Genomic DNA, 144,179 nt, shown 5'->3' with positions numbered 1-144,179 from the left:
TTCTGCCTCTGGAGCTTGCGTAGGTGGTGCCCTTCTGTCTGTGGGCGCAGAGAGCTAGAAGCTCCTATGGTGGGGCCGCCCCCCTCCTCGTGCACCTTGAGACAATGGTCTTTTGCCTCTCCAGCAGGCCCAGTTTTTTTCCTGGACTCCCTCCTGGCTAGCTGCGGTGCACTAGCTCCCTCAGGCTGTCTTCACGCAGCCAACCACAGTCCTCTCCCTGGCGCCTGACCTCCAAAGCCTGAACTTCAGCTCCCAGACCTGCCTGCCCCGGTGGGTGAGCAGAGAAGCATCTCAGGCTGGTGAGTGCTGTTTGGCACCAATCCTCTGTGTGGGAATCTCTCCGCTTTCCCTCCACACTCCTATTGCTGCCCTTTTCTCTGAGGCTCTGAAGCTCCCCACAGTCCCTGCCAGTGAGCCACTTCCTAGTGTGTGGAAACTTTTCCTCCTTCACAGCTCCCTCCTAGAGGGGCAGGTCCCGTCCCTATTCTTTTGTCTCTGTTTTTTCTTTTTTCTTTTCCCTTACCCAGGTACATGGGGAGTTTCTTGCCTTTTGAGAAGTCTGAGTTCTTCTGCCAGCGTTCAGTAGGTGTTCTGTAGGAGTTGTTCCACATGTAGATGTATTTTTGATGTATTTGTGGGGAGGAAGGTGATCTCCACATCTTACTCTTCCACCATCTTGAAGGTCCCCCCAGCATGAATATTCTTGAATATCAATGATAGGTGTGTCAGTATAGGATATACTGCCTAGTTAGGTAGCAATGTCACTACCATTGAAAGAGCCCAGGCAGAAGACAGACTTACTGCCAGGATAATTCCGAGGATATTCCCATCTTGAGTGAAGTTAGGTGATCATAAGAGTCACATGTATAACACTAAGAACCTAGGATGATTATGCTTTAATATATGCTTGAGAGTTATTAGCCAAGGGAACAAAAGAAAACTTTTTGTGCTATTGTGATAGCCATTAATTCTGTTTGCCTTATATGTTGAGTTTTTCTTCTAAGCGCGTGGTAGATTTGTGATTGTGTAGGCTGCATGACTAGTTCTGTCTGATGAGTGTGAAGAAAGGTGACTGTGTCAGTTCCTCAGTGGATCATTCAGTTAATAATGCAAGACCTTTACAGAGTCCTTTCTTCCCTCTGGCACAGTGACAAGCAATGTTACAAGACAATGGCTGTTCTTGACAACTTGGCAGAATGAGTAATTGCGATAACAGAGCCCCCTTGTGGAACAGTGATGGATGTGTTATCTGAGTAAGAAATAAACTTATTTTAAGTCACTGGAATTTGAGGGTTGTTTGTTAGTGCAGCATAACCTCGCCTATTTTGATGGATATGACCATATTGAATTCCAAATATCATTACTGACTTGCACAAGCTTGGGTCTAACATATAGGAGATGAGTTAGCAGACCCTAAGAAGAATTGAAATAATGAGCATTTTTTATACATCTGGTACAAATAACATTTTTCGCTCTCAGTTTTCCAACTCTGTAGTTCCCTACCTCACGACCCACAGCTCCAGCCCCAGATGAAAGATGGAAGTGCAGGAATTGGTGCAGCCACTATGGGAAACAGTGTGGAAGTTCCTCAAAAAATAGAACTACCATAGAATCCAGCAATCCCACTTCTGGGTATATATCCAAAGGAATTGAGATCAGGGTCTCCTAGAGATATCTGTACTCCCAAGAGATAAGATTACTTAGAATTTTTTGACTTGTTAAAGTCAAATCAAATTAGAGGGAAATTTACACTGATTCTACAAATGCTGTCATTGTCTGTGACTGCCAACTTTCTCCTTTAGTTCTTGCCTTGCCAGATAACACTACTTTTTGTGTCCCAAATTATATGTTTTTCTTGTCTACCTGAAAGTTCTTTGAGGGTAAACCCATTTACTATCAACTCTGCCATTAGATTGCTTTATTACTTTGAAAATCTCTCATATTTTTCATGCTTGGTCTGGATTTCCTGATTTGTAAAAAAACGGGGAGGGGGACTGGACTAGGTGATATTCTCAACCTCTTGTTAAAAATGATTCAGCTGTATTTTTCCCCAGTAGTTAGGAGAGTGCTGCTACTTTTGAGGAGCAAATTTTTAAAGGAAGCAGTGATTCTTTTATAAAATAAAGGTACTGAAAAGAAAACCAAAGGAAGTAGTTAAGAGCTAAATATCCTTGAGGATCTGTAGATGAGGCCTGATGATAGGCTCAGAAGAAAATTAAGTGCTGTAGGATTATATTTACTTCTCAGGAAACAGCAGGAATCATTTCGCATATACCAAATGCCAGCTAACAACTGTTATTAATGAGGCCTTAGCTGTTAAGTTTTCATATTTCTTTGTAAAGGAAAGGTTACGCTTAATAAGGTACCATGCCTATGGAATTACCTAACAGAAGATATCAGCTCTGCTATTATCAAAGTGTATAGAAATGCCTCACGGTATTATACCGGAAGAGCAAGAACCACCTCCAGAGATTTTAACTGCTTGGTGCCAGTACCTCTTGCTTCTTTTATTTTATCTCCATGGAGAAACCTTGCAGAGTGATATGTAGAATAAGCAAGTATCAGGTTGCCCAAAGAAGATCTTCTTCTAAACTCAAGTGGCTCAGGCATTTAAAAAAAAAAAAATTGGATGCAAATATTAGCTACCCCAATTACCAGCTGTATAAACTCGAACAAGAAAATTTAATTTCACTGAGCTTTAATATCCTTATTTGTAAAATGAAAATAACATTAACCTACCATACTCGTGAAATTTTTATATATATGTATACTGAAGGGGAGCAGAATTTGCCACTCCAAAATATGTCTTTTTGGCATAAGGATTATTTTAGGCTTATTATTTTTAAGAAACAGCAGACACAGGAAAAGCTCTAAAAACTGAGTAGAAGTTACCCTTTTGTAAGAGAGATGTACATTTATAAGGGAAATCTCCATTTGTAAGGGTGTGTCCCTCTCTGTACCAGGAAGAGAAGGGTGACTCTGAAATTCTAGAAACTCTTATCAATGGAGAAGGCAGTGACCTAAATCTGCATAACAACCTTACCCTTGTTCACTGTGTTTTGCCTGATAACCTCCCATAACTGGCTCCCCTACCCCCCAGCTTCTTCTTTTGTCTTTAACTGGAGGTAGTATTTAAGGTGGTGACTTGGGCCATTTCGGGGAGTTACTCAGTTTTCCTGTGTCTCTCCCATGTATACAGGAGGGATACATGTTATTAAGCTTCTGTTTGTTTTTCTCCTGTTAACCTATCTTTTATTACAGGGGGTGTCTCACCCAAGAACCTAGAAGGGTAGACGGAAAATCATTTTTCATGTATATCACCTAACATGATGGATATAGCAAATAACATGTCCTGATCCATATCTCCATTCACCTCATCCACGTGTGAATTTTTTTTGCAGCTGCTGGCTCTCTTTACTTTTCTACCACAATGATAGCTGAGGGTGAGGGGAATCTAGAATGAATAGCGGAGAAGAGGGGAGAAGATGAATACCGGTTGCAGCCCCAAAATCAACTACTCTGACAATGATTATGGTTTGTTCACTAAACTCTTCCTTCTCAGTTTCCCCTAAGGAAGAAAGAACCACAGAAACCACGGAGAATGCTCCCAAAACTTGCTTGGAGAAGTGCATCTGTTTGGTGCAAAGGGTGGACCGGTTGCGGGGTTGGTGTTATGAAAATGTGCCACTCAGATCTTATGCTTCAGGGAGAATGATAGATTGATGGCTTCAGCCATTGCCCTTCTGGATCTACCACTACACACCTGCCAAAGTCCTGCTGCCCATGGGCTTCACCCATGGCTGAGCATGGTGGAGGTACTAAGGCAGACCCATTGTGGCGGGACACACAAGTCGTACAGTGGGAGACCTTGGTTTGAGGTCCCTGCATGGAGCTGGCCAAATCACCCTTGTACTTGGTAGAAATCTAAGCCTCTTTCTACCCTCTTTCAAGCCTCCTTCGCTCTCTCCTTCCAGAGGTGTCAGATCAGAATCATAGTTTAAAGGCTCTCCTCACCTCCTCCTCCCTCACCAAATAATGCTTTTACATATCTAATTTTGTCTTAGGACTTGGTTCTCAGTGCACCAAACTAATGTGGCAGGGAAGACTGTAAATATAGGAACATGAACAACCTCAAGTGCAGCTTTTAAAAAAATGGGGTTGAAGTAAGAAGAACAAGACTCTTATCTTCCCATATTTTAGAGGGACAGTTTTGCAATATATACATCAGTGGTGCCCCAAGTGTGATCCATAGACACACAGGGTTCTCCAAGAAACTTTCAGAGGGTCTGTGAGGTAAAAAGCTACTTTTTGTACTGTGTTGACACTTGTACTAATGGTGTAAAGTCAATAGTGGGTAAACTGCTGGTGCCTTAGCACAGATCAGGGAAGTGGCGTCAGATTGTACAAGTGCTCATTGTATATTTCGCTGCTGTGCACTATCAGTTAAAAACAATCCAGTTTCACTTAGGAAAGTTCTTGATTAAACAGTAACGATATTAATTTAATTAATCCTCTACCTGTTCTTCTACCCTTTTAGGTTTGTCTGGCTGGTCTAAGAATTAAATTGACATGAGACAGATTAACAGGAGAAAATCAAACAAAATTTAATAACATGTAAACATGGGAGAGACCCAGGAGAACTGAGTAACTTGCCAAAATGGCCGAAACCTTCACCTTAAAAATCATCTTCACCTAAGGACAATAGAGGATGTTGAGGGTAGGTATTGGGACCTCAAAGGGGAAGAAGGCAATTGACAGGGAGATGGAAAAGCAAATGTTTGGTAAGCAAATGTTGGCTAGGCCAGGCAGAGACAGTGCCTGGTCTTTTAGCAAGACAGGGTGGACTCTGATCTCTAGGCCCTGTTCCCCCCACCACATGTAGCCCATATTCTTTGCAGATATCTCTGGAGATAGCTCTATTCTGGAAGAGACCCTTTATCTAAATTCTCTAGGCAGCTCAGGGGGCAGTAAAAAGAAAGACTTCCTGAGTCTTCTGTTTCATAAAAATAATCAGCCTAAATTAATCCTCATGCCTAAGAGACATATTTGGGGGGGGCAAATCTTGCTCCCCTACACACCCTTGAGCAAATGTGTTTTTAATATGCTGCGTGACAAAATGGGAAGTACACATAAAGCACTTCCGAAAGCACATACTGAAGTCAGATTGTTGTCTTCAACTAGCTGCTATATTTCATGGAACACTGTTTTTTACATGAAAGAACGACTGAGAGAAAAAAAATGTGATTATTCAGACTTCGTTATTTTGCAGACATTTCTTCAAAAATAAATGAAATGAGCCTATACTTCAAAGAAAACAGATGACAGTAGTTCTTCCAATGATAATATTTGACAATTCAGATGAAAATTAGACTTTTGGAAATTTTGTATCGACCACCATGAGTTTCATAGCTTCCCAATACTGAAAGACTTTTCTGATGAGATACGTGGTGATATTAAGAAATGTGAAGTAGTACTTTTCAAATGGCCATGTAGACGTTACAAAGTCATCCATGTGAAAGTTCATTCAGTATGCAAAGTGGTCCTTGATATGGTTTCAGATTTCGTATTGCAGTTATCTTTAAGAAATTCTTCCTTTTCCAACTAGCTATTTAAGTAAGGCTGAATATTCTTCATATGGTTCAACCAAAACAGCATATCATTACAGATTAAATGGAAACACAGATTTGACAATCCCGTTGTCCTCTATTACATTAGATATTAAAGAGGTTTGTAAAAATGTAAAACAATGATACTTTTTGTGCTATATTATATTTCATTTTGAAAAATATAGGGCTTTTTTGTGTAAAGTGAATTATATATGTTAACAGGTAACGGGTTATTATTGTTATATTTAAGTGAATTAATAGATAATTATTTTATAATTGTTTCAGTTTAATTTCTAATGTAGAGAATAGCAATTGAAAAAACTCTTAAACAAAAACTCTTTAGAGTCTTTAGGGCCTTTAATAATTATTAAAAATGCAAAGGGGTCCTAAGACCAAAACGTTTGAAAATTTCTGATCTAGAATATTGCTTTTAATCATTGCATATTATTACAAAACATGAGGGCACTGTTGTTGCTTAACCATTTTCTCATTTGTGCACATTTAGTGCGTCTCTCATCTTTTGCACAGTTGCAAACATGGTTTTTGTTCCTGTTGATGTCTCCTAAGTAGATCGTACTCTGACATGACTTTATACATTTTATGCCCCATCTAGGCATGTCTCTTTTAAGGATTCTTCATTTCAAGCCCTACTCACCCTACAAGACTCAATTCCAGTGCCACCTGGATAGATATAACCCACACAAACAAAACCTTTTGGGCTCTCAAAGTTTTAAATGTACAAGGGTCCCTGAGACCTACTATTTTGAGAACTGCTTTGCTACACAGTTCCTCCTAATGCACCCTTTATTCTCTTTTTGTTTTCCCTGTCTCATTGTCCCCACTCACTGCCGTACTTCTGCTTCCTGGAATAAGCTACCAAAGTCTCATCTCACGCCTACTTTAGTGGAAATCCAGATCAAGACTGTACCTGACCCATAGTAGGTACTCACTAAATGATAGTCTGTTATTAGCAGTGTTACTTCTTAGCTTTAAGGTCAAGGGCAAGCTATGTAGTTGTTTTTAACTAGTCTGTCACATACCACTAAATCACCTAAATTGTGAACAAGATTTGATTGCTAAAATGAGTCACTCTAAAGTACTTCTGGGTGTTGTATCTGTGTGATTGGTGTGTTGCGTTTTAGAAGGTCTCTGACCTCTGACCCCAGAAGAAGACTGGCTAGTACAACCACCAGAATATCACTGCTTCCGCCTCAGAGGTCTCCTGGGACTGCCTGAGGACAGAGGGTGAGATTCCCATGAGCTACAAAGATTCATTGTGTAACTGGTTTTGTATCTGTTTTTTTCATTAATATAGGTTTGACAAAAATTGATCTACCTTGTTTTATTTTAACACAGTAACGTCTTACTTTTAGCAAGATCATGGGGTAGAGGAAGCATAGCCCTTACCTCCCTCTTACTGTGGGAAGCTAAGATACTTACCTAAAGAACATAATAATTGTGGACCAGCCATATTGTCATAGGTCAATAGGTAGCACTGTATCTTCAAATCAAAATATTCAAGAGGTTAAATGTAAGAGTATATCCTCTTTTGATGGCATAAACACAAAACAGACTTTTTTTCTACAGAGGAAAACGTAGCAAATATAGCTAGTCGGTTGAAAACTATAGAATAACACCAGAATTTCTCATTTATTTTCAATAATAGCAGTAATACTAAGTCTGAAAAACTCTCTTTTTCCTTAAAAAAAACCAGCTTTATTGAGATATAATTCACATATCACACAATTCACCCATTTAAAGTGTACCATTCAGTGGGTTTGTTATATTACAACATTCGTTTTTCTTAAATTATGGTAAAAATATATAACATAAAATTTGACATTTTAACTATTTTAAAGTGTATAATTCAGTGGCATTATTCACATTCATGATGTTGTACAACCTGTAGCCCTTTATCCCCCTTTTTTTAAAGTTCATGCTTATTTATTTTAAAATTGCTTTTTTAATTAAAAAAGTAGTACAGATTCTTTTGTACTTCTGCATAAATGTTATCACGTTGTATATAATAAACTTTTTGATCCAAAACTAAATTGGCTTCTAAACAAAGCAAGGAATATTTTGAAAAAATACTTTCAACAGGGAATTCCCTGACGGTCCAGTGGTTAGGACTCCATGCTTTCACTGCCGAGGTTGTGGGTTCAGTCCCTGGTCAGGGAACTAAGATCCCGCAAGCTGTGTGGCCAAAAAAAAAAAAAAGACTTTCAACAAATATTCCAAAATCTATCTCATAAAATTTAAAATAGCATCAGAAGCAGCCCCAAATAGATAACACCTTACCCTGTCTGTGCTCCAATTTCCTTCTTCCTCTGTAAAATCAGGAGACAAGTTTAGATGAATCCTAAGATCCCTTTCAGCCCTTCCTTCTCTAAAACCAAGCCTCTGAACAAGCACCTGTTATCTAGGGGATAGTAGAAGATGCTGGGAATACAAAGAAACTTAAGATTCTTTCTGTTCCTGAGAAGCAACTTAGTTAGAAGTTTAGTACAAGTCAAATGTTAATACACAGAGCACAGAGTCCAAGGTGTAGTGAGGGATATCAACAGAGGATATTACAGAATTTCACATTGGGGGTGGTCTCAGGGTTCAGGATTTTAGGAGAAGTCTTACTGAGGGTTCATGGTACGCCTTGAATACATAAATGGCTTTAAATAGGAGGATGGAGGGACTTGGCAGCTTGCTGGAGCCAGTGATATTTGTAAGGGGACAGTTAGAGGCAGACTTGGAAGGAATCAGATCATGGGTGATTCAGAATATGAAGTTCAGGAATTTAGATTATATTCTTTTGGGCAAGGAGAAGTCAATACTAAGGACAATAAACAATAATACTGACAAATTGCTATTCAACAATGAATGCAGGAGGTGATATTTGAACTGGGATAAGAAGTAAAAATTTGAAAGGTGAAGCATGGCATTTCAACCAAAGGAAATGCTGTGTATAAAAGCACAAATGTTTAAAATGCACTACATATTTGGGAAATGGAGAGCAGTCCACTATGGCTGGAGAAAGGAGAGCATCACACGCTATAGTGACAGAAAAAATTGAAAAGATGGGGGCAGGGAGGTCAACTTAGGAGAACTCAGAACAGCATGTCAAAGGAAGCTTTAAAGATTCTTAAAGAACAGGGTCTCATGATCTGAACTGCTCTTTTGGAAACCACATACCCAAACAACTCTAGCTACAATTTAAAGGATGGTTTGGAAGGTAACAATAAGAATAGGGAGAATTCCATTGTGATTGCCCAGGTGAGAAATGATGAGGCACTGGCTAGAAGGAGTGGGGTAAGAAAGGAGTAGATACGAAAGAAGAAGCCAAGTTGAAAGCAGCAATATTTAACAATACAAGAGGAAAAGTTGATGCTGGAATAAAGCAACAATAGTAAAAATAGTGAAACAGTGTTGTCAAACACAAGTTTGTGTGCCCGACGCGCAATGAGGCCAAACAAACCTAAAAGTTGGAGTTTAGAGCAGATAAAGATTTATTGCAAAGACCAAGCAAAGAGAACAGGTGGCTCGTGCTCAGAAGACTCAAACTCCCCAACGGGTTTCAGAGAAGAAGTTTGTATAGACAAAATTTGGGAGGTGGGCTGCAGTGTGTGTAACCCTCCTCTGATTGGTTGGTGGTGAGGTAACAGGGTGATGTTCCAGGAATCTCAATCATCAGCCTTCTGGTTCCAACCAGTCTGGGGTCCATGTGCTTTTGCTCAGCCTGAAGTTACCATCCTCCACTGGGTGTGGGCCCTAGTTCCTGTAGAAGAACTCAGAGATCATAATCAGATTGTTACGTACGTCCCCCCCAGGAGGAGCCAGAACCCTGCCCCATCCCCACACTATTGTTTCTTTCTGCATTCCTTCACTCCTCTAATTACTGTCTGAATCTGTCCTTTGGAACTCAGAGAAGGTCTAGGAAGCTAAAACGTTTTTCCTACAAACGGGAAACGGGGACACAGAAAGGCCTTTGTACTTGGGAGGGCCCCACGGGGTCCTGCAGAGTTTCAACAACAGTACTAACAGTAATAGATACAACTTACTGTGTGATACTTGCTGTGTGCCAGAAACTGTGCTAGGAACTTTACATATATTATTTCATTTAATCCTTACAATTACACTCTGACATTGGCCATTCTTATGTTTACTGATGAGGAAATTGAGACTCAGAGAGGCTAAGAAGTTTACTTATGTTCACACAACAAGTATTGAAAAAATTCTCAAGTATGATGGTATTTCTTGGTTATTCTCCAGTCTTATTTATGCAGAAGCTCAGTAACTGGCCCATGTAGATTTAGGTGTTCCTTCCCCTGTGAACTTTCCACATGCATACACAAATATTAATGTTTCTTTCCCTGTCTACTCTCTAAACATCTTGAGGGAAGGAATCATTATCTTTGTATCTTAATATTCCCAACATCTAATGCGTTTTCACATTGGACACTCAACAATAATTTTCTAAATTTTTTATTGTGGTAAAATGCACATAACATAAAATTTGCTATCTTAACTATTTTTAAGTGTACAGTTCAGTAGTGCTAACTAATATATTCACATTATCCTGCAACAGATTTCCAGAACTCTTTTCATCTTGCAAAACTAAAACTCCTTATTCATTAAACAGCTCCCCATTTGCTCTTCGCTCAGCCCTTGACAGCCACCATTCTACTTTATGTCTCTATGGATTTGACCACTCTAGGTACCTTATATAAGTGGAATCATCCAGTGTTTCTTCTTATGACTGGCTTATTTCATATTGTCCTCAAGGTTCAAGAGAAAGGTTCATGACACATGCAGCATGTCAGAATTTCCTTCCTTTAAAAAAAAAATTAACATGAGATCTACCATCTTAATAAGTCTTTAAGTTTACAATACAGCATTGTTAACTTTAGGCATGACGTTGCACAGTACACGTCTAGAACTTATTCATCATGCATAACTGAAACTTAATAGCAACACCCCATTTCTCCCTCCACCACCACCAGCCCCCAGCCCCTGGAAAACACTCTTCTACTTTCTGCTTTCTTGACTATTTTAGATACCTTCCTTTTTAAAGCTGAGTAATAGTCCATTTTATGTATATACCACATTTTGTTTATACATTCATCCATGGATAGACACTTGGGTGGCTTCTACCTTTTAACTACTGTGAATAATAGCTGCTATGAACATGGGTGTACAAATAGATTTTTAAGACCCTCCTTTCAATTATTTTGGGTATATACCCAGAAGTAGATTGCTGGATTATTTGGTAATCATATTTTCCATTTTTTGAGGAACCACAATACTGTTTTCCACAGTGGGTACACACCATTTTACACCCCATCAGCAGTGTACAAGGGTTCTAATGTCTCCACATCCTCACCAACCACTTCTTCTTTTCTTTTCTTTTCTTTTTTTGAGAGTAGTCATCCTAATGGCCGTGAGGAAGTGAACACTAATTTTTGAACGAATTAATGAATGCTTGAAAAAAATTTTTTTAATATTTCTAGCCTAATTTATCCTATTTCCATTTCTTTAATCTAGTTCATTCTTTTGTGGAGCTATGGACTCTCTCTGATCACTCTGTCTTTTGAACTATGCTTTGCCTAGGCTGTATGAAAATACCACTGAAAGTTCCCACTTAAACATCATTTTAGCTTTCAGAACTATTCTTCTCTTCTCAGTAAGCATCCTGCAAAGATTACATAGGATTACCCAGCTGACCTTTCTCACAGCCAACTCATGGCATTTTGGGATAGTATAGAAACTTCAGTCTGGCTCTGGACCCAGTTTTTCATGTGTAGGTGCTTCTGCATCACTGGGTTGGCAAGAACATACTTGATAAAACCTATGGATAAGATTCATTTTATGGCTTTGTTAAACCAGTCAAATTTTGTTTGTCATGTACACATAAAATAAAAATGCAGAAAAACATTACCTATAGATGTTTTCTTTAGAAGGAAGGAAAATATTGCTTGAAATAAGCTGTATAGGATATAAAATTTGGAGACACTGATTTTACATTTCAAAGAGAAAATTATCTAAGGTGTTGTATAGTATTGTTTGTTTGCTTTCCTAAGGAGCAATATAAGTAACAATTTTAGTCTGAAGTGCATTCGCAAAAGCAAATTACAAAGCCTCCCATAAATATATGCTCATCTCGTATTCTTAATTTGAGGTTTCTACTGCCAAAAAAAGAGTGCTACAGCTATCTGTTATACCTGTATCTGTTTAGATCCACTGTTTAGAGGGACTGTTTTGACTTTGTAGTGGAAAACTTATCTTTTTGTTTTGATTTCTAGAAAATAAATATGTATCCAAATTAAAAATATATATTGGGTTGGCCAAAAAGTTCGTTCAGAGTTCATTTGGTTAGTGAATACATTGTTCAATAAAGTTTTTGGTGAAAATGAAAAGTGTATCTTTTAGTTTTACGTAAAATAGAACGAACTTTTTGGCCAACGCAATATATAGGATGGTGTGATAAAATATATGAGATACTGGGCAAGGTTCAACAGATGCCTTGTTCATGTTCTAAACATTCAGAAAGAAATAACATGGGATCCAGTGAAGCTAATAGAAAGTATAGGAGAAGATTAGTTTGAAAACCATTGAAAATTATGAATTATGTACCACTTTGGAATAAATTATCTCATAAGACTTTACAATACACATAATACCAATTGAATCTTAAGTTACTTTTTCCTTAGGGTTCTTCTTTAATTATTTAGATGCAAATTGGTACTATTTAAAAGTGAGTTTTTATTTTTCATTAATGTGACAGAGATGTTAAAAATGAAAAGGTAAGACATTTTAAAGAGAAAGGTGCTTATTTTTCTTGAACAGATTATACAGACAGCTTTAATCACAGTTATGAATTTACTTTTCTTAGATTCAAGGTGTAGGGTCAAATTCAGTTTAGCTTGGCTAGTAGTCTCACAAGTTCACTTTGCCCAATCAGGATTCACCGAGTGTTTATTAGCGAGGCAGGGGCTAAGGCTAGGGCAGCATAAAAATGAACAAATAAAACACTCTCCCTGCCCCTAAGGAGTTCACAGGCTGGTGCAGAGTAGACAATTAAATTTTTCAAACTTGTCACAGGAGATGAATAAGTGCCATGAGCAGTGCGGAAAACAGAGAGTTGCAAATAGACCTAAACCAAATTGGATTTTCACTACAAGTAGGTTCTTTTGCCAAGCAAGGGTCATAGGTCTCCTCCCCCACAACCTTACTACAGAGTAGTATGTTACAATGCAAGCAGAATTTCATCTGCATTTTACCATATACATTTTTAGGAGCCAGTTCCCCCAACAGTCATTCAACCTGTTCTGTAAGCTGGATGAAACCCCAGCTCTGTGTCCCTTTGGATACTCCACAAGCATCTTACATTAGAGGTTCATTCAAACCAGCTTCAGACCAGATGTGGCACAAAGTAGTATAGAATTCAACTATACTTCTAGTGGCATCAGGCAACAGAATCTCATGAAAATGGGATGGAGTCTTCGGCTGATGGAGCCACTGCAAAGAACATAAACTACTGGGCCTACTTTTTTATTTTACCCTATTTATGCAAAGGCAGTGAGGCCTATAAAATATTTCCAGGCATTTCATATATCTGGAATGTTATTCATTTCACTGAAGAAAACTCATGTCCAAAATTCATTATGCTGATTAGCACACCCTCTATTACAGATTTGATATGAAAAAGGTTGAAGGATTGTAGTGGAGCTTTTGATCTTAGTGTTTTCAATATGAGGGACCAGCCCTGGATTGGTTCAATAACTTCAATTGTTAACTAACTAATTTAACTAATTAGGTTAATACTAACCAATTAGCTAATACATGAAATAAATTAATTGATATACTAATTATGCATTCACAAGCATATATATATGCCAATCTATCTCTCTCTTTCTCTCTAATTATTTAAAATAATTATAAATAATATAATGAATAGTTTCTAAATGAGCAGAGTCTCATTCAAAAATATCTTACTAACAGTTGTATGTTTCAGGAGCCTTTTAAAACTGGTAACCTTTGATGCCTTATAACTATACTAAGGATGCTGTCCTTTTGATGATGCAGTCATAACCTCAACAGGAAAATTTGATAAATTCTAAAAAGAGAAAAATATTATAAACCAATCTGTCATACGAATATAGATTCAAAATCTCATGCAGCTCGATATCAAAAAACTAACAACCCAATCTAAAAATGAGCAGAAGACCTAAATAGACATTTCTCCAAAGAAGATATACAGATTGCCAACAAACACACGAAAGGATGCTCAACATCACTAATCATTAGAGAAATGCAAATCAAAACTACAATGAGGTATCACCTCACACCAGTCAGAATGGCCATCATCAAAAAATCTACAAACAAGAAATGCTGGAGAGGATGTGGAGAAAAGGGAACCCACTTGCCCTGTTGGTGGGAATGTATACTGATACAGCCACTATGGAGAACAGTATGGAGGTTCCTTAAAAAACTAAAACTAGAACTACCATATGACACAGCAATCCCACTACTGGGCATATACCCTGAGGAAGCCATAATTCAAAAGGACACATGTACTCCAGTGTTCATTGCAGCACTATTTACAATAGCCAGGGCATGGAAACAACCTAAATGTCCAATGACAGATGAATGGATAAAGAAGATGTGGTACTTATATACAATGGAATATTACTCAGCCATAAAAAGGAATGAAATTGGGTCATTTGTAGAGATGTGGATGGACCTAGTGTCTGTCATGCAGAGGGAAGTAAGCCAGAAAGAGAAAAACAAATATCATATATTAATGCATATACGTAGAATCTAGAAAAATGGTACAGATGAACCTATTTGCAGGGCAGGAATAGAGATGTAGACGTAGAGAACGGACATGTGAACACAGAGGGGGAAGGGGAGGGTGGGAAGAACTGGAAGATTAGGATTGACATATATACACTACCATGTGCAAAATAGATCGCTAGTGGGAACATGCACACAGGAAGTGCAGTCGGTGCTCTGTGACAACCTAGATGGGTGGGAGTGGGGATGTGGTGGGGGAGGTCCAAGAGGAAGGGGATATAGGTATACATATAGCTGATTCCCTTCGTTGTACAGCAGAAACTAACATAGCATTGTGGAGCAATTATGCTCCAATTTAAAAAAAAATGGATGAAGACAAGAATAAGAATAAATTTCTTATGCTGTTAGCTGCCACTGAATGCCGTTCCCAGGAGAATGCAAACACTCTGAAGAGACTGATTGGAATATGGACACAGCCTCTCAGTGCAGTCAGTACTCTTTATGGCAGTTACACTCTGGAGGTCTTTCTTTGTTCTTATGTATTATTGCTCGTTTTAATTAAATATAGCAATCCACGTTCACTGTCAAATATCTAAACAATAAAGAAGGCAATAGAGTAAAAATAAATAAATAAATAAACATATTCAGAGTGACATTTCTGGAGGTTTTTTACAGCCAAGTTTCAATGATAATAAAATTACCCAGTGGACTTTATAACCTCATAATAAATTGAACCTAAGACAATGTAATTACCCCTTTTCAACATACATGGCTGAAATATCTATTTTACTCCCTGGAAGCCAAATACACAATTGAAGATAGAGACTTGTCACTATGAACTTCTGATTCAGCCAATGGGTCATCCAATGGTTGACTGAACGTATGTTTCTTTCATCTATTTAGCCTTATAAAAAACTATGAAATACTATTTAATAAATATTTATAGTTATTATATGAGTCAGGGATTATTCTAGAAAGAGAACAAAACAGAATTGAACAAACAGGCAAAAGTACTTACCATCATGATGCTTTTGTTCTGGTGGAGTTTTTCGTTAGTTTGTTTTTTGTTTTTGTTTAGGTAAAAACCCAAGTAGTCCCTCTCTCCTGAACTCCTGACTCATGTTTAACTACCTGCTTGACATCTCCAATTGACTGCATTTAGGCAACTCTAAATTAACATCTCCAGAACAAGCTCTTGATCTTTCCCCTCCCCACCTACCCAGTCTGTTCCATTGGAAATCTCCCCCCATTTTAAATAAAAACAATTCCAACCATTCAGTTGCTCAGAACAAAATCATTGGGTCATCATTGTCATATCTTCTTCACAATTCTAGAATCCCACCGTACCTCACCCTCCAGTGCTACCATGTTGGTCCAAATCACTATCACATCACACCTGAAAATAGCCTCCTAACTGACCTAACTGCTTCTTCCCTGCCTCAACTATTTTCCACACAGAAGCCAGAGAGCTCCTGGTGCACCAACAGCAAGATGGCAGAATAGGAAGCCCGAGACTCTCTGTCCTCCCATGGAGACACCAATTTAACAACAATATATGGACCAATTCCCTTCGTGAGAAATCCAGAAACCATTTAAGAGGCCCTTGCACCCAAGGTAAGTGTAAAATCAGCCACATTAGAGCCAGCCGGAAAATTACTGGCACCCTCTCTTCATAGTCCCTCCCTCTGGACTTTGCCACACAATTGGGAGGGAACTCCCAGCTTCCAGATTCTCTCCGGGGAGGAAAAAAGATTAGGCCATAGTCCAATATTCTGACTTCTCAGGGGAGCTGCCTGATGGACTGGCTTCTGTGTCTCCTGTCTCAGCATGCTGATGGGGTATGGCATCCTCTAGATGCCTGGCGGCCACTGAGAACAAAAAAGAGCAAGGCAGTGTGCTGCCGCTCCAAAGGACCTGTGCTGCCACTGACAGAGGCTGATACAGCTTGGCAGCCTCTCCTTCAGGGGGGAAGGAGTGGAGCACGCATCCGACATTGCAGCTTTTCTGGGGGCCTTCCTGAGGGACTGGTTTCTGACGCACCTGTGTCACCTGTCTCAAGTACTGATGAGAACTGGCGTGCTCCCGATGCCCGGGGCCCTCTGAGAACAAAAAATCCTGTGTGGCTTGCTGCTCCATAGGACCCGTGTTACAGCAGAGGCCAAGAGATACTTTCAACCAAGTATCTTATATCGGGGAGAAAAGACCTTTCAAAAATGAGGGGGAGAAATAACATTTACAGACAAAAACTGAGGGAAGATTTTGCCAGCAGATCTAGCTTACAAAAAATATTAAAGGAATTTCTTCAAGGTTGAAAGCAGGTGACACCAGACAGAAATTTGAATCACACAGAATATCAGAGAGCACTGGTGAAGGTCATTGTATAATTGTAAAAGACATCATAAATGCATATTTCCTCTTCTTCTGTTAAGTGATGTTTTAATTGTATAAAATAATATGTATATAAGTGTATTATTGGTCCTATAACATATATAAGTGTAATATATTTGACAACAACAGCACAAAGGAGGCAGTAGGTGCAAAGTTGTATTGGAGTAAGGAATTGAGACCAGGTGAGACCTCAGATCCGTAGGAAAAAATGAGAAAACCAGAAATGGTAAATAAGGTTAATAATATGACCTATAAATGTAAGTATACTTTTTCTCTTTTCTTCTCTAAGCTTTTTTATATTACATAAAATTTTATAAAGTAATAATTAAAAGAATATATTCTTAGGTTTGTAACATGTATAGATCTATTAATAACTATCATAATAGCACAAAAAGTGGGGAATAGAATAGACCTTTATAATTCTATAGAGATTAGAGTTATACAGTTTTAACACTTTTCACTAGAATTAAGTTAGCATAAATTTGAAGTAGATTATAAGTTAAAATGAATGTAGTAAACCCAAGCAATCACTAGGAAAATAAACATGTGAAAAAGAATCATTTAAGGAATTAAAATGTTACACTAGAAAACGTTCACTTAATGCAAAAATACCCTTTATATATTCAGAGATAAGAAAAGATATACTGTCCATACCAACTAAAATAAAAGTTTTCTGTAAAAAGGGAATATTCAGAGAATAATAAATAAATATTAGAAATTAAATATATGAGAGCATAAAATTTTAAAAAATCAATACATAATGTGGGATATAAAATTGAGGAAATTTCCCAGAAATTAAAACAAAAAGAGAAGAAACATAAGATAGGAAAGGATTTTTTTAAGAAAAAAACCTAGAAGATCATTTTAGCACATCTAACATCTGAATAACGAGAGTTCCAAAGAGAAATAATAAAGAAAAGATAGAGGGAATTTTTGAAGTAAATAAATTCATAAAACTAAAGAGTATGATTTTCCAGATTGAAAGGGCCCAGCACAATGAGGAATGAAAAGAAGCTCATGATATCATGAAATTTTTAACACCAGGGATGAAGAGAAAAATGAAAAGCTTCCCGAGCTACTTCTGGCTATGATGGTAAAACGTCTGAGAGTAGCGCTCTCACCGTAACAGTCATAAAAGTGGACAAATTATATGAGGCTACTGCTTTCAGGCTTTTGACAACAGGCAACACAAACTGCAATCTCTGAGGGAGGCAAAATTCCTGAGGTGAGCCCATGATTACTATAGCTCTGTGCCTGTGGATACATTGCAGACCACAGTGCAGCATGCTGGAGGCCAAGACAGTCACCCTGAGCTGATGAGGCGAGATCCACCAGGCATAGCAGCTGAAGTGGTCAGAACCCAGGGGTAGTAGACAACAGAGAGGAGAAGCCTGAGCAGAGAAGTGGCTCTAGAAGTCTGTTAGGGGTCCCCTGTGAGTTAGTTGCTGAGGTTTGGGTTTAACATATGCAGAATGAGGCTATCCGTAATTTACCAAAGAGCAGCTTCAATGGGGTTAAAACCAGAACAGAGATACTAAAGGTTCAATAGTGCTAGGGGACATTAGAGCTCCAGTCCAGCCAGGCCAGAAAGACCACATCATCACTTCTATAACAGTCTAAATTGGCTAATATTAAAAAGAAGTCAATACCAAGTACCATTGAGGATATGGAATATCTAGATCTCTCATACATTGCAGGTAAGAATGTCAAATCACTCAACATCTTTGGTAAGCATTCTTATAGAATTAAATATACACTTACAAAATGACTTAGCCAGCCCACCTCTAGGTATTTACACAAGAAGAATAAAAACTCTTGTGTACATCAAGACTTGTACACAAATGTTTATAGCACACTTTTGTCATAATAACCAAAAACTGGAAATAACTTAAATTTCCATCAATAGGTGAATGGATAAATAAAATGTGGTATATCCATATAATAGAACCCTACTCAGTAACAAAACAAAACAAAACAAAACAAAAACAGAACTATGGATACACACAACGTGCGTGAATCACGAAAACATTACGTTGAATAAAACAAGCCAGACATAAAGAGAACATACTGTATAGCTTTATTTATGTAAAACTCTAGGAAAATGAAATCTACTCTGTAGAAACAGAATGTATTAATAGATTAGTAGTTGCCTGAGGACAGGGGAATGAATGAAGACTAACTGGGAAGAAGCATAAAGGTACATTTTATGGTGTGGGACATAAAAATGTCCTACATCTTGATTGTGATGGTGGTTGCATGGATGCATATATTTGTAAAAAGTAATCTAATTTTACACTTCAAAGTTCATTTAAAATAATACTAGATATGAAGAGAAATGGGAAAATGCAGTCCATGTTCATGAAAAAAAGCAATCAATAGAAACCAAACTCCAAATGACCCAGATGGTAGACTTAGCAAAGTCTTTAAAGTAGATATATTAAATATTTTCAAAGTTTCAGAGGAAAACTATGTCAGAATATTTGAAGGAAAATGCCTTAAATAGGGGATCTCTGAAGAAGAAAATGGAAATCTATGAAAAGGATCAAATGGATAAACTAAAACTGAATAGTACAATACTGTATTGTAAAATCCACTGGATGTGTTTGACAGCAGTTTGGAGATGGCAGAAGAAAGACTCATCAACTATACTCCAGTAAAAATTTTTTAAAAAAAGAAGAAGAAAGACTCAGTGAATTTAAATAAAGATCAGTAGTAACAATCTAACCTGAAGAACCGAGAAAGTATGAGATTGAAAGAAAATGAATAGAGCTTCAGTCTTGTGCCACGATAAGAAAATTCAATAAACATCTTTTTGGAGTTCCAGAAGGAGAAGAGTGAGAATGAACTGCACAACATTTGAAGAATTAATGCCTGAAAATTTCCCAAATTTGATCAAAGTAGCCAATTTAAAGATTATATATAAAAGCTCAGTGAATCCTGGACAGGATAAATTAACACACAGGTGCACACTTATGCATGCACTCCTGATTTTATCTAGCCAAACTACTAAATACCAAAGACAGAGAAATCTTTAGTCGGGGCGGGGGCGGGGGGAAGACGTTAAATACAGAGGAACAAAGATACAAATGAGCTGACTTCCCTTCAGCAACAATTGAGACCATAAGACAATTGAATGTCATCTTCAAAGAGCCAAAAGAAAAGTAGTCAACCCAGAATTCTATATTAGATGATGGTATCCTTCACAAAAGAGTGAAATAAAGTCATTTTTGCATAAGCAAAAGCTGAAAGACTCTGTTACCAGCAGACCTGCACTCAAAGAAATGCTAAATGATTTCTTCAGAGAATGGAAATGATGCCTGGTAGAAGCTCAGATCAACAGTAAGGAATGTAGAACATGAGAAATAGTTAACTAATGGATAAAGACGAAAATTCCTTGAAAGAGAAAAATATTGAGGAAAAAAACTAAATTGCATACAAAAAAAGAAAGAGGCATTAGAATTATGCTTTAAAAATTCTGAAGGGAGATAATTTCCTACATAATATTATATATTTAGCCAAACCAAGAATTGATTATTCTTGGTTTGAATAACCTCAGGTTCAAATATTTTAAATTCTTCTCCTGCATTCTTTCTCAGGAACCTGCTGACTGATGTATTCCATTAAAACAAGGGCGTAAAACAAGAAAATAGGAAATGCAATATCCAGAAAACAGGCTCCAACAGAGGAGAGAGGTAAAAGGAATACCAAGACCCATTCTCCAGAATTATGATCCAGTGGATTGGGAGTGAGGCCCACACCGTTTTATTTTTAATAAGCACTAGGTGATTCTGATGCAAAGCCTGACTTAGGAACCACTGATATATATTTTCTTGTTTGATTTTATAATAACCCTGTGGGGCTTCCCTGGTAGCGCAGTGGTTGAGAGTCCGCCTGCCGATGCAGGGGACACGGGTTCGTGCCCCGGTCTGGGAAGATCCCACATGCCGCGGAGCGGCTGGGCCCATGGGCCATGGCCACTGAGCCAGCGCGTCCGGAACCTGTGCTCCCCAACGGGAGGGGCCACAGCAGTGAGAGGCCCGCGTACCGCAAAATAAATAAATAAATAAATATAATAACCCTGTGAATTAGGCTAGTCGAATGTTATTATCCTCATTCTACAAATTGAATCAAGGTCATACAAGTAATAAATAGGAAAACTAGGATTAAAACTCATCTGCATTTTGAGATATTTGAAATATTTTTCTCACTCCTGAAAGACAGTGTTTCTTCAACTATTGTTCACAGACCACCAGCATCAGAATCTGCTAGGACACTTGTTTAAGTTGCAAATTCTGGGCCCCATCCAACTGAGATACCAGCTTAAGAGGTCTGTAAATGGGCCCAGGAATATGAACTAGAGCATCTGCCTCACTCACTCTTAAATCTTAGAAAAGGAATTTGGGGAAAACATTCTATTCTACAAATATCCTAATGTACCTTAAAGTTTCTAAGAGGAGTTATACCCCTAGCATTTTTGTTTCCCGCCTTAGTTCAAGTTTGTATTTTTATTGGCCAGATATTGAAATATGTGCCCTGGGACCATACAGGGTAACTGAAGGGAAAACAACTGAGAAGGGCTTAGAAAGTAAAGATTGCAAGAACATAACGCAAATGAGAAAACATGCGCAGCAATATTAATATGTGGGTGTTTTTTTCCTGCTAAAATCAGACGCAGTGCCAAAAAGTCATAGGTGTACGTGACAGGTGACAATGAGAGAATAACAAGAGAAGAGATTTACATCCAATACGCTTTCATTCAGTTGAGTGGCTGGGCACCATTTTAATATAGATTTGGAGATACTGGCATATTTAAGAAAGGGAATATCAGTAACTCCAAAATATAAACAGGGAAGTAGGGAAAGGATGGATTAACAGGGGTCACAAAATACCGGAAAGCTTCTGCTAACCAGGTTTTGTTCTTTGTTCCTTTATGAGGTTTGACCATATTCTAATATGACTGGGCTCAAATATATATTTAGGCATCTGGCAATGACATGTAAATAGAAATAGCCATTGACTCATCAATTTCATTGTTAACATAAATGCTGAATGTATGTATATATATATATATATTCAGGCATATCATGTAAAACACTAACACTACAAGCATCTCTCATGCTCAGGCTAAAGGAACTGCAAACTTTAGAATGCTGCACTCTCCTCTATGGCTCCGAAGCTTCCCCACCCCCGTCACCCCCCCCACACACCCCATCCCCCGTCTCTGCCAGCAAAGGGGCTTCCTAGTGTGTGGAAACTTTTCCTCCTTCACAGCTCCCTCCCCGAGGTGCAGGTCCCATCCCTATTCTTTTGTCTCTGTTTTTTCTTTTTTCTTTTGCCCTACCCAGGTACATGGGGAGTTTCTTGCCTTTTGGGAAGTCTGAGGTCTTCTGCCAGCATCCAGTAGGTGTTCTGTAGGAGTTGTTCCTCATGTAGATGTATTTCTGATGTATTTGTGTGGAGGAAGGTGATCTCCACGTCTTACTCCTCTGCCATCTTGAAGGTCCCTTCTAATTATATTCTTTTATGGAATGCACAGTATCCTTGGTATAGAGATGCCAGTTTTGTTTCTATCTGACCTCAAAAACTTTGTTCACTGTTGCTAAAATAAACTGAATCAAGAAGAGACAAATTGTTCAGTTCAGGAACTATGGAAATATGGAGGTAGAATACATACATATACCACTCTGCACTGATAAAACACATAGGAACAACAAACATTATAACTGAGGTATCATCTAGTGGAAGCTCCTCATTTGAAAGTTAGTTGAACTTGAGGCCCAGAGATAGGAAGTGTTTGACCCAAGTTGTTTCATATAGATTCTCTCATTTGATGATCACAGTAACCCTATTAGGTATGCCAAGCTGGTCTCTTTAGTCTTAATTTACAGACAAGGATTTTGAGGTTCAAAAATGAACATGACTTGTGGAAATGGCATTCGTCCTAAAGGAGTGAACTGTGCTATTTCTGACTCTGCCGTCTAGCCTTTCTGCATAACCGTGGCCAAATCCCTTCCCCATTATTGGTTTCAATTTCGTCATCTGTAAACTAGAGAAGTGAAAGTGAATGACTTTCTAATCCTCTCGTGTTATGATTCTACAGCTTTGTCACTGTAACGTAGTCAAGGCTTGACTCCAGTTCTGTTTGACCTCAAACCCAGTACAGTTCACTCTGCCCTCTGCGTCTTTGTGCCTAGAGCAGGACAATCCTTATTCTATTGGGGAAATAAGTCAAAATGAGGTTCTGCTGAGACTTGCACCTGAAGGCTGTTAAGTCAAGCTTGGCCCCATATGATTTCAGAATTGGGAACCAACAAACCCTTTTTTGTTTTTTTGTTGTTTTTTTTTTTACCCTTTTTTGTTTTCAGTGAAATCAATCATCTTCAGACATACTGCCCTTGACCCAGATGTGATGAGCAGATGGTACAGAACCCTCTTTGCAATGGATTACAGAAGACAACATTTCCCCTTTCAAAGGAGAGAGGCCATTATTTCAGCTCCTTTTCTGAAGAGAGAAATTTCACCCTTAGCATTTTGTTTGTAGAAAGTAAATCCTGTGGTCTGTTGCCCTGCTTGGTCTTATTGGGAAAAAAGCACTGAGACACAGATGGGACCATCAGTGAAGTATGATTTCCACATACGAAGACTTTGTAGACAGCATTAGTACTGAATCAGCACCACATGGTTGAGGAGAATTGTAGGATCATTGCTGAGCTGTGTGATGAGGACATAATGCCTTTGGAGGCAGGCAATGTGGATCCAAATTCTGGGTTGACCTTTTGTAATTTTTGCTTCCTAGCACAATTTTTTATTTTTTCCATTGGTTTTTATTTTTTGAGGGTGGAGAGGGGCGTGCCGCAGGGCTTGTGGGATCTCAGTTCCCCGACCAGGGATTGAACCCTGGTCCCAGCAGTGAGAGCACAGAGTCCTAACCATTGGACCACCAGGGAAGTCCCTCCTTGCACAATTCTTTACCTCTGTGCTTCCCAGTATATAAGCAGAGTCTAGCATAGAATAGGCACCGCATACGTGTCAGAGGAATGAAGTAAGTTAGCTTTTCTTTCTGATTCACAATCTTTATCTAAAAATACACGTATAATGATTTACATCTGACAGTGCTGTTGTGAAGATTAAATGAGAAAATCTATGTTAGATCCCTGTATTGGTTTCCCAGGGCTGCTGTAATAAATTATCACAAATGTGGTGGCTTAAAATAACAGAAATGTTTTCTCTCATAGTTCAGGAGGCCAAAAGCCTGAAATCAAGGTGTCAGCAGTGTTGGTTCTTTTCTGGAGACTCTGACAGAGAAACCATACAAACAGAAGTTTAATAATATGTATCCCTCCTGTACACATGGGAGAGACTTGGGAAAACTGAGTAACTCCCTGAAATGGCCCAAGTCACCACCTTAAAAACCATCTTGAGCTAAAGACAAATGAAGGGCTTCCCTAGTGGTGCAGTGGTTAAGAATCCACCTGCCAATGCAGGGGATACGGGTTCCAGCCCTGGTCCAGGAAGATCCCACATGCCACAGAGCAACTAAGCCCGTGCGCCACAACTACTGAGCCTGCGCTCTAGGGCCCATGTGCTGCAACTACTGAGCCCACGTGCCGCAACTACTGAAGCCCACACACCTAGAGCCCATGCTCCGCAATAAGAGAAGCCACCGCAATGAGAAGCCCACACACCACAACGAAGAGTAGCCCCTACTCGCTGCAACTAGAGAAAGCCCACGTGCAGCAACAAAGACCCAATGCAGCCAAAAATAAATAAATAAAATAAATTTTAAAAATAAATAAATAAATGAAGACAAATGAAGATGTTGGGGTGGGTGGAGCCAGGTTTTCAGACAAAGCACAGTAAACAAGTGTATTGTTGTTATGCAGATTTAAGTCCATGCCTTCTCCATGGATAAGAGTTCCAGATTTAGTAGTTCCTCCTCTTCCTGGTACAGAGAGGAAGACACTCCTACAAATGGAGATTTCCCTTATAAACATAAATTGCTCTTATAAAAAGGTAACTAACGTCTACTTGGCTTTCAGAGTTTCACTCATGTCTGTTTGTTGTTTGTTTTTTTATTTAAAGCAAACAGCCTAAAATAATCCTTATGCCAAAGAGACATATTTTGCAGTGACAAATGGTGCTCCACCTCATTTTTTTAAATACCCTTGCATCTGCTTTTCCCTAGCTCCTTCATTGTTTTAACTTCGGGCAATTCTTATTAGTGTTTTACATCAATTAGAATTTGATTCAATTGTCTAACACAAAAATTAAATTAGTACTGACAAGCAATAGAGAAGTTTATTTTCCTCTCATCTAAAGTAATTCTAGGACTGGACATCCAAGGCTGGTAGTGTGATTATAAAGTCACCAGGAATTGAAATTCCTTCTCTTTTTCTGTTCCACCCTCCTAATGTGGTCTACTATGGCTACTGAAGCTCTAGCCATTGCATCTGTGTTCTATGCATTCGTAAGAAGGAGGGAGGTTAGGCAATGGAGTCAGTTACCTTTAAGGAGCCTTCCTGAATGTCCCACATAACAGTTTCACTTATATTACATTGGCCAAAATTTAGTTCTCTCACTTGTTTTCTCTGCCAAGGAGATTCAGAAATGCAGTCATTTAGTCAAGCATATTGACACAAGAGACAAGTTTGGGGTTCTATCACTAAAGAAGGAAAAAACAAGCCTATTGGGTCAGTAACTAGTAGTCTTTACTACATTATTAATAAAGGAACTTGAAAAAGGTGAGAAGAGAAATCAAGGAAAAAATGTCCAAAGAACAGCTGGGAGTAAGGCGCTGGTCATGCGTTCCTCCGAAGTCCTTTTTCCACGTCAGGCTTATTTCAGACCAGTGGGTTTGTAAATAAATGACATTACATTTGGATGCAGATTTTTCTTTTTGAAATTGTCTTCCTCCTTACCTTGTTCTCTCTGTATTAGCAGCTGTGTTAAAATCATTGTTCTTTCCAAGAATGAGAATGATCTTTTTTTTTTTTAGTGTTACTCTTCCACTCTGGAATTACTGAACGCATCTTAAATTCCAAAGAGGTCTTGAATTCTTATACCCCTGTCATCTCTTATATTTTAAAACTAAATACAGCTTATTGTTTATATTCAGAAATAGTGTAAAGTTGTATGGAGATTCTAAGAATCCAAAGAACTTTCCTAAAATTCTTCTCCGTTAAGGAAAATAACTATTGTATAGATTCATTAAAAGTAAAGCCTGGTGGCGCAGTGGTTGAGAGTGCGCCTGCCGATGCAGGGGACACGGGTTCGTGCCCCGATCCGGGAAGATCCCACATGCCGCGGAGCGGCTGGGCCCGTGAGTCATGGCCGCTGAGCATGCGCGTCCGGAGCCTGTGCTCCGCGGCGGGAGAGGCCACAGCAGTGAGAGGCCCGTGTACCGCAAAAAAAAAAAAAAAAAAAAAAAAAAAAGTAAAGCCTAAAAGCAAAACTGAGCAAACTAGAGTAGTGTGCCCCTCAAATAGCATAATTTTCAAAGAACTCTGTTAAATCTTTTGCATCCTTTGAGCTCCTTAGCATGAGGGCCCATTCCAAAGGCTGTGCCAGCTCTTTTAGCAAGGAAGCAGAATTTTCACAGCTTGCTTTGTCCAGCTGTGAATTCCTCCTTCAAAATACCAATGTTTTTGATTCCATTTTTCCCTTATACAACCCATTCACTTTGCTTTTACCAAATTTGAGTTGGGTGGCATACCACAGCTTCTCAGATCTAGAGTATTCACTGTGCAGAGGCTGGACTGGGAATGGATTCTGAACAGCTAATATTTATTCATCCACTGAGCTAGTCATGCATATGGTACCACATTTACTATTCTCTGCTCATTGTCGCAGGTGATGGCTCCTGGGATCTAATTAGTGCAGTGATTTCTTCTGTAAGAGGTGTTAATCCCATGCATTGTATCTGGCATAGGTAGCACTTCACTGGGTTATCTAAATTCAAACGTTTCTATTTCCTATTTAGATACAGCTGGAGGTCAAGATTTAATTGTATGGAGGGCAGGTAAAAACATAACTCCTCATTACTTGCTTTGCGTCATGGTCTCTCTTTTACCCCAAAGCCACTAACGCTACTTCTAGCTCTCAGGCTGGCACGCGGTCTTTAGTGGCTCATGTCAAGATGGAAGAGATCAGAGTGATTTGCTCATCTGTGCAGAGATATCCTCAGAGCCTCTGTCGACACTGTCACTGACACCTCCAAAGCACAGAGGAGGGTGACTGACAGCATCCATGGTATTCCTGCGTAGGTAGCATAATTTGAGATTGAAATATTTAAAAGGGCTCATTACTTGGAGGACCAAATTGGAGAAACGTTTCCTGCAATTGCTTATTGCCCATTCATTCATTCATTTATTCATTCAACAAATATTTATTGAATGCCTATTATAAGCCAAGTGTTGTTCTAGGTGCTGGGGACACAGATGAGAGAAGCTAGTAAGACAGTAAGGTCCCAGCATTCCTAGAACTCATATTTCTGTGCAGGAGACACAATAAACTAGGCAAAAAGAATTTCAAATGGCTATAGATGCTATAAAGACAACAAAACAGATGAGAAATACACAAATGGAAAAAGTGTGACTTCTGACATTGTTTAAATTTACTCCACAGGGCCTTTTAGCACCTTGAAGAGGTGTTCTGGGGTAATTCACTTGGAAAATGAGAAAGCAGATATAAACACAATCAATCACATTCCCAGTCTAAGTGTATGTTCACAGTCCCTGTGGAAAACCAGCAGCCATCAGTTCAACAATGAGGTGGAAACCAGTCGTGTCAGGGTAGACACAGTCTGTTCACTTGCGCTTTGTTGCTGGACACAGAGTCACAGAAATGCTTTTGCCAAGCAAGCAGGTCTGATCCTACACCACTGACACAGATTGCTGCTGTCAGTGATCACCACATACAGGTTTCTAGGCCAGATTTACTGGGGATGAGTCTCCCTACAGGGAGGGGAAATAAGCCAGTTTAGGTGAGGAGAGCGATCTGAGGCGGTGACAGTGTGGGTAACTCTCTTGCTGCTGCGGTCATGCATATAATTTGCCCCCTGCCCTGATTTATTCTCTCAGTTTCTGGCAACGTCCCCTGTGATGACTCTTTTCTGTGTTTGCAAACGATTTATTGCACTTGATTTCTGTTTGCTTTCCTGACTTTCTACCCCGCCACTGTCCTGACTCGTATTCTATTTGAAGTCTGATTTCCGAGTTCCAGCTTTTCTCCTCGTCCCCTTGCGCTCTTGATACACACTGCACAGCCCATACACTGGCCCAATCACTATGACATATGTACACACCTATCTGCGAATGACCTTATGGGCTGTGATTAATTGTATTTTAAAGTCTTCACAGAAAAGTGATTTTTAAAAATCTGCTTAGTTCTGAAAAGATCCTATTTTTGTTTGCTTTTCTTAGATCAAATCAGGAAAAAAAAATCTACCATTTGAGTTACATTGATCATTCTTTCTCAGTTTCCACCTTAATTTTTGGTGGTCTGTATAAAATATGAAACTGTTAATTTTCCTTCTCCACTAGTTAGAGATGTAGAATAATACTCAGGTCTCAACTCAAGAATCAATACGGAGTTCTCAAGCCGGGGACAGTTTTGCCCCCTAGGGCATATTTGGCAATGTCCAGGGATATTTTTGGTTGTCACAACCTGGGGAAAGTTGCTACTGGCATCTAGTGGGTAAATGCTGGGTAGACACCACAGGTTCTGCTAAACATCCAACAGGGCAAGCCCCACAACAAGGAATTCTTGGGGAGAAAGAAATTTTCCTCTACCCTTCTAGGTTCTTCTGGCTGGTCTAGGAATGAAATTGACATGAGACAGATTAACAGGAGAAAATCAAAGTTTAATAACATGTGTACATGGGAGAGACCCAGGAGAACTGAGTAACTCTACAGAATGGCCAAAGCCCTCACCTTAAATACCATCTTCAGCTACAGACAAGAGAGGATGTTGGGGGTAGTGATTTCGGACTTCAAAGAGGAGGAAAGCAATTCACATGGAGATGGAAAAGCAAATGTTTGGTAAATAAACGTTTGCTGGGCCAGGCAGAGACAATGGGACGCAGAGAGGAATTTTAACAAGCAGACTTCGCTAGGCTCCTCCCCGTCTACACACCTAGTTTATACTATAGTTATCTATGGTGCTGGCTCCCTTCCAGGATCAGGGCCTTTATCTACATTCTTTAGGCAGTTAGGGGGAAGGTCGAAGGTTCTTCCTGAGTCTTTCAGGCCTTGATTGTTTTCAGCTCAAATAATCTACATGCCAAAGAGACATTCTGGGGTGGCAGATTTTGCTCCCCTAAGGAATCATCTGTCCTCACACCTTAATAATGCCAATGCTGAGAAGCCCTGATATAGACTACAACAGGTTGATATAGGACTTTATTCTTCTGCAGGTTCTACATAAAGCTTGCTCTCACCTTAGAAACATATACTTTATGGGTATCTTGAGTAATGCAACATGGAAAAGTGTGTTTTTAATGAAGGCTTATGCATGAGGAGAAAAATTTAAGAAAATTTGAAATATATGTAATATATTGATGGGAATTCTCTGGAGGTCCAGTGTTTAAGACTCCGTGCTTCCACTACAAGGGGCACGGGTTCAATCCCTGGTCGGGGAACTAAGATCCCACAAGCCATGTGGCGCAGCCAAAAAATAAATAAATAAATCCAATTACATCACAGCTGAAATATACATAATATATTGAAATGTATATAAAAGTCATCGTTGTGTCATTACTACATCAATAAATTTACAGTGTATATTTCACTTAAATTTTGTAAATTGTTACTTTTAACTGAGGCAGGAGATAGATGGGCCCCAGGCTGAACAGTTTCTCTCCTGTGGACAGAAACTCCATAATAGCAGAAACTCCATAAAAGCAGGATGATGGAGGAGGCTGGCCCTGCCCAGATAAGAGATGAGAGGCCACATATTCCCATTCCCGAAGTCAAGGAGACCTCCCCGACTACACATATGCAGAAAGGCTCCTTGGAGGTCAAAAAGGGAGGGGGCGCCACCCCATACTAGTCCATCTTGGCTAAGAGATGGGCACGCACACAGGGGAGGACCCTGAGTTATACCAAATACGGAGTCAGAACCAGGCAAAACAAGATGATTGGTCAAAGGGAACCCAGAACACATGCCCCATAAAAGTGATTCAAACTACCACAAGGGTGCGACTCTGAGCCCTCCTGTGTGTCTATCCACACATCCTGTACTCTTTTTCCTCCTAATGAACACTTTACTTGCTTCACTACTTTCCATCTCTATGTGGAAATTCATTTCTACACAGCTGACGGGCCAGGGCCTTGTGGTCTAGTGGCTAGAATTCAGCACTCTCATTGCTGCTGCCTGACCTCAGTCTCTGGCTGGGAACGGAAACCCTGCTTCAAGCTGCTGCAGGCCAAGGCCCCCTGAGATCATATTCACTTGAAATATGTAGTTTTACTCACATTGTTACTGAATCAGGTCCAACTGCTCGCTGCTCAAAAATCGATACGAAGCATTTCTTGGTAGAAAGGAAAGTTGCTTTTAATCAGAATGCCAGCAATCTGGGGAAATGGTAGACTCAGTGTCCCCCGAAAATCACGTCTGAAGATTCTGCACAGCCACCAAGGTTTTTAAATGGGAAAAGGGAAGTAATCTCAGTTAATCATTGAGATAGGGAGTCAGAGTCATCGCCACCCCCTACTGTGTGCAGGCTTGGGGACTCGTGATTTTTCTTTAGGTGCTATCTCGTTCACACAATTTGTTCGAGAGATTACTGAAGGGAAGCTAGGGAAGCGATCTAGTGATCTGTTAATTGCTTAATTCTTCATTTCTACTTCTTTGATCTATGGAAAGAACCAACAAGTTAGGCAAGGTATTGTGTGATCAAAACATTGGAAAGGTGTGCCTAGGGCTGGAGATGAGTAGAGCATGCTCTATGTAGAGTTTTAGCTGCTGCATCAAAGAAATTGAACTTTTTGAGCTGTGTTTATGCTGTTTAGCTTATCAGCTTGTAAGACAGTCAGTGTGCCTCAGTCATTTGGACAGCGTTTTCATTTGAGTTTTCACTAGTGAGAGAGAATTGAGGAATCATTTGTTGAAGGGCGCTTGACACAGTTGAAAAAATATTTTGAAAATAAAAGTTTTAAGTATTCTCAGAATTATGTATTATGTAAAGACAAAATAGTGGCCTTTACCTTTCTAATAACACCTTAAAATTTGTTAAATTCTATAAATAAAAATTACTGGGGACTTCCCTGGCTGTGCAGTGGTTAAGAATCCTCCTGCCAATGCAGGGGACATGGGCTCGGTCCCTGGTCCAGGAAGATCCCACATGCCGTGGAGCAACTAAGCCCATGTGCCACAACTACTGAGCCTGCGCTCTAGAGCCCACAAGCCACAACTACTGAGCCCGCGTGCCACAAGTAGTGAAGCCCACGCACCTAGAGCCCGTGCTCCGCAACAAGAGAAGCCACCGCAATGAGAAGCCCGCTTACCGCAAGGAAGAGTAGTCCCCGCTCGCCGCAACTAGAGAAAGCCCGAGCACAGCAATGAAGACCCAACGCAGTCAAAAATAAATAAATTTATAAAAACAAATAAAAAATTACTGTTGGGGAGCATATGGGTTTTAGTACTGATTCTTGCTTTCTGAATGAAAAACAATGAAATCAAATATTCTGAATGACCACTCCACTTTTATTTATTTCAAAACTCAGGTTAGTATTTGGTAAACCAAAGGCAAAGTGAATATTTCCAATAGCAAAATACTTACCTGAACAAGTTGGGCCTTAAGAAATGAGATAATTTAACAATTTATAGTCATGAACATACATGGAAAGTATATGGAGAGAAAAATAATTATATTCCAAGTCGTCGTTCCAATGATTTTTAAGACTCAAGACAATAAATCTCACCTCCAAATCTTTCATGAAACTATTTAGAACTTGCTTATATAAATTTCATTTTATGAGATTTCTTCTTCCCTGAAGTATTTTAGCTAGGTAGACAAGTAACAAAATCAATGAAACCCTTATCAATGAAGAAGGTGTGGACTTAACCCTGCGTCATAACCTTACCCTTGTTTATTGTGCTTTGCCTAAAAACTTGGCTCTCCCCCCTCCAACATCTTTTGTCTTTAGCTGGAAATGGTATTTAAGGTGGTGGCTTGGGCCATTTTGGGGAGTTACTCAGATTTCCTGGGTCTCTCCCATGTATACAGAGGTATACATGTTATTAGAATTCTGTTGTTTTCCTCCTGTTAATCTGTCTTTTATTACAGGACGTCTCGGCCAAAACCCCAGGAGGCTAGAAGGAGAATTATTTTTCACCTCCCACAGAGTAAAGGGTCAAACTACATAATAAATGTATAAGAACCAAATTTTTAAGAATCTAAACCTTCATACAAAATGAAAAGGGCATGGGAGGGAGAATTACTTTAACCATATAACCTTACTATGAATTAATTTATTTTTATCATGTGCATATATTACTTTTTAAAAAGATAGTGCCTTTTTCAAAAAGGATCTTAACCTTCAGTGTTTTCTCTCGAGGGAATCTCCATAAGGATATATTCTTTCTTTTCTTTGTTTTGATTTTCTCTGTGGTATTTCATCCAGGCTTTGAAATTAACCAGAGAATTTCCATTGTTGAGTGAGCAGCTGTCAGAGGAAGACAATTTGGTTCAGTGGTGATTGTTTATTCTTTCTGACCAGAAACTCTGTGTGCCATGTTTCTTCAGCATCCTATCAAGTTTTTCATTAACTCTGGCTGTGAATTTGACAACTTTCTGGGCTTCATTTTGTTGTCACTCAGAAAAACATATTTACTTAGTTGTGAGCCTGCCACTGGCTTTCACTTCCTAACTTCTTTCTTATAATGACTTGAAAGAACTTGCAACAGGACCTATACCTTCCATGCTTGCTGGACAGATACCCTGCCTACGTTTGAGTCCACCTGGCGCCTGTTATAAAGTTTTCCAAGTTTTGCAGATGGAAACTAGACTAAAGGGGACATACCTGATCTTAGCCAAAAGCTAGGGCACCATTGGAGACAAAGGAAGCAGAGACAATTTCCTCATACCTGAAATTTAGAATTCAAAGAAATTTAGAATTCATTCTCCTGTTTAAGATATTCTATACCATAATAAATTTTACCCATTAAAAAATATTCACCTTCTAATGTGTGCCAGGCACTATGTCTCAGACAGAGAGACTTAAGAGTGGAATTCCACTTACCCATAACATGAAGGAGCTCACAATTTAGCCTATACCAGAATCACCTGGGAAGCTTGTAAATTCTAAGTCTCCAAATGCAGTAGGTCTGAGTTGTGGATTCAGGGATCTGCATGATTTATAAGCATCTCAGATGATTCTGATATAGGTGACCTTTGGATGACACATTAAGGAACCCTGCCTAGTAGTAGACACAGCCAGATAAAGCAAGAAGAAAACCTTGTAGTTGGGAATGATTATAATATTAGTGAACAGTGAAGAGGTACCTTGACTGGAGAACTGGGTCACTGTCATGGAATAGTGGGATGAGAGTACACAGGCAAGGTCAGGCCAGAACCTAGAATACCAGCCTAAAAAGGCTGAATTAATTCTAGATATCACAGAGTTTGAGCTACATCCAAAAGGTCATTGAAGAACCACTGCATGTTTTGAGTAGAAAGACATTTTAGTGAGATTTATGTTTTAGGCAAGTTATTCTTTTTTTTAAATTTATTTATTTTTATGTATTATTTATTTTTGGCTGCATTGGGTCTTTGTTGCTGTGCACGGGCTTTCTCTAGTCGTGGCGAGCGGGGGCTACTCTTCGTTGCGGTGCGCGGGCTTCTCATCACGGTGGCTTCTCTTGTTGCCGAGCACGGGCACTAGGCACATGGGCTTCAGTAGTTGTGGCACACGGGATCAGTAGTTGTGGCTCACGGGCTCTAGAGCGCAGGCTCAGTAGTTGTGACGCACGGGCTTAGTTGCTAGGAGGCATGTGGGATCTTCCCGGACCAGGGCTCGAACCCGTGTCCCCTGCATTGGCAGGTGGATTCTTAACCACTGCGCCACCAGGGAAGCCCTAGGCAAGTTATTCTGACAGCAAAGTCTAAGATGAATTGGAGCAAAAGGAACTTGAGAGTTTCTAAAGCTAGGAAGCATCTGTTGTAATTGTCTACATGTGAGGTGACAAGGATTCAGGCCAGGTGGAGCTGTGAACAGATATAAAAGGCATGCATTGGAAGGATTATCAAGGGACCAAAGGGTTGCAGCGGTTAAGGGCAAAAAAAGATTCAGAAAGGGCTCTAAGGTTTGGTACTAGGACTTATGAGAGATTGAAGATGACAGTGATTGATATAGGAAGGTGCTGAAAGACAACAGATGTCCAGGGAAGATGAAGAATAGACATTTGGACAAACTTGATCTGAGTTGAGAGGAGGAAAATTCAAGTAGAAGTCTCCTGCTGGCAAATAGAGATACTGACTACAGACTAAGAAAAATGTAGACCTCCAGGTCCTAATAATGGTGACCTGAATGCAAACTGTATTTTCCCTGTTGGGTTTAGTAAGAACAAATTATTGTTAACACATCGTGAATGATCTTAATCTATATACTTATCTTTAAATTGTATTATTTATATTTATAGCAGAGCAGATACTGTGTAATTTTCTTAGTTTCCTCTAAAATTGTGTGTTAAAATGTCAGTGTTGGTGTTCGTTTAAGGACCAGGGTGATGCTTTTAGAGGAGGCATTTGGGCTGACATCGCGTGGATTTTATTTTGGTGCAGAAGGTAGTTCAGGTACTCTCCCAAATGGCTGACCGAATAAAAACCTCCGCCACATCAAGGACTTGCAAGTGTTCTGAATTTCCAAGGGCAGGAGTGGACTCTGAGGAAATAGCTAATAGTGAAAAATGAAGAGGTTGAAGTTGGTTGATTTATAAATAGCTAACATTGTTCACATTGCATTTTGGAACTTTATAGGAGGAAAAAACCAACTCTGGTTCATTGTAACAAAGGAATCAAGAAGTTGCAGCAGAGGAAACAAACATATACTGCTTTAAATAGCATACAGATATGTAAACCAAAGTGTTTTATCTATCTCTGCCATACTCATAAGATATATTAAATCAAAATTTTTGAATCTTTTAGGAGGTCTGTGAAACCTGTTTTCAGATGATCATTATATCTGAAAAGAAGCTATGTACTAATTGCTTTTAAGTCTCCAGGGACCAGTAAGCATGATATGGACCATATATCATTTAAAGATATCATAGGCAATATAGTAGCCATTATTTATTGACTAAAGAGATATAGAGAAATGTTTCCAGACCACATTGCATTGGATATTTAGGCCACGAATAACGGACATCGCTTCCTTTGCCAAACAGATATAATTTGGGATTTTCCTCTGTTTTTGAAAAACAAAAACAGACAAAAAAATAAATAACTTAAAAGTTTAAGGGCTAAAAATCAAAGCCTCATCTTATAAATTATGAGAATTTTGTCAATACCTAATGATTTTAATGATTATCTATGTAGGTTAGGAAAGGACAGTGTTGACAGGTGAATTTTCAACTTCGAATAGCAGAAGGTGAACGGAATTTGTCTTGGTTATTGGTAAGCTGTGATCGTTTTCTACCATACTGAGAAGGTGTCTAAGGTGATACTGGAAAATCCTCTAAAGGCTCTGCTGCTCCTGACTAGAGACTTTGTAATGTTTTCTGGATGATAGTTGGGTAAACTTTTAATAGTCTTGGTAGATTTCACTACAGTATTTGGAAAAATTATTTAGTTGTGTACTGGCAGAAATGAAATATTCAGATGTAATGAGCTTAATTATTACAAAGGGTTTCTTTAAAGATGATGCAGTTATGGCTAGTGTTGCGTTTCCTCTTTGACACGTGGATAGTGAGGACATTTCAACTATTTGGATTGTCTTGGGTATAAGAGAGTGTGTTTAAAATATACGGAAAGTGATTAGCTTCCTTTGTAGCCCATATGTAAAGTATTCATTGCTTTAAAAGCACCCAAAACGAGGCCTCCTGCCTCTGCCAAGGTGGATTTAGTCACTTCACGGAGCTCATTTGGTCTGACTACAGATTTTTGTCTGTGAAGGGAGTTTTCCCACTGGTATTGACTCCTCAGCTAGTTGGAGTTCCATTAAACATTTCTGTGATCCCAAGATTATCCAAATTTCTCTTTCTCAAAGGAAACCTGATACAAGATACAGTCAGTAGTGTAGCCCTCCATTCATTCTCCATTCTTCCTCCAAGCAACATAGCCACACGTAGCTTGGGGATCTAAGGGATATGGAAATAAAACAGATGTGAGTGAAACTACCTATTGGCTACTGCCTTTCTCTGTGTGACAACCAGTGCTATTGTTATGAGGGACCACAGATGGAAAAGGACCTGGGGGCAAAGGAAAGGCACAGTCTTTTTCTTCAGGTTGAGTCCACCCAAAACAGAAAGGTGAGGTGCATATCAAACCTCTCTCAGACATCTGAAAAACCAAACTTGGTGTAAATTCTAACACCTCTGTGAGCTTGCATTATCTCTTTCCTATCCAGTATTCACTGAAATATATTGCTGCATGTTATACTCTTTTCTAGAATGTCTCTGCAACTCCATTTGATAGTTATACTGCTATGTTGTTTTCCCCTCTTTTACCAATAATGATGGGTCCTTTTGATGTTTTGTAGTGGGGAAAAATATGTGGCATAAACAGATATCTATTAGAATGTAACCTCCATAGAGCATGGATTTAGTGTTTTTCCTGTTCACCTAGAGAGCCACGCTGTCTGGCACTTAATACTCTGAATGAAAGAATGAGAGAATTAATTAATTAAAAGGTATATGTTTAAAATATGAATAAAAGGACATCATATAGAAATAAAGTTACTTTACAAAATTAGTCTCTCAAGCTAATCATGCTACTTTGTATAAGTTCTCTATTGTTTACAAATTAGAGGTAGCTCCTCCTATCCTAAAGACTCTCCTTTCAGAAAATTGATCATTATTATCGTGTCAGTAGCACCTCGCAGAGATTCAGGTTTGCCAGTTTTATTCGCAGTACTATGTAATGGAATCTTCAGCCCATTTAAAATTTTGAGTGTATCAGTATTCTCTTATATTAAGCATCAGGAATTCTCTAGGGGGTCAACTCATTGTGGTCAGGGACAACTATTCCACTGAAAGATATTCTCCTCTGCAAAGATAGCCAACCAGCTTTCCCATTAGTGTGAATCCTGACTTCTCTCACATTATTGAACAGGCACTTACAACTTTTAATGCTTCAGTCTGGATTGGTCATATTTCCTACTTAAAAGTCAAATTACATATGATTGTGAGTTCTTTAGATAAACACTGTGCAGCTAGATAATGAAATTAAAGCTGGAGAAGGTCTCGATTTATTGCAGTGTTTCCCCCACCTCTTGGAACCTTTAACACATGGCTCGCTTCTTTTGTTAAGTATTTTACTGACAGTTTTAACAAAATGTCTTTCCTCCTTGTACATTTGAATTAAGAGTAAAGTGACAAGCAGCATGAAGAATGTAATAGAAATTGCTATCATTCCATCATTCCACCATCTGATGAAATCAAATCTACTTCTTGCCTTACACTCTATTACTGACATTAAAATATATGTACTTTGAAAGTTCTAACATGTCTCTATTACCTCTAAAATTTTGTAGCCTATGTAACATAAATAGAACTTCAAATCCCTATTCTTTAAGAATTTAATTCTCAGGAGAGGAGTAATGATTATTAAATATTTAGCATGGAATTGAATATAAACCATATACATGAGTTACGTACAGAATTTTGTAATTTGCTCCATTGGCATATAGCAATAGTCTTTTTAAATTCACTGTTCCTTTTTTTCCTCCACAATTTTTCTATATAACCTTTTCTACATAATCAACAATAATCTGTGTATAATTTAACCGTTGTACTCATTCGGCATATTCTTCGCTCTTATTTCTGTCCTCAGGAAAATGATTTCAGGCAATATATGAATGTTGGTATAAAGATATTATTGGCATCTTTTAAAAGTACTTTCCCTGTCGCTAGTGATAATTTTACTATGTATAAACATGGAGCAAAACCTGTCATTATTTGTTTTAAAATTCCATATGACTATTATGACACTTTTAAAAACCGTCCCGAGAAAATAATCTCTCCAATCTCCAAGAAAAACATACCCCAAAATGTTATGTGCAACAGTGTTTATCAGGGTCAAAAAATGGATTCAACATAAACATCTAATCATAGAATCAAGAAAATCGTGTTACATCCACACTGTGGAATACGCTGTAGCCATTAAAATAAAAATTATGACCATTACATAATTACCTGAAAAAAATAAACATATTAGGGTGTAAAAAGCCAAACATAAATTTGTATCTATATTATGCTTACAGGTATGTGAAAACAAGGTATGTGTGTATGTATAAATGTATGTATGTACCTACACGAGAACTGGAAAATAGCAAGGCCTAGTGAACACAGGTAAGCTGTTTGAGGTGTGGAATAGGAAATTTTTACCTTAAAAATGTTTTCACTGTTACTGTTATGAAAGTGTTTAATTTTTTAATGTATTTTGAAGTTTCAATATAACCACATTTCCCCTAACCAACAGCTGATGATAATAGACTGTAATTAATGCAGTATTTTATCCTATTTAGCCTCTGGTGTTGAACTCGGGCAGCATTCATGGGCTGTTAAGTTTCGTGACTCAGTAATGACAGAGCAGCTTCTTAAAGCCTTCGTGACCTCCAAATAGCTAAAAGATATGTTTAGATTCTCCGCTATTAAAGAATAAATAATCCAACCCATTCTTTCAGGAGGGGAATTTATTTAGGCAACTGAAACATGTAAAAGAGGATTATCTACATGTTATTCATTGTTCTATATCACATAGATGGAATGGGAGCTAAATACCTTACATGAGTTTGACAAAATATGTATGTGATTAATTAGAATACATATTGCTTCTGTCACAAAATCCTAACTGAATTCAACTTAATCTCGGGTGGCCTCGTCCAGCAGCGGCTTGAAGGAGGATCTCAGTTCCCCGAACAGAGACTGAAGCCAGACCGTGGCAGTGAGAGCACTGGAACCCTAACCACTAGAACACGAGGGCCAGTGACAAGTGGCTAGTGACAAGGCCCTGGCTTGTGTGCTTTGTAGAAATGAATTTCAGCAAAGAGATGGAAAGTAGTGAAACAAGTAAAGTGCTTACTAGGAGGGAAAAAAGAGTATGTGTGAATACACACATGGGTGGTCTCAGAGAGAGAGTCAGTCTTCATGGTAGTTTGAATGATTAAATGGGGCATTTCTTCCGGGTTTCCTTTGGCCAATCATCTTGCTATGCCTGGTTCTTTTTTTTTTTTTTTTAATGAATTTGTTTTATTTATTTATTTGGCCACACTGCATTGCATGCAGGATTTCAGTTCCCCAACCAGGGATCGAACCCATGCCCCCTGCAGTGGAAGTGTGGAATCTTAACCACTGGACGGCCAGGGAAGTCCCATTGCTTTGCCTGGTTCTGAGTCCGTATTTGGTTTATCTCAGTATCCTCCCATGTGTGTGCGTGCATCCCTTAGCCAAGATGGATTCCAGCGCAGAGGCCTATGGGTAAGTTGACATCACCTATTATGGGGTGGCGCCCCCTCCCTTTTGAACTCCGAGGAGCCTTTCTGTACGTGTGTAGTCAGGAAGGTCTCCTTGACCCCGAGAATGAGGAATATGTGGTCTCTTTATCTTTGAACTGGGCAGGGCTCTGCTCATCTCTGCTCCCGCTATTATCTTTGCCTTGGAGTATCTGTCCACAGGGGACAGACTCCAGCTGCTCAGCCTGGGCCCCATCTATCTCCTGCCTCAAGATCATTCAAGTTTAGTCCAATGGAACTTAATGTTTTCAACCTTCTATCTTCTTACATTGGCATTATTCTAAACCTAGTTCATATACAAATATTATCAATTGTTCCTACACTGCAACTCCATGCACAAGGACAGAGAACTTACGAATTAGTTTATTAGTTTATTTTTTTTCTAACTGCTGTAGGAGAGCAAAATATGCCACCCCAAAATGTGTCTCTTTGACATGAGGATTATTTTAAGCTGATTATTGTTAAGAAACAGAAAACTCAGGAATTTTTTTTCTTTATACCCTCTCCTTAACTGCCTAGAAGAATTTAGATAGGGAGCCTGTACCTGGAAGACAGCATCACCAAAGATAACTTTGTTTTACATAAGAAAGACTTCTCCCTTGGCATGGCAAGCATTTGTTTACCAAACATTACTTCTTCCCATCTTCTCCTTGCGAATTGTCTTCCTCCCCTTTGAAGTCTCAAACCCCTACCCCTCCTCCTTAGTGCAGGGTAGCATATAAACCTCAGTTGTCTGACTGCCTATGGGTCTCATATTCTTATGGGGTCCCATTAGAATTCAAAATTAAATTTGATTTTCTCCTACTAATCTTTCTCATGTCAACTTAATTATTAGACCAGCCAGAAGAACCTAGAAGGAAAGAAGAAAAATTTTCCTCCCCAAAACTACATAGAAAATAACATACCACTGTGTATGGTGGGCAGAATAATGACCTTAGAAAGATGTCCACATTCTAATCTAAGGAACCTGTACCTGTGGTACCTTACATGGCACAAGGGACTTTGCAGGTGTGACTAACTTAAGGATCCTGAGATGCGGAGACTATTCTGGTATTTTGCATATAGGCTGAATGTACACAAAAGTCCTTATAAAACGAAGGCAAGAAGGTCTTAGAAGGAGGTGCAAGGATACAAGCATAGTCAGAGGAGAGAGATTTGAAGCTGCTACATCGTTGGCTTTGAAGACGGAAGAAGGGGTTATGAGAAAAGGAAGGTAGGTGGCTTCGAGAAACTGAATAAGGCAAGGAAATGGATTTCTGCCTAGAGTCTGCAGAAGGAATGCAGCCTGGCTGACAAGCTGATTTTAGCCCAGTGAGACACATTTCAGACTTCTGACCTCGAGAACTGTAAGAGAATACATTTGTGTGTTTTAAGCCCCTCTGTTTGTGCTAATTTATTGCAGCAGCAATTGGAATCTAATACAATGTGTTTCATAATGTGTTCCTGAGAAGCTCATGGAAATTTAAGTTTTGAAGGTTAATTGATAGTTTTTAAGTGTGCTGGGGAAATTCACTATTTCAAGGAAGGTCAAGAATGGATCCAAGTTTTTAAAGCAGACTCCTTTCCCATTGTGAAAATCCATCTAATACGTTTTATATACTTACATTGTTCTTTGCCACATTTTTCTAATACAGAAAACATTAAAATACCCCAGATAAAGCAACAAACGTTGCCTAGACAGCATAGAAAACTGTGAGATTCTGGATTTTGAAGCCTAGAATGTGGGTTGACTGTTTCAGACCTTCAGGGGTCACTGGGGTATTGCTGGTGGTGGCTGTTGTGAATGTGTTTGTTTCTTGTGTTTCTCCTTCTGAGGAAATCTTAACCCCTGTGTACAGAAAGCCTTGCCTAGGTTTGCCTCTAGATTTGATGCTTGCCTCTGGCAGTGGAATTCCTAACAACTGAGCAAATGGGAATGAGGTGGGGATCTCATATGAATCAGTGCCATTTAGGAACTCACCCACTTACTGAACAAAAGGACCAGACCCCCCGGTGGGAACAGAAGTGCTGATTAGGAAGCATAGGTGGCTGTTTCTAGCAGTTAGAATCAAACTCCTTTTTTCAGTGTAGCCTGGGGACATTTTCAACTCTGACCTCCCTCATTACTCTGTAAGGAAACAAAAATGTTTCCATAGCTCTAGGCTTCTACCCCACACTGTAGCAAAGGTCAAAGTTTACTACCACTCTAGCTAATTTCATGAAAATAATTTTTGTTCATTGTGTAGGAAGCAGCCTCAACTTTGTGCCATTGCTGCACTATGAAAGAAAATGCCATGAGAAGACTCTTGGAACATTCAGCAAGTACTTTTTATAGATTCTATTCTACATAAAAAGTGCCAGCATGTAGAGTCAATTAGGAATTAGTACAAGTGGGCAACAAACAAACAAAGTTGAAAAACATTGAAATATATAACTATTTCAGTTCTGTTTTCTCCCACTGCAGTTTATTAATTGGGTTGTTAAACACATGTCTGCAACTTCTCCTGAGCTGGAATTGATCATTTACCTAACACTTTATTTTCTAGTATCTCAAAGGATACACGGCCTGTCTCATGATTCTTCAGAAATTCATTTCGAGTTAAGTGGCAAGTGAGGAATTCTGGACCCTTTGATGAATGTGTACTGTGTGCCAGGCCAGGGATCTGCAGTAGGGACCAGGATTGCTGGACACTGACCTCATGCTGATCAGAGTGTGTACCACTTGTTGAGGCAATTTGGGAGCGTGACTTAGAGGTACAGACTGAGGCAGCAGTATAAACAGACAGATTTGTCTGCTGCTCTGGCACATTCAGCCCCTATAATATATATAGTCCATTTCTGTCTACAAATGAAGATATGTTGACCCGTTGTTTGCTGCTGGTAGAATATACCTTGGACTAACTATTGTTATAATCTCACATTCTTTCTCATTTTTAAGTGAGCATTTTCTTATTGTAATTTTTAAAACAAGTTTATTGCATTATAATTTATATAATAAAATGTACCCATTTCAAGGGTGCAGTTTAATGAGTTTTGACAAACATATATAGTCATATAACCATCACCAGAGTCAAGATATAAAATATTTCTATGACCCAAAATGTTTTATCCTGCCCCTTTGAAATCAGTTTTTCTTCTCCCACAGTGTTCAAGACCTACCTGCTTTTTGTCACCATAGATTAGATTTAACTTTTCCAGAATGTCACATAAATGAAATCAGACAGTATGGGCTATTTGTGTGTGGTTTCTTTCTTTCAGCATAATGGCTGTGAGATTAATCTATGTTGTGTGTGAATTGAAAGTTCATTCCTTTTTATTGCTGAGTAGTATTCCACTGTATGGATGGACCACAATTTGTTTATTCATTCACCAGCTGAAGGACATTTGGGATGTTTCCAGATTTGGGCTATTGTGAATAATGCTGCTGTGAACATTCATATGCAGGTTTTTGTATAGATGTGTTTTTATTTCTCTTGGGTACATGCCTAGGAGTGGAATTTTGGATCATATGGTAAGTATATGTTTAACTTTGTGAGAAACTGTCAAATTGTTTTCCAAAGTGGATGTACCATTTTTCAGTTCCACCAGTAATTATGAGAATTCCAAGTTGTTCCATATTCTCATCAATACTTCCTGTCATCATTCTTGTTCACTTTAACCATTCTAGTGTGAATATAGTGGTGCCTTTTGTGGTTTTAATTGGCATTCCCTGTTGACTAATGACGTTGAGTATCATTTCATATTCTTACTGGCCATTGATATATATTTTTTGTTAACAGTGCACAGATTTTTGTGGTTTTTAATTGAATTGTTTACTTTTTTATATTCAGTTGGAGATGTAGTTTATATATTCTGGATAACTATCTTTATTAGATATATGTATTGTAAATATTTTTTCCCTGTCTGTAGCTTGTCTTTTCATTTTCTTAATGATGAAGAATGACTGATTTTTCTAGGTATTTGTCTGTTACAAACATGTCTAGGTGAAGTGATCAATGTTGCTTTTCAACCTGCCTATGTGATGAAAGACTCAAAAAGTCTAAGACTCTTAAATTTTAGAGTAATAAATTCTAATTGAGTGACATTTTCAGGAACTCATGAAAACAAACAGGAACACAAAGGTAATATTAATATTTTTGACTTGACATAATGAACAAAATCTTCCTTGTTAAAATTCTCCTTGCAAGAGTATGGAATCAGAGATTTATGCCTAGAGTACTATCCTAATGCAATTATTTATTATAGTGTTTGTTTAGATATTTCTTTTAAAATTGAAGAGGTACGTTGAGTTCATGTTTTAAGTGTAGAGTTCTCCTTTAACCCCCTTCATCCAGTACAATTCTGCTAGTATTGTGGAAAGACAAAAACAAAGTTTTAACATTAAAGTAACATTTTTGTCACTCAATGCATCATTTTATGATTTGTCCTTCACATATTTTTTTCTCTTTTCATAGAAATTAATAGCCATGTTATAGTTATTCTTTGAGGGATATGAAAATTAATATTGTAAAGGTTTAAGTTTGGGATAAATGTTTCAAGTAGGACATTGATCTTTTCATTTTTGATAAAGATGATCTATATTCTATTAAAATCCACATGCTCTGGATGGGCAGACATGTTTGCATTTTCTCCATTTTTACTGTACATTTCGTTTTCTGTCAAAAGGGAAAGAGAGGTGAAAAAGGAAGAATGATCAACAAGTATATTTCCCTTATAATTTATTTTCATGGCTGATGTTGAAGAAAAAGTTAAATAAAAATTAAGACTCTTCCTCCTCTAAAAAAATATTAATGAAGTAGTATTCCAATGTCATAAGATAAAAAAAGAAAAATTTAATATCAACTTGTTTTCTGCATATATTTGTGAGTAAAGATGAAATATTGCTTGGAGAGTTGAAATTCTCAACATTGCTGTATTCATAGTTCTGATCATTAATTTCTGAAGAAGAGCATGCATAATTTGTGATACATTTTGCCTAAAGAAGTTTCCCCAAAACTCCACAGGGAAAACCCAAAATAGAGCCAGATTCATCAAACAGGACTGCTATTTTCCATTCGTACCTTTCCATGTTTTATTTTTCAGTGATTGCTAAAGCAGTTTCTCAAACTCCAAAGCAGGCTTAAAATTCTTTGAACATTGGCACAAATTAATATTAATAGTAATGAGTTCATTTGTGTTTCAGTAGTGGATAACTTAATTTCAGTTATTAAAGTACAATCCTGAGGGTAGGAGAAAAGCATCAAGGGGTCACCAGGAAGCAGGACAAGGAAAGGGTATCCAACATTTAGGCTCACTTATCAAACTTTCTCTTAGGCCACCTTTCTTTCCAAGTGTCTCTGACTGTCTATGTTATGTTCACGCAACTTCCTCGGGAATCTTAGCACCGTGCAAGATCATTTAAGTAGGATGTAATGGAGAGGTCCCTGAACTCTGAGTCAAACCCATCAAAATCTGAATCTTGGCTCTGTGAATGCTACCTTGCTGAGCTTCAGTTTCCTGATCTGTAAGATGGAGATGGCAAAATGTGCTTCACATAATAGTGAGGACAAAATGAGATAATGTATGTGAGGGTATCCAGCCAATGGCAGGGGGTTATATTACATATAAATTGAACATAAATTTGAATTCAAACATAATGAACTTAATTGAAGTGACAGAATTTTTTTTTTTTTTTTTTGGCATTGCAGAGATTTGTTTGCTTCAAGTCAGAGTTGGAAGAGACCTCAGAAGTCACGTTGCTTAACCCTTAATTGAAATATGTGTTCTGGCAACGGCCTCCCAGACTGGTGGTAGACTATGATCTGCTAGGGCATCCCAGTTATGAGAAGCTACTGCCCTCTAAGGCATTCCACTCCATTGTTTAATAGCTCCTCTTAGAAGCAATTCCTACTTCATTCATCATTCAACAGATATTTATTAAGCATCTACTATATGCCAGGCATTATGGATAAAAAGGTAAGACTGACAACCTTTGCTCTTCTGGAGCTCACAGCTTTATGAGGATGACATATAAATGGATAGTTACACAAGTGTGATGAGTATTGTGATGGGCATGAGGGCTGTGCAAATGCAGATAAGGGCATAAGTGTGGCCTCCCATGGGGGTTGGATGATGAGAAAAGGCTCCCTAGAGCAGAGACTTGAAGGATGAGTAAGTTCTCCTTGCAAAGAACAGGGGAATGGGTGCTCTATCCCAGCAACTGACGCAACAGGAACAAAGGCAAGAGGTGAGAGAGAAGATGGCTTGTGTGGAAAACTGCAGGTATGACTAGAAACCGAATATGTGGGGCATTGTAAGGGCTAAGACTTACAGGTGCCTGGTCACGAAGAGGAAACTTTGGTGTACTAACAAGCTGAGGTTTTATCTTGAGGGCACTGGAGACTCATTAGAGTGTTTTGAGAAGAGGAGTAGAGTGGTCAGGTTTGTGAAGAAAGTATAAATGTGCTCCGCAACTCTTATTGCAAGAAATGGCACAAAATTCAGTTTCAAATAGAATTAAATTAAATCTGGCTTTGAGCACCCCCTCCCCCTTATCAGGATGGCAAATTCTAATATTGCTCATGTTTTAGGAATTCTCACTTTTTTCTAACTTGCATAGATTCTTCATCCGTTTTTTATTTAAGTTGTTCAGCTACTGTTTCAGGGTGAATTCAGGGTGATTTTTTTACCCTTGTTTTTTTTATTATGCTCATAATATCAAATTGTGCTTCACTAATTAATACTGAAGAAAGTTTTATAGGCAACGATAGACCTACAGAGTTCAAAATCTATTGAAAAACCAACTCTAAAGTTTCCAGAAAGAGATAATTTCACATGTGGTTGGTTTTAGAGCTCCATGTGTATGAACTGTACCTTATTTAATATCCTTTATAATGTACTGTGGAGTATGCTATACAAGAGGAAATTGAAAGAATGGTGTGCTGGTCTCCTTGTTCTCTCCAAAAGGCTCACGCTCTCTCTCCCAGGTCAAAGGGCTTTGATCTCCTCAATGCCAGTCCCTCTCAGGGGACACAAACTCCAAAAGGAAAGTCTGTGTACGTGAGTGTCTTCCAGGTATTCTGTAACTTTGGGTTTTGAATCTAGTGGACACAGGGAAAAGATTGTCCTTGGCAAAAGAAGCTGTGGAGAAGGAAAACTAATTTTCCCTCTACCATCTAGGTTCTTTGCTGAGACCCCCTTGTAATAAAAAGACAGCTTAACAGAAGAAAAACAAACAGAAGTTTAATAATATGGACACCTCCTGTATACATGACCCAGGAAACCTGAAAAGCTCTTTAATGACCCAAGCCACCACCTTAAATATCATCTTCAGCTAAAGACAAAAGAAAGATGTTGGGGGTCAGGGGAGCCAGTTATGCGAGGTGACCAGGAAGAGCACAGTGAACAAGGGAAGGCTGTTGTACAGATTTAGCTGGTTGCCTTCTCCATTGATAAATTTCTAGAGATTAGAATCTTCCTCCTCTTTCTGGTATAGACAGAGAGACCTTACAAATGGAGGTTTCCCTGACAGATATAAATGTCCGTTACAAAAGGGTAACTTCTACTTGGTTTTCAGAGCTTCTTCTGTGCCTGTAGTTTCTCAAAATATCCTGCCCAAAGTCATCCTTATACCAAAGAGGCATACTTTGGGGTGTCAAATTCTCCCCTCTAAAGCAAGCACCCAAAACACAAAGAGTTTGATTGCCTTCTTGTGTTGGGGGAGGAAAGTATATATTTTCCCCTGATATGGAGCAGAATATTATACCCCAAAGTGTGCTACTTTGGCATGTGGATTGTTTTGAGCTGAAGGCAATTAAGATGCAGCAGACTCAGGGAAAGCTTTACCTCTCCCCTAACTGCCTAAAAGAATTTAGATTAGAGGGCCTGTACCAGAAAGAGACCCATTACCAGAGATAACTTTCTATATCAGAAAGATTTACCTGCACCTCATTGCCAACATTTGTCTACTAAACTTTTGGTCTTCTCAGCTACTTGTGAATTGTATTCCTCCCCTTTGAAACCCCATACCCCATCTCCTTCCCCTTGGTTCTAAATGGAATATAAGTCTTAATTGCCTGACTGCCTTGAGTCTTCATGTTTTTGTGGGTGTCCTGTATACATGTAATTAAATTTATTTTGCTCCTGTTAATCTGTCAATTTGATTATTAGACCAGCCAAAGAACTTGAAAGGGAAGAAGGGGAACGTTTACACCACTACACCCCACTCTTTCAAAAGTACTTCATCAACTGTAACAGAATACAAAGCAAAATCCTAATAAGTTATCTAAGCACAGTTGCTTTGAAGAAAGTTCAGTATCATATTCAAGAGCAGGATTGGGGTAATGTGGTTTGAGACAGACTGGAAACTTTATAAACTAGTCAGGAAATTCACTCAATACAGTGCCTCAGTAAATATTTGTTACTCTGTGCCAAGCACTGTTCTAGGTACTGACGAGACAGAAGTGAATAAGCGAGATACAGATCCTTGCCCTCATGGAGCTCACATTATTTCTGAGGATGAAATCAAATAAAACAAATTAGTTAAACACATAGTATGGCAGATTGTGATAAGTGCTATGGGCAAAGTGAAGCAGAGAAGGGAGAGTGACACTCGGGAAAGGTGAATTTTGTATAGGGCAGTCAAGAAAGACCTCGCTGAGAAAGTGACGTGTGAGTGAAGACCTGAAGATGATATGAGAATAAGCTGTGAAGATATCGAAGTGGAGCGAGCCTTCCAGGCAGAGGGAAGAGTACACACGTAAAAGCTTTGAGGTGATAGAGCGTGGGTCTTCTTCTGGGCTTTTACTTTTATGTTCCATGAGCCAATCTCTCTGTGTCTCTGTCTCTCTCTCTCTCTCTGTTTCTCTCTGTCTCCCTCTCTGCCCATACCACATTGCCTTAATAGCTATAGCTTAATAGTAAAGTGTGTACATACCCACCTTATTTTGCTTCTGCAGTAGGTTCTTAAATATTGTCTGACTTTTGTTTTTTCATACAGATTTTAGAATCAGACTGCCAATTTTCTTGAAACGCCTTGTTGGGATTTTAATTGGTATTTAATAAAATCTATAGGTCAATTTGGGAAGAAAACCTTTATGATATTGAATCTTTTCCAGGAACATGGTAAATGTCTGTAATTATTTAATTCTTATTAATATATTTCAATGCCATTTTACAATTCTCTCTATACAAGTCTTGGTTATCTTTTGATAGATTTATTCTGAGGAAGTTCTATTTTGTTGATATTATGGAACACATCCTTTAAAAATACATTTTCTAGTTCTGCTTCAAGTATATAGCAGTGTAATTGAATATAACATAGTGACTATGAGCTTTGTTACTGGAATTAGCTTACCTAGGTTTGAATCCTGGCTCTACCACTATTATTGTGTAAATTTGTTTGAATTACTACAATCCTCTGTGTTCAGTTTCCTAAAGTTTAAAATAGGAATATCTTGTTGGGTTGTTGTGATTATTAAAGTTAGTTAATATAAATAGAGTACTTATGGTATCACCTGACTCAGAATAAACACTATGTAAATGCATATACTTCTTGTTAATATTATGTATTGAGTTTACATAGTGTCGCCATACTAAATTCTCATTATTTCTCATAATTTGAGGTAATTTTTGCTTTTCTCTGTAGATAGTAAACCATATCATTTGCAAATAATGACAGTTTTATTTCTTTCTCTTTAATTCTTATACCTGTGGTTACTGTCTTCCCATGTCTAACTGTACAGGCTGGACCCTGCAGTACAAGTTAGAATAAAAGTGCTGATAGTGAACCTCTTTGTCTCTTTCTAGACTTTAAGGAAAATGTTTCAGATGTTACATCATTAATAATAATGTTTAGTATAGATTTTTAATAGATAACCTTTTTTCAGATTAGGTCAGTTCTTAAATTTATTTATTTTTGCTGTGTTGGGTCTTCGTTTCTGTGCGAGGGCTTTCTCTAGTTGTGGCAAGCGGGGGCCACTCTTTATCGCGGTGCGCGGGCCTCTCACTATCGCGGCCTCTCTTTTTGCGGAGCACACGCTCCAGACACGCAGGCTCAGTAGTTGTGGCTCACGGGCCTAGTTGCTCCGTGGCATATGGGATCCTCCCAGACCAGGGTTCGAACCCGTGTCCCCTGCATTAGCAGGCAGATTCTCAACCACTGCGCCACCAGGGAAGCCCTAGGTCAGTTCTTTTCTATCTGTCTGGATGCTTTGGAAGACCCAGCCCTACTCTTCATGGAAAATTGGAATCGAATAGGCCAGTTCAACCTCAAGAATTTGTTATTTAGGGAATTCCCTGGAGGTCCAGTGGTTAGGACTCGGTGCTTTCATTGCCGAGAGCCCAAGTTCAACCCCTGGTCAGAGAACTAAGATCCTGCAAGCTGTGCAGCACGGCCAGAAATTAAAAAGAATCTGTTATTCAGTGTTTTCATGAAGTGTGGTGTGAACTGTTTATATAACTTCTGAATTATTAATCTAGCTGTTATAATAGCTAGTTAAACCCTAGAGCTTCAAAATAACAAAACCAGAGTAACACAATTTTTAGACCTGTGCAAGGAGGTTCAGTTAGTGGAGAGAGCGGAAGGTTCTCGTTACATCGCAGCTTTTAGCAAGGCTCCTGTGCAGTGTTTAACTGTGAGAATGCACTTGGAGGTACTCAGTGAAGCTGTGTTATGAATTAATAACGTTCTCTGGTGACCAGGCATTTCACTACATTTCTGCATAAACTAACAACTCATAATAGTGGCTCTGCCTGGAACTAAATGCCGTGCACAGTAGAAATAAGATTGGGGAGCATCATTTTAAAGACAAGTTTATAAAAGGAAATTGCTATCATGCTTTCTTGAAATTTTAATTATCCAATATTAGATTCTGAATTTTAACAACTGTTTACCTTTAAGAAAATAATGCAATTATGTTCAGAGCAGTTATTTTACCAGACAATAAAACTATGGGAGACTAAAAAATTCTCTCTCGTAATTCACAGAAAACAAGGATGAGAACATATTCTAAAGGAAAAATGAAAAAAGATAGAAGTTAATGCGTTAGAGGCTGCCAAGGGAGTCCAAACAGCATTAAATATCAGCGGAGAAGAGACTTGACTTGTTTTCTTTCTAAATTACTTTTCAATTCCCATCCCAAATGTTGCACGTCAATATTTTAGTGGGTTCCATTTTAAAATTCATCAAAGTACATACATATGGCACAGACCCAGTTCATCTGGAATCCACGAAGTTCAAAGGCTTCGTATTATCTTCAGAATGCTGGGATGAATAGAGCAAAAAAATTGTCTTTTGAAAATGTGTCCCTTTACATGAAACACCCCGGGCTCAGCAGTATTAGGGGAGTTGTTTTGAGTTGTTTGCATATAAATTTGCAAAACTTCTTTTCATATGAATTACAATGGAAGGCTAGGATTTTCAGTAGACCCTCATTTGATGAATAAGCATTTACTGAGTACCCATGTGTCAGGCTCAGTGGTGAATCAGTCGAAGTTGATGTCTGGTAGAACTCACAATAGATTAAGAATGACAACGAAACAAACAATTACAGTGTAGTATAAATGTTCATAAAGGTAAGCTCTGAGAGCTGTGAAAATATTGTGGGAGACACAGCTACCTCTGCCTGGAGTGTTTGGAATGGGGGCAGGGAAGCCTTCAGAGAAGCACTGACTTGTGAATAAGAGACTGAAAGAAGCGCCTCTGATTGCCAGAGGAGCAGGGCCAGCTTTATGGGTATGTCACCTGTGTAGTCACACATGGCCCCATGCATAGAGGGATCCCATGCTTGGCTTAAGTTCTGCTGTTGCCATCTTGAATTTCTTATTTTCACATTTTCGTTTTACATGGGGTGTTGAAAATTATGTAGTCAGTCCTGCAGAGGAAATAGGGGACTACAAAATATCTACATATTCTGCATCCTGAAGGGGCTACCAGACTGGGATGGAAGTAAGTGGCTCAGAAGAACAAAAGAAAATAGTATAATACAACAGACTGAATGCTGTAAATATATGGATGAAATGTCAAGGCAAGTCAGAGAAAAGATCAGTTCATTTTTCCTGAGGTGGGGTGGGATGGAGAAGAGAGTACTGAGGTACCTCTGCGAAGAAGAAACAATTGAATTAGGCCTTAAAAAATGCTTTGCCTATTTCACCAAAGGTGAAAAAAGGCATTTTAGTCTGAGAAAATAACATATGCAAAGAAAGTATCCATTCACTGAACAAATATTTATTGATTGCCTGCTGCCTGCTGTGTTCCACGCACTATTCCAGGTACTTGGGGATAGAGCAGTGAACAAAATAAAGTTTCTTCCTTGATAGAGCTTGTGTTTTAGTATGGGAACTGGACAGTAAAAAAAAGTGAATAAACTTACAACATCAGATGATAGGAAGAAAAATAAAGCAAGGTTAGAGGGTAGAGAATGGGGGAGGAGGCTTTTAAAATGCGGTTTCTGAGGTGGTGACATTTGAGCAGAAACATGAATGAGGTAAGAGAGCAAACAATGTAGCGTGAACAGCCAGCAAGTCCAAGGTCCTGAGGCAGGAATAGCATTAAGATCTAAGACAATATGGATGTCAGTGTGAGTGGAGCTCAGTTAGGAAGGGAGAGGGTGGCAGGCAGTGACAGCAGAGATTAGACAGGGATCAGGCCATGACGGCCCTTACAGGCCATGGTAAGGACTTTGGGCTTTATTCAAAGTGAGATGGTTGCTAATAGAGAATTAAGAGCAAGGGAAGACCATTTCTAGGTTGTATTGTGAAAGGTGACCTTGGCCTCGCTGTGGATAACAGGCTGTAGAAGGGCAAGAGGAGTGCAAGCAGACAGGAGATGGTGGTAGTGACGTTGTCTAGAGAGGTCACGGTGGAGGCACTGAGATGTGGTTAGATTTGGGTGTATGCTGAAGGCAGAGGCAACATTATTTGTTGCTGGATTAGATATGGGGTGTGCAAAAGGATGCTTCCAAGGTTTATGGATGGCCTGAGAAAATGGAAGAATGGAGTTGCCACTTACTCTGGGAAAGTCTTGTACACATTATGCCCCAAGGTGGGGGGCTGGCTTAGGTCATGAGAAATAGAGTTTAAAATGTGTGTAAGTAAAGGATGGGAAATGTGGCTGAAAAAGATAGGTGGAAACTATCTCAAGTTGGGTCTTATAGATTAGGAGGAGTATGGACATTATCCTAAGGATTTTAAGTCTCAAAATAGCATAATAAATCCTTCATTTCAGAAGGATTATTTTGACTGTCATGTAGAAATTCTTTTGGAGAGGTGGTAGAGGGGTCAATTAGGAGGACATAATAGTCCGCAGGAGAGATGGTGGAAGTGCTGGTAGTTGATTTAGAGAAAAAAGGATGAATTTGAGAGAAAGTCATGGATTCTTTCATACGTTAAATACTTTTGAGCACCTGTTTTCTAGGCATCATTCTTGGGGCTTGATGATATGCCAGTGAATAAAACATAATAATTTTGCCCTCATGAAACTTACATTGTAATGAGAGGAGAAAGACAATAAAATAAACAAGTAACGTATGAGGGAGTTAAGATAGTGATAAGTTCTATGGAGAAAAACTGTAGCTGAGAAGGAGGACAGTGTAGGAGAGGGGTTGCAGTTCTAAATATGGAAATCACAGCAGGCTTCACTGAGAAATTGACATTTGAATAAAGATCAAAGGCTTTGATTTTGAATTTCTATAAATCCGTTTATTCCACAGATATTTGTTGAATGTATTCTGTGTCCCCAGACACTTTGTTAGGTACTGTCGTTCAGTAGAGCTTTATTTTTATTTTTCCACAACATCTGGAAGCATAAACAATGCAAATTATATTTTTAAAAGACCTTGATGATGTTTGCATTGCAACTGTCATGGCCCTTTGGGATGTTCGAAAGCTCTCACATATCCTTATGGAATGCTCCCACAGAACAAATGCCACTACTGGAAGAGCAGTTACAGGAACTCAGGGGAGGAATTAAAACATTTGGCCGCTGCAGTGAAAGACTGTTGCAAACTAAATAGGGGTATAAACTGAAGTTTAATCTGATGATACTGTTCTTTGAAAATGCCCGTATAATTGAAATAATGTAGGAATTGACTTTGTAAATTATAAAGCCACATCTCATCAGAGACCTTCCCTAACAACAATATCTAAAAAAAGCAGCAGCCCACAAACGCCACTCTCTCCCTTGCTTTCGTGCTTCATTTTTCTCCATATCACTTATCACCAGCTGACATATTATCTATTTCACTAAGGTATTTGGGTTTTTCTGTTTCTCTCTCCAACCAGAATGCAAGCTCCACGAGGTCAGGGATTTTCTGTTGTTCACTGCTGAATTCTCAACATTTAGTACAATGCCTGGCAGATACTGTAAACTTTTATTCTTAAAAAAAATTAAATTGTTAAACACATCGATTTTAAGCAAGAAGAAGAAGAAGAGGAGGAGAGGAGAACATCTAAGAGGAAGAAGACTAGGAGGAGGATGTTACGAGCTCCCGACCCAGTAGAAGGTGGCACTGGTAATACACTTTGTGAGGTACATCTGTACAGTCGGGGCCGATCCCCTTTGGTCTGTTGTCATGTGTTTTGGGAATAGCTGGCCAGGTAGGGTGGCCAGTCATTCCAGTTTCCCTGGACTGAGTCCCAGGGCACGGGACTTTCAGTGTTAAAACTGAGAAAGTTTTGGGCAGCTCAGGAGGGTTGGTCACCCTCTGGTCATGGATATGGGTGTCATTTGAGAATGCAAATGTTACCAAGTTAGCACGATGTGGCCTTCATATTCCAGCTCTTCTCCTCATTCATCTTATGCATTTGCTGTTGCTTTCCCACCATGAGGCCTCTATTTTAAACATCTAGGGAATAAAGACTGGGGCTAGCTGGTTTCTAATGGTTCTTCCAGCTCTAACAGTCTAGTTCTTATTGCCATACATAGGAATTGAAGCCATTATGCTGATCTACCCCAGTGACCTCAACAACTGAGCTAGCTAGCCAACTGAATCCAAACACTTAATTTAAGAATTGAAATAACATCTCTTGCCACTGAGAAATGGCACCTATGTGTGTTTTTAAATTTTATTCCAGAACACATAGCACCCAATATTCATGTTACGTTCCAAATTCAAGTGATTTGTGTTGGAGCTGACTCCAGTAAGATTTCCCCAGTGCTTTTCATGTGGTCCTTGTTGCCCTTAGGCCGATGAGGGAAGTGGAGAGTAGGCTGTTATTTTAGTGACTCTGAGGAAAGACTTCTTTCTGCCCCAAATCTTCGCATATTTGTCCTTGGGGCCTTAAAGTCTGTTAATAATGGTATAAGGTGTATAAAGGAAATACATCTCTATGTATCATGACACATTCACGTTCCCTTATTCAAAATAGAGTATAAGTGTCTGACATTACAATTTTTTCTCAGCATAGATAGGGGAGAACAGGAAGACAGAGGACTAAAAGCCCAGGAATGGGAAGAGTGCAAAGAGCTTACCTTTGAATCGGAAAAGGCTATGGTATCAAACCACCATTTTGCCCAAGATATCCTCAGGGACCATGTGTCCCCAGATGCTTGTAACCCTCTCAGAGCTGGGTGCCTAGATCAGTCAAGTAGTATTTTTACAGTGACAACCTTCTATCTCATGCTCCTTATTTTTCTTTTGCTTTTTTCCACCTCAGACTGATTTACTACCTCAGCACTGACGACACAGACATTGACCTGACCTACAGTCCTCATGAGTTCTCTTAACTCTAATCAATTCCCAGATCATTCGCATCAAATTTGGGCTCGTACATAACTGCAGGTAATATTAGATGTCAGAATGGAGATAAAATATTTACTGTGGGTAGTAAATTTCCATGGAAAGAGTGAATTTTTGTCTGTCTTGCTTTCTTGCCCACTTTTAGTCCAGCTTCTACGTGTACTTTGCCATAGTCATACCTTTCTTGACCTTTCCTTCTGGCCCTGCAGTCTGTCTGGGTTTTGTTTCGATACCTCTTATTAAATCCATTTCCTCCCTTCAGTATCAAATTGCTTTGCTTATAGCCTTTTCTTAAATAACCCTCGTCTCATATTTTCAACCGCAATTTGGAGATACCATGTTTGGGATACCAGCCTTCAATTTGCCCTTATTTTTCCGAACGTAGTAGTTTTATGTTGGCAGACTATATAACTAAAGGTAACTGTAGCCACATACTCATCAGATTTCTCGTTTTGGCAGTGCCTCAGAGGCCATTTATTCCCAATTCCATATATGGTGCTTGAATACCTTTTGGTCCGTGCTTGAATATCTCAACTCATAGGAGCTCAACACTTTGGGAAGCAGCTTAGTGTAACACAGGACAGCTCCGTCTGTTAGAAATATCTGCCTTACTTCTGAACGATGTCTGTTTCCTAAGATGGACAGCTCATGGATTCTAGCTCTACCCAGAACAAATCTCTCCTGTCCACGTAATAGCCCTTTGGAGGGTTGAAGGGAACAGTGTCATTGTGTCCCACCTGAATCTTACCTTCTCCAAATTACATGGTCCTATTCCTTCCCAAGTTCCTCATATGACACAGTCACAAGTCCCTTCACCATCACTGATTCTCTTCTCTGGTCATGTTGCTGGTTATGGCACTCATTGCACAGATGCCTGCTAGAGCTCATGGAGAATACTTACACTGTTACCTCTTCGTTGCACAAATTTTGCTTCCACCACGTAAACTTGCAGTAACCTGGTTTGAAATTGATATTACACTAGCGATTCTCAAATGGTCACCCCTGGACCAGCCGCATCAATATCAGCTTCGCCCGGGAACTTGTTAGAATACGAATTCTCAGACTGGACCCCAGACGTATTGAATCAGAGACTGTAAGGGGGAAGCCCAGCAGACTGTTTTCACAAGCCCTCCTGGTGCTTCTGATGCATGCTCAAGTTTGGAAACTGCTGTACTCTTGACTGAGAATCAACCCCCTAAATATCTCTTCCACGTGCTGCTTCTATGTCAGACCTCTGACATATTTGGCTTATGTTTGCCCAATTCTACTGCATTTCATTAGATTCATTCCACTGCCCCATTTTGTCAAATGCCTGTTGGATTCTGATTCTAGGAATGACATCACCAAATGGTGACGTAGGTTCTTTCTGACTCTGCTCCCCTCACAAGAAGAACAACTAATCATGGACAAGACACCACTGAGAGAATTCTAGAATACAGGGGTGAGGCTGAAGCACCCCCCTGTACCACACAGACCAGACAGATGGCATTAGGAGGGTAAGAGGGGCGGCTGCGTGTGCACTGCGTAGCCCTCCCCAGGCTGGCAGAGCACCACGCCCAGAGGATTTGGAGTCTGTTCTGCAATATACTTGCTAACACTCACAAGTGTGGCTTTCTGTCAACTGCAATTTCGATAAACTTGAATCAAATATTTATTTTTTAAAAGGTTTCATTTTTCTGTAGACAAAGCTATGTTCATAATTTTCCTCAGAGGAGAAAATATGTTTCTAAGTCACAGCAACTGACAGCTTCTGAGGGGGACTGTGTTCTAAGTAGGCTCTTGTGTTTTGATTTACTGGTGTGGAGAAACTCGAGCTTGAGGCAAGTACTGGAGAAACATGTTAATGGTTCAGAAAGGGGCAGCCCATGGTCCAGAATGGACCTCTAGTCCACACAGTGAACAGGGAGCAGCTCTGTGGTTCTCAATCAACCCTGACTGCACTGTGGAATCACTTAGGGAGGTTTAGAAAATAGCGTCCCTAAGGATTGGATTCACTTGGTCTGGAGTCAAGCCTGGATATGGATTTTTAAAAAGTAGTTTCTGACAGGAGTCGAATGTGTAGCTGGGGTTGAGTGAGAAACACCGAGATAGAGATTTCTAGGGACTTCAGCATTTAGCTGAGTGAGATGGGAACCACGACAGAGTTTTGAGCAATGGAGTGGCGTGACCTGACTCACGGGATGGTAGAGTAACTGGTTTCCCTGCTGAGAAGAGGATAAGATGTGTGACGCAAAAGAGATGCAGACAAAGTGCTCTGAGCATTCACAGAAATGAGAGCTCGCTGCTCGGGGCTGATTAGGGTGTCTTCATAGAGGAGTAGGCTGTGAAGTAGATTTTGAAGCCTGGCAAAGTAGACACGTGAGAGGAATTCCAAGCATATGAAACAGCATGAACAATGTGGGAATACTTGCAGAATGGCAAGGACTCATGGCTAGTAACACTGTAAGTCCGATACAAGAAGACAGGTGCGTTGGGGCTATAGCTTTGTAGGTCTTAAGTGCCAGGCTCAGTGTTTTAAAGTTTTTACTACAAGCTAAAAAAAAAAAGCGGTTGAGAGCTTTTGAGCAGGAAAAGGACACTATGGAAGCTGTTTGACTATTTCCTCCCAGCTATCTCCCCCACATCCAATTGCTTATTAAAAATCACAATTGTGGGCTTCCCTGGTGGCGCAGTGGTTAAGAATCCGCCTGCCAATGCAGGGGACATGGGTTCGAGCCCTGGTCCGGGAAGATGCCACATGCCGTGGGGCAACTAAGCCTGTGCACCACAACTACTGAAGCCCGTGCGCCACAACTACTGAAGCCCATGCGCCTAGAGCCCGTGCTCTGCAACAAGAGAAGCCACCGCATTGAGAAGCCCGCGCACCGCAACGAAGAGTAGCCCCCGCTCACCACGACTAGAGAAAGCCCGCACACAGCAACAGAGACCCAACACAGCCAAAAATAAAAAAATATAAATAAATAAATTTATTTTTAAAAATCTAAAAAAAAACCACGATTGTATCTCTGACATTTCTCCCACATTCATCCTCTCTTGTTCATGACTACTATCACACCTTCTTGGCTGAAGTCCCCGTTCTCTAAATGGACAGTGGCAACAGTCTCCTCACTGGCATGCCTACGTATGCTATGGCTTCTAGCTAATCTATGCTGCCTACAGTATACTTTTAAAGCGTAAGTTTGGAACATGTTATTTGATTTCTTAAAATTTGTCACTGGCTTCCTACTCTCCTGACTGTTGCCCTTCTTAAATGGTGTAACTGAGACATTTCTCCCAATGAAAGAGTATGGACACATACTCCCATGAGTTCAGTGGTTGGAAAGGCCTGCTTATCTAAGTGTGAATTTTCTTTGAAGTTTCAAGATTTATCTTTGCGATGTGTGTAGATGTCTGCACTCTACTTTATATGTCAATTGAATATAAGCATTTTCCTTATACTCTTCGTATAAAATTGATATTTCTGCAAGACACATCAAATTTGCACATGAGCTTCAAATATACCACTGCACTGTCTTCCTTTTGTATCTCATTGCATTCAAGACTCTTTCATTGGTTCTAAGATTCTTCACCAGCTTTTCTCCTGTCCCCCAACACACACACACACACACACACACACACACACACACCCTAACCTTCCTTTTCTCTTTACCTTACCAGCCACACAGAAATTCTTAGTTGTGTTGTATCACAAGAACTCCCTCATGTTGCTATACTTTTCAAAACCATTATTTTCAACGGCTCTATGATATTTCATTGGCCATCCTCTACTGTTGAACATTTAGGTCTTTACAATTTAGAGAGGTTCTAAATTATCTTCACGTGTGTGTGTGTGTGTGTGTGTGTGTGTGTGTGTGTGTGTGTGTGTATATATATATATGATAAATTTCCAGAAATGCAATTCCTAGGTCAAAAGCAATAAAGAACTTTGTGATTATTCATACTTATTTCCAAATTGCTTTCCAAAAGTAATGTAAAAGAGTACTGGCTTCTCTGCCCCTTACCCTTCTCAAAGTTCTTACTAGTACTGTGGATTAGCATATAAATTGACAGATCATAAGGGCTTCCCTGGCGGTCCAGTGGTTAGGACTCCATGCTTTCACTGCCAAGGGCCTGTGTTCAATCCCTGGGCGGGGAACTAAGATCCTGCAAGCCATACAGCCAGCCAAAAAATCATAACAATAACAGATCATAGCTTGTATCTCATCTTTGTTTTAGTGTATTTTCTGATTCTTTGGATCATAATATATGTTTGTTTGGTTTTTGCTTTTTAGAAGTTGTTTAATTTCCTTTGCCCATGAGGCAGAGTAAAATGTGCGACCCAAAGTGTGCCATTTTGCCATGTGGATTGTTTTGAGTTGAAGACAATTAAGACCCAGCAGACTCAGGAACAGCTCTTTTTTTTTTTTTTTTAATTTTTTAAAATTTGTTTTCTGTTTTTTTAATTTTTATTGGAGTATAGTTGCTTTACAATGTTGTGTTAGTTTCTACTGTACAGCAAAGTGAATCAGCAATAGATATACATATATCCCCTCTTTTTTTGGATTTCCTTCCCATTTAGGTCACCGCAGAGCACTGAGTAGAGTTCCCTGTGCTATACAGTAGGTTCTCATTAGTTATCTATTTTATACATAGTATCAATAGTGTATATATGTCAATCCCAGTCTCCCAATTCATCCCACCACCTGCTTCCCCCATGGTGTTCGTACGTTTGTTCTCTACGTCTGTGTCTTTATTTCTGCCTTGTAAATAAGATTGTCTATACCAATTTTTTCAGATTCCACATATATGCATTAATATATGATATTTGTTCTTCTCTTTCTGACTTACTTCACTCTGTATGACAGTCTCTAGGCCCATCCACATCGCTACAAATGACCTAATTTCATTCCTTTTTATGGCTGAGTAATATTCCACTGCAAAAGCTCTTTACCTCTCCCTTAATTGCCTAAAAGAATTTAGATAGAGGGCCCATACCAGGAAGATAGCAAGTATCAATGATAACAGTTAATATCAGAAAGACGTATCTGCATGGAATGGAAACATCTGTTTACCAGCCTCAGTTGCCTGACTCTTTGGGTCTCCTGTCTTTGGGGATCCCATAAGTACAAAATCTGTTTTTCTCTAGTTAAGCTGTTTTATGTCAATTTGATTATTAGAACAGCCAGAGATCCTATAATGGAAGAATGCAAAACTTTTCCTGTCCTGCAGTTTTGGTGCCCAATGTGGGGCTCTACAGTGGCTGGACGCTGCTCACTTTGGGGCTGCTGCAGCTGAGAGATCCTGGGACTGCTGACAGGAACCAACAGAAGGTAAGAATTCTTACCATGACAGTCTCTTGGATCTCTGCCTGCATGGTCTGGAGGAAGTGAGACTGGTAAGAGTCCTTTTCTCTCTCTAAATTTAGATTAGCAGGAGAAAATATTTGTGTGAACTAGTTTCTTAGGTATAGCAACTCTGGTAAAGATTGGTTATGAGTCCTCTTGTTTTCTATTGTTCCCTTTCCTCCCAGAGAAAGTCTTTGTTTTCCTTTGTCTCTGTCTTTTGTGACATTTGTCATACCGTAGGGTAGAACACAGGCATAGGTCCTATAAGCCTGTTGTTCAAGCTAGCCTCAGAAATTGGTAAGTTCATGCTTCCCACCAGATCGACATCTGTTTAGACAAACTTTGGAGTAGATGCCCTGTGTAAAACCAGATGAGATTTTCCTTTCACCTTGTTCTGTGTCCTGAGAGCTTGGCCTCATGACGAGTAAGAATATTGTCTCTGGTTTCCACCAGCCAGAAGATGCAAGTACCAACTTCCATTTTGATGGCCAGTCGAATCCACTGGGATTCTGAGATGCGAAGTCACACAGCATTCTCTTTGTTCGGCTGTGTCAGCTGTCAGGAGAACTTGTCGTAAGGGGTCCTGGTCCACAGGGGACCTTTGTTGTCTCAACCTTCATTGCCTTGTAGTGCTGGAAAAGTCCCATTCCAGTAGCACCCACCGAATGTCACAGATTAGTGGGTCTGTGATTGGGGGTGTCTCACATTCTCATGGGCAGCTGCAGACACTGCACTACACCATTCTTAGCACGTGACAAAAGTCTTTGCTTTCTTAGGCTAACCTGGGAATGAACTTTCTGGATCTTGTGAGGGCTGTATCTTTTGTACTTTCCTTTGAGATGCCTCTTGGGTCCATGTTAAGCCATATAGAGGCTTATTGATTTGAGTCACTGTTGAGATTAATATAAGATCCTAGTTGTCAATGGCCAGACTACGGATGCCTTGAATTGGCTGTATTTGAAAGAAAACAGTTTTTAGAGAGCTCTCATCCTAAGTATCTTATTTGTACCTATGGAAAGGCTGAATTAAAAAGTGGACACATGGGGCTTCCCTGGTGGCGCAGTGGTTGAGAGTCCACTTGCCGATGCAGGGGACACGGGTTCGTGCCCCGGTCTGGGAAGATCCCACATGCCATGGAGCGGCTGGGCCTGTGAGCCATGGCCGCTGAGCCTGCGCGTCCGGAGCCTGTGCTCGGCAACGGGAGAGGCCACAGCAGTGAGAGGCCCGCGTACCGGAAAAAAAAAAAAAAAAAAAAAGTGGACACAGGAATATAATGGCTGGTCTTAGGGACTCCGTTAATAAGATGAAAGAACAGAAATTAGAACAAAAACTAAAGTCCACGTCCAATGCATATCGTCCTTCTTAAAATCCAGCCCCATCTCCTCAGCAAAGTCCCTTAGCTCCCAGACTCCTCCACCTTCCCCAGAAAATCCCTTAAAAACCCAGCTGCCTGTTTTAGCTTCCCTTTCCCTACAGGATTTACAGAGAGCACTCCAGCCTAATCTCTAGGCCCAGGGTATACAATTTACGCATGTAAAGGGTGAAAGCCATTAAGTAAATTTAGCAAAAACATGGGGATGGACAGTAAGACTCACTTTCTCTGCCAGCTTCAGGCCTTCCTGTGCAATGTTCTTTGTGGATGTATCCTGGATTCCCTACGACAAAGAATTCACATCCTCTGGACAGCAATAGATCTTTTAAATTGTACAGCCCTTTTACCTCCACTTTTAGACGATCCTACCAAATTTAGAGAGGAATTAGAAATATTAGTGGCCATTCACAACCCCACTCATAAGGACCTTAATTGGCTGCTGAAGGATATTTTTCCCAACCATAATTACACTATAGTTAACAGACAAGCCAGATGGCTTCCTGGGGGAAAACATCTCTCACAGAGGAAACCGATGACCAGAAATTCTCCCAGGCCCTCCTACAAATGATCAGGAAAGGAATCAGCTGGAAACCAATATTCAGGGGCTTATAGGAGCAATAGTAAATACTTCCTCTCATCTGAGGTGGATTGGTCTAAGGTTAAATCGTACACGCAGAAAGAAAGACAGCATCCAAAGGCCTTTGCTGAATGCTTATATAGACTTTTCAACGCATACTGCATTAAACCCCAAAGTTCCAGAATATAGAAATCTTTCCATTTCTGCCTTAGTAGGAAATTTTCTCCCTGAAATAAAAAGGCAAATTCAAAATAGTATAGTTGGGTGGGCTAGTCAACCTCTAAGTATTATAATGGAAGCAGCTGCCCAATTCTTTGAAGGTAGCTTGCAGAAATGAAGGAGGAAAAAAGGAGTTAAAATCAACAAGTCTTGGTTTGCAATTTGAATCTTTAGAGGAACAAAAGCATAACTCTGAGAGGAACTCAAAGACCCCCTCAGATCCTTTCCTATTTGCCTCCAGACATTTGCAGATGTAAAAAATCAGGACATTGGAAGTGCAATTGTTGTGCATGTAAGAAAAAGAAAAATTTAAACAATAATTACCCTAGACTTCTGATAGTGGACCAATATACCCCAAAAACGCCTAGGAGAAAACGTGTATTCTTTCTTTGTCCCTTGAAGGTGTAAATCTTACCATGTCTTTGAAATATAAACACCCCAGGCGATATCTAAAACACTGCCCACACTTAACCTGAGACTGAAAAAAAACGAAAGAGAAGCTTTTTAAAATACAAACTGCTATAAAGGCTCCCTTGCCCAAATCTAGTCCACAGACTCCATAAGATTACTTGTCAAAGGCAAATACAAATCCTAAAAGTCTTCTCTACAAATTGTAAAACGCTTTAGAAATTTGAGCTGGTAAACTTAACCTATTCCAACTGCCAGAAACATAATTTGGATCTAATTGTGGTTTATAAACTAGTGAGTTTTGTATTATTGTACCTGATTCATGGCTAAAATTTTGGAATGGAAGCTATAGGGTCTCTGCGTCTATCTGTGTGTTTACATGTCTACGGATGTATGTTACATATATGTGATATTTTACTACCTGTGGAAGGTATTCTCAAAATTAATTGGTAAGAGATTGCTGCTTAATTGGCTTAACAATAAGCACTTATGCATTAAGTATTCCTAAAACTCAGAAACATAGAAACTAACCCAAATATTTTTCAACTTCATGTAGTATAATCTTTGGTAAATAAAAGCTAGTTTAAGTTTGGTTTAATTAACATAGGTATGCCTACAGAGTTATCAGCATTAAATATGCAGATAAACAACTTTTATTCTACCTGAGTTTACTAGTGAAATAAGTTTATGTTATCTGTATTATAAAATTTGTCTGCAAGAACAGTAGCTTGGGATGATTGCTGACTTTGACTAGTGTCTAATAAAGTTTTCATGGGTAGTCTAAACATAAATGTAGGGAGGAAGTGATTTTAATAGATGTAAGTGGGATGAGAGTTTTTAGGTGAACTTTTCAACAATAATTATGTTTTCTGATACGTTTACTTAGTTTCTCAAATCTCTTTGGTAACTTACACCCTTAGAGTTTTTCTAAGTTAAGCTAAATGATGGAAATTCATTGAATTTAGATCACTTCCTAATAAGATAAAATGCAGAAACATTAATTACTGAACATAGGTTTATCTACTTTTGGTTTCTTATTACATTATCACAGATAAACTAAATATATTTGGGTCTCATAGTAAACATGTGTTATGCCACATTGAAAATTTGTACTATGAGGAAGTGTATGCTTCTAGAAATTATGAAACTTAGTCACAGAACTTGCCAATATAAAGAATGCTGGTATAACAGGCAGTTCACAATTGCTTACTTCTTACTTTTCACCAGAAATTAAGGTTTCTAAGGTTTAAAAATTCTAATTCAAAATTTAATTAATGTGTATAATTAAAACGACTAGAAATAATAATGGAAACAAGTTTGTATATGAGGAAGGTAGGATGGTTTTTTTTGCTTTTTTTGCGGTACGCGGGCCTCTCACTGTTGTGGCCTGTCCCGTTGCGGAGCACAGACTCCGGACGCGCAGGCTCAGCGGCCATGGCTCACGGGCCCAGCCGCTCCGCGGCATGTGGGATCTTCCCGGACCGGGGCACGAACCCGTGTCCCCTGCATTGGCAGGCGGACTCTCAACCACTGCACCACCAGGGAAGCCCGGTAGGATGTATTTTTGACTAAGAAGGTGTGAGGTATGGCGATGTATTTTTGTTAAGGGAAAATGAAGTTAATTTGTCCTAATGTAAAACTGGTAATTTCAGAGTGGGAAAGAGGATAATAAAGGACAAAATTGTATAGAAAGTTGGGAAGAGAGAGAAAAAGAGAGAATTCTACCTGTGTAGTCAAGTTGGCTAAAACTGAATTGCTATTATAAGGGTTTTTTAAATAAGCTTTAATATCAGTAGTGTGCTTATGTAATTTTCCTTCATATACTAATAGGACAAGGGTATTTTTTTTACTACTGGTCTGCTTTTGATAAGAGATTACAAAAGATTGTTTTTACCTTTTAAGTAATCTACCTAGAAAACAGAGATTCTGTGTTTTATCAAAATAATTTTCTGTGTTTCATGTTGCCCTTTTCAGATCTTTGATTACCTAAGAAAACTGAGCCTTCTCTATTAAGAGCTAAAGTTGTTTTTTATATATATATATATATATATATATATATATATATATATATATGACTATGTAACTTTCTGTATTTGCCTGCAAAATCTTTAATTTTCACTTTGGTTAACTGGGTAACTACATATTGTTTCACAGTAACTATGATCCTGTCTAATCAAGTGTTTTAAAACCTTTTTGATATTTTTGACAAACTTCCCCAAACATAAATTCTAAATGAAGTCTTTTTTACCTCGAAGTGACTTTGGGATTTTGCAGAGGGCCCCTGGAACGTCTCAAAAGATTTGTTCTCTCTCTTTATTAAAGAATAGAGACGTTATGCTAATTAGGCTTATTTGGTGTATTAAATTACATGGGAATCATTGTCAAACAAGTGATGATAAATCTTCTTAAGTTATATTGTATGAGTGAATGTTGTTAATACAACTGTTCTCAAAATTGTATGAAATTCCTAAAAATCTGATATGTCCTGGTATGTTATCACTTGTAATTCTAGTTATTATCTTAAAACGTTTTGTATCATAGAAATAACCAAATTTCCTTGTCAATCGCATTATAATGAACTCTCATCTGATCTTTAACCGTTGCCATTTAAAAACCTTATGTCATTTACAGACAGTTATTATTTTACACTGGTGCTTTTGCAAAAGTATTCCTGCAAAAGAGTTTCATTTTCAGACAAATTCATGGAAAGGACTCTGACAAGTACTCTGAAATACAGTATTCTGATGCCTTTCTGATCATACCACTGAATTTGGTAAGAAATTACAGAACTCTAATGAAAAAAAAATGATGGCTTCATAAAACTGCTAACAAAAGATCAAGATCAATACGAGTTAATTATATGGAACTGAATGAACTGATTATAATTTTTATGACTTTTTATTTAAAACATCGTTGGTTCTTTAATGTTTTATTTTGGTTTTTGTTTTCCAGATAAAGGAAATATTTCCTCTTAAGCTATCTATAACTTACAGCAATTTAGTGAAATGTATCTTTGTGAACAAAGGTAAAATGTTTATCTTTTTCTCCCTACCTGATCCCTCCAGAATTTGGAAACTCATAATGAGTCTTTTATTTTCATGGCAATACAGTTATTTGCATAAGTTCAGTAAGAATCTGTTCTCCTTATGACAGGATACAATTGGAAACATTGGTTGTATTACCAAGGATTTGACTGGAATATCGTATTTGAGAGGGATATGCGTAGACTCACATATGACCTGACAGCTTGAAGGAACTAAGATTGACTTTATGGAGCCAATAAAGCCTTTTGGAAAAATCAGGCCTGGGAACTTGCTACAGGGTTCCCAGCAGCCTTACCAGGTTAGTAAGTAAGGTCACTTCCTGCAAGCCCAGGAACCTCAGGATATTCGGGGGACCTTGTGAAGAGAGGAGTTAACCCAAACTTATAGGTATTTCAGGCCTTAAGTGTGACGGTGAGTGCTTGGTTTGGCTTCCTAGCCTGAGATGATTTTAAGAGTCCAATATGAGATTCCTTATGAAAAGCTCTAGCAAAGCAGATTTAAAAGAGTCTATAAGGTTAAACACTATTATTGCTGTACTTATGTAAATAATCAGGACAACTTTATTAAAACTAGACTTAATTTGCAAGCAAAATTAGTCTTATTGTGGCTATCTTTGATAGAAATGGGGGTAATTGTAGAGAGAAACATCTTCCTCCCCTTCGAAGCTCCAGATACCTACCCCCTTCTCCTTAGCTCAGAGTAGCATCTAAGCCTCAACTGCGTGTCTTCAGGTCTCATGTCTTTGGGAATCCCATACATATGAAGTTAAATTTGTTTTTCTCCTGTTAATTTGTCTTATGTCAATTTAATTATTAGACCAGCCAAAGAACCTAGAGGGGTTTTCCGCCCCTCTATCACTTATCTACTTGGGTCTTTAATGGTTTGGATAATCTCTCTATATATATTTAGGATATTAATCCTTTGCTCTTCGATTTTATAGACTTGTGCATTTGGCCAAAAGAAGTAGCAAAGCTCTAGTCCGTACTTAGAAATGCCAAACATTACAGTTTCCTAGGGAAAGTACTTCTGGGAAAATGGTACTGGTGGGAATGTCTGGTGGTTGGTATATTTTCAGAAACCATACTGTAATTTCACACACAAAAATATTTCTCACTGCAGAGTAGGTTGGTATCAAAATCTGAGCTCACCTTATGTTTAATTTATCATTGTTCCTCCACTGTTCTCTATGCAATGCAAATTTACTCATAATACTATTCTCAAGACTGCTTCTAGCTTGACTACTTTTTCCAAATGAATAACACTAACTCACCCAAACTGTTGAGGTATTTGGGTATTTGTGAACAAAGACCATGTGGTGTACAATTACTCATATGTGTTTTCTGTTCATTCATTAGGATAATGATTATGAATAATGTTTTCGCCCAAAATAGGTTTTTATAAAATTCTCAGAAAGTCATCTTCCATCATTAATTTATGGTTCAGTTTAAGTTAAAAAGTATAATCATAATATCTTTGATTACTAAAGTCACAATAGTATTCCCTTTGGAACAAACACCACAGCATCACTAGACCTGTTGATATACCTTTCTGGAGCCCATAGAAAACTCTTATCTCCAGGGAGCATGGAGGTAGAGGTGGGAGATATTTCAGTTTTTTTCTCGAGTTGGGCATGTTCTTTTGCTTTGTAGTTGTCTGACATGCAGTTATATCTCAAATTCCTGCCTCTACCTCCCATGCCAACCTAGACAGAACTGGAAATAGTGGTGACTGTGGTTGCAGTGGTGGTGGCTGGGCATAAAAGAGGCTGTTCATCCTCTCAGAGACAATTGTAGTGATGGATCTAGATTCCCCTACCCTGCTTTTACATCCCTTAGAACATTTTTACTGGAAATCCAATAGGAAGTGGAAGGGATTAGATTATCATCACAAATCCTCATGGAAGTTTCATTTTAGAGGGAAGTTTAATTTCTGTAAGATTTACGTGGACAGAAACTGCCACAACCCAATCAATCCTATTTCTGAGGACAATTTCCACTACATTTTTTCTAGTTTAGAACATTAGAATATGGTTATTTTTTTAAATTATGAAAGCAGTAAATGCTTATAAAAATTTTAGCATTTCTAAAATGCTAAAAGCTATAAAGAGATCATCCATAACTTTGTGCTCCAAAAGAATATTATTAACATCTTGGTAAATTTGATTCATGCCACAAATATTTAATGGAACACCTGCCGTGTGCCAGGAACTGATTGGGCAATGGAGGTAGATCAAGGAATAAAACAAACAGAACCCCTGCTCTCCTGGAGCTTACATTTTAGAAGGGGAGAAAAACAATTATTAAATAAAATAAATGAATAAATAAAATAATGGCAAGTAATAGTAAGCATTGTGAAGAAAAATGTACAATGTAAGGGCAATAAAGAGTGGTGTTGATACAATTATAAATAAACAGACGGGGAGTCTAAGGACATGGTATTTGGTATTGGAGCTGGATGAAAAGAAGGATGCAGCTCTGTGAAGATCAGAGGGAAAAGCATTCCAGGGAAATGGATTGCAAACCCTAGTGAGGTCAAGGTGGCTGCAGCACTGAGAGACAGAGGATGGTGGAGAAATAGGCCAAAAAAAGTTTTTATCTCGTTGTAAAAGTGATAGGAAGACATTATAGTGTGTTAATCAGGGGAGAAAAGTGACCTGATTTATACTTAAGGAGATAGAATTGAGTGACATATAAGATGCCATCATGCTGGAACTTTCCGGAGTTGGATTTCCTGTTTGCTGGATCCCATCTTTTTCTTTTTTGGTCTCCTCCCTTATTTTGGTGTAGCAAATTTTCCATAGCTTTACTTTTTAAGGTGAAAGGAAGTTAAATTTGAAGGCACTGCTTATCTGAAAATATATTTACTTTCCTCACACTGTTGATTGATATTTTTTCTCGATGGAGAATTCTAAGTTAATATCATTTTCTGTCATTTCAAAGGCATTGCTCCATTATCAATTAGCTTCCAATAATGCTGTCGAGAAGTTTGATGGCACTTTAATTCCAGATTCTTTGTATGTAACTTACTGTTCCAACCCCTCTGTAAACTTTCAGACTTTTCTCTTTATCCCTGGAATTCTGAAATTTCATGCTCTGCCTTGGTATGGTGGCTTTATCATTCAGTGTGCTGGAGAAATGGCAGAACTCTACAAATTATAATCTCTTGTCTTTCAGTTCTAGGAATTGTTATTGTATTTTTAAAATATGTCTGGCCTGCCTCTTTTTTTCTTCCTCCCTCCCTTTCTTTTCTCCCTCTGTCCTTCCCTCCTTCTCTCTCTCTCTAACTCATTATAATTTGGATATCTTAAATTGTTTCTCTAATTTACTTATCTTTTTTTTTTTTTTGGTCTACTATGTTCCCGATCTTTGTTTTAAGCTCCATTTTCTGCATGATATACTGATCCTTTTTTTTAAATTTATTTTTATTTCTTTATTTTCTTTATATTTTTGGCTGCATCGGGTCTTAGTTGCAGCACGCAGGATCTTTCATTGCTGCACACAGGCTTCTCTAGTTGTGGTGTGTGGGTTTTCTCTCTCTGGCTGTGGCACGCAGGCTCCAGGGCACGTGGGCTCTGTAGTTTGTGGGACGTGGGCTCTGTCGTTGAGGCATGCGGGCTCAGTAGTTGTGGCATGCGGGCTTAGTTGCCCCGCAGCATGTGGGATCTTAGTTCCCCGACCAGGGATCGAACCCTCATGCCCTGCATTGGAAGGTGGATTCTTTACCACTGGACCACCAGGGAAGTCCCAATATACTGATCCTTATTGCCCAGTTTCTACCAAGTTTTTAAAAAATTTGGAATCATATTTTTGTTTTCTAAGACCATTTTCTTTTGGGGGGCAATATTTCTTTTTTAATATTATCTTGCCTAATTTTATAGATTTAATATTTTATCTTATTTATCTGAGATTGTTAATGATGAGTTTTGCTCCTTAAATTATTTCTCTTTCTTCTTTGTTTTTTCTTATATTAACTTATTAAGGTATCTATCTTGCCTTTGGAGAATTTTCTCAAATGTCTGTTGTCCTTTGGCCGTCTGCATATTTGAGAGTCAGGCGATAAAAATATATTTGGAAATTCTGAGCAAATACATTGTGCTATTCACTGGTAGACTTCAGTGTGGTAGATGCCCACATGTCAGGACCTGTAAGTCATTTATCCAGAAATGGATATTCTAATCTTCCCCCTTGGGATCTAGCCTAGAATCTGAGAACTGTGCTGGTGGAGGGAGATCAGATATATATATTTATCTATGTTTTCTTATGTTCCTTAATGACTTGATGCTTTATGTATAACTCTTTAATCCATTTAGACTGTATGATAATATAACGTATCATACATATCATAACATAATCTAATCTAATCTAACCTAACATAATATAAATCAGTTTCCATATATGTATAGTCTAGTGGCCTCAGACATAGAGCCTGTGTTTGAATCTTGGCTCTGCCACTCACTAATCACATGACCTTTGGCAAGTTACCTATTCTCTCTTTGTGTCAATTTCCTCTCTGTTAAATGAGGATAATAATAGAATCTATTAGGTAAGGTTGTTGTGAGTATTATAATGTGTTAATACATGTAAAAAACTTAGAACAGTTCCTGGCATACAATAAGCACTATCTAATGATTAGTTATCATTATTAATTACTTTGTATCAGTATCAGAGTGTTGTAATATTACAATCATAGTGTTTTAAAACTTGTGGAAGAAGAATTAGGCTTTTCTCTGTGGCCTCATTGATAAGACTACAACTAAACAAAGGAAACTTTGAGGAGATGAATTTTTATCAAAATAAGGAAAAGAAGGGCTTTTCCAAACATTCTAAGTGCCCAAAGATGGAATAGACCATATCAAGATTTAATGAGGGCTTCCCTGGTGGCGCAGTGGTTGAGAGTCCGCCTGCCGATGCAGGGGACATGGGTTCGTGCCCCGGTCCGGGAAGATCCCACATGCCGCGGAGTGGCTGGGCCCGTGAGCCATGGCCGCTGAGCCTGCGTGTCCGGAGCCTGTGCTCCGCAACGGGAGAGGCCCCAGCAGTGAGAGGCCCGCGTACCGCAAAAAAAAAAAATAATAATAATAATAATGAGTTTCCTGTCAATGGAAATGTTCAAGAGAATGTTTGTGAACACTTTTGTGGCACTGTTAGAAGGCATTCCTGGTAGTAAAAGACTAAATGCATTGAATGAACATTGAAGCACTTTTTAAAATGTGATATTTTACAATCCCAACACTGTAATCAGAGAACATGAATGCATCAGAAAGGCAGAAAAATCGGTGTCAACTTGACCCTAGTTTTTAATGACTCTACAATTTCGACCAGGCAAAAATAGAAGGTCTTTGTTAAACTGTGATGGGGTATCGTATAGAACAGAATTGAAATCACATGCCTACAAAGTAAGAATTACAGGAAAGCAAGTTTAAATATGAAGAAAATATAAAAACTTAGCTAAGTTTTGGGATGTCTAGGCAAAACTGGTTCAGGACCAAAGGAAATTAATTCAGATTCCTCCTACTCAGTTTTGTTCTGTTTTGTTTATTTTTTTAGGTTCTCATTAGTTATGTATTTTATACATAGTAGTGTATATATGTCAACCCCAATTTATATAATTGTAGTAAAATGAATAATCAATGTCATTGTAGTAGGTATTAAATATAACGTCATGCGTGGGTGGCCAATGGTTGTGAAAAAGATAGTGTCGGGGAGAGGAACTTCCCCCCCCCCCCCTTGAGTTCTTGTGGCTGGACTAACAAGAAAATTGACACAAGACAGATTAATAGGAGAAAAAGAAACAATTTTTAATTTGGGTACACAGAGGTCTAATAGAAATTGGTCCTACGAAGTGGCCAAAGCAGGCAGTTTTTATACTGTTTAGACAAAGAAACAATAAATTTGAGAGGAATTGACAGGACAAAGAAATGTAGGTTTGGGGTGCTAAATTAGTGAAGACTCTAAACAGAGTTTGGGCTTAGGGTAGTCAATTAAAGAAGTGACAAAGTTTGTTTCTACAGAGGCTTGTAGAAAGATGTCTCTGGTGCTAAGGGTGTCCTGCTGCTTCCAGATACAGGGAGTGCACCTTTCACATGGAAGGTTTATCTCCTGCTTTCAGGGAGACAGCGAAGAGGGTCAGAATGTCCCTCTTGCGTACGTCTTTTCTTAAGTAACGTTAATTTAAAATAATCAATATGCCATTGAGGCATATTTTGGGGCAGCCTGTCCTGGGCCTCAACAATAGAAATCATTTAAACTTGAAAGCAAAATATCTTTCCTGGCTTAATATGAGCAAGTGTGTTTGCTAATGCTCTGAAATTGAGTTCTTTCCCAATACTTCAGTGTTGAGTTATATTATTTAAAGACACCTTCATCTCTAATTTTATATCTCTTAAATTTCATTTTCCTTTCAAATAATTACAGAGTTCTGTTAACAATAACACTCACAGTGACTGTTCTGTGTATTTTAAAGATCCTAAGTAAATACTGAGGAGATTGAAAGAAAATGACCCGCTGGGTGCCTGTGAGAAAAGTAATTCACTGGGAGGGAGGCATAGGCTTTGTGTTGTTTTCCCAGCCCTAGCTCTTTCTGTGTACCCAAAGACACACATTTATGACGTGCTTTGTTTAGGTACCAGCTGGAATCACAGAACCAGAAAGTCTTGAAATGAACCTGGAGACCTAGGCTAGGAATGAAGGTAGAGGACCTAAGACAAGAGCACGGTTTTTGGGATCTGCACATCTTTTTTGGGGGGGCCGTGCGGCGCAGCTTGTGGGATCTTAGTTCCCTCACACACCAGGGATCCAACCCAGGCCCTCGGCAGTGAAAACGCCGAGTCCTAACCACTGGACCACCAGGGAAGTCCCGGATATGCACATCTTGACTGAGCAATCTTGAGTATGTGCTTAACCTTGCTGAGCATCAGTTATCTTTATCTGTAACATGAGGATAATAATGCTGCCATGGGGCTGATGGAGGATGCTAAGACACGATGTATAAAGAAGCATTAGCATGGAGCCTCGCACATAGTAAGCTCTTAAATATTTGAATTATGAGAAGTCAGGTCAGTCCCTTTAAGACTTGGGAAACGGGACGGGGTAGGAGGTCTTGTGCATAAAAGAAAGCACAAACCATATCTTCCTGCCTGGCAGAATTACAGTGGTCTCCCCTTGTCGGTGGGGGACACCTTCCAAGACCCCGCCCTCAGTGGATGCCTGAAACCATGGAGAGTACCAAACCCCGTACTCATAGACTATAATTTTTCCTATAAATACATACCTATGACAAAGTTTAATTTATAAATTAGGCACGGTAAGAGAATATCTGAATTGCACGCATCACTACCTTTGTGCTTTGGGACAAGTAAGTAAAATAAGGGTTACTTGGACACAAGCACTGCTGATGCTGCTCCAGTCAGTCTGATACCTGAGCCAGCTACTAAGTGATTAACGGGCAGGAACCGCTGGACAAAGGGAAAATTCATGTCCCAGGTGGATGGAGCCAGTTGGCATGAGACTTCATGAAGCTACTCAGAATGGCGTGCAATTGAAAACTTACGAATGGTTATTTCTGGGGTTTTCCATTTAATATTTTCAGGCCACAGTTGAAACTGAAACCATAGAAAGCGAAATCACGGGTAAGGGGGGGACTACTATACTCTGGCTCTCCAGGTATAAAAATCAGAACCCCAATCATTCTCTCTACTCTCCCTCCAGCTCTCAATATTCCTGCATCTTCCCAGGCCTGCTGGAGGCAACTAAGCCACTCAGTGGCAACCTCCTCATCTAACTTCACTTGCTTCCTGGATGTCCCATGCCTTTTCTGGCTCACATCAGGACCTGGATTGGGCTTTATCCTCCAGGTAAGTATTTTGGGTTGTCCCTCTCTAAACCCTTCCCTACTTGCCCATCCCATGCTCTCTGCCTCTTGATAAACGTGTGCTACACTGGGCCATAGGTACTGAGCTATTAGATAGGGGGGCAAAGCCATCTTGGCACACAGTCTAAACATCAATACTCTCTGTTAAGTGTGGCGATATGGAAGCACACATCTCCCAGTCTGTGAAAATAGATTCATCAACTTCCACCAATACTGAATTGACCCTGATAGATGTCTCTCATTGTATTATAATTCAGTGCTATAAAAAGTCATTTACAAACAGCCCAGTTGCATAACATCAAGGGGATGGTAAAGTAAATTATGGTATACCCACATGATGGACCATTGTGCAGCTATTAAAATGATGTTTACAGAGTTTTTAATGACATGGGAAAGTGCTAATGATATAACGCCTAGTGAAAATAGACTACAGAAAAAAATAGGCTACAGAAATATTCCACATAATATGGTATAAAACCATCTAAGAAAATATGATAGATATGTCTGTTACTATATATAAAATAGTATAATTTACAATATTAGGGACACATATACCAAATGTAAAATGTATTTGTTTAAGCATGCATATATTTGTGTAAATATATATAATGTATTGGAAATAAACATGATGTTAACAGTGATTATCTATAGGTAAAGGAATTACAGGTGATTTTTTTTTTTAGTTTATAAATATTTTTCTTTTTCCCCTTTATGTTCTACAATATACAAGCAGTGGTTTTATAATCAGTAGAAAATAAGCATTCTTTATTCCAAACAGTTATCATAACCAAACTTAATTATGTTTGAGCTGTGAAATTAGTTCATTACCTAGGTAGTTGAGATCTGAATCTCTGACTGCATTTCATCTTGAGTACAAATGGTTTCCTTAGACTGGTAAGGCCAAATGGAGAAGCTTGATTCTGTAAAATGTGGTTTAAAAATATGCTAAGTAGGGGCTTCCCTGGTGGCGCACTGGTTAAGAATCCGCCTGCCAATGCAGGGGACATGGGTTTGAGCCCTGGTCCAGGAAGATCCCACATGCCGCGGAGCAACTAAGCCCGTGTGCTACAACTACTGAGCCTGCGCTCTAGAGCCCGCGAGCCACAACTACTGAAGCCCGTGCACCTAGAGACCATTTTCTGCAACAAGGGAAGCCACCGCAATGAGAAGCCCGCGCACCACAATGAAGAGTAGCCCCTGCTCGCCACAACTAGAGAAAGCCCACGCACAGCAACGAAGATCCAACACAGCCAAAAATAAATAAATAAATTTACATTAAAAAAATATGCTAAGTAGCCAAACTGGTCTTGAAGTGGGGGTTTCAGTAAGCTGAATAATGACCCCTCCCCAAAGATATTTTCCATGTCCTAATCTCTGGAAACTGTATCACTTTATGTGACCAAAACAAGAAACCCTACTGTGTAGATGAGATTAAGTCAAGTATATTGAGATGGGGTCCTAATTGCAATCATACATATCCTTGTAAGTGGGAATTGAGCGGAGATTAGACACAAACAGAAGAGGAGACGACAATGTGACCACAGGGGCAGAGACTGGAGTGACATGAACACAAGCCAAGTGATGCTGGCAGCAGCAAGGAACGGAAGAGCCTCTGGAAGGAGTAGGGCCAACACTTTGATTTTGGTCCAGTGAGACTGAGTTCAGACTTCTGACCTCCAGAACTGTGAGAGAATAAAATTCTGTTGTTTTAAGCTACTAGTTTGTGATAATTTGTTACAACATCCGGAGGAATTGAATACATGGTCTTAGTGACATGTGTGAAACATGGCCCCTGGCTATAAAGATTTCATAGGCTAGGAGGGTAGGGTAAGGTATAAACAGAGAAAATTATACTATGTTGCTAAAGGTGACTAACTGGCCCTATGAGGTCTGAGAAAGTCATCCTAGAGGAGAGGTGATATTGGAGCTATGTCTTGGAAAATTAGTACGTAAAAGTAACGGGTTTGCAAACCAATTTTATGGGATATGAGAACCAGCCCTTTGAGGGAAATGATTTGTGGTTTCAGTCCCATTTGGGTAGCACAGTGCTTAATTGGCGGCAGTAGTGGTTTGGACACAATGAGGAGGCTACATAGCAGGAGATAATGTGTTTTGTCGTTGCTAAACAACTAACTGTGTGACTCTGGGCTACTCGCGTCTTTGATCTGTGCATCAATTTCCATATACATAAAATGCGAAGTTTGGACTAGATTTCTAAGGGTCTCTTGCCATTCTAAATTTCCTTAAGTCTGTGTTTTGACAACACTGTAGAAGTGAAAATTGAGAACTAGTATATATGGACTAGTAAATTTCAAGTATTTATAAGACTGAGATGAGTTTTCATAAAAATTCAAATTACAAATTTAAAGTACAGAGTGTATTGCTCTGAGAATGGAGTTATGTGACTGTAACTCCATGTATTTGCACACTTATGCAACACTCAGACATTCAGAAGTCATAGACATTCATTGCATAGTATTGTGTTTGCCAAATTTTCTACGATTAAAATGTTTATGTTAAATTCAAATAGACTCCTGGTCCACATTTAAATACTAGAACTATAGACACTGAACTGGGATCCAGGGGAGGGAAGATAAATGAGAGAAAAAAAAGGTTAGCACTGGGTGAAAAATGTTTTTTCCTCTTCATGTCACAGTGATGGAGTGTGAGGTGCAGAGGCTGGAATGGTTTAATCAACCCAGCTTCCTACAAAAAACTTGCTGTGATTCTTTGCTGAAGCCTTAATAAGAAGGCTAAGACTGTCCCCTAGGGTAGCAGGTGAGATGAAGCAACCTTTGCTCATGACAGCACTACAGATCATTGGCAGGATTGACTCAGTGTCTCAAAGGAGCAGGCAGGCAGACGGAAATTCAGAGGATATATCCAATTTCTCTTTTCTACTAATCTCAGGAGGAAGCAAGCTCACAGTCTGTTTTCTTCATTGGCATTATGACCAGTCTTCTTCTATTGGACCATCGATGACATTGCATCCAGTGCACATATCGGCACATGAATCTGAAGTCACCTGTAGGGGAAGACTTCCCCGAGGAAATACTCCAAGCAGACTGTCACTTCTGTCAGGGGAAGGGAGAACTGGGTGTTGCACAGTGTGAGCTATCAGGCAAAGACAATGATAAGACTGATGGGCCAGGTGAGAAGCAGCTTGTGAGGAGAGAACTACACCTATTTTCCTGTTGCTGGAACATAAACTGTGGGACAGAGACTGGTGAAAATTGAAGCTGGAGAGCCCACCAACGGCCGGGTCACAGAGCCTTTTGTGTTTCTAGCCAAGAAGCTTGGATTTCAACCTGCAAGCCAACGGAGAACCTTCGAAAGTAATGCTGACATTTGAGTCAGATGGACCACTAGCTGGAGGGATACCCACGGAGTAGGAAACCATTTTGAATTCCACGTGTAGGTAGTGCTAGGCATCTTACAAAGCTTACTAAAGCATCAATATAATTGATAAGGGAAATAATAAAAGTACACGTCAAGCAATTGTATAAACTAAGGGCTAGAGCAATGGCTCTGACTTAAGGCAGGGAGTTGAGGGTAGATTTAAGGGCCGGGCTTTCTTCTGGTTAAGGTTTTTGTGCCAGCACTTCTTGCAATTCAGAATTGCCTGAAGACAGATTCTATTTGTCGTAAAGGATCATGTCCTGAATTAAGGTGAAGTTCCCTAGTAGGACTTTTTAAAGTCTCTTTCCTTATCGCCTTGCCTTTGGTCTTTCTTCCCTTAATTCCATTTACACTCTTGATCTGTTTTAGCTATCAAAGCACAACTGTGATCATGCCCTTGTTACAAAACCACCATTGACTCACATCACCATTTAACCACCGCCTAAAAATACAAATCTGGATTTTCCTGTCCTCACCTGTCTGATTCCCAGCTAAGGTTCTCACATTATCTCTATTATTCCTTTTCATACATGTTTCATCCAAACTAAACAACTCTTTGCTGTTTTAACATCCTGTGTGCTTCTGACCACGGTTGTCAGGAATGTCCTTGTCATGTGCGCACATTCACCTTCTATCATCTCTCAGGGCCCAGCTCGGGTGTTTGCTCCCCCGTGATGCCTTTCTTGATCCACCGGGTAAAATTCAAGCTGGATGTCTTCTCTCCTTCCTCCACCCTCTTCATGCTATTTTGTCTATGCCTGTCTTATATTCCTTGAATTTTCTACCTTGTGTTGTGTGTCGTGATCCCTCATCTAAGCTTATTGACAGAGAGGAAAGGGGATCTTATCATCGTAAACTCTATTTTTTATGTGGTTGCCTCTGCCTGGAATCCTTCTCTTTCATCTGGAGAAGCCCTGTACACCTTTTAAAGCCTATTTCATTTATTATGTCTCCAACGTCTTTTCTGATTTCCTTTTTCCCACCATAGAAAAATTTTCACCCACCCTGGTGCCGCTGTAGCATTTTGTTCATTCCATTACTCCTAAAATGTAAGTGTTAATTAAATTGTAGAGTTCAGTTCATGCGTGTTACTCCTTTTTTTTTTTTTTTTTTTTTTTTACTTCAAGTCAAATTCTGACAATAAAGAACAACAGTATGGAATCTGAAAGCATGGGCTCTTTCCAGACATGCAAAGATACCACAATTGATGTCTTTTGTGAAAGTGTCAGCAAATCCATGAGTGATGCCAATATGCAGGCACATTAAGCCCTGGCCGTTTGATGGTTTGATGGTTATTCCACATCTCTTTCTTCTGATTGGTCATGTCGAAGCTGTCACACCCAGGATCGAGCAGTGCTGCAACTGATCATCCTTCTTTCCTCATCGATGCTCCTGAATGTCGCATACTGACTCTGTAACAATTTCACTGAAATTAGGATTAAATTAATTCCCATAGAGTATGTAGACTCATTTTATCAAGAGGCTTTTTTTTTGGTACGCAGGCCTCTCACTGCTGTGGCCTCTCCCGTTGCGGAGCACAGGCTCCGGACATGCAGGCTCAGCGGCCATGGCTCACGGGCCCAGCCGCTCCGCGGCACGTGGGATCTTCCCGGACCGGGGCACGAACCCGTGTCCCCTGCATCGGCAGGAGGACTCTCAACCACTGCGCCACCAGGGAAGCCCAAGAGGCATTTTTGATGAATATTTTATGCAAGTGCCGTATCTATATAGATTAGTGTCAGATGAGGGGAAGGACTTGAGTCTCAGACTTCAGTTTGCATTAGACACTCACTTCAGGCATGATTTGGGGGCTGGAAGCTGGGTGAGGCAAGGGACGCATTTACCTAAGATGCAGAATTTAAAATGGTGCAGGAGTTGTACCTATATTTAAAAGCTTAGCATTTTTAAACAATCATGTTTATGATTAATTTTGATTTTTTAAAATATTACATTAAAATATTGTTTATCTTGCTTACTGAGTTTTGAGGCATCCTCCCTTAATTTTGCGTTTAAGGGGAGTGCCTCCCTCACCTTACACTAACCCTGGCCTTTCTTGGTTTATAGCATAGACATACTAAGGCTTACACTCTTTGGTCTGCCTCACCCCTGGACCTTCAAGACCAGGTGACTAAGGCACACATCAGGCCTGATGACACCTCTGCACGGTTTGTCAAGATCAGTGTATTCAACGTATACTTTTACTCATGAGTATCTCTTGATGAGCTACGTCTCATCATGGGTCTCTGGTTGCCATATTAACTTAACTGAGATACCCAAACAGTTCAGATTGGTAGACTGCTTCATTTGTGAAACCCAGAGTGTGTTTCAGCAGATAGTGGGAGCTAAGGGATGGTTATATTTGTGAGAACTTTGTAATTCCTGCGGAGGAAGGGGACTGACTCTAAGTAAGTAAAATAATTTCTACTTTTGGTATAGTCGTCTGTAAGACATGTATTTTGCTTAAGAGATTAATTCCTTATAAGGAATTTATTATCCATCCCTACTTTTTGTTTTATTGATTCGCGTGCATTCGGTGGTGTTAGGTAAGGCACACTTTTAATCTCTGAAGACTGTGGCATGTGATGATGGACCTTTTCAACCACCTCTGCTCTACAGCACAGTATCTAGCTACTTAGGAATGAAAATTAATACGAAGCACATGAATTCAAGGGCATCGGTCTAAATTCTCAGGTGAATTTCCCCAGTGCCTTTAAAATCTAATAATATTTCACACAGTACAAGCTCCCACAGAGCTTTCCACTCCAGCTTATTAATCATCAGCAGCCTATGATTTTTCTTACACAGCTTATAACCTAACTCTGATAATGCTGGGAAATGTCATAGCAGCTAATGTTTAATCTTCAAGTACTTTTTTATTTGAATCAGATACAGATTGTAGTTTGCTTTTTTGGAACTTTAAGCATAACCAGAAATTCATATTTTTATATACAGCATTAATGTCAGCAAAAAGACTGAGAACCAGAAATTGTAAGTATCCTTGGAAATTACAAGACGCTTTAATTTCACAGATGGGGAAACTGAGATCAAAAAGGTAATACTGTTATTACAACACATTCTTTTTTTTAATATTTATTTATTTTGACTGCACTGGGTCTTAGCTGCGGCATACGGGATCTTTTAGTTTCAGCATGAGGACTTCTTAGTTGCAACACGAGGGTTTCTTAGTTGTGGCATGCAGACTTTTTAGTTGTGGCATGTGGACTCTTAGTTGCAGCATGCATGTGGGATCTAGTTGCCTGACCAGGGGTCGAACCCAGGCCCCCTGCATTGGGAGCGCAGAGTCTTACCCACCAGACTACCAGGGAAGTCCCACAGCCCATTCTTCTTCTCCTTAGATACACTTAGATATACTTGGGTGTGGCATGTGACTTTATTTGATAAAAAAAGTACGTGGATGTAAATATATGTGTGTGTGTGTGTCTGTGTGTATGTATGTGTGTATTTGTTTATACTCATCTACCCGAAGCAGTCTTCTTTTCTGTTAAAAATAAGAAGTGTCATCGTGTGGTGTTGGGCCAAGTACTATGTACAATGATTTAAATGGACAAGATTTCTCTAGGCTTTTTTCCCCTTGCTCTTTTAAATCACTTTTCATGTCTTCTTCAGTAAATTTTTTTCATTTCTTCTTTCACATGTAATTATTTCTCCTGATAATTAGGATTATTTGAGTTTTAGAACAAAATATAGGTATTGCAAAGGGGAGAAAGTAAGATAAAGCAGAATGCAAGTTTTTTAGTTAGACTTTGGGAAACATATAAAGACATTTGAGTCGAAAACACCAGAGTTTTGGAACTGTAATCTTATTCCATTTCTATTTGTTCTACTGGGGAGCACTGAGATATGGGTGAAGGGGCTGGAATCAGATCAGACTATCATTCCAGAATCTGCTATCTTCTAGCCTGAATTTGTCTTGCTTAAGACTTCATTGTTCAAAACCCCCATGCCTTTGGAAGGGTGCCTATTGTTTATGGAGGATTTTCCATTCGTTAGGCTGAATGAAAAATAATTCATTCAATACTACTTACTCAGAATTTGAAGGACTGGTATATAATAGTGTACATGACTCTTAAGGAGTTACATCCTTATGGAATAAGCAACACTCCCTAATAGGGAAGTTCAACCCCTGAGTCTTGGTTTATGGAAAACCCCTGAGTCTTGGTCTATGCTAGCGAGGAGCTATACATAAATGCTTCTCATATCAGACAGCGTGCAATTTTATGGCCTGAAAGTGTAGGAAGAGCAGCGAGCAACAGGAGTATCCTGACAGTTGAAGCCACAGTAGATGAAGGAAGTGATTAATGGTGGCTTGTATAGATGTAGCCTAAAGATACATGAAATCATTAATATCATCACATGAAATTCTCCTTCATGGACACTTTTAAAAGGCTTTGCATCGTTGAAACCATGATAGAGAGATGTAAACAAAGGCAGTAAAGTGCTTTTGGATGGTTCCCCTGTGAATATACTCGACGTGTGAATTAGAACACAATAGATGCACACAGCCAACATCTTTCTTCCAGGCACTGAGGGTGCAGAGCATGTGAAGTGAGGCTCTTTCGATTTCTTTTAACACCCCAGCATTTGGTTAGTTTGTTGGTGAGGCCTCCTTGGGCGTATTATTAACCACCTACTGCTCGGTTCTCTAGGAACTTAGTAGTCAGGAGGATGAAAATGCAGTTATAAAAACCAGGAAACTTGACAAGATGAGATACTAGCAAAGGCTTCTGGCTCACTCCTACAAAATGTACCTCAGAGAATCCATGGACGGGAGGGGAAACAGGTGTTTCAACCATGATCAATATGAACTTTTATTTCTCAAACCCACTGACACAATTTTTCCTTGCAAGACTTTTGGTCCTATCTAAAATGACCATGTTACATTTGGTCCACAAGACATTTGGTCCGTAAGACATTTGGTCCAAGCCAAAAGGTCTTTGATATTTGGTCATATTTGGTCCTGTACAAAACGTCCATGGAGACATTTGGTACACACCAAAAGGTCCTTGATATCTGGTCCTATCCAAAACCTCATGGACGTTTTGGACAGGACCAAATGTCTGCTAACTGAATTTTGAATTACGATATACCCTCTCATGTATTATAAGTTGATATTTTAAATTTATCTTTATGAGTTTACACAGTTGTAAAATGTTTAATTCTTAATATATTGTAAGTATTGTAAATACTTACAATAAAACTGTTATCATGCTTCTAAATGGAATGAAATGGAATCTAAGTGTGAGCTCAGTATGTTATAAAGGGGAAACCATTAATCATGGGTGAAGGAGGATGGTTTAGTAAATATTAGGAAAATAAGCTTTTTATATGGAGAAAAATAGAGCTGATTTCTTGCCATATATAATGTGGGACTCTGGATGAATTAATGATCTAAACGTGAAAGGTAATACTACAAAGTTAATAGAAGAATTTATAGATTATTCTTATTATCTAGGGTTGGAGGAGGAATTTGCTATGGGCTGAATGTCTGTGTCCCTTCAAAATTCCCTGTGTTGAAATCTAATCCCCAAAGTGATGATGTTTAGATGTGGGTTCTTTGGGAGGTGATTAGGTCATGAGAATGAAACCCTCATGAATGGAATTATTGCCCTTATAAAAGAAAACCCAGAGAGCTCTAGCTCTGTTTCTGCTGTGTGAGGCTACAAAAGGAAGTCAGCAGTCTGACTGTGGAAGAGGGCCCTAAGCAGAACCTGATCTCAGACTTCCAGCCTCCAGAACTGTAAGAAATACATTTCTGTTGTTTATAAACCACGAGGCCTATGGTATTTTGTTATAGCAGCCCAAACTGACTAAGACGGAGTTTTTAAACAAAACTCCAAAAGCACCAAGTACAAGGCAAAAACCTGATGAATATAATTATATTAAAATGAAGGATTTCTCTTTAACAAAAGACACCATGGACAATATTAACAAAAATGTGACAGAATGAGTCAATACTTGCAATATCGAAAACAAAGATGAATATATAGATTATTCAAAGAACTATTCCAAACCAACAAGAATATAAAACAGTAACCTTGATTGAAAGATTGGCAAAGGATATGAACTGCCTTTCTACAGAAGTGGAAACACAAAGCCTACCAAGACTATGAATCAGAGAAATGAAAACTAAAAACAATGACATATTTTTCTTCTATTAGACTGATGAAAGGTATAGAGCATGATCATACCAAGTGTTTGTGGGAATGTGGGGAGATGGGAACCCCCATGTCCTGCTGGTGGGTGTCTAGACCGGTGCAGTCATTCTGGAAGGCAAACCGTTGGCATTTAGTCAAAGTACAATAGAGATACACACAGGTCCATGCATGGATGTATACAAAGTTATTTGTTGCAATTTTCATTTTATTTTTTTGCTGAGGGAGGGATTTGGCTGCAATCTTGTTCATTATGGTGGGTGTGCCAGAGAGACAGAATGGACTAAGTCTACATAGAGCAAAATGTCGAGTGAAAAATGTAAGAAAGAGGATGAGATCTATTAACCCAATACCACTTACATAAATTTAAAAATACATGACGTACACAGAAAGATACACAGTTTACAGGAATAAAGGGATATATGTTAACCCCATTACAATGGTTATCTATGGTGGGAGGAGAACAGGAGGGCAAACTGGGGATAAGAACGAATGAATATATGTAAAATCGAGAAAGGATTTACAAAGACTAATAATTACAATGTTTCATGAATTGAAAAATACGATTAATGCTACTCTTTTCATTTGAGATTCCACTAACAGGGATGTGGGGAGTCCCTGAGGAATTTGGGACCTGAGTCTTGCCAGTATGTTCTCTTTCAATCGTGTTGCCCTAGTTGCCTCTGCTACCATGCCATTTGGGGGGGCACTCAAATCAATGCCTCAGTGCAGACACAGCTTGTCGACTAATTTTAATAAAAATGTAAATATGAAGCTGCCATCAGTTCTTTTAAGCTTCAACTATTTTGGGTAGAAAGCATGGCAGGAAAAAAAAAAAAAAAAAGAAAAAAAAAGAAAGCATGGCAGAGTGGAAAGAGAATGGACTTCAGAACCGTATACACACACCTAGGTTAGAGCACAGCTCTGCCATTTATACAGGTGTGGTCAGGGGAAAGGCACTTAACCTTTCTGCATCTCATTTTTTCATCTGCAATATAGGGCTAATGATACCTATTTTGTTGAATTACGAGGATCAGGGATAATGCTTATACAGTGTTTGGCCATCAAGAAATGGGGGGTGATATTTCTGTTGCTGCTGTTGTTAGCAGAGATTATTCTATAAGACCCAGAAATGTGCCAGCAGTAGACTGGCCTGCTTTGTAAAATTTATTATGTGTTTTAAACAGTAATCAAAACAGCAAATAGAATATTTGAGCCCAATAAAAGGGAAGTTCCCCTTAATTCAACATGATGTGCTCTTATGGTACACCTACTACGGCCTCAGTACAGTGCTAGGGACTGGAGTCCGGGGTGGGGTGGGGTGCGGAGCAAGTAAGTAACAGGAAATAGCCGTAGTCTGGATCTTTGTCTTAGTCCAGCGACACTGACAGATACACCGGGTGATGAACATAATGCAAAATGGACTCTGATTATAAATATTTATGGCTCTTCTTTCTTTTGCTGTTCCTGTGATCTTCTCCAAATGCTGCTTTGCTGTGAGTGGTGGTAAGGCTGCTTGCTGTAGGCAACAAATTCTTTCTCTAAACAAATATTCTGTGAGTGCCTATTCTGTGCTAGTCCCTGGGATAGATTTAATGATGAACAACTGAACATTCTACCAGAAACAGATATGAAATATCTCGTTCAAGAATCACACTTTGGTGATTTTGGCATCATATTCTTAACTAATGGAAGAAACTTGCATATATCTTGTGTATTGAGTGTTTAATCAAATTGCGGCATTACTGCATTTTGGGAGAAATCCTGTCTAGTATTTTGCATGTCAGTTCGGAGAAGTGTCCATTCCTCTGATAATTTGTGGCAGTTAGAATCCTGTATGCTTGGCATTGATATTGGTTCTCGTGGCTGTTTCTCTCAGTCTCTCTCAGCACCCCCCCCTCTGTCTCATCCTATCTCAGTTTCTGTCTTTTATTCCTTCTTTCCTTATCTTTATAAGACTTCTTCCTGCTTAAAGGCATTTATGCAGTTTTTAAAAGCTTCAGGAAAAAAAGTGTGGTTAATAAAAATAACTAATATTTACCACTGTAATTTACAAAGCATATACATGTCCCTTATCTCATTTGGACCTCAAGATAGCATCATGTTGTTGCGGTTAAAATATGCATCAAGGGGCTTCCCTGGTGGCGCAGTGGTTGAGAGTCCGTCTGCCGATGCAGGGGACACGGGTTCGTGCCCCGGTCCGGGAAGATCCCACGTGCCGCGGAGCGGCTGGGCCCGTGAGCCATGGCCGCTGAGCCTGCGCGTCCGGAGCTTGTGCTCTGCAGCGGGAGAGGCCACAACAGTGAGAGGCCCGCGTACCGCAAAATTTAAAAAAATAAAAATAAATTTAAAAAACATGCATCAAAATTTGGACTTGAACTTTAAACCCACTCTTGTGGCGGTTTCTACTTTTCCATAAATGACGCCCAAGATGGGGGAAAAAAGCCCACTTCACATTTTTCCTTATGAATATTCATTAAATTAATTAAAGTGAAAACAGGTTTAGCAGACTGTTGAAAACTTCATCAACTATTAAAGTCGAAATTTCCTTTTGCCTTTTCATTTCTCCTTTCCTTCTGTTCTATGATATCTTTACTCCTAGGCTAACCCCAGGACAATATATTTTTGATCCATTCCCTTCTACCTTCTTTGCGCCCTCATTCCACTAAGAATGTCTTCTTTCTCTATTGTACTTTCAATTTTTCTCCATTAACTACTTCTTCTCTGCCATCAAGTATGGTCAGACATTTCCTTTCCCAAGAAGGAAAGATTTCTCGCCCTACATGCATCCTCGTGTATGTCCTTTATTCTTCAAATAGTCTAAGCTACTTGAAATAAATAGCTCAAGTTTATCAAAATAATCTAGTCCTGTTTTCTCAGCTTTTGTCCCTCTTTTCTCCTCAAATCTTTGCAAACGGGTTTCTTTCCCCACCAATCTACTGAAACCACTCTCTGTGAGGTTAGTCTCTTTACCTGCGTTAAGTATGGTCTGTTGCATCAGGCTATGTGATCATTACTGCTCTTATGACTTGCGCATGTAGATGATACAGTGAGTCAGTTGATAGGGTCTACACATTGCGTTCTTTTAGTGTCTCTTACTTTGGTGCCCTAATTAAGCAGGAAGTTTTCTAAATGAAATGAAATAAGCACTCTGACTAGGCAGAATCAAGAAAATAATGTTATCAAGCTGTTTTAAGTGACCTTGAGCAAATAACATTTCCTCTCTGAATTTTGATGTCCTTCACAGGGAAATGTAGTCTAATTCACGGGGTTGCTGTGAAGATTGAATGACAGAATGTGTGTGAAAACATACTCTAACCTCAAAGGTATGGCGTATACTTGTGCTTGGACTCCCGGCCCATGTAGCCTAAAGCAGTGCCCCCCCATGGTTTGAGTAGTTAGCTACACTTGTATGATGCACTGTCATAATGACTCTTTGCATGGTTAAACTGAAGAAATTCTGAGCAAAAGCACATGGAAATGGAAGAAAGACACAGGTATAAACAAGCTTGACCCAGTGGCTTAGCCTTAGTTGTTAGAGGAAAGGAATTGTTTTGGTTTATTTTATTTTATTTATTTTTTTATACGGCAGCTTCTTAATAGTCATCCATTTTATACACAGCAGTGTATACATGTCAATCCCAATCGCCCAATTCTTCACACCACCATCCCCACCCCCCACCGCTTTCCCCCCTTGGTGTCCATACGTTTGTTCTCTACATCTGTGCCTCAATTTCTGCCCTGCAAACTGGTTCATCTGTACCATTTTTCTAGGTTCCACTTATAGGCGTTAATATACGATATTTGTTTTTCTCCTTATGACTTACTTCACTCTGTATGACAGTCTCTAGATCCATCCACATCTCTACAAATGACCCAGTTTCGTTCCTTTTTCTGGCTGAGTAATATTCCATTGTATATATGTATCACATCTTCCTTATCCATTCGTCTGTCCATGGGCATTTAGGTTGCTTCCATGACCTGGCTATTGTAAATAGTGCTGCAATGAACATTGGGGTGCATGTGTCATTTTGAATTATGGTTTTGTCTGGGTATATGCCCAGTAGTGGGATTGCTGGGTCGTATGGTAATTCTATTTTTAGTTTTTTAAGGAACCTCCATACTGTTTTCCATAGTGGCTGAACCAATTCACATTCCCACCAGCAGTGCAAGAGTGTTCCCTTTTCTCCCCACCCTCTCCAGCATTTATTGTTTGTAGATTTTTTGATGATGGCCATTCTGACTGGTGTGAGATGATATCTCATTGTAGTTTTGATTTGCCTTTCTCTAATAATTAGTGATGTTGGGCACCTTTTCATGTGCTTCTTGGCCATGTGTATGTCCTCTTTGGAGAAATGTCTATTTAGATCTTCTGCCCATTTTGGGATTCAGTTGTTTTTTTTTTAATATTGAGCTGCATGAGCTGTTTATATATTTTGGAGATTAATCCTTTTTCTGTTGCTTCATTTGCAAATATTTTCTCCCATTCTGAGGGTTGACTTTTCGTCTTGTTTGTAGTTTGCTTTGCAAAAGCTTTTAAGTTACATTAGGTCCCATTTGTTTATTTTTGTTTTTATTTCCATTACTCTAGGAGGTGGATCAAAAAAGATCTTGCTGTGATTTATGTCAAAGGGTGTTCTTCCTGTGTTTTCCTCTAAGAGTTTTATAGTGTCCGGTCTTACATTTAAGTCTCTAATCCATTTTGAGTTTATTTTTGTGTATGGTGTAGGGAGTGTTCTAATTTCATTCTTTTACATGTACCTGTCCAGTTTTCCCAGCACCACTTATGGAAGAGACTGTCTTTTCTCCATTGTATATCCTTGACTCCTTTGTCATAGATTAGGTGACCATAGGTGCATGGGTTTATCTCTGGGCTTTCTATCCTGTTCCACTGATCTATATCTCTGTTTTTGTGCCAGTACCATAGAGTCTTGATTACTGTGGCTTTGTAGTATAGTCTGAAGCCAGGGAGTCTGATTCCCCCAGCTCCAGTTTTTCCCTCAAGTCTGCTTTGGCTACTGGGGGTCTCTTGTGTCTCCATACAAATTTTAAGACTTTTTGTTCTAGTTTTGTAAAAAATGCCATTGGAAATTTGATAGGGATTGCATTGAATCTGTAGATTGCTTTGGGTAGTATAGTCATTTTCACAATATTGATTCTTCCAATCCAAGAACATGGTATATCACTCCATCTCTTTGTATCATCTTTAATGTCTTTCATAACTGTCTTATAGTTTTGATGCCTAGGTAGGTTTATTCCTAAGTATTTTATTGTTTTTTTGCAGTGGTAAATGGGAGTGTTTCCTTAATTTCTCTTTCAGATTTTTCATCATTAGTATATAAGAAAGAGATTTCTGTGCATTAATTTTGTATCCCGCAACTTTACCAAATTCATTGATTAGCTCTAGTAGTTTTCTGGTGGCATCTTTAGGATTCTCTATGTATAGAATCATGTCATCTAAAAACAGTGACAGTTTTACTTCTTCTTTTCCGATTTGTATTCCTTTTATTTCCTTTTCTTTGCTGATTGCTGTGGCTAAGACTTCCAAAACTATGTTGAATAGTAGTGGTGAGAGTGGACATCCTTGTCTTGTTCCTGATCTTAGAGGAAATGCTTTCGGTTTTTCACCATTGAGAATGATGTTTGCTGTGGGTTTGTTGTATATGAGCTTTATTATGTTGAGGTAGTTTCCCTCTATGCCCTCTTTCTGGAGAGTTTTTAATTTAAATAGGTGTTGAATTTCGTCAAAAGCTTTTTCTGCATCTATTGAGATGATCATATGGTTTTTATCCTTCAATTTGTTAATATGGTGTATCACATTGATTGACTTGCATATATTGAAGGATCGTTGCATCCCTGGGATAATCCCACTTAATCATGGTGTATGATCCTTTTAATGTGCTGTTGGATTCTGTTTGATAGTATTTTGTTCAGGATTTTTGCATCTATATTCATCAATGATATTGGTCTGTAATTTTCTTTTTTTGTAGTATATTTGTCTGGTTTTGGTGTCAGGGTGATGGTGGCTTCATAGAATGAGTTTGGGAGTGTTCCTTCCTCTGCAATTTTTTGGAAGAGTTTGAAAAGGATGGGTGTTAACTCTTCCCTAAATGTTTGGTAGAATTCACCTGTGAAGCCACCTTGTCCTGGACTTTTGTTTGTTGGAAGATTTTTAATCACAGTTTCAATTTCATTACTTATGATTGGTCTGTTCATATTTTCGATTCCTTCCCGTTACAGTCTTGGAATGTTATACGTTTCTAAGAATTTGTCCATTTCTTCCAGGTTGTCCCTTTTATTGGCATAGAGTTGCTTGTAGTAGTCTCTCAGGATGCTTTGTATTTCTGTGGTGTCTGTTGTAACTTCTCCTTTTTCATTTCTAGTTTATTGATTAGAGTCCTCTCCCTTTTTTTGTTGATCAGTCTGGCTAATGGTTTATCAATTTTGTTTATCTTCTCAAAGAACCAGCTTTTAGTTTTATTGATCTTCGCTACTGTTTTCTTTGTTTCTATTTCATTTATTTCTGTTCTACTCTTTTTGATTTCTTTCCTTCTACTAACTTTGGGGTTTGTTTGTTCTTCTTTCTCGTGTTCCTTTAGGTGTAAGGTTAGATTGTTTATTTGAGATTTTTCTTGTTTCTTGAGATAGGCTTCTATTGCTGTAAACTTCCCTCTTAGAACTGCTTTTGCTGCATCCCATAGGTTTTGGGTCATCATCATTTGTCTATAGAAATTTTTTGATTTCCTCTTTGGTTTCTTCAGTGATCTCTTGGCTACGTAGTAATGTATTGTTTAGCCTCCATGTGTCTGTGTTTTTTACATTTTGTTCCCTGTAATTCATTTCTAATCTCATAACGTTGTGGTCAGAAAAGATGCTTGATATAATTTCAATTTTCTTAAATTTACTGAGGCTTGATTTGTGAACCAAGATGTGATCTACCCTGGAGAATATTCCATGTGCACTCGAGAGGAAAGTGTAATCTGCGGTTCTTGGATGGAATGTCCTATAAATATCAATTAAATCTATCTGGTCTATTGTGTCATTTAAAGCTTGTGTTTCCTTATTAATTTTCTGTTTGGATGATCTGTCCATTGGTGTAAGTGAGGTGTTAAAGTCCCCCACTATTACTGAGGTACTGTCAATTTCCTCCTTTATAGCTGTTAGCAGTTGCCTTATGTATTGAGGTGCTCCTATGCTGGGTGCATATATATTTCTAATTGTTATATCCTCTTCTTGGATTGGTCCCTTGATCATTATGTAGTGTCCTTCTTTGTCTCTTGTAACTTTCTTTATTTTAAAGTCTATTTGATCTGATGTGAGTATTGCTACTCCAGCTTTCTTTTGATTTCCGTTTGCATGGAATATCTTTCTCCATCCCCTCACTTTCAGTCATATGTGTCCCTAGGTCTGAAGTGGGTCTCTTGTAGACAGCCTATATATGGGTCTTGTTTTTGTATCCATTCAGCGAGCCTGTGTCTTTTGGTTGGAGCATTTAATCCATTCACGTTTAAGGTAATTATCTATATGTATGTTCCTATTACCATTTTCTTAATTGTTTTGGGTTTGTTTCTGTAGGTCCTTTTCTTCTCTTGTGTTTCCCACTTAGAGAAGTTCCTTTAGCATTTGTTGTAGAGGTGGTTTGGTGATGCTGAATTCTCTCAGCTTTTGTTTGTGTGTAAATCTTTTGATTTCTCTGTTGAATATGAATGAGATCCTTGCCGGGTAGATTAATCTTGGTTGTAGGTTCTTCCCTTTCATCACTTTAAATATATCATGCCACTTCCTTCTGACTTGCAGAGTTTCTGCTGAGAAATCAGCTGTTAACCTTATGGGAGTTCCCTTGTATGTTATTTGTTGTTTTTCCCTTGTTGCTTTCAATAATTTTTCTGTCTTTAATTTTTGTCAATTTGATTACTGTGTGTCTCGGCATGTTTCTCCTTGGGTTTACCCTGCCTGGGACTCTCTGCGCTCCTGGACTTGGGTGGCTATTTCCTTTCCCATGTTAGGGAAGTTTTCGACTATAATCTCTTCAGATATTTTCTCGGGTCCTTTCTCTCTCTTTTCTCCTTCTGGGACCCCTATAACATGAATGTTGTTGTGGTTAATGTTGTCCCAGAGGTCTCTTAGTCTGTCTTCATTTCTTTTCATTCTTTTTTCTTTATTGTGTTCTGCAGCAGTGAATTCCACCATTCTGTCTTCCAGGTCACTTATCTGTTCTTCTGCCTCAGTTATTCTGCTATTGATTCTTTCTAGTGTATTTTTCATTTCAGTTATTGTATTGTTCATCTCTGTTTGTTTGTTCTTTAAATCTTCTAGGTGTTTGTTCTTTAATTCTTCTATGTCTTTCTTAAACATTTCTTGCATCTTCTCGATCTTTGCCTCCATTCTTTTTCCGAGGTACTGGATCATCTTCACTATCATTATTCTGAATTCTTTTTCTGGGAGGTTGCTTATCTCTGCTTCAGTTAGTTGTTTTTCTGGGCTTTTATCTTGTTCCTTCATCTGGTAAACAGTCCTCTGCCTTTTCATTTTGTCTATCTTTCTGTGAATGTGATTTTCCTTCCACAGGCTGCAGAATTGTAGTTCTTCTTGCTTCTGCTGTCTGTCCAGAGGAGAGGAATTGTTTTAAGGACACTTTGGAAGCTGTTAGTCACCATTTCCCTGGTCCAGTTCCTTTGGGGGTGATATCAGAGTCCTAGGTAGAGAGAGGACAGTAGATAGAAATGCAAAGGGCTGTTTCACTCTTCAGATGCATGTCCTCTCTAACAGAGTGCCATACAAAGAGAAGTCAAACATTCTCTCCCATTCACCACAGACAATTTTGATCATTTAAGGGCTTAGTGCACCCATGGCAGAGCCCAGCAGAAGATGGAGAGAGCGTTTGTGAGAGACTAGTGCCTGGCACAAGTGCTCTTAGTCTTAGTGAGATCTCGCATTTTCTCATGAGCAAGTCCAGCAGGGTAGAGCGGCAGGGCCTTTATGAGGCAGCAATGCAGTGAATATGGCAACAGCTAAGAGCAAATGCTGGTGGGGTCCATAGCTGCTGGGACTTGTTCGTGAGAAAATGTGAGCGCCTTTTTAGGAATTCCCAGAAATACTTGTAAGTATGGGGATCTGGACCAGAGGCTGAGGGTCTTCTGAAGTATGTGGGTAGGGTGAGAAAACAAGAAATATGAGTTGGTATTATTAATGCAACTCAGCTGGTCTTGACAATCTGTTGAGGTCTGGAGAAAATTGAGTTACAGCTATAAGCTACTATTTTATTATCAATCAGTCTATTTATATTTCTGCAGATACATTTTCATATACTTGCACAAACACAGGGAGCATCATTCACATCATAAACTATGGGAATGACACCCCTTTGAATTATGCAGTCCTGGAGGTAGTCTATTCGCCTTAGGTAATTGGATTTTGCTCTACTCCCTTGTTGCCACCAGACTTTAGCTTGTTTTGGATAGGAACTATAATCGTGAATATTTTATGTAAAATTCAAGCATCTCCACCAAAAAGGAATATCTTGGGAGAAGTGTATTTAAAATTATGCAATAGGGCTTCCTTGGTGGCGCAGTGGTTGAAAGTCCACCTGCCAATGCAGGGGACGCGGGTTCATGCCCCAGTCTGGGAAGATCCCACATTCTGCGGAGCGGCTGGGCCCGTGAGCCATGGCCGCTGAGCCTGCGCGTCCGGAGCCTGTGCTCCGCAACGGGAGAGGCCACAGCAGTGAGAGGCCCGCGTACAGCCAAAAAAAAAAAAAGAAAAAACTATGCAATAAACATGCAGCCCGACATAGTCACATTCATGGCTTGAATGAAATGCAAACCTTCCAAGGTTTAGGGTCAATAAATGACAATTAGGCTATCTAGCCCCTTATTCTTCAGAGCTTTATCATGAAGGCAGATTGAGAAGGCAGTTCAGGGTGATATTTTAAGGCCTATTTAGAGTGCTCACCCTCTGCACAAGGAAATCAAGTGAACATGATGCAATCACTTCTTTTCTAATACCTTGATTTATCCATATTTAAAGACACCATTTTCAGCTAGAGTTGGAAATACCATTGAATGCAATTCCCTAGCTGTGAACACCTTGTGGTCTTCCTTCTAATTCATGCTATAACCAAATAAATGGTATGACAAAACACTTGGGATTGCAGGTTGATAAAATTCAAATGAATCTAGGATATATTTCAAGAAGCAAGTCAGTCTTACACAGAAATTAAGCAGCCTATGTGTAGTGGACTATCAGGGCAATATTGTGAAGTGGTAAGGCAGGCCACTTTCTGCCAACTAAAATGAAAAAATAAAAACAACTATCTATTGCATACTGATTCTTGTTGAATAATGTACTGATGATAACGCAACTTGGAATTGTGTTCCAGCTTAAAAGAAACATCTTTTGTTGTGGCAGCCTTTGAGAAAATAGGTACCTGCCAAAACTTGCATGTAACCAAACTTGACAAAAATTGTTAAAAATGAATTTACATGTAAATTTAGAACTTTAAATAAATATTTTAAAAAGCCATCTGGGTTTATTTGTGAGGAAGAATTTTAAAACGAGAGCATCTGAATTACATGTTGGAATGGTTCTGAAAAAATATATAACCCTTTTCAATAGCTAATTATCCTAAAATTACTAAAGGAAATGTAAGTGCTATCTTTTCATCTATGGTAAATAGTCACTTACTGAGTATGTGCGGCATTGCTTTTTCAAGTCTTTCTAGAATGATATTTTTAGAAGTATTTGAGTGCCATAGTTAGCTAATTTTCATTAATAAAACATGAACTAAGTGGAAATTTTACCACACAAAGTAGAACTTTTTTTCTGTTTTCAGTATCTTCTTGAAGAATATCATCATTCTTAATTTAATATTTCAGAACCTACTCAGGATATGTGATGGTAATATTAAAATAGCAGATCATTTTTGCTAATTACCTTTACTAGTTGGTAACTTTACTGAGTTTTCAAGTACTTAATTCAGTCACTTTAATTCCCGAATATATAGCAGTAAATTTAGAATTTAACATTAGGGGAATTCTGCGCTTAGTGTAACACTTATGTTCAGTTTCTGCTACTTCTTTTGTCTTGAAAATACATTATGCAAAGACACAAAAACGTGTTCTCTGATTCAGTACTTTCTTGAATTATTCCATGATCCAGTCAGAAGATAGACGTTTTCAGTACCTCTTCTGTAATTTACTAATGAAATGACAACTTCCCTGGGACACAGTTTTAATTCTGTAAGTTGGGACTGATAATAGCTGCCTAACTTAGAGTGATTTTTTAGGGGCTCACAATCCATGCAGGTGAAAGTACTTGTAAATCTGTGAGATAAAGTGCAATAGAGCTTTGAATTTACAATATGATTGTTATTATTAATATATTGGCCAATTAGTAAAGCTCACAGATCACTTTCATATGCAGTATCTTTTTTTTTTAAGCTTACTAAATCCAACAGCAGCCACATCAATGGTATTTTATGAACTGTTTCTTTGCGACTTCAAAGAAGTTGTTGTACTCTTTTTTTCTTTTAACCAAATTGGTACAAAAATCTATTTATGGAAAAGGTCAGAAACTAAGTATTTCTTCACTCTTCTGAGAACAGTGACCTTCGAACACAAACTTACATCAACCTCTTCTGCCATCTCCCTTGGCCAACTGCCAACCGTAGAGTGATTTACACATTGTCCTTTGACTAAACCAATGTCAGAGATCAGTCCATTTCTTGCAAAGAGGTGGATTTCATAGGTAGAATATCCTTGGGCTTAAAGCAGAAACAAACATGATTCTGAAACCAAAACTCATAACAGTAACTTTATTGAGAAAGAGAAAGAAGAGGCAAGATTTCATTGTTTTACTTTTCAAGACCCTGTATCTTTGTCAAGAATGTAGTATTTTTGTATTTTTTAAAATTTATGTAAATTGTATTGTGCTATAGGTATCATGGTTTCTGATGTTTTCACCCAGTGCTAAGATCTACCCAGATAACTATAAGGAAATCTAGTTTATTGCTTCTACTGCTGCAGACTGTTCCATAGTATGTATCCACATTTTCTTTATCCACTCTTTTGGTGATGAACACCTTGGTTGCATCCAACTTCAGCTACCACAAGCAAGTCTGTGGTGAATATTTTTGTACATACTCTATTACAGTCCTGAAATGAGTTTCTTCAGAATAATATTGCAGGAGTAGGGTTTGCTGGATCATACAGTATCTATATACTTAATTAATTTCACTAAGTCCGGCCAGACTGCTCTCCAAAATGGCTGTACTAGATTACACTTTGATGTACATGAGAATACATGGTTCTCACCAACATTTGCTATCAGATTTTCACATTTTTGACAATAGTATGGAGGACAAGTGTTAGTTCACAGTTTAATTTGCATTTCTTTGATTACTAGTGTTACATATTTGGTTTTCCATTTCCGTGACTTGACTATTCATATTTTTGTCCATTTTTCCTATCAATATCTCTGATTTTCTGTTGCTGGTAATCTAACTTGTGGAGTCTAGATATTAATCCCTTATCAGATTTTAACATTGAACATTTCATCTTCCAATCTGTCACCTATTTGTTAACTTTGTGTATCTTTTGCTGAACAGAAATCTTTGTTTTAAGTCATTTTTGTCAAACAAAAATGCATCACTAGGAACTATTCAAAACACACAGAATAATTTGTTATACTTATGCAAACCATGAAACAACAAAAAATGTACCACATATGAATCCACCACACAATTTAAGAACAAGAAATTACCAATAGTGTTTAATATATCTTTGTCCTCCACACCAATTCTGCCCCATAGTTACCTCTGCCCCATACCTACCAGAGGTAACCATCATTTAAAATTTTTTTTGTATTCTCTTGCATGCTCAATTTTAACCAGTTTTTGTATGCATCCCTAAACAATGTATTGTTAACTTTTTCCTGTTTTAAAACTTAATGAAATGGTATCAGTCTGTATATATTCTTCTGACTTTGTTTTTTCATTTGACCTCATGTTTCTAAGATTCATCCGTGTCAGTGTGTGAAGCTGCAGCTCATTCATTTTCACAGTTGTGTGGTATTTTTTTTTTTTTTTTGGCTGCGTTGGGTCTTCATTGCTGCGCGTGGGCTTTCTCTAGTTGTGGTGAGTGGGGGCTACTCTTCGTTGCGGTGCGCAAGCTTCTCATTGCGGTGGCTTCTCTTGTTGCAGAGCACAGGCTCTAGGTGTGAAGGCTTCAGTAGTTGTAGCACGCAGGCTCAGTAGTTGTGGCTTGCGGGCTCTAGAGCACAGGCTCAGTAGTTGTGGTGCATGAGCTTAGTTGCTCCGTGGCATGTGGGATCTTCCAAGACCAGGGATCAAACCCATGTCCCCTGCATTGGCCGACGGATTCTTAACCGCTGTGCCACCAGGAAGTCCCTGTTTTGTGGTATTTCATTCTGAAAATTTACCACAATTTATTTCTGTATTCTCCCGTCAATGGGTATTTGGTTACTTGTAGTTTTTATTGTTATTGTGGGAGGAAGGTAAGGAATAATGTATGATGCTCCTATGAACATACAGTCTTTGCTCCATATCTGTGTGTTCCACATCTTCAAATTCAACTAACTGCAAATAGAAAGTATTTGGGAAAAAATTCCGGAAAGTCCCCAGAAGCAAAACTTGAATTTGCCTTGCCAGCCACTATTTACATAGTATTTACATTGTAATTATAACTATTGACATGGTATTTACATTGTATTAGGTATTATAAGTAATCTAGAGATGATTTAAAGTGTATGGGAGGATGTGCATTCGTTATATGCAAATACCATGCCATTTTGTATAATGGCTTTGAGCAATATGTTTGAATACCAAGGGACAACTTTATCCTCCATTTTACATATGCAAGACTTTCTCTAGGCTATATCCTATGAGCAAAATTACTGGATTGTTAGGTATTAGCCAATATAATTTTAAAGATAACGCCAGGTTGCTTTTCAACATGCTTATGCCAATTTCTTGCACCAGCAGTGTAGGAGAGTACATTCACAATCCTCCCTAGAACTTGGAACTGTCAGATTTGTTAACTTTTTCTCAATCTAGTGAGTATAAAATGGTGTCTTGTTGTGAATTTATATTTGCATGTCCATAATTCTTAATTATGTTTAGTATAGATGAATATGTCACAAGCAATTTGAATGTTGTCTTATATAAAGTGTCTTCATATTTTTGCTCATTTTTAACTTGGTTGCTATTTTTATTTTTAAGATGTAAAAAAAATATTCTGGAAACTAACTTTTTGCCTGTTGTATGTGTAGCAAATATATTATTCCAATTTGTGATTTATCCTTTCAGTTATTTTATGGTTTTATTTGGAAAACATAGATTCTTAATTTTAATGTAATTTAATTTAGCAAACTTTCTTTATGAATATTGTGAGGTTTTTTTTGGGGGGGGGTCTGGTTTTAGCAAAATTTCCCTACCCATATTATAAAATTAATTGGATTTAATTCAAAGATATTTACAGTTTTGCATTTCATATTTAGGCATTTCATATATCTTACATGGATTTTTATTATATTTAGTTTTGTTCTTTTCGCATTGAACTGCAATGTCACCTTTGTCATCTACCAAATTTTTATATATATTTGGGTCTGTGTCTGGACTTGTCTTTTATGTTTCAGTTAAATATTATCATTGTACCAATATCATTCATTCACTTATCATCCCTTCAACGAACATTGAGCATCTGCTATGTGCCAAGCACTTTTCTAGCTTATTAGAATCCATCAATGAACAAAAGAGAAAAACACCTGCCCTTCTAGAGCTTATAGTCTAGTGGGAGGAAGCAGCAATAAAGTTATAAATAATTAAAATATGTAAAATATCAAATGTTGAGAAGTTCTATGAAGAAAAATAAAGCAGAGATGGAGGATAGGGCACATACCAGATGGGTTGAGGATTGCTGTTTAAATAAGATAGACAGGGAAGGCCTCACTGATCTTAGCAGAGGCCTGATGGACATCACGGGGCGAGTCACACAGATATCTGAAGGTAACACATACCAGGCAGATGGAAGAGCAAGTACAAAAGTCCAAAGGGGACAGTCATGCAAGGAGGCCAGTGTAGCCAGGTGTGGAATGAACAAAGGGGAGACAAAGTCAGAAAGATTACAGTAGGCAAGAACAATTATTATACCACACTGTTTTAATTACTAAAGTTTTATGAAAAGTCTTGGTATTTTGTAGATCAAATCTACCTATTTTCCTAGAGGAGTATGTTGGCAACTTAATTATCCTTGTATCACTGTTTCTCTAAAAAATTTTAAGATTAATTTACCAAGTTCCTAGAAAAGCCTGTAGAAATTTGATTGACATTACATTGAAACTGTATATCATTTTGGGAAAATGTGTTATTGTTTTATCTTTCTGATAGTTTCTTGAGGTAGAAAACATGGTACCTCTTTCATTTACTTTGTTCTTTTGTGTGTGTGTTTAAGTGTGCTTTACCATTTTTTTCCATGAAAGTCTTGCACGCACATTGTTCATGTAAAAAGCTGTCTACAAGACCTATTAGTCACTTCCCTCATCCCCTTGTCTACACTATCATCACTATACCGCTCTCCTTGCTGCTCCTCAAGCACACCACTACCCCAGGACGTTGGCCCTTGCTGGCTCCTCTTCCTGGAATGCCCTTCCTGCAGATAACTGCATGGACCACATCCTCACCTCTTTCAGGTTTCTGATCATGTGTTGCTGTATTAGCGTGGCCTTCCCTGACCACCCAATTTCAATTAGTCCCATCTCAGCATCTGCTATCTCACTTTCTTCTTTTAATTTTGTTTTCATGGTATTTTTACTCATCAACATCTATTCAAAATTTATGTTGTTCCCCCATAATTATTAAGTTTGTGAAATAGATACTAAAAGCCCTAGAAATTATCTGAGATGATTTGTGGGATAAAGCCTTCGCTAGCAGTTAAGTGGAGACAGAGGAGTGAATAAATACAGTCCTCAAATCAAGTGGCTTCCAAATCACTGCTTCCCCAAAAATGAATGTGACAAGTTCTTCTTTCTTCTCTAGTCCATTTTAGGGAAGCAAGCAGTTGGTTAGAGAACAGGGAGTCTGAAAATGCAAATTTCCACTACTGCAAGTTGGCTGATTCAAGGTCATAGGTAATCACTAATCCCTGGTGAGGACTTTCATCACTAGGGTTAGAATGCTGGGTCATCAAGTTAACATTAGTTGAGGATGCTACTATGTTGTTATTCAAATATCGGTTTCATTTAGGGGTTGCTTGGAAACCTCACCCTTAAACGTACTGTTTTGTTTATATATAAGTTCACTGGTGTGACACCTATCTGTAATACTGGTCACTGAGATATGAAAAAATTCCTTATTATAAGTGGCAGTCGAAGAAAAAAGGATCTGAAGCAGAGAAATCCCCACGAGATGGAGAAAGTGTGAATCCTACAGTATCCTCTGATAAATGTTAATATCAAAACAGATTCTCCTGAGCACATGCACCTTAGCTTGGATTGAGTAGTATTCATTGTAAAAACATCTCAGGCAAAAATGCCTGGGGCTTGAATCTTGCCATTTAGAGCAGGAAGCATACTTGTCAAATGAGGGCAATAAATATCAATATTGATAACATCACTACTTTTTGTTGAGTGCCCACTATATGCCAAATACGGTGCTAGGAATTAAGCAGCCTTATCTCATGCAATCGTCAAACAAGTCTGGGAAGTAGGTACCATTTGTATCACCATATTAATAAGTAACTTGCAGCTCAGAAAGCTGAAGTGACACATGATCACATTCTCATGAAAAGAGGTGTAGCTGGGATTCCAACCCAGGGGTCTGGATCCAAAAACTAGGCACTTTCATCTACATCATTGAGACCTAAGGAAACTGAGAACCTTTGGAGCTGTAAAAAAAAAAAAATATAGAATCACAGTTTCACACCTAAAACCCCACATTCTTCCTTGTAGGCCTGACCAATCAGTCCACTGAGGGGCATGTGGAGAAGGTAGCTAGGGAAGCTAAATGTTTTCCCATTTATATTGATCTTTAGTTTCAAGCATTTTTTCACATGTTATCTCATTGGATTCTTATTATACTGGCAGGTATAAGTTCCATTTTCCAGTTGGATGAAGTGAGGCTCAGAGAGATTCACTTCTTTGCAGAGAGTCATTTAGAAGCCAGGACTCGAACTCAAATCTTCTGGCTCTAAAAGGCATATATTCTTACTGTCTGGTGCTCACTTCTTCCTTCACCTTTAATATACACACGGTGGTAGCTATATTTAAAAAAAAAAAGATTTTTAACCTTATTCTGAATTATTTAAATGGTTAAATCACTTAAAAATATTAAATTGATTTGTGTACATAAAATTGCTGTTTGCCTTTTTAAACTAAATCTATGTGTGTGTATGTATATATATATGTGCGTGTGTGTGTGTACAAATATATGTATGTATTTATCTATTTGCCAAAAGGTCTTTAATCAAAGGGAAAGTGTATACTTTTCTGGTTTAACCTTGTTAAGTTATAGTAGTGGTGGTAGGAGGGGGCATTAGAGTGAAAATACAACATGACGTCTCCCTTACAAGTCTGAAACACATTCCTTATTTTTAAAATGTAGTTATGAAAAGAATAGTTGTAAATCCTCAACATATGGCGCCCATTAAGGGTAATACACGTTTGATGGTTAAAATGGTGCATTTTATTATTCCATTGTGATTTCTATCTTATTATTTATTGTCCGTAGTCAGCAATGTTATCTTATCTCTAGGCAATTGCTCTTTGCTATAAGGAGATGAGTTTGCTTTTTGCCATATTCATACACCTTTGGAATAGCTATTTTATATTCATTCAATCCTGACATCTAGATCACCATATGTATAATGTAGTATAATATCACTAGAAGCTCTAGAAATAAATGGTTTCTAAGAGTATGAAAATGTAAACCAAATAAAAGATAAACAGGCAAGAGACCATACTAGTGGCAGGTTTCAATGACATATTACTTTTATCATACCTTTTCCCATATTTCATGTTATAAATAGATGTTACAGTTTCCTGAATTCTTGTTTTTCACTGAAATAGGCATAGCAAATAATATGTTTAATCACAGCTAATGTCTCCTTTTAGATTTGATTGTTTTCTACCTAATTCATCATCTTATCTTGCCTGCTACTCCTTTCTGTTCACTTCAGGTTGCAGATGTGGAAAGTGTGAATTCTGCAGTATCCTTGGATAAATATTAATAGCAAAACAAATTCATCTGAGCATATTCACCTTAGGTTATTATTGAGCACTATTCATTATGAAAAACTATCTTGTTAAAATGAGAGTAACAGCAAATTATTCTTTGATTGTGTTATATTATGACTAATTAAAACCCAGAACAACTCTGACCTCAGCATGATTTACTGTTCTCCTGCTATTTTCCTGGACTTTCTCTAATGTAATTTTCTGTACTGGGAAAAAAGAGTAATATATTTTTTCTTGTGGGTATATATGTCCCAAGATAGAAAGATTGACTTTACATTTTCGGAAATAATTCAAATAAAATGTATAAGCAAAGTTAAATTAAATATAACTATACAGCCAGGCCAAAATGCTTTTTCTTCATCAAATGGAGATCCATTCTCAGTGACCAAGATAGTTTTTCAGAGATATAATCAAATGTGTATGTGAGTGTGAGTGTATGTGTGTGTGTGTGCTTGTGTGTGTGTGTTTGAGGATTACGATTACCTACAGTTCAGTTCTAGGCCTCCTTTTTGTCATCTGCAATGTAACAGATTTGGCCTTTCTAATCATTAATGCTGTTTCCATTTGTGTATTTTATTGGGTACCTTAATCTCAATTTCCATAGGTGACTGGAACAGAAAAACAAATAAGACACAGCTTTGCTAGAGAATAGATTCCAAAAATATTTGTGGACTGCAATAGAAATAAATATTGAAAATGGAGTGGTTCGCCTAAGTACTCTGCTCACAACTGGTTTGCCAGGAGAGACTTCCAGGTAGGACTGTTAACTTACTGGTGACCAAGTCCCCCCCCACTGTCCATTATTTACCCTCTGACTTGGCTTGACAAAACTTTAGTCAGGCTTCTGTCCTCCTCACAGGCCCCTGACATTTGGGTCACCTGAAGCTTAAGCAAGCACCAAGGTGCATAATATCCCCCTTGACAGTTCATTCCAAGAATGGAGAACCGGTTGACCACACAGAGAAACACTTCCTGTTGAAGAGCTCTGATTTTACCAAGCTGCTCACTCCCACCATGTGCCCCTCTCTCCCACAGAGTTCCTGCTAGCCCTGCTTCCCCCTTCACATGTAAGAAAAGCCTTTCTCTGTTTGATTTTGAGGCGCTTGCAGATCCTGAGGTTGGAGTCTTCTCCTTATTGTAACAGTCTTTTCGAATAAAGTTTCTCCTTAGCTAAGTCCAGGTTTGTTCCTATTTGACACTGGGCAGGCAGACTGATCTTCCCAGTTACACTTTGCTGGTTCATACAATTAAGCGTAAAGATGAAGCTGTGCCGGGTCTATTCTTCTATTTGAATTTCGCTTTTTGTGGCCTCTATTCTTTGACCTCACTCAAACCCTGCTTTGAATATTTTGTCTTCCTTGTGGTCAAACATAGAATTGAGTCTAAACCCTATGTTCTCTTTATTATATCTAAAACGGTGATACTTCTGAAACTTTCTTCTCATGAGATCCTTCAGCTTATTTTTTCAGGATCTGTTTGCTCATTCTTTTCCCCTCACCTGGTTCTTGTAATTTGAATTGTATGTATCTAAGGGCTCTGTTTTAAACTTTTCTTTCTACGTTTAGTTACTCCCGTGGCTTAAAGGATGCTTGCAATTATTTCCCATCCCCAAGCAGTATATTTCTATTTTCCCATCTGTGTGGATTTTTCAACTGGATGTACAGGGAGAGAGTTGGGGCTAATAATTGTCCTATAATCGGAAAATGACAAGCCTCAGTGAGATTAGTATGTCCTGTGAGGAAACAATGTGCCTAAAGAAGGATTGGTTAAGAACTTTGAAGTGAGACTTCCTTGGCCCCTTGGTGTTTCCAGAAATTTCTGTAACTGAGTGGTGTGATTGTGGACAACTAATGAGAGGCTCTTGCTAGGCCACACCCTAGTATAAAACATAGTTATTGTCCCTAGATGGGCTAGTCTTCACCCTCATTTCATCTGGACTTGCACAGCCTTGGTTTCACCATTCACCTGCATGGACCACTAACTGGTAAGTTTACCTACCAGCAGGTATCTGAGCACTAGAGGAAACCTTTTCTTACTTAACTCTGTTAGACTTAATAATGATTTTTAAAAATGAGAGGGAGAAGTGTGGCAGAGAAAACTGTGAAAATGTATGTGAGGGAAAAGTGATGGAAAAGAATATGGGAGAGAATGTGAGTAAAAATAGGGAGAGAATGGAAGTTAGTAAAGGAACATAAAGCAAGGAAGGAGAAAATAGAAAATAAATCAAGGAATAAAGTATAATCTGTGATACTGTAGAAAGTAAGAGGGAGTGAAAAAACAAGACTTTGAGAAAACAGAAATTTATAAACATGAGAAAGGGCAAAAGATAATATGTGAAAATGAAAGAATAGGAGAAGAAGTTTAATATGGAAAAGATGAGACACTAAAATGAAATTTGAGAATGAAAAAAATGTGAGAGAATAATACAAATGTAGAGAATATGCTGAAAATATGAGATTAAACATGAGAGGAAAGTGAAATAAAGGACAAGGACATTTATGGCGGTAAAAATGAGGAAATGAGTAGAAGATGAAGTAAAGTAAGAAGCCTGGCAGTGAGAAGATAATAAAAGAATAGGCGCAAGAATGAGAAACTACAATGGAAGAAAAATGGGACAAACATAAAAGAATGAGAAGTTCGACGAAATGAAACATGAAAAACGAGAATGAGAAAATACACAAATCATAACATTTTTTAGAGTTGGCTGAATTGTGAGCATATGAGCCACGTGGGAGAATGGAAGGCGGGACTGAGGCAGATTTGGGAAACAGTGCAGGCGCAGATACTGACACTGGCAGAACACAGGAATCTACAAGCGGCTGGTGTGCACCTGCCACGTGGTGACATGAGTAGGGGTCCAAGGCCGAGAGCTGGGACCCCGGAGCCAGGACACCCAGAGCCTGGAGCCGAGAGCGGGGCCAGATGTCAAACTTCCCGGAGTCAGGTCAGAGAGGCAGTGGGGCAGGACGCTGCAGAGGCTCTAGAACATTCAGAATGGAATGGGAGAGGCAAGGCAGAGGGGGTGAAATTGACCACTGCCCTGGAGTTTAGTGATTTTACCTTTGCGATGCAGGGGAGTGTTTAACCATTTGTTTCCTCTACTCTGAAATTGAATTTATAATTTATTCGGCTAACCTCTAGATCTCGCGATTTGGGCTTTCAGAGCCCCTTGTCTTTTCTTTACCTTTACCTCGAGGTTGGATTTTGTTTGTGCTATTTTGGCTAATCTGGAGGAGAAGAGGCTTTTACTTTGTAATGGTCCGTATGGCCTCATCACTTGCTGTCCTGAAATGGGAAGCAGTCTTCCGACATAGAGTTACTTTGGATGCCACAGGTCTACTGTCATTAGGGGAGGGCCCTTCCCTTGAGCGCCTAAGGGCTCCAGAAACTCCATATTCGCTGTCTGGTCTGTTGCCTTCCCCATGCTTTGCGCTAGTTTACTGTTGGGTGAAGTCTTTATTTGTCATTGCTCTTAAAAATTTCCTGTTTAGTTTGTTTTCCAGATTTTCAGCAGGCTTATTGTTGAAAATCACCTATAACCCCACTATCAAACGAATGCCTCAATGGTCATTTATTTAAATTCTATTTTAATGGCAAGCAACATTGCTCTTTAGGGAAGGCAACAGAGCTGGTTTGTCTTTGCTGCATGTGCTAAATTAAACAAGTGATTTTGGATCCTGAACTAAGGATAAATGTCTTGTCTAGGAAATGACAGTAATCTTGTGATTTTTGAAATGTGGAACAGCTTATTAAAATTTTATATAAGCTCCTTTTCAAAGAATATTACATATTCTGTTTTTAGAAGCTGTATATGATGAATGAATAAAAGTGAATCAATAGGTTTTAGGAATTAGTTGTGCACTTGAAGTGAACAAGAGAATTTTTTTTTTCCCTAAACAAATGTATATTCTTGGTGCCAACTAAACTTGGAATTTACGGATGGGAAAAATGCCTCAGGATGATTCCGTAAATCCTTTTACCATGCAGCTTTTTCTCCATGGAAATTTCACAGTTTATTTAGAGGGAAAGAAATTTACCTTGGTGGAGAATATATATATATATATATATATATATATATATATATATATATATATTCCTTGCAAAGAATAGAACATTCAATGTGTAGTAATGAGATCTATCAGGAACCGTTACCTCTAGCCGGTGCGTTGATGCTTGGCATTGCTTAGGGACTTGCATCTAAGAGTTGACTTAGCAAGTTAAATTCATTTTTTTCCTACCAAGTGCTTGCTTCTCCCATATAACCTATTCTTTTTTCCTTTCCTATTAAACATTTTTAAAAAGTTATTGCCAGTATATAGTGTGTTTTAAAAACGAGTCACTTGTCTCACCCCTTGTCTTGGTTTCTAAGATGCACTCTTGAAAGTGTTCTATTAAAAGATTTCAATGAAATTCACATGGAGATTGTAGGGGAGCAGAATTTGGCACCCCAAAATTTGTCTCTTTGGGATATTAATTATTTTAACCTGGTTAAGTTCTAAGAAACAGCAGACAAGGGAAAAACTTTGAAAACCAAGTAGGAGTCACCCTTTTGAAAGAAACATTTACATTTACAAGGAAAATCTCTGTTCGTAAGGGTGTTTTCCTCTCTATAACAAGAAGAAAATGACTAAACCTCTGGAAATTTATCAGTGGAGAAGGCATGGACTTAAATCTGCACAACAACCTTACCCTTGTTTACTGTGCTTTTCCTGGTCACCTCTCATAACTGGCTCCCTCACCCCCAACTTCTTTTGTCTTTAGCTGGAGATGGTATTTAAGGTGGTGGCTTGGGCCATTTTGGCGAGTTACTCAGTTCTCCTGGGTCTCTCCCAAGTATACATGTTGTTAAACTTTGATTTTCTTATTAATCTGTCTCATGTCAATTTAATTCTTAGACCAGCCAGAAGAACCTAGAAGAGTAGAGGGAAATTTCTTCCTCCTCCCCAGCAAAATCTTTCAAGATCTTTGACTACTGTAAGAAATATATATGAAATTCAAGAAAATGCTTAGCCTCTGAATATCTTATGAATCGTTATTTTAAAATAATAATTCCCAAATGAATTCCATGTTTCTAAATTATTATATTTAATAAGCTATTTTTATTTGTACATTTTATCTCATTGTAATTAACTTCTGGATCTACATTTATGTTGGTTCCTGTTTGTTTCATTTTTAGTCTTCAGACTTTTGTGGCTTATCAGAGAATGTTTGAATCAGTATTTCCATAAATTAATGGTAGGAGTTTTACAAACTACAGAATGCAAAGAGAGCAAATTATCCTTAAAATTGGACAATCCAAGGATTATTTAAAAGATATTTCCCTTGTAAATGCAATGAAATAATGTAGCAATCAGAAATGAACCATATAAATGTGTACTCCAATTGTGAACCCTAGAAAGGTGACAGTGTAATGAGATTTGACAGCATGTAGAAAGGTGAAAACTCATTAACAAGCTAGGATCTGCATTAAAAAAATTGATTAGCATTTTTGTATTATGTAAGAAGATGGCTTAGCATTTCAGGAGGAGAACAGCAGTTGTGTGGCATTTAAATCTATTCTGAATTAAAAATGATCAGTTTTAAAAAATTACAGAAAATTCTTATGCAAATGAAATATAATCAAGCCATGCTTCAGACTCATTATGCGTGATTGATATGCACTGTAACTTGCTTACTAATTTAAGGAGCAGAGGAATTCCAGTTACCTATCGTATTGTGGATGCAGTACTGTGCCTCACTGCTGGAAGTGATATTACATTTATTATGATAAACGGGGTAAACCAACAAGTTGGGTCCTTATCCAACTTGACATTTATGTGAAATGATAAGAATTTCTTATTATCCTGAAAACCTTAGCTTCCTCATAAATGTTAAGATCTTTTGGAGATTCTTAAAGGTATCAACATTAAGAGCATGAGAGAGAATATAGGTAATAGAGAAGAGTACTTTGTAATGCCTTTAGAAGAAGACATTTTCTTGTTGACCTAAAAGTTTGTTTATTAGTGATCAGTAAGTAATTAGAGAGTTCTCTAATGTGTTCCTTTAGTGAGTTCATGTCTAGTTGTGAGAAAACTTGGTCATGAAATTGCAAATTGGGCTAACCTTGCGAACTATGAAGTTATTAATGTGCCCACATTTCTCCCAGCTTCCAGAGTTTTAACAATTTTTAAGTGTATCACAACCTACAAAATCCATACTGGTCTATTTCAGCAATTCTTCATCTAACTTTAGGATTTTGACAATACTGATTGGTTCAGGAACTGATTGGTTCAGGATAAAAGCTAAAGTTGATATATCAAAAGTCAGTGTTTCTTTATTTTTTTAAGTTTTAAGAAGACAGATTTTAAGATGCCCTTTCTGATACTGCTTGTTGGACTTACCTTGGAAATCTATGATGTTAACATCCTCAATTTTCTCAGTTTTCAAAGTTTTTAAAATTAACTTTTTAGTTAATATTTTTTAGGCTCTTCTTTTAGTTAAACACACACACACACACACACACACACACACACACACACATACACACACACACACAAACAGTGGTTGGTTCAGGATAAAAGCCAATGTTGGCATACCAAAAGTGTTTCGTTCTTATTTTGTAAGTTTTATGTGACAAATTTTAAGATGTCTTTTTCATATTAATGATATGTAATTTGTAATTTTAAAGGCTTTTGTAATTGGTAGCATTTTTCATTGGTATTTTAAATGATACTTAATTTTTATGATTTTGATAGTAATATATTTTCACAGTAGAAAATTTGGAAGACAGAAACATATGAAGGAAGCAAAATCAAAAAATTACCTTGAAGGGGAGCAGAATATGTCACCCCCAATCCAAAATATGCCTCTTTGGCATAAGGATTATTTTGAGCAGATTATTTTTTAAGAACTAGCAGATTTAGGAAAAGGTCTGAAAATCAGTAGTAGCGGTTACCCTTTGGTAAGGGAACCTTCCATTTATAAGGGAAATCTCCATTTGTAAGGGTGTGTCCCTCTCTACTAGGAAGAAGAGGGTGACTCTGAAATTCTAGAAAGTCTTATCAATGGAGAAGGCTTGAACTTTTCCTGGGTTTCTCCCATGTGTAAGGAGAGATACATGTTATTAAACTTCTGCTTCTTTTTCTCTTGTTAATCTGTCTTTTATTACAGGGGTTGTGTCAGCCAAGAACCTAGAATGGTAGAAGGAAAATTAGTTTTTCTTCCGTATAATATATAATATTATAATTCAGAGTTAACCATGGTTAACATTTTGTTATATTTCCTTCCAGTCTTTCCAGTACGAGTGTTCTTCAATGTTCATTTAAATCCAGTAGAGGAAATTGGTTCAAGATGGCGGAGTAGAAGGACGTGCTCTCACTCCCTCTTGCGAGAACACCAGAATCACAACTAACTGCTGGACAATCATCGACAGGAAGACACTGGAACTCACCAAAAAAGATACCTCACATCCAAAGACAAAGGAGAAGCCACAATGAGACGGTAGGAGGGGTGCAGTCACAGTAAAATCAAATCCCATAACCGCGGGGTGGGTGACTCACAGGCTGGAGAACACTTATACCACAGAAGTCCACCCACTGGAGTGAAGGTTCTGAGCCCCACGTCAGGCTTCCCTCTCTGCCCCCACTATTATCTTCGCCTTGGAGTATCTGTCCACAGGGGACAGACTCCGGCTGCTCAGCCTGGGCCCCATCTATCTCCTGCCTCAAGACCACATCAAATATGACTTTCCTTTCACTTCTGTGTGTACATAGGCAGCTTCTCCTTTGATTTGGGGCTCCAGGTGAGTGTTCGGTGCAGCACGTGCTCTGACATAATGGTGTTTCACTTGGCAGAGTGCTCTTGTCTGTATATTAATAATTATATTCATTATGATATTAATAATTTTCACAGTGGCCCTGTCTACAGATTAAAAATCCCATCTTCGGGCAAGTCAGCTGAACCTCAGCAAAGTTAAGTGACTTGTATAAGCTCAGGCCTCTCAGATGTGGTGGAGCCAAAGCCAGAATTTCAATTTTTCTGATCCCATTACACCACGTGGCGGGGTGTGTGTGTGTGTGCGTGTGCGCGCACACACGAGTAGGTGTGCTTGTGTGAAAGTGTGTGTTTATATCCTCTTCTGTAGCTGAACAGCAGTTACAGATATTTTCCTTTTAATTTTTTTCTCTCTTGCAAATACCCGTGCAGGTTTAGAATAGAGCATTCTTTGTCTTTAAAATAATATTATCTATTACTTACGAATACCAAACTTAAGGGAAAGGAATAATACAGTGCTGACCTGTGTACATACCACCCAGCTGAAGAAATAAAACATCACAGTTAAAGCCTTTGATGTGCCCTGCCTGATCCCATTTTCTTCTCTGCTCTTATAGGCTATACTGCACTTTTAGTATAGTTTTTCAATGACCACTCTTTTATATATTAACAGTTTAGTTTGTGTCTAAGACTAATCACACGTATATGTATATTCATATATATGTATGTATGTGCATATATGTATATAAGTGCACATATGTATATAAATGTATGCTTGATGCTTCTGAAATTATAATTAAGATCAACAATAATATATTGCATTTCCATAGCAATTTACATTTCCAAAGTACTTTGAAATGTTTCATCGCATTTTACTTTTATTAATTGACATGTGTGCCTTAGTCTTTGGAACCTGCAAAGTCTCTCTGCAAGTCGGATAGATGTACATGTGTGAGGCTGGGTAGTGCAACATAACCGCTTTAGATATTCCCATATCCTAAGCCTTGTGCAAATGCTAGAGAATAATGCTTCAGAATTCTCAGTTCTGAGTAGTCATTAATGTGAAGCAATGGGGTATTATTCCACTTTTGAGTTGTAACCAAATGCACCGTCTATATGCATAAATACATTTTAATTCATGACATTATTATAGACATAAAAAGCTGACATATATTTGACTTAGGAGCAACACCTGCAGGTTTCTTGGAACCTCTCGACATTCTTTACTGACAGTTCTCACAAATCAGACTTTCTCCTATGGTTCCTTTCCTATTTCTGGTTAGATCAAGCTGGATGAATTATCTCCCTCTGTTTCATTCCTTAGCTTTTCCAGAGCCACATTTTGCTCTGGGAAGGGGAGAGAAGAGTCAACTGATTTTCTTCCTCAGACTCAGAATGGGTGCAGTAATTTTCTGTAATATATTTCAGGCTGTTATTCTCATCTTCCGAAGCAATTTATTATCTTTAACCTGATTTTTATCCCTAAGGCTAAATCATCATTTTTATATTAGGGATAACACAGCTGCTGGGGGATTGCATAAAGGACTGAGGAATAGTGAAATTGGAAGAAAAGCAAAGTTAACCCTTGACCAGCTGGTATATACTAAGTAATGTCAGGAAATGAATGCTATAGGGTTGTAGCCCCAGACTAGCCCCGGGAGGGGGGTGATCCAACCTTATTTATTAGCAAATTCCTGTGGGTCTCGCGAGAGAATTCACTCTTGGCAGTATAGGGAGTAATGACAGGTCCCGGATGAAGGCATACAAATAATCTGTTTTTGTTGCATGGATTTCTTACATTACCCAATGCAATACTTATGGTAATTATGATTTTTTAGAGAATCGGCTATATCCATGAACCTCAAAGAGATGGATCTGTTAGTTAAGAAATACCCAACTGGCAAAAGGAATAATACAGTGACTACCTGTGTGCATGTCAGCCAGCTGAAGAAATAAAACATTCCTTATAGTTCATGGCTTTCACTCACCATTTCTGCTCTTCGGAAGTCTGAAAATCTTTCATTTGAACTAAACGCTCTCAGGCAGTGGGGACTATGAAGGAGATGATTTGTTCCACAGTTAGCATGCCGCTTGGGAAGGTGGGGTTTAATCCTCTAGGGATCTCCCAAGTTCCAGAGGAAGTAGAAGGCTCTTAAGAAAGAGGACTGGAGAGCAGTATTCCCAGCCCAGGCTGCTGTGGCTTAGAGACTTCCAAACTTGTGTAGCAACTTACTTGTCAGATTTCAAATTGAGCTTTCCACTTTAGGTTGAATATTGGGCTGAAAGCTAGCTGACATATTAACTTAGAAGATATTTCACTAACAGCTGCCCAAAGAGACTAAATATTTACCACACTTATATTTTTATAATATAAATATAAATGAATAAATATAGACTAATATATTTACCACACAATATAGGATAAGGAAAGCAAATTAAGGAAAGATTATAAATGAAACTAGGTGTCATGTCCTGATTAAGAAAATGTAGTCCCTCCCGCCACCCACCCCCGGCCCAGTAACATGGGATTACTTTGGCGTCATAACCCAACACAATTCTTGACAACATTGCCATCTAATCATTCTGCAGGAAATCGGGCTCCGCTGAGTCTGGACTGACAACATGGTGGCTGGTATAAACTGTAGTTTAGCTGACTACTTAGCCTTGAAAGTAAAAAATAAACATGTAATTCCTGAAAACAAGGGATGGTTTATGAAATAAACATTTTCTGCTTTAGAAAAAAAGCTTTATGCAATTCAAAAGGGTTTTGTTTTTAAAGCATTACTCACTAACTGCATTTAAGCATAAAAATAACTCTTAAGGTTTTCTTTCAGTCTGCTCCATACTGTTGCATATACAATATTTAATTAGATGATTCATTAAATTTATGAAAGTTTTCAACTCGTGTTGAATATAACTTATTAAATTTTAATTTTAAATGACGCTGTAATAACCTCTTTGGGAGTCATCCTGCCTAGGCTGGCTGTGACTGCAGACATTCACATATTCTGCCGGTGCAGCTAGAGGGGCTGCATACATGGACAACTCAACGGCTTTCCTTCCCTCTACTCTCTACCTGTGTTCAGCCCCGGTATAACTTAGCAACTTTTCTCATCAACTGATCAGTGATCTGCACATAGGAGGTAGTCAGCAAATGCTAAGTGATGCAAATATTTCTGTCTGAGTAGCCAGTGTAATCAAATGAAGCAATTGCAAGATTTTAAAAAGTCAGGTATCCCAGTTCTGTCTATAAGTATCTGTGCAATCTAGGGCCATCCCTTGACCTCTCTGGGTCTCAGTTTTCTTACCCGTCATCCAAATGGCTTAGACCCAGTGGTTTCTGAAGACCAGCCCAGGATTAACCTTCTCTAGTTCCATGTCCCTCCGTTCTCATCCTGCCTACAATCACAGATCCATCTTTCCCTCCACTGAAGACACTGCTCTATGACTTACCTTAATGTCCTAGAGTTAAGTATTTGCTGTGCTTGCCATTTTTCAGATTTATCACCAACTTCTACATTGCCATTTGGAGAAAAATAAAAATAGCTTTTCCCTGTAAACTGAGAATGTTGCTACATATTTGCGATCTGGATCATCAAGTGAAATATTCTTCTGGTTGGGAGTGGCCCTTGCCTTCCTGCCCTTAAGTTTCCTGGCTGCTTCCATTTAGTGCTTTGATGGGGAGTCATGAGGACCAGCTACCAGATCTCCATCTGCCACCACATCCCTGTGTCACCAAGGGCCAGTCGCTTCCCAGCTTGCACCTCAGTTTCCCCAGATGTCTAATTAGAGACCTTTATTTGATTATATCTAGAATCCATTATATTCTGATTCTTGATGAATCTGTGTTTTAGGGTTGCCGGTTATTTAAAGACAAGAAACGTCAGAAGAACTTTTAATGAGCACCTACTCTATGCCAAGATGGGAGGTATACTTTAAAGGTAAGGAAAGTGACGAGCAGAGTGGTTAAAAAGCATGCCTAATCGTTAATAAACTAGCAAAGCTGCAGATGGCACAGTCAGGACTTGAATCTGTGTCTGTCTGATTCCATAAGCCATACTAGCTGGAAAGGTTAGTTGGATGTGTTTTATTTTATTTATTGTATTTGGTAGGTGACAGGGAACAAGTTTTTAAGCAAGGGTTAGTGTGATTAAAGGCATAATTTTAAAAGGTCAGCGTGATGGTGTTCCTAGAGGATAGCGGCCGTATTTAATTTCTCCCTTTACTTTCAGTATCTAACACAGTGTTTAGCAAATGGCAGTTACATAATTGATGTTTATTGAATGGAGAGATGGATGGATGAATGATGGTGATGCATAAGTCATGAAATCAGAGAAAGGAGAAATACTAGTGGTAATGCTACTGTGATAATCTAGAGATGAAGTAATAAAAATTTGAACCACAGTGGTGGCAGTGGGACAGGACACATGCAAAGAGGAAAAATTGACTGGACCTAGAAACAAATTAAATTTGGGCACGAGAGACACCAAAATGGCTCCAAGGGCTTTTGAAGCCTTGTTGGTTGCCACTGATGGCTTGATATCATCCTCAGAATTCTGGTGGTCATCTTGTAATCAGGCATCTATTGACAAATGCAGGGGAGGGCTGCAAACAATAGAAGACAAGTGGAACACATTACCATCTGAATGAATTATAAAACTGAATGCATTTATATTTGAGTTTGACCCACATAAGGACCGCAATACAGCAGACAGGAGGTGCTGGAGAAAATAGAGGATATAGTCTCATGGAGAGGTTCATTGCAAGAGGCTATAGTTGACACTGATTTCTTTTAAACTATTTCAGCCTCACTTACCCCCTTCTCTTTCTTTACTCAAGACGTCTCCCTTTGGTATTGAACTGGGTACTGCTTATTCGCGAGTAGGGGTCTTCCAGCATGGAAAAGTAGAGATCATTGCCAATCACCATGGCAAATGTACCAGTCCAAGTCGCTCTCACAAAGTGAACACCTCATAGATGAGGTTGCCAGGAATCAAGAGGCAATGAACCTCACCTGTACCATCTTTGATGCCAAGAAGCTGATTGGATGCAAGTTTGATGATGCCGCAGTTCAGTCAGAAGGAAGCACTGGCCTTTCCAAGTGATTTGTGGAAAGGGAAAGCCCAAAGTCATTGTACAATATAAAGGAAATAATATTTTTTCCCCTAGAGGAGATCTCTTTCATGGTTCTAAGCAAGATGAAAGAATTTGCTGAAGCCTATTTAGGGGAAAAAAAGTAGAAATGCAGTAATTACTGTTCCGACCTACTTAAATGATTCACAGTGTCAGGCCACCAAGGATGCAGGGATCATCAGCGATCTTAATATCCTGGGAATCATTAATGAGCTTATTTATTGCAGCACCATACTCCAAGGCTTGGATTTAAAAAAAAAAATCCCCAAACACCTGAAGCTTTAAAAAAGAGAAACGTGCTGATCTTTGACTTAGGTAATGGCACCTTTGATGTATCTATCCTAAACATCCAGGATGGCATCTTTGAAGGAAACTCCACAGCTGGTGACACATCTGGCTGGGGAAAATTTTGATAACTGGTGAATCACCTGGTTGATGACTTCAAATGCAAGTGCAAGAAGCATACAGCCCCCAGCAAGCAGGCCGAGGCTGCGTGTAAGAAGGCAACATGCATTTTGAACTTCTTTGCTCACCCCGGGTTTGAAATTGACTGGTTCTCTAAGGGTGTGGATTTCTACCCTTCCATTTCCTGAGCCCACTTTGAGCAGCTCAGTGCTTATCTCCTCCGTGGTACCTTGAAGCACGTACAGAAATCTCTGAAGGATGTCCAACTTGACAAGAGCCAGGTTAATGGAACTGTGCTAGTGGGTGATTCCACTTGTATCCCAAAGTTCCAGAAATTGCTGAAAGATGTCTTGAATGGAGAGGAGCTCAACAAGACCACCCACCATGATGAGGCCGCGGTGTGTGGCGCAGCTGCACAGGCAGCTCTTCTCACAGGCGACAAATCAGGGTATGTGCAGAGAAGCTCGTTGATGTTACCCATTTCCCAACAGGCACTGAGACAGCAGGGAGGATGTGACATCCCTTATCAAGAGAAACACCTCAATACCTCCAAAGCAGACCCAGATGTTCCCAGCTTACTTTGACAACAAGACCACTGTCTTAGCAAAAGTGTATGAGGGAGAAAGGGCTTTAACGAAAAGAAACTGCTCGGCAAGTTCGTACTTTCTGGGATCCTCTAGCTTACTGTGGTGTTCCTGACATCCAGGTGACCTTTGACAGGTCACCAATACCATCCTCAGGGTACCTGCTGCAGACAAAAATGCTGGCAGGAAGAACAAAATGCACATTACTAATGACGAAGGCTGTTTCAGTAAAGATGATACTGACCAGATTGTAAAAGAAGCAGAAAACGATGGAGTAGAAGGGGAAGTCAATAAAGATCGGGTAGCGGCCAGAAGCACCGCAGAATTCTGCACCTTCAGTGGCATATGCGGGCATATGACTCCATTTCAGTCCAGAAGATAAAAGGAAGGTTCCTGGAAAGTGCCAGGAACTGTTAAACTGCCTCAAATGTAACCAGAGCTGAGTGTGAGTGTAAGCGGGCTTCGCTCCGCAGTGGGATCTGGCCGCTGGGGCTTCTCCAGCTCAGCCGAGCCTCGGGTTAGTATCAGGGAAGTGGGCTAACAGTCATTCTTTGGAGAAACTTTTCTGGTCTCCACAGTCATTTATACAGTTTCAATATTTCATGCTTAGTTTGCAGCATCAGTGTGTATGTTTGAAAAAGGACAGATTCAAAACTTAATGATCAATATTTGTAAGTTTATTCAACATTTTAATATTAATGCTTCTACATCTTGTAGGTTATGAACTTCATCACATATTTTCACACCTGCAGTTTGTGTCTGGTGACTAGTTTGGGAATTAGCACTTATAAAATATTTAAACACTTAACTTTGGTAGTAAGGAAGAGGTTGTATTACCATATCACAGTATCACCACTTTAATAACAATGACCACTTATGAGCAAATATTGTGACTGTAAACTTGTATAAACACTGTGCCCTACTCATCTGTGTACTACAATAGAGTTTACTACTTGTAGTCACATTTTCTGTGTATTTCTTCAAAAGGGCTTCATAACCCACTGGTGAGATCTGTTTCTCACCCTTCATGAACTCAACACAATTTCCATGAAACTGGTTGGAATCACAACTTATCACTGAATCTTATAGTATTTGTGAGTTTTAGAAAAGAAATATCTCTTTGTGTATCACAGTTATGGTACCATAGTTTTACTGTCGTTCTTAAGGGTAGGTCGAGACCTAAGGGAGAAGAATTGTTGTTTTCAGCATTCAGGCCAACTCTGTAGAATTACATGGGATTCAGCGTGACGTAGATTATTGTCATTGTGACTCATAATGGCCTGCTTGCGTTTTGGGGCTGCCTGACCTCCCCACTTAGTCTCTTCCCCATACACTTGATGGACCGACTTCTGAGATGGAAAGTTGCCTTAACACTGGCTTCAGGAAAGCCAGAGAAGGAGGACAACTGTGTCAATATCATTGTTGGTTTTACATTATAAACATTGTGTTCACTGAACTCCTAGTTAATAAAGAGTATTGAGCCCTTGTCACTTCCTATAAGTTGAGAACAAATTCCATCAGGAGGTACCAAGGAGGCCTTCTGAAGAGTGAAGTGCCTTTGAGAAGAGGGGACATACCATGAAAGAAGACATCATATGTGGCACATATATACAATGGAATATTACTCAGCCATGAAAAGAAACGAAATTGAGTTATTTGTAATGAGGTGGATAGACCTTGAGTCTGTCATACAGAGTGAAGTAAGTCAGAAAGAGAAAAACAAATACCGTATGCTAACACATATATATGGAATAAAAAAACAAATGGTTCTGAAGAACCTAGGGGCAGGACAGGAATAAAGATGCAGACATAGAGAATGAACTTGAGGATGAGGACACGGGAGGGGGAAGGGTAAGCTGGGATGAAGTGAGAGAGTGGCACGGACACATATACACTACCAAATGTAAAATAACTAGTGGGAAGCAGCTGCATAACACAGGGAGCTCGGTGCTTTGTGACCACCTAGAGGGATGGGATAGGGAGGGTGGGAGGGAGGCTCAAGAGGGAGGGGATATGGGGACATAGTTAGTTATGCATATGGCTGATTCACTTTGGTATATTTCAAGGAATTAGCTTATGCAATTGTGGGGGCTGGCAAACCTGAAATCTGAAACTCAGCCTGGAATCTTGAGGCAGAATTTCTTCTTCTTAATGGAAGCCTCAGTTTTACTCTTAAGACCTTTCAACTTATTAGGTGAGGCCCACCTATATTATTGAGGATAGACTCCTTTATTTAAGTCTACTCATCGTAGATGTTAACCACAGCTACAAAATACCTCCATAGCAACACTTAGGTTAGTGTTAGATTAGGTAACTGGGCACATCACACTAACCATTACAACATTCTCTGGGGGCCTACACAGACACTCTTGAGTATTCAAGGGAATAGTCCCCGCTCATTTTGTTTTCACTTCTCTTACATACTTATGTAGTTAATCCATTCTTACTTGTGAGGATGAAGTACCAGGCACTGAGTTAGATGTTGAGGATTCAGAAGTGAGTAAGATAACCATGTTTGCAGTCAAGAAAAGAGACTGCTTCATAGTTCTGAACATCATGTCTTGTATGTAACAGGTATTCCAGTGTTTGAATTAATACAGAACATTTTGGTACCCAAAAGTGTCACTAATATTCATGCTCAAATCATCAACATGTATATTCTAATCCTCTTTTATTCTTTGGGTAAATTTCATGATAGGTATGTTATGAATATAAGCCTATAATCAATACAGTACCTTAGTTCAAGCATACTTTGATGCTGATGGAATTAACACAATTTCAGGAAATCTATTCACTTTAGCCAAAAAATCAGTACATTTGTGACAATTCATTGGAATTTGGAAATATTGCCAAATCTGGATATTTCACATAATAAATATAGGCTGTGGTACAACTTTCCCAAAAAGCTAATTGATTCAGTGATTCAATGGAGATTCAAAGAGGAAGCATACCTAGGTCCTTAGTATCCTAAAGGTTAACCTTTTGGTCAATTGTAAAGAATTAATAGAGAAACCTCAATTAAATAGAGTTGGGAGACCAGAAGGGGGCGCTCTCATGCCCTGTGACCATAGCAGAGCCCAACAAGAAGAAGAGAGAATCCTTTTCTTTCCTGGCAAGTACTGAGCCAGTGAAAAGCTATGGACTCTCTGTGTACTGTAGCCCTCCCAGCATCCTTTTCCTCTGTAAACGCGTTCTTCCCTTGCCCTGCAGGGACTTCCATGTTGCTCGCCAGGGTTGCAGACCTGAATTGCAATTCTCTGCGGACCCCTAATAAACCCATCTTTGCTGGAGAAATATCTGGCAGTCTACTTATTTCAGGTCAACATTTTGCTGGCCCATATGGAGAACAGAGAAGACTCCCCGTGGCTTCAGGGCTGGTGAGCAAAGAGGTGTGTTACCCACAAATTGAGCCCACTGTGCTCGCGGCTTTTCTCACCAATCCTGGAGTTTGAAGTTATGTCTTTCTCCTGAATCCAAGCTCACAGTCTCTGCATTGAAAGCTCTCCAGGCTTTATTCAGCACCTATTTTAAGGTTTTGTTCTTTCTGGTTAAGGTCTTGCTCTGTATGTGAGTACTCATTTGGCTCTTTTATCTGATTTTGAGATCAGACCATTTCAACCAAAGCTGGCTGAGAAGCCATAGGCCCATTCCTTTGGAATAGGGGCCGTTCTCTGAAAACTGGCTGAACAAGTCTTTGGCTTAGTTCCTCTGGGACCAAGCTGTTTCCATAGAATTGGCTGATATCAGTTTGCAAGCTGTTTGCTTTGAGCTGTTTGAAAATTGTTCCTTTACTCTAGAGAAAAATATCTGAGAAACGGGATCCCAGTTACCTAAATATTTTGAGGGTGCCCCTCCCACACAGGGACTCTGGCCGATTTTATGTTTAAAACCCATGGTTCTTCCTCACTCCCATTTCTAACTGAATGGACTGACCTTACCAAAGGAAATTTAGAGTATCAATGGCCATTAACTTAATTTCCTTAAAACAAAATTGGGTTATAATAGCTCAAAAGTTTCCAAAACTGAGTGGAATGCCTCTTTTGATTGGTAGATTGGTATTTTGAGGCTTCCAAACACTGTCAGGACCCTGTAGTTGCCTTTCTTCAATATAAGAATTTAAGATTAACTGAGGCAAACAAAGAAAGATCAAATGGCTCCTGAAGTCTCAGGCTCTGCTTCCTTCTTTGTCTTGGGCTCTGCCTCCAGTGCCATCTTGTCTCTCTCCCTCAGCTCCACGTGGTCAGACTCCACCCCCAGCGCCATCTTCCTCTTTCCCTTCTCCACTGCCTGTACCTCCTCTATACTCTCAATCTCCCCATACTAATTCTCTCACTGAACTTCCTCTTCTCTCTGAAATTTACCCACTGCCTTTTCCTCTGAAATTGTCAGAACCTGTCCCTTTAAAATTAAGCCTTCTGAGGATCCAGAGGCTAAACCCTTAATTTCTTACATTCCCTGGACTAAAGCTGAACTGTGAACCATAGTTGAAGATTTTCCCAAAGTAACTAAAGAGCCTCACAGATTTACTGAGGAATTTAATATAGTCATTCAAACTTATCATCAACCTGGTTTCTCTGACTTACATCAGCTAATTCATACACTTGTTGGTGAAGGCCAGGCCCAGCATTAGATGAAAACCACTAACTGGTAAAATCCTAAAGGGTTTTTAGAATTACAACTGAAAGACCAGCCCGCTAACTTACTATATCAACTGGCTTAGGCCGTTGCTGGGTGACTTCACTGAGCAATTCTTAGGACTTTTCCAAAGCCTGTTGATTTGAAGAAAATTTATCTTTGCACACGAAGAGAAAATCTGATGAACCAGAGTTTGGGTCTTTTGAGCATGAGCCACCCATTCTCCATGCTTGGCCCTTGCAATAAACCTTTATCTGCTCAAAAAAAAAAAAAAAAAAAATCTGGTGAACCTGTTCCTGACTATTGCAGTTGACTTCAGGTTATTTTTAAGGAAAGGAAAGTTCTGGTCTTCCTTCAGATGTTGATTTCACCCAGGTAGCTTTTAACAGTGTTTATTAATGGGATGAGCCAGGACCCCTCCCTTCTAGTAAAAAGGGCCAGGATGGAATGGGAAACTATGTCCACTCCAGATTTAATTAATCTGGCAAAGCAGCTCTCTTACACTTTTTTTTAAAGATTTTTTATTGAGTATAGTTGCTTTACAATGTTGTGTTAGTTTTTACTGTACAGCGAAGTGAATCAGCTCTATGTATAAATATATCCACTTGGATTTCCCTCCCATTTAGGTCACCATAGAGCACTGAGTAGAGTTCCCTGTGCTATACAGTAGGTTCTCATTAGATATCTATTTTATATATAGTAGTGTATATATGTCAATCCCAATCTCCCAATTCATCCCACCCTTCCCTTCCCCCCTTGATATCCATATGTTTGTTCTCTACATCTGTGTCTCTATTTCTGCTTTGTAAATAAGATCATCTATACCAGTTTTTTCAGATTCCACATATATGCATTAATATATGATATGTTTTTCTCTTTCTGACTTACTTCACTCTGTATGACAGACTCTAGGTCTATCCACCTCATTACAAATAGCTCAATTTCATTTCTTTTTATGGCTGAGTAATATTCCATTGTATATATGTGCCACATCTTCTTTATCCATTCCTCTGTTGATGGGCATTTAGGTTGTTTCCATGTCCTGGCTATTGTAAATAGTGCTGCAATGAACATTGGGGTGCATGTGTCTTTTTGAATTATGGTTTTCTCTTGGTATATGCCCAGTAGTGGGATTGCTTGCTATATGCCCAGTATGGTTTTCTCTTGGTAAATTGCCTAGTAGTGGTATATGCCTAGTCACATAGTATTTTTAGTTTTTTATGGAACCTCCATACTGTTCTTCATAGTGGCTATATCAGTTTACATTCCCACCAACAGTGCAGGAGGGTTCCCTTTTCTCCACACCCTCTCCAGCATTTATTGTTTGTAGATTTTGTGATGATGGCTATTCTGACCAGTGTGAGGTGATACCTCATTGTAGTTTTGATTTGCATTTCTCTAATAATTAGTGATGTTGAACATCTTTTCATGTGTTTGTTGGCCATCTGTATGTCTTCTTTGGAGAAATGTCTATTTAGGTCTTCTGCCCATTTTTGGATTCGGTTGTTTGTTTTTTTGATACTGAGCTGCATGAGCTGTTTGTATATTTTGGAGATTAATCCTTTGTCCGTTGCTTCGTTTGCAAATATTTTCTCCCATTCTGAGGGTTGTCTTTTCATCTTGTCTATAGTATCCTTTGCTGTGCAAAAGCTTTTAAGTTTAATTAGGTCCCATTTGGGTTTTTTTGTTTTTATTTTTATTACTCTAGGAGGTGGGTCAAAAAAGATCTTGCTGTGATTTATGTCAGAGTGTTCTGCCTATGTTTTCCTCTAAGAGTTTTATACTATCCAGTCTTACGTTTAGGTTGTCTTACACTTTAGATGAGTCTCTTCCATGGAAGACCATCAAAATTCTTAACATTCAACTCCAGCAATTGAAGGCTCCTAAATGAAACCAAACCCCTCCTAGTTTCTGCTATTATTGCAAAGAGCTAAGACATTGGGAAATAGATTGTTACAAATTTAAGCATTTTAGGCATCTTCAACCTTCTAATTGCCTCTCTGATGTCCTCTCAATTCTCAATGACAAGGTTCTGAGGAAATACAAGGGCTCTTTCCCAATCCTCCCTCTTAATTGGCTTGGTGAAACATTTCCCCAAATTGGGGCTGAATCTCTCCCAGTCCTAATTCACACCAGAACCATACCCTTGGTACTCAACCTTCCTACTGTGAAGCAGCAGCCACCTCACAGTACTAAAACAGTTGAAATAGTGGGCATCTCTAATGTGTCTCAAGAGGTTCATGTCTCTGAACCTGTTTCCTTTTTTTTTAGACCTTTTGAGGGATATACACTCTTTTCTTCTTATTCCTCTGACCCTATCCATCTTGTAGGCTGAGACTTCTCAGAGAAATACCATGCCAGAATTGTTTTCTCCCAAAAGGGGGAAATAATCCTAGAATTTGACAGTAGTCATCAAAGTAACCAAGCAGGTAAATTAAGTAACCCTTTGACATCTCTTATTTGTTCCATCTCTGACGGTACTAGAGCTAATTCCGGAAACACCGGTCATTTGTTCCTATTGAATCAGCCACCACTTTCCTTATGGCCAAGATCTTCAACTGATACTGGCAAAATTCACAGTGCACCTCCAATCAGGATTCAAATATTGGGTTGGCAAAAAAGTTCCTTTGGGTTTTTCCAGCAGTTACAGGAAAACCCAAATGAACTTTTTGGCCAACCCAGTAGCTCCCTCGAAACCTCTTCCCAGAATTAATCAATACCCTGAAAGTAAAGAAGCCCTTCAAGGCATAAAGCCCATAGTAGACTACAAGACTCAAGGCCTCATTATCCCTTGTAGTAGCCCCTGTAACACTCCCCCTTTACTGGTGAAAAAGCTAAGGGCCAAGGGTGGAGGTTTGTCCAGGGACCCCAAGCAATAGACAACATTGTTATCCCTCAACATCCCTTGTTCCTAATCCTCATACTTTACTAACATCTATTTCTACTGGAAGCAAATTCTTTACTGTAATTGACATATGTAGTGCATTCCAATTGATGAAGCTAGCCAATACTTTTTTGCCTTCATTTGGGAAGAAAAACGATTCACCTGGACAGCAATACCTCAGGGTTTTCTAAGAGTCCTTCTTATTTCTCTCAAACCCTGAAGGCTGATCTGGATGACATAAAGTTCCCTAGAGGTATGACTTTGTTGCACTATGTGGATGATTTGCTTCTTTGCTCTCCTCAAGCCTCCTCACAGGAAGACAGCATCCACTTGCTAAAGCTTTTAGCCTTAAAGGGACAAAAGGTCACCAAAGAAAATTTGCAGTTTGCCCAAATTCAGGTTCGATATTCAGGGCATCTGATATCAGAACATAGATCCAGATATACTTCATGGTGTCCTAAGTTTCCCAAAACCCAAAACTAAGTGCTAACTGTGAGGTTTTCTCAGGCTAATTGGTTATTGCTGAAATAGAATTCCAAATTGGTCTCTTACGGCCAAACCTCTGTATGTTTTACTAAACAATAACAACTTGGACCCAGTTTTATGGGAAGATCTGGACAACCTAGCTTTCAAGAACTTAGGGAAAGTTTGATGAACCTACCTGCCCTTGGACATCCCAGTTATCAGATTCCCTTTTTTCCTTTTGTATATGAAAAGGAAGGGCATGTTCTTGGGGTACTCACCCAAAAACACAGGGACCAATATCAACGCATAAGGTATTATAGCCAGCAACTTGACCCTGTAGTGTGGGGAAATGCGCCTTGCCTTAGAGCCATCATGGTCACTGCCCTTCCATTAGAGCCACTGGGAAAGTTTCTGTGGGATCTCCTTCAACCACTTTGGTACCTCATGCAGTAGAAGCTCTCCTGAATTCTCATCACACTCAACATTTCTCAACCATCTGCCTCACCCCCTATGAAGTCCTTTGGCCAGCTGCCTCTCACATAACTCTTTATGTTGTAATAACCTTAACCCAGCTACTTTTCTCTGCTCCATTGCTGACAAAGTCCCTCGTGACTGCTTAAGGCTGATGGACCACCTCCTGTCTCCTCATAATGATCTACAGGATATTCCATTGGGTAACGTTGACTTCTCGAGGTTCACACTTAAAAGGTAACAATGGCAAATATTGTCCTGGGTATGCTATTACAACTCCTTTTGATGTTGAGGCAGCATCTTTACCTATGGGTACTTTGGCCCAACAGGCTGAATTATGTGCTCTTACATGGGCTTGTGGTTTAGCTAAAGACAAAAGTGCCAATATTTGTACTGATAGTAGATATGCTTTTGGAGTAGCTCATGATTTTGGAATATTGTGAAAGCCACGTGGCTTCCGTACTTCCGGTGGAAATGAAATTAAAATTGGCTCCTATGTACAGGAATTATTGAATACAATACTTTTATTGGCCACTATAGCTATTATTAAGATTCTGGGGCATTCTAAACTTGATTCTCTGGAAGCTAGGGGAAATCACCTAACTGATATTACTGCAAGGAATGCTGCCCTTAAAGGGACCAACAGTAGCCAAACCTCTGTTATGGTCCAAAGGAATATTTTTCCAAATGATAATATAGAAAAACTGTCTAGAGACTCCCAACAATTGGCCTTAGAAAAGGAAACGCAAGATTGGAAATTCAACAATTGCTGGTTTTATAAAAAGAGAAAGCTCTGGTTTGTACCAAATAACAACTCTGTCCTACCAGAGACTCCAAAATTCCCACTCCTCACCACTGTATATGCATCAAAACATTGGGCTCCTGACAAAATGATAGCCTTCCTGGATCAATATTGGTGGGGAAACATTAATAAGACTGCAAAAAGTGCCAATCTCATTTGTCCCTGTTGTCCAAAGTACAATCCAGGGAAGCCTGTTTGTACTGCTCCTGGACATTTTAAACTACCTAATGGACCATTTGAGGTCTGGCAAATGCATTCCATACAACTTCCTCTGTCTAACTGATATAAATATTTTTTAGTCATGGTCTTTATGTTTTCACACTGGACTGAAGCCCTCCCTTACAGACAGGCTACTGCCTCTTCTGTGGCTAAAGTTCTTTTGGAAGGCAACTATGCTTACCAGTATACTACCAATGCTGGTTAAAGTTCTTTTGGAAAAGATTATCCCTACCTGGGGAACTCCTCTTGAACTTCATAGTTATTGAGCAACCCATTTTACTGGTTAGGTTCTTCGACAAGTCTGTGCTGTTTGACTGGTTTTACAACACTTTCACCATGCTTACCGTCCTCAATCCTCTGTTTAGTCGAATGTACTAACAGCAGTATTAAGACTCAATTGGCAAAATTTGTAGAGGTTCTCCAAATACCTTGGCGAAAAGCATTGCCATTGGTCTTTCTAAATCTCAGATCCACCCCTTTTGGAACTTACAGACTCTCACCCTTTGAAGTAGTGACAGGATGCCCGATACACTTGGGTTCTGCTTCTTCTGACCCACAACTGATAAAAGGAGATATACTACAATATTGCAAAGGCCTAATTGCTTCCTTTAAAAATAATCATGTTTTGGTAGAGCAGTCTTCACAGTGTGCCCTTGGGAGACAAAGACCTTAGCATCACACCTTACAACCTGGTGATTTCATCTATTGGAAAAGACACCTCCAGAAGAACTCTCTTCACTTCAGCTGGAAAGGCCCCCAACAAGTACTGCTAATCAACCTTTGAGCTGTCAAACTCCAAGAAATAGATCTTGGATTCATGTGACACACCTAAAGAAAGTGGTAAACTCTGACTGGACCTGCACATCACCTGGTGACTTGAAAGTAAAGATTTCCTGGAATTGAAGCTGATGTCATTTGTTGAGACAGCTTTCCCAAGATATTTGGACCAGACCTGTGGAAGTTTGTTGCCAAACATTTGATGATGACATAACGCTTCACATGATTTCCAATGTCTATGATCTTGACAACATATGGACTTTAGATAAAAAGTGCCTAAAAATTCTCCATCCTACCCCTCCTTGTTACTCAAATGTGACCTTGATAGGTTTTCAATATGTGCACTTTCCCTACGACGTGAGATTCTGCACCCAGGAAAGGAAAGACCTCTGACATTGAGGGATAAAAAGCCACTGCAACTAGAAAACCTAACTAGATCAGTGATGGTTTCAAAGAAAGATCTTGATCAAAAGGGGGAAATGTAAAAATTTAATAAACAGAAACCTCAGTTAAATAAAATTGGGAGACCAGAAGAGGGAGGTCTCTTGCCCTGCAATGACAGCAAAGCCCAACAAGAAGAAGAAAGACTCCTCTTCTTTCCTGGCAATGACCCAACCAAGGAAAAGCCATAGATTCCTTGTTTACTATATCCTTGCTAACTTCCTTGTCCTCTCTACCAAAGTATTGTCACTCAGCAAAGAAAAGAATGAAACAATGCCATTTGCAGAAACATGGATGGACCTAGAGATTATCATACTAGGTGAAGTAAGTCAGAAAGAGAAAGACAAATACCCTATGATATCACTTACATGCGGAATCTAAAATATGGCACAAATGAACATATCTACGAAACAGAAACAGACTCACTGACATAGAGAGTAGACTTGTGGTTGCCAAGGGGGAGAGGGGGGAGGGATGGATTGGGAGTTTGGGGGTTAGCAGATGCAAACTTATATATAGAATGGATAAACAACAAGGTTCTACTGTATAGTACAGGGAACTATATTCAATATCCTGTGATAAACCATGACGGAAAAGAATATGAAAAAGAATGTATATATATTTACAACTGAATCACTTTGCTGTACAGCAGAAATTAACACAACATTGAAAATCAACTGCACTTCAATAATAATAAAAAACGTATTCTCCTTCCCTTGCTATGTGGGGTCTTGCATGTGGCTTTTCATGATTGCAGACCCCAAATTGTCATTCTCTGCTGACCCCGAATAAACTTATCTTTGTTAGAGAAATGTCTGGCAGTCTGTTTGTTTCAGGTCAACACAATTCATCAACATTTCAAGTTGCATTTTACTGGGTGGTTGTGGCTGTTGTGAAATAAAACTAGAAATTATAATAAGCTTAATTATTCCATTATCATTGTCTCCCACCAAGAACACCTAGGAGACTATTGAAAACACCATAAGTTACTATATTAAAAAAAATTGGTATGAATTTTAAAACTTTGTTTTAATTCTGTGCATCTGTACAATACTCTGTGTTTTTGAAAATCAATAAAATAATAGGTATTCACTGAATACTTCCTACGTGCTATATTCTAAGTAAATATAATCTCATTTCTTCTTTTCAGCCACGCTGTTTGTTAGGTACTCTTATTCTATATTTATAAATGAGGAAAGTGGGGCTCAGAGGCCACACAGCTAATAAGTGGCAAAAATGAAATTTAAACCTAAATCTGCTTGACTCTAAGGATGTATTATTTTTATTATGCCACATTATATTATGCCGCTTTATTCATTATTTTGTTGTACAAAAAAAACTCAATTAGTAGCCAAGCTAATATGCTTATCATTTAAAATTACATAACTATAGATTATTTCAAAGTTGTCAAACCCCATCCCTTGTCACGTATTTTGTTAATATTTTTTCCATATGGTGCTCTTTTTAGCTGATAAAATAAATAGTAATTCTCATGTCTGCTTTTAGAAATCTGTATTAAAAATGAATGGTTGGCTTAATCCCTTTCTGGATGTCAGGTACCATTTTTTTTCCCTCTCTTGAATAGCACTTTTAATTTTGCAAGTCTGCTAAGTTGTTCCAGGATATGTGGCACATAGTTGCTTGGATTGATCTTGTGAAACCTCTTCCTCATAAGCTCCATCTTTTTCATATTAAGAAGGTAAGTGAGAAATGGTTTTTAAGATAGGAAAATGAACTTTGTAATTTGTCCATTTGAATCTGATGTGTATCAAATGACATCTGACTGGCTATATGATGAGACCAGTGGGGTAAAATGAAAACCAGAGGCAACATTTTGCCAGATCCTGCTATAAATGAGCCTTAAGAAGTATACCTGGGCTAATGATAGAGTAACCATATAATTTACCCTCCTAGATCCTTTTGAGAGTGAAAGCGGTATGTCTTAATAATGATGCTGGAGTAGCAGGCGTGAACCTGAACATAGGATCACACTGTCTCATGGACATCACCATGAAAATACTGTTTGCTATATCAGAATTTTAATGCTAAATTAACATGTACTAGAAATTGCCATTTCTCTTTGTTCTAGTTCAACGAGCATTTATTAACCATCTACCATGTGCTAGGTTCTGTGATGTATGTTGTATACAGTATTGGAGGATGGGTTCAGTACTGGAGGATAAGCACAAAACTGGATGGACAGGGACATCAGTGAGCACTCCTACTATAATTTGGATGGTAGCAAAGATATGAGTTCTCTGGGGGTATAGCAGAGGTGAAAAATTGTGATTCAAATTTGGGATGGAGGAGGGAGGATTATGAAAGACTTGAAATGTTTGAGCTAAGCCTTGAAGGATGAAGGTTTGATTGAAAGTAGGACTTTCAAGACAGAGGGTAAAAAGCATACATGATGGCACTTGGGTGTGGAGGTGCATGTGAGTTCGGTGAAAGTAGAGTAGGTTGGTGTGGCTTGAAAAGTCAGTTATGAGCAAGATTGTGAGGGCTTCATCACCTTAAGGGCCTCTCCATAAGAAGGAAAAGCAGAATACTCGTTACATAAATCACTCAAAAAAAGAATCAGATAACACCATGAGTAAATTTCAGTGTTTTCCCCAATCAACATATCTTCACATACATTTTTCATTCATTAAACCAGTATTACTCATAGTGTGGTCCTCAGACCAGCAGCATAGGCTTCACTTGGGAGCATATTAGAAATAGAAATTCACACTCCCCAACCTGAACCACTGAATCCAAATTTCTTGTGATGGGATCCAAGAAACTGTTTTAACCGTCTCTCCAAGGGAATTCTTAATGCTCACTAACGCTTAAGAAGCACTGCATTAAACATTTTTCAGGTGCCTCTTTGCTGTCAGCTTCCGTGTTGGACACTGGAGATATAGAGTTGAGTTGAATGAGGTACAGTTTCAACCCCTGGTGGCCAAACAATAACACCTAAATGAAAACCTCCTGTATGAGAGTCAAGCCACAAGGGGATAAAATTGTCAGCTAGGATGTAATGCTTTACTGCTAGGTGTTCCATGACTCCAATACTAAAAATCAAGATATATTCCAGAATTTTCCAGGGAAACATGGGAATCTTTCCTTAGCATCTAAAGCAAACATTTGTTTCCTAGTGTATAGCTTTTTAATAGAACTGAATTTGTCTTCAGAAGTAGTTCAAATGCTTGTAATGATTTGGAAGAAAGGTGTACTATTTAGGTTTTATCTTTTTAATAAGTTTGTTTATATTTTCTGCTCTTGTGTTATGTTCATCAGTTCAGAAACATTTAAGCACTTGACAATCCTTAGCCATGGGCAGTTACTCTTTTTTATTATCAAATAGTTCAAATATACTGAAATGCCCATCTACCTATCATGCAGATTTAACCTGCTGTCATTTTGTTATATGAGAGAAATAGTTCAATGTTATCAAATCAAAGACCAAGAAGTATAGGATAAAGAGAAGAGAGGAGTAATTTTTGAGGATTATAAGGCCTGAATATTTTTCAGAACTGATGAAAGTCTAGAATCCTTGAATATAGGAGATACCAGGTATATACAGCAGGAGATATAAAAAGAAATATTCGCATTGTTGTGAACCTACAGAACCAAAGACAATGAACTCAAAATCAACTACCAAGAAAATGATATGGAATGTTTCTCAGAGAGTTAAAAGAAAATAATCATCAACATAGAATTGTGTATACCTAGCCAAACTGTCTTGAGTGTGGGAAAAATTAAGACATTTAAGATAAACAAAACTGGGAGTACATACTTACAAATGGCCTTCATTGAAGAAACTTCTAAATAAATTATTCAGGAAGAAGAAAGATAGACTCCTGAAGAAAGGTCTGAGATGCAGGAAAGAATGGTGAAGAAATAATTAGACAAATAGATAAAACTAACTAAAAGGTATCTGTATAAAATACCATCAAATATTACTATAAAATATTTGATACATAATAATTTTATTACCATTTAGTTATAAGTTGCATTATGCTTTCTCCTTTATCTCAGTAGTTATTTAGGAGTATGGTTATGCATATATATACACTTAACTTTTATTGCTGATTTCTAATCTAATTGTTTTATGAGATATTTTCATCTGTCTGATATTAATTTTTTGAAAATTGTGAAAGCTTCCTTTAGGTATCAGTTTCAGTTTGTGTATCAGCTTCAGCAGCACTCAAGGTCTAGGAAAGAGAAGGCACACTCAGTTGGAATTGTGATGAAAATTTATTTACAAATATGTTGGGGGAGGTTACAACAGCTGGGGACTGTCAACAGTGAGAAAGGACTATTACGATCTCCAAGCTTTAAGGAACAAAGGGAGGAAACAGTATTATGGGAACCCAGTGAGATGTAGAGCAGTGGAAACAGGGATGCTCTGTATGAAGATGCAGATGCAGAAGCTGAAGTTATAGAAGGGCCCTGCTAATGCCAGAACCATGGCACCCATCCAGCCAGGGAGGGAGCAGGAGGAAACTACCTTGACCTCTCTTTCTTTGTGCTCTCCAGTCTCCTGTAGACCCTCCCATTAGCCATACCTAACTGGAAGGCAGAGTGTAAGGAGTCCAGATAATGCAATTTATAGGGGTTAACCACTTAGGACATGGAACAAAGGAGAGAAAAGCAGAGAATGAATGGTGAGGGGGAGGAAATGGAACAGAACCAGAACATTTTGTGAGACGTGACATGACATAATTTGTATGTGTTCTATTTTTGCTCGAAAAATAATATACTTGTATCAGTCATGGTATAACTAGGAAAACAGAAATCACTTGAAGTCTTTCACAAAGAGCAAATTTAATACAGAGAATTAGTTAACAGGTGATATTAATGAGAGGAAACCAAATGGGAAGGTGAAATAGTTGAGATTGGCAGGAGCTGTGTGATCTCTAGGTCTGGAGAGTCACAGAGAAGACGTGATGTTATCAGAAAACAGAGACCAGGCCATCTTTAGGAAACTAGGCTATTCTGTCAGGGACATAAAAATGCATGAATCTATTAATTCTTAGTGAATTGTTCCTTTTATCATTATGTTGTGTCTTTGTTTCTATAAATTATTTGCATTTGGTATTTACATTTTTTGCAGCTTTTTTGGTATTTCCTTTTCATAGTTTTGCTTTAACTTCAAACTCTGTGTTGTTTTACTTATAACATGTCTCTTTAAGTAGCGTGTACATTGTTGTTGTTGTTTTTTTAAGTGACTTTATTTTTGTCTTCTACTGGCCCTTTAAACTTCCCATAACCTTATATAAAAACTCCAGCAAGCCGTGAACATTTCTTCTTATTTTTAGAAACAGGTAGGAGAATAGGTGAACTGTGAAAGAGCAGAGAACCGTGTTCCTCTTTCCCACTGCAGGCTTCCAGCTAAAGCAGGTTCAAGTTGAGGGTTGGGAATTGGGTTTTTTTTGGTTTTGGGTTTGGGTTTTTTTGGCTTTTGTTTTTTAACCCAGGTTTGTCTATTCTAAATGCTGAATTGAGACTCTTAATAAACTAAAATTTTGCTGATGCTGGTTGACTGTTTGCCCCCAAAATTCATATGTTGAAATCCTAACCCCCCCAACGTGATGGTGTTAGGAGATGGGGGCCTTTGGGAGGTGATGAGGTCATGAGGTGGAGCCCTCATGAATGGGATCAGTGTTTTATAAAAGAGACCCCAGAGAGCTCGCTTGTCCTCTCCACCACGTGAGGATACTTGAGAAAATGGGCATCTGCAACCCAGAAGAGGGCCCTCACAGAATCTGACCTTGCTAGCACCCTGATCTTGGACTTCTAGCCTCCAGAACTGTGAGAAATAAATTTCTGTTGCTTATAAGTCACCCAGTCTCTGGAATTTTTGTTATAGCAGTCGGAACAGACTAAGACACTGCTGTAGAAGTGGGAAGGGAGATAGAGGCAGGAAGAAGATAAATCTGTAATGATACTCTTGGCTGTCCAGGCATGGCAGATGGCAAAAGCTGGTGTTATTGGATGAGTCTGGTATAGAAGGTTAAAATTGGTATTAGCTTGGGGGGTGCTTTTGTGGGCTATTTGGAGGTTTCCTGCTGAGCCCCTCTTTTACAGTTCTTCTTACACCAGCAGATGCACCTCTAGTTCAAATGGTTGCTTGCATCAGTCATCTATTAACACAGACCACCCCAAAACTTAGTGGCTTACAGCAAAAACCATTTATTTTCTCACAGTTTGTGGCTGGCTGTTTGGGTAGGGCTCAGCTGGGCAATTCGATTTTAAGTGATGTCAGCTGGGCTCACTCACCCATGTCTGCAGTCAGTTGACAGGTCAGCTGGGGGGCTAGTTTTGATGGCCTCATTTCTGTGACTGGCACTCTGATGCTGACTCTTGGCTGGGCTTACATGACCCATCTGTCATCCTCCAGTAGGCTTCTTTACTTGATGACACAGGCGTTCCAAGAAAGATAAAGTAGGAGATGCAAGTTCTCTCAAGGCCTAGCCTCAGAAGTCTCGTGATATCATTTCTGCTGCAATTATTGGTCCAAAAAATTAAAAGGCTACTTAGATTCAGGGGGTGGGGAAATGTACTCCACCTCATCATGGAAAGAGGAGTAGAGTCACATTGTAAGGGAGAAAGGTGACAGCTGTGATGCACTGGGGGCCATTATTCTAACAAACTACCACTGTTACTTCTCAGCTCCTGGGCATGTAGCCTCTTTCCACTGTGGTGTTCTCACCTCTCAGGTAACCGTATTGGATAGGATTCAAGACAACGTCATGATAAGGTTTCACCAGGTGAACTTCATGTGCTTCATGGGGAAAATCCTTGCTTTGACAACCTCTGAAAGTGCTAGCCAATCTCAGTGCAATCTCTGGCTTTACCATCAAAGAGGAGTCAGGCACTTTCTTGCCCCCTGGAGTCCCAGGTAGGAGTCAGCCCCCAGGATGAATGTTGGCTTTAATTTTCTCAGGCATGAGTCAGGCACGGGCCATGTCTCTCTCTCTCTCAACTAAAGGAAACACTGTCCAAAGGTGCACTTGAAGTTTCGTCCCCAGGTTGGGGACTCACAGCCCGGCTACCACTCCCTCTAAAGAAACTGTTCACTACTCTCCTCACAGAAGCTTTCTCTTCTCTGGCCCCATTTTATAACTGGTCTGGCTGAGGAGTCTAGGAGTTATGCAGCAGGTTGTCAGGTTCTCTATGGAAGGGTGTGTGTGTTATCCTCACTTTAGTCTCCTGATGTCAATCATGGTAGCATCTCCATCAAAACCAGGCACTTAGAATCGTTTGTATCCTAACACCACGTGTTCACATATGTTACGATGTGTGGCTAGTGTATAGCAAGAGTACGACAGAGGCGGTGAGAACCCTGCCACTAGCTGCTTGGGTGATGTGGGAACACCTGGCAGAGAACATTAAGTGGGACATTACAAGATGAGTAAAAGTTTGCCAAGTCAAGATGGTGGGGACTCCCTCCCAGAGGGTATGACAACACATCCAAATACTGAATTGCAAAGGGTGTGACATTTTTGAGGGGAAAAAAAAGTTCACTATGACTAGAGATTAGGTAGAGGGAAGTTGTATGAAATGAGACTAGAGGTAGTTTGAGATCCATTTGTAGAGGGCCCTAATGCTAGCTCTATGACCTTGGGGCAAAACATTGTCTTTCTGTATGGAAAATGGGGTTAATGTACATACTTCACTTTCACATACAGTTGATATCAAATCAGTCAATGTAAGTGAAAAGCCTTTGAAGAAACCATGTGTTGTAGGCATAATAATGGTCCCCAGAAGATGTCCATGTCCCAATCTTTGGAGCTTGTGACAACCATACCTGGCAAAGGAGGCTTGCAGACGTGATTAAGCTTAAGAGCCTTGAGGTCTGCAGATTAGCCTGGATTATCCAGGTGGATCCAATCTCCTCACAAGCGTCCTCAAAAGTGGAAAACCTTGCCTGGCTGTGATCAAAGAAAGAGATGTAACAACAGAAGAAGGGTCAGAGAGATGCTGGTTTTGAAGATGGATGAAGGGAGCCACAAGCCAAGGAATGTGGGCAGCCTCTAGAAGCTGGAAAAGGCAAGGAAACGTGTTCTTCCCTAGAGCCTCCAGAAAGGAAGGTGGCCCTGCTGACGCCTTGATTTTAGGACTTCTGACCTTCGGAACCGTAAGGTAATAAATCTGTGTTGTTGTTGTTGTTGTTGTTGTTGTTGTTGTTTTGCGGTACGCGGGCCTCCCACTGCTGTGGCCCCTCCCGTTGCGGAGCACAGGCGCCAGACGCGCAGGCTCAGCGGCCACGGCCCACGGGCCCAGCCGCCCCGCGGCATGCGGGACCCTCCTGGACCGGGGCAAGAACCCGCATCCCCTGCATCGGCAGGCGGACTCCCAACCACCGCGCCACCAGGGAAGCCGAATCTGTGTTGTTTTAAGTCACTAAGTTTGTGATAATTTTTTCAGCAGCCGCAGAACTAATAGACCATGTCAGCTTTGAAAGACAGCATAATGCAGCACAGGCTCGGAGCTAGACTGCCTGGGTTCAAATCCTAGCTCTGCCACTCACTAGCTGCATGACCCTGTTTACTTAACCTCTCTGTGTCTCAGATTCTTCATCCATAAAATGGGGCTATCGTTGCTGTGAGGATCAAATGAGTTCAGTCTTCTGACATACCTAGCACAGTCCCTAGCATATAATATGCAGTCCGTAAATGTTATCATTACTAGTTGACACATCTAAAGTGCCATGCAAATGCAAGTTGCTTCTACTTTTATATTTGGTATTATTGTTATTATTCTATGAAAAAGATAAATCCCAATATTATATGAATGAGCTGGGTTCATGTAATTCATTTTGCAAGAGAGAAGAAAAGTATGTTGTTTTACATCAAAATATATTAACCAAAACCTCATTCTTAAACTTTTGGGATGATTTTTCTCCTAATGAGATAATGGGTGCCTAATAGTAAGTACAAGTCTCCCTATGCTGTTTAGACTTATTAAGGTTATTTCCCTACTCATGCTTCATGCATCTGGGCCATCTGGACTATTAATAGTCCCAGAATATAGCTTATGCTTTTTGATATCTCCATGTTATTCCACACATTCTTACTAGAGGGTTCTTGCTTCTGTTCTGGCAGGAAGTTCACTGGCGTCTGTGAGAAGATATATGTACTTCCACATGATAAATTAGATCCTTGAGTGATAGGATTATGGAAAATAACCTCTGTGTCCACTTTCCAAATTCCTTTACTCTTTTACTTAATTTCCACCTCATATTCCCACCCCCAAATTCCTACCTTTAGCGCCTTTGAGGGAAGAAACAAGAGCTATTACAAAAAGTAGGAGGTGCTGTCTAAGTATCCAGATCACCATGGTCTCTGCAGGGCTTCCATCTGGTAGAAGAAGAGAAACATCAACTGGCTTGAGACGAAACGTCTTTGAGCCATCTTTGTGTCATACTTGCTGTCCTCCTTTCCGTAAGAACTGGATGGCTGTCACCAATTTTTACATAATGACAGGTTAAAATGTGCTCCTGGAATATTTTTCTCACTGCCCACCTCCCACAACCAGATTTTTGTGTTCCCAGTTATAATCGGGGTTGTTAAGATGACTTAGTGTCCAATTCATAATGCAGCCTTCACATGACACAAATGCTGTTATAATTAGCACTGTAAAACAAAAGAAGCAATAAACTTTTACACAAAGGAATTGGAAGCTTATTACATGGAACAGTTTGATTTTAGTTTTTCAGCTTCTAAGTTTGGGATTTTCAAATACATACAAAGTAAACAGAATAATATAATGAGCCCAGGTATATCCATCTGCTAGCTTCAACAATTATTGACATTCTACCATTCTTGTCCCATCTATACTTTCACTCACTCCCAGTCTTCACCTGATTTTTTTCTTTTTTTTCTTTTCCTTTTTTTTTACTTATGAGATTTATTTTATTTTATTTAAGGGTGATTTATTTTACTTAAGGGTGGCAGTGGGAATAGTCATAGATTTCTAATACAAACCAAATACAAAAATCAAACAACCTCTTGATGAGTCTGGCTAATGGTTTATCAGTTTTGTTTATCTTCTCAAAGAATCAGCTTTTAGTTTTATTGCTTGCTATTGTTTTCTTTGTTTCTATTTCATATATTTCTGCTCTGATTTTTATGATTTCTTTCCTTCTGCTAACTTTGGGTTTTGTTTGTTCTTCTTTCTCTAGTTCCTTTAGGTGTAAGGTTAGATTGTTTACTTGAGATTTTTCTTTTCTCTTGAGGTAGGCTTGTATAGCTATAAACTTCCCTCTTAGAAGTGCTTTTGCTGCATCCCATAGGTTTTGGATGATCGTGTTTTCATTGTCATTTGTCTCTAGTTATTTTTTGATTTCCTCTTTGATTTCTTCAGTGATCTCTTGGTTACTCAGTAACGTATTGTTTAGCCTCCATGTGTTTGTGTTTTTTACATTTTTTTCCCTGTAATTCATTTCTAATCTTATAGCGTTGTGGTCAGAAAAGATGCTTGATATGATTTCAATTTTCTTAAATTTACTGAGGCTTGACTTGTGACCCAAGATGTGCTCTATCCTGGAGAATGTTCCATGCGCACTTGAGAAGAAAGTGTAATCTGCGGTTTTTGGATGGAATGTCCTATAAATATCAATTAAATCTATCTGGTCTATTGTGTCATTTAAAGCTTCTGTTTCCTTATTTATTTTCATTTTGGATGATCTGTCCATTGGTGTAAGTGAGGTGCTAAAGTCCCCCACTGTTCTTGTGTTACTGTCGATTTCCTCTTTTAGAGCTGTTAGCAGTTGCCTTATGTATTGAGGTGCTCCTATGTTGGGTGCATATATATTTATAATTGTTACATCTTCTTCTTGGATTGATCCCTTGGTCATTATGTAGTGTCCTTCTTGTCTCTTGTAACAGTCTTTATTTTAAAGTCTATTTTATCTGATATGAGTATATAGCTATTCCAGCTTTCTTTTGATTTCCATTTGCATGGAATATCATTTTCCATCCCCTCACTTTCAGTCTGTATGTGTCCCTAGGTCTGAAGTGGGTCTCTTGTAGACAGTATATATATGGGTCTTGTTTTTGTATCCATTCAGCAAGCCTGTGCCTTTTGGTTGGAGCTTTTAATCCATTCATGTTTAAGGTAATTATCAATGTGTATATTCCTGTGACCATTTTCTTAATTGTTTTGGGTTTGTTTTTGTAGGTCTTTTTCTTCTCTTGTGTTTCCCACTTAGAGAAGTTCCTTTAGCATTTGTTGTAGAGCTGGTTTGGTGATGCTGAATTCTCTTAGCTTTTGCTTGTCTGTAAAGCATTTGATTTCTCCATTGAATCTGAATGAGATCCTTGCTGGGTAGAGTAATCTTGGTTGTAGGTTCTCCCCTTTTATCACTTTAAGTTTATCATGCCACTCCCTTCTGGCTTGTAGAGTTTCTGCTGAGAAATCAGCTGTTAACCTTATGGGAGTTCCCTTGTATGTTATTTTTCATTTTTCCCTTACTGCTTTCAATAATTTTTCTTTGTCTTTAAGTTTTGCCAATTTGATTACTATGTGTCTCGGCGTGTTTCTCCTTGGGTTTATCCTGTATGGGACTCACTGCGCTTCCTGGACTTCGGTGGCTATTTCCTTTCCCATGTTAGGGAAGTTTTTGACTAAAATCTCTTCAAATATTTTCTCTGGTCCTTTCCCTCTCTCTTCTCCTTCTGGGGCCCCTATAATGTGAATGTTGTTGCATTTAATGTTTTCCCAGAGGTCTCTTAGGCTGTCTTCATTTCTTTTCATTCTTTTTTCTTTATTCTGTTCCTCAGCGGTGAATTCCGCCATTCTGTCTTCCAGATCACTTATCCGTTCTTCTGCCTCAGTTATTCTGCTATTGATTCCTTCTAGTGTAGTTTTCATTTCAGTTACTGTATTGTTCATCTCTGTTTGTTTGTTCTTTAATTCTTCTAGGTCTTTGTTAAACATTTCTTGCATCTTCTCGATCTTTGCCTCCGTTCTTTTTCCGAGGTCCTGGATCGTCTTCACTATCATTATTCTGAATTCTTTTTCTGGAAGGTTGCCTATCTCCACTTCATTTAGTTGTTTTTCTCGGGTTTTATCTTCTTCCTTCATCTGGTACATAGCCCTCTGCCTTTTCATCTTGTCTCTCTTTCTGTGAATGTGGTTTTTGTTCCACAGGCTGCAGGATTGTAGTTCCTCTTGCTTCTGCTGTCTGCCCTCTGGTGGATGAGGCTACCTAAGAGGCTTGATGGGAGGGACTGGTGGTGGGTAGAGCTGACTGTTGCTCTGGTGGGCAGAGCTCAGTAAAACTTTAATCCACTTGACTGCTGATGGGTTAGGCTGGTTGTTGGTTGTTTGGCCTGCAGCAACCCAACACTGGAGCCTACCTGGGCTCTTTGCTGGGGCTAATGGCGGACTCTGGGAGAGCTCACACCAAGGAGTACTTCCCAGAACTTCTGCTGCCAGTTTCCTTGTCCCTACGGTGAGCCACAGCCACCCCCTGCCTCTGCAGGAGACCCTCTAACACTAGCAGGTAGGTCTGGTTCAGTCTCCCCTGGCATCACTGCTCCTTCCCCTGGGTCCAGATGCACACACTACTTTGTGTGTGCCCTCCAAGAGTGGAGGTCTCTGTTTCCCCCAGTCCTGCCAAAGTCCTACAGTCAATTCCCACTAGTCTTCAAAGTCTGATTCTCTAGGAATTCCTCCTCCTGTTGCCGGACCCCCAGGTTGGGAAGCCTGATGTGGGGCTCAGAACATTCACTCCAATGGGTGGACTTCTGTGGTATAAGTGTTCTCCTGTCTGTGAGTCACCCACCCACCAGTTATGGGATTTGATTTTACTGTGATTGCACCCTTCCTACCAGCTCATTGTGGCTTCTCCTTTGTCTTTGGATGTGGAGTATCTTTTTTGGTGAGTTCCAGTGTCTTCCTGTCGATGATTGTCCAGCAGTTAGTTGTGATTCTGGTGTTCTCGCAAGGAGTGAGAGCACGTCCTTCTACTCCGCCATCTTGGTTCCTCTCCCATTGTGTTATTTTTTAAAATTATCTTTTATTGAAGTATAGTTGATGTACAATATTATGTAAGTTACAGGTGTACAATATAGTGATTCACAATTTTTCAAGGTTATACTTCATTTATAGTTATTATACAATATTGGCTATATTCCCTGTGTTGTACAATGTATCCTTGTAACTTATTTTATGCATAATAGTTGGTACCTCTTACTCTCCTACCCCTATATTGCCCCCACACACACTTCCCTCTCCCCTTTGGTAACCACTAGTTTGTTCTCTATATCTGTGGATCTATTTCCTTTTTGTTATATTCACTAGTGTGTTGTATTTTTTAGATTCCACATGTAAGTGGTAACATACAGTATTTGTCTTTGTCTGTCTGACTTATTTTACTTAGCATAATGCCCTCCAGGTCCATGCATGTTTTTGCAAATGGCAAATTTTCTTTCTTTTTTATAGCTGAGTAGTATTCCACTGTGTGTGTGTGTGTGTGTGTTGTGTGTGTGTGTGTGTGTGTGTATACACACACACATATATATATGCCACATCTTCTTTATCCATTCATCTGTTGATGGACACTTAGGTTGCTTCCATATCTTGGCAATTGTCAGTAATGCTGCTATGAACATTGGGATGTGTGTATCTTTTTGAATTAGTGTTTTTGGGTTTTTTTTGGGGGGGGGATATATACCCAGGAGTGGAATTGCTGGGTCAAATAGTAATTCTATTTCTAGTTTTTTGAGAAACCTCCATACTGTTTTCCTATGTTGTGTTATTTTAATCTGTTGTGATAGTCCCTATCTTTCAATGGGTAAATCTAATCCAATTACATTTCTTTTGATTGCTATTCTTTTCAAATTTTTTTGCTTGTCACTAACATTACTTACCCAAATGCAGTGATCAAATGCTTTGCATTTTTGTGTCTGAGAGATTTTTAGTGATGACCTTACCATTCACATGGCAGGCTATAATTTGCCTTTGGGTAGAGCTGACTTCATTTAGCATTAAAACAAAAGAAGGATCTCTAGATATTTAGTCCTAAGTCCCTGTTATGCTTTGATCTGTTGGGTTGAATGTCTCATGGTGAGTTTGGATTTTACTCCAAGTGTAGTGGGCATCCACTTAGAATAGTTAAGAATGTGGAGATGACGTGTTTTGATTTGAGAGATAAAAGTATCAGTCTGACAGAAGTGTCAATAGACTGTGGAGCTAGAGTGAAAGCAAGGAGACCAGTCACCCAGGTAAGAGATGATGGTGGACTGGGCTCTGATAGCATTGATGGAGGCGGTGAGAAGTGGCCAGTTCTGGATGTATTTTGAAGATAAACCGCTTGTATTTGCTGGTGGAGGAAAAAGATGAATCAAGGCAGGTTCCTAGGTCTTAAGTTTGAGCGGTGAGATTAACGGTGGTACCATTTGCTGAGATATGGGTCAGGGAGAGGAACTTCCTAAGTTTTGTTTTGGATATGCTGAGTTTGATTGATTGATATATTTAGTCAATGGATATTTATTTAGTAGCTACTGTGTGTCAAGTACTATTTTAAATGCTTGGCAAACAGCATGAATGAAAGCAACTCCCCCCAAAATCCTTGCCCTCATAGATCTTTCATTATAATTGTAGGATATAGTGAATAAGCAGTAAACATAATAAATAAGGACATTGGAAAAAAAATCAGGATGGGAGTAGTGCCAGTGAAGGGTTGTTAGTGGTAGAGGAGTATATGTGCGTGGTAGGCCTCACTGAAAAAGAGGACTTCGGGAAGACTTGATGGAGGTGACAGAATTAGAGAAGAGATCTCCAGGAGGAAGGAACAGTAAGTGCAAAGGCCCAGGGCAGGAATGTGAATAGCAATTTTGAGGCAAAAAAGCAGAGTGATTAATTGGGAAATTGAAAATTTTGGGAAATGAGGTCATAGAGTTAACTGGACTGTACCAAGTATGGCTGTGTAGGAATTTGACTTTGACTCTGAGCCCTGAGTTGGGAAGCGATTGAGGATTCTTTTTCAGCCAGAGGGATAACGTGATCTGATCTGTGTAATAACAGGGTCTTTCTGCCTGCTGTTTTGAGAACAGGCTACAGGGGGAAAGGAGAGAAACAGGGAGAACAGTTAGGAAGCTTTGCAGGGAACCAGACAAGAGATTATAGTGGTTCGACAAGGCAGTGCGAGGTGCTGAAGGATTAGATATGAACTATGAGAGAGGGAGAGAGGAAGAGGGACATATGGAGAAATCAAGGATAACGCCAAACTTTTGGACCCGAGCCACGAGAAGGATGGCGCTTCTGCCTACGGTGTGGGGAAGGATGAGGCTGCAGTAAGTTTTGATAGAACCTCAAAAATTATGTTGTGAACACACTCATTTTGGGATGTCAATTAGACAACTGATGGAGATGTTGAATAGGAAATAAAATGTACTAGTATGGAGTTAAGAAAGAAGTATGGACTGGTGATATGAATTTGGGAGTTATCAATATGTAGATGGTATTTAAAACCAAGAGGAGAGTGTAGATAGAAAAGAGACCCACTCTAAGGACTGAGCCCTGGAGCACAACAGTGTGAAAAGTGCAAGGAAAGCAACTGGCCAAGGAAGCCTTGAAGGTGCAACCAGTCCGATAGGAGAAAAACCCAGAGAAAAACTCCCTGGAAGGTAAGTGAAGAAGCTTAATAAGAAAAAGGACAGGGGGAAATTCCCTGGTGGTCCAGTGGTTAGGACTCCACACTTTCACTGCTGGGGGCCTGGGTTCGATCCAAAAAAAAAGAAAAGAAAAGAAAAGGGAGGGAATGTCTCTCATATTCAATGTTGTCTATAGGTCGACTAGGATGACAGTTGAAAATTGACCCTGGGGTTTATAACGTGAAGGTCATTTCTGAGCAGGGCAAGATCAACTTTGGTGGAGGTAGAGGTGAAAGCTTGATCATAGTGGATTTAAGAGGAGAAATCAGGAGATGAATTAGAGGCAGGATGTGTAGAGAACTGTTTCCCAGTGTTTTACTGCAAATGGAAGCATAAAAATGAGGAGATAGCTGACAGGAGGATTAAGGTCTAAGGTAGTTTGTGTGGTTTGTTCTGTAATATCAGAGAAATGACAGTATGTTTGTGTGCTGGTGGGGACAGTGGAAAAGAAAGGGGAAAATGCAAGCGTAGTTAGGAGGGAGTTGCTGGAGTGATGTCCTTTAGTAGGTAAGAAGGGATGAGATCTAGGGCAGAAGTGGAGGCCTTGGCCTTGTATAGGGGCAAGGATATTTCATCTCTAGCAACAGGGTCTTTTCCACGGAGATGTGACTAAGTAGAGATGTGACTAAACCCATACGTTAATTATAACATTAAAAAGTTCTCAAATGTTTCATCACATGGTCTGTTCTGAAAGTCCCCATCCCTACAATTGACTGTGGAGAGAGTAGATTCTAGAGAATGTAGCTGGAGGCCTAATTAGCTCCTAAGGATGTCCTGCGGACATTGTGAGGAGCTGGCTGATTGCAGTGGGCTGATTGAAACCTCCACTTTCAGTCCCCGAACTTCAGCCTCTCCTGATGATTCCTTCTGCCCTAATCGAGACTGACAGTGCAGTTATTTTAGAGCGTAAATCAGTTCAATTGCAGTAAATGTACCTTATGATATATTTAAGAAAATACTTCTGAAGACTAGAGCTTGCATTTTCAAACTAAAGCCAGGAAAGTGTTTTGTGATTTTTATAACAAAACTGTATTCCTTATTCCTAGTGAATGAATGAAATAGCAAGCACAATTTATGTTCATCTGTTTTTATACTTTCTCTCACAGTATTAGCTCATTTAATTATTCACAAATATAACAATACAGCTATTTTAAACCTTGTAAATTAAACATATAAATGGCCTAAGAGTTATGATCTGACATAGCAATCCTTCTTAGTGTAATTTATAATTTGACAGTAATGAAATTCATAAATAGTAATAGCAGTGCTAAAACAGGCAGAAAGAAACCTAACTTATAATGACCAGTTACAAGAAGAAAATAGCTTTTGAAATGTTAAAGTTGATAACAGCTTAATTACAAGCTATTAAATCTGAGAAATAATCTGTCAATCTTTTTAACCTTTAAATTAAATCTTTCTAATACAAATTCTTGCCTGCCTACAGTGGTTTTATAAGAAGAATTCCGATTATTTTATCTTAATAACCCATCTCTACAATAACTGTTTAAATTACCATTGTTTAAACTTTTGGGGGAAACCAGCAATTCCACTCCTAGGTACATAGCTCAGAGAAATGGAATCAGATGTCTACACAGAAACTTGTACATGAATGTTCATTGAAGTGTGATTCATAACAGCCAAAAAGTAGAAACAGCTCCAATTTCCATCAGCTGATAAATGGGTAAGCAAGTATGGCATGTCCACAGTGGAACATTATGACTATAAAAAGGAATGAAGGGCTTCCCTGGTGGCGCAGTGGTTGGGAGTCTGCCTGCCAATGCAGGGGGACACGGGTTGGGGCCCTGGTCCGGGAGGATCCCACATGCCGTGGAGCAACTAAGCCCGCGCACCACAACTACTGAGCCTGCGCTTTAGAGCCGGTGAGCCACAACTACTGAGCCTGCGCACCTGGAGCCTGTGCTCCGCAGCAGGGGAGGCCACTGTAGTGAGAGGTCCGTGCACCACAGCGAGGGATGGCCCCCACTTGCCGCAACTAGAGAGAAGCCCACGTGCAGCAACAAGGACCCAAGGCAGCCAAAAATAAAATAAATAAATTTTAAAAAAGGAATAAAGTACTGATTCATGCTACAATGTGGATGACCCTTGACAACATGATGCTAAATGAAAGAAGCCAGATACAAAAGGCCACATGTCATATGATTCTATTTATATGAAATGTCCAAAATA

At 39.0% G+C, this 144,179-nt stretch overlaps 1 pseudogene; it reads left to right on the top strand.

Annotated features, from left to right (window-relative positions):
* Positions 1–51,882: 51,882 nt before the first annotated feature.
* On the top strand, positions 51,883–116,030 carry LOC101280816 (heat shock-related 70 kDa protein 2-like; annotated as a pseudogene).
* The last annotated feature ends 28,149 nt before the right edge of the window (positions 116,031–144,179 follow it).

Source organism: Orcinus orca, chromosome X (genome assembly GCF_937001465.1).
Source record: "Orcinus orca chromosome X, mOrcOrc1.1, whole genome shotgun sequence".
NCBI classification, from domain to species: domain Eukaryota; kingdom Metazoa; phylum Chordata; class Mammalia; order Artiodactyla; family Delphinidae; genus Orcinus; species Orcinus orca.
The sequence above is the reverse complement of the archived record's forward strand: the minus strand, read 5'-3'. Positions and strand labels throughout refer to the sequence as shown.